This window comes from Medicago sativa, chromosome 3 (genome assembly GCF_051527215.1).
Source record: "Medicago sativa cultivar Bolivia chromosome 3, Bolivia_mono, whole genome shotgun sequence".
Lineage (NCBI taxonomy): Eukaryota > Viridiplantae > Streptophyta > Magnoliopsida > Fabales > Fabaceae > Medicago > Medicago sativa.
In genome coordinates this window covers 84,941,051-85,085,229 of record NC_140751.1, presented here as the reverse complement: position 1 = coordinate 85,085,229, position 144,179 = coordinate 84,941,051, and the positions used below count along the sequence as shown (strand labels likewise).

At 33.4% G+C, this 144,179-nt stretch overlaps 7 protein-coding genes, 7 long non-coding RNA genes and 2 pseudogenes across 26 annotated transcripts; 5 read left to right on the top strand and 11 right to left on the bottom strand.

Annotated features, from left to right (window-relative positions):
• Positions 1–1,104: 1,104 nt before the first annotated feature.
• LOC146941218 (mitochondrial Rho GTPase 1-like) lies at positions 1,105–14,302 on the bottom strand. Of its 3 annotated transcripts, XM_085754984.1 has the most exons (15): positions 13,903–14,302; positions 13,235–13,358; positions 12,444–12,599; positions 12,175–12,354; positions 11,775–12,020; positions 11,583–11,648; positions 11,435–11,490; positions 11,064–11,145; positions 6,927–7,138; positions 6,768–6,837; positions 6,487–6,599; positions 5,499–5,649; positions 4,236–4,422; positions 3,446–3,528; positions 1,105–1,243 (listed from the first exon to the last, which is right to left on the bottom strand). In XM_085754984.1, exons 1-14 carry the CDS (start codon positions 14,094–14,096, stop codon positions 3,455–3,457), a joined length of 1,911 nt encoding a protein of 636 aa, XP_085611110.1. In that variant the 5' UTR covers positions 14,097–14,302; the 3' UTR covers positions 1,105–1,243; positions 3,446–3,454. The 3 variants fall into 3 exon arrangements, 2 of the variants coding, with proteins under 2 accessions (XP_085611110.1, XP_085611109.1); XM_085754983.1 differs by lacking the exon at positions 1,105–1,243 and having other exon boundaries at positions 3,277–3,528; XR_015032277.1 differs by lacking the exons at positions 1,105–1,243; positions 5,499–5,649 and having other exon boundaries at positions 3,277–3,528.
• Positions 14,303–29,119: 14,817 nt separating this feature from the next.
• On the bottom strand, positions 29,120–30,481 carry LOC146941217 (uncharacterized). Of its 2 annotated transcripts, none has more exons than XR_015032275.1 (4): positions 30,414–30,481; positions 30,220–30,305; positions 29,698–29,771; positions 29,120–29,610 (listed from the first exon to the last, which is right to left on the bottom strand). It is a non-coding gene; the product is annotated as an uncharacterized LOC146941217 (long non-coding RNA). The 2 variants fall into 2 exon arrangements; XR_015032276.1 differs by having other exon boundaries at positions 30,384–30,441.
• Positions 30,482–38,203: 7,722 nt separating this feature from the next.
• On the bottom strand, positions 38,204–40,259 carry LOC146941216 (uncharacterized). The gene is made up of 2 exons (XR_015032285.1): positions 40,120–40,259; positions 38,204–38,387 (listed from the first exon to the last, which is right to left on the bottom strand). It is a non-coding gene; the product is annotated as an uncharacterized LOC146941216 (long non-coding RNA).
• Positions 40,260–44,283: 4,024 nt separating this feature from the next.
• On the bottom strand, positions 44,284–46,314 carry LOC146941215 (uncharacterized). The gene is made up of 2 exons (XR_015032286.1): positions 46,195–46,314; positions 44,284–44,461 (listed from the first exon to the last, which is right to left on the bottom strand). It is a non-coding gene; the product is annotated as an uncharacterized LOC146941215 (long non-coding RNA).
• A 3,973-nt stretch (positions 46,315–50,287) lies between these two features.
• On the bottom strand, positions 50,288–61,185 carry LOC146941214 (mitochondrial Rho GTPase 1-like; annotated as a pseudogene). The gene is made up of 10 exons (XR_015032278.1): positions 60,858–61,185; positions 60,666–60,731; positions 60,518–60,573; positions 60,147–60,228; positions 53,934–54,145; positions 53,771–53,840; positions 53,490–53,602; positions 52,510–52,660; positions 51,247–51,433; positions 50,288–50,539 (listed from the first exon to the last, which is right to left on the bottom strand). The product of XR_015032278.1 is annotated as a mitochondrial Rho GTPase 1-like (transcript).
• Positions 54,566–76,196, top strand: LOC146941212 (metacaspase-9-like). 6 transcript variants are annotated; one of them, XM_085754987.1, is made up of 6 exons: positions 54,566–55,567; positions 55,778–55,986; positions 56,242–56,335; positions 57,073–57,159; positions 74,876–75,175; positions 75,467–76,196. In XM_085754987.1, exons 5-6 carry the CDS (start codon positions 74,923–74,925, stop codon positions 75,997–75,999), a joined length of 786 nt encoding a protein of 261 aa, XP_085611113.1. In that variant the 5' UTR covers positions 54,566–55,567; positions 55,778–55,986; positions 56,242–56,335; positions 57,073–57,159; positions 74,876–74,922; the 3' UTR covers positions 76,000–76,196. The 6 variants fall into 6 exon arrangements, 2 of the variants coding, with proteins under 2 accessions (XP_085611113.1, XP_085611112.1); XR_015032279.1 differs by lacking the exons at positions 74,876–75,175; positions 75,467–76,196 and adding an exon at positions 62,877–63,322 and having other exon boundaries at positions 54,604–55,567; XR_015032280.1 differs by lacking the exons at positions 74,876–75,175; positions 75,467–76,196 and adding an exon at positions 59,641–59,755 and having other exon boundaries at positions 54,615–55,567.
• On the bottom strand, positions 60,968–62,557 carry LOC146941213 (mitochondrial Rho GTPase 2-like). Its single transcript, XM_085754989.1, has 4 exons — positions 62,223–62,557; positions 61,555–61,678; positions 61,258–61,372; positions 60,968–61,103 (listed from the first exon to the last, which is right to left on the bottom strand). The coding sequence occupies exons 1-3, from the start codon at positions 62,414–62,416 to the stop codon at positions 61,280–61,282; spliced, it is 411 nt and encodes a 136-aa protein (XP_085611115.1). The 5' UTR covers positions 62,417–62,557; the 3' UTR covers positions 60,968–61,103; positions 61,258–61,279.
• On the bottom strand, positions 69,301–77,246 carry LOC146941211 (uncharacterized). Of its 2 annotated transcripts, none has more exons than XR_015032284.1 (3): positions 71,373–71,597; positions 70,200–70,652; positions 69,301–69,938 (listed from the first exon to the last, which is right to left on the bottom strand). It is a non-coding gene; the product is annotated as an uncharacterized LOC146941211 (long non-coding RNA). The 2 variants fall into 2 exon arrangements; XR_015032283.1 differs by lacking the exon at positions 69,301–69,938 and adding an exon at positions 77,100–77,246 and having other exon boundaries at positions 70,410–70,652; positions 71,373–71,519.
• A 3,279-nt stretch (positions 77,247–80,525) lies between these two features.
• On the bottom strand, positions 80,526–93,800 carry LOC146941210 (mitochondrial Rho GTPase 1-like). Of its 2 annotated transcripts, XM_085754980.1 has the most exons (15): positions 93,442–93,785; positions 92,774–92,897; positions 91,983–92,138; positions 91,714–91,893; positions 91,314–91,559; positions 91,122–91,187; positions 90,974–91,029; positions 90,603–90,684; positions 86,442–86,653; positions 86,283–86,352; positions 86,002–86,114; positions 85,025–85,175; positions 83,762–83,948; positions 82,972–83,054; positions 80,526–80,765 (listed from the first exon to the last, which is right to left on the bottom strand). In XM_085754980.1, exons 1-14 carry the CDS (start codon positions 93,633–93,635, stop codon positions 82,981–82,983), a joined length of 1,911 nt encoding a protein of 636 aa, XP_085611106.1. In that variant the 5' UTR covers positions 93,636–93,785; the 3' UTR covers positions 80,526–80,765; positions 82,972–82,980. The 2 variants fall into 2 exon arrangements, with proteins under 2 accessions (XP_085611106.1, XP_085611105.1); XM_085754979.1 differs by lacking the exon at positions 80,526–80,765 and having other exon boundaries at positions 82,803–83,054; positions 93,442–93,800.
• Positions 93,801–107,982: 14,182 nt separating this feature from the next.
• On the bottom strand, positions 107,983–109,337 carry LOC146941209 (uncharacterized). Of its 2 annotated transcripts, none has more exons than XR_015032273.1 (4): positions 109,280–109,337; positions 109,086–109,171; positions 108,561–108,634; positions 107,983–108,473 (listed from the first exon to the last, which is right to left on the bottom strand). It is a non-coding gene; the product is annotated as an uncharacterized LOC146941209 (long non-coding RNA). The 2 variants fall into 2 exon arrangements; XR_015032274.1 differs by lacking the exon at positions 109,280–109,337 and adding an exon at positions 109,250–109,272.
• Positions 109,338–112,929: 3,592 nt separating this feature from the next.
• On the top strand, positions 112,930–113,595 carry LOC146941208 (uncharacterized). The gene has a single exon (XM_085749932.1). It carries the CDS (start codon positions 112,930–112,932, stop codon positions 113,593–113,595), a length of 666 nt encoding a protein of 221 aa, XP_085606058.1.
• A 7,251-nt stretch (positions 113,596–120,846) lies between these two features.
• On the top strand, positions 120,847–122,683 carry LOC146941207 (uncharacterized). The gene is made up of 2 exons (XR_015033516.1): positions 120,847–120,949; positions 122,475–122,683. It is a non-coding gene; the product is annotated as an uncharacterized LOC146941207 (long non-coding RNA).
• Positions 122,684–130,223: 7,540 nt separating this feature from the next.
• On the bottom strand, positions 130,224–134,088 carry LOC146941206 (mitochondrial Rho GTPase 1-like). Its single transcript, XM_085754981.1, has 6 exons — positions 133,871–134,088; positions 133,708–133,777; positions 133,427–133,539; positions 132,446–132,596; positions 131,183–131,369; positions 130,224–130,475 (listed from the first exon to the last, which is right to left on the bottom strand). Exons 1-6 carry the CDS (start codon positions 134,071–134,073, stop codon positions 130,402–130,404), a joined length of 798 nt encoding a protein of 265 aa, XP_085611107.1. The 5' UTR covers positions 134,074–134,088; the 3' UTR covers positions 130,224–130,401.
• A 269-nt stretch (positions 134,089–134,357) lies between these two features.
• LOC146941205 (glycerol-3-phosphate acyltransferase 1 pseudogene) lies at positions 134,358–135,403 on the bottom strand (annotated as a pseudogene).
• A 1,586-nt stretch (positions 135,404–136,989) lies between these two features.
• On the top strand, positions 136,990–138,253 carry LOC146941204 (uncharacterized). Its single transcript, XM_085754978.1, has one exon. The coding sequence runs from the start codon at positions 137,094–137,096 to the stop codon at positions 138,090–138,092; it is 999 nt and encodes a 332-aa protein (XP_085611104.1). The 5' UTR covers positions 136,990–137,093; the 3' UTR covers positions 138,093–138,253.
• Positions 138,254–141,448: 3,195 nt separating this feature from the next.
• LOC146941203 (uncharacterized) lies at positions 141,449–143,150 on the top strand. Its single transcript, XR_015033515.1, has 2 exons — positions 141,449–142,116; positions 142,930–143,150. It is a non-coding gene; the product is annotated as an uncharacterized LOC146941203 (long non-coding RNA).
• Positions 143,151–144,179: the final 1,029 nt, after the last annotated feature.

Sequence of the window (144,179 nt, the reverse complement as noted above, 5' to 3'; positions counted from 1 at the left end):
TTCGCATCACCTGATTGGGTTGACATACACTTTATGTGGATTTATTATGTTAGGTTTATGTCCCCAGTCCTTTTTTGTATTTCTTTTTCTTTTTTTTTAATAATATATATGAGCATCTGACAATGACTGAAATCTACAAGACATCCAAATCCGTTTGGAATGTCTTTTATTCCTTTTTTTTTTTTATGTCATTGTGATCTTGCCTTATAAAAAAAAATCTTAGCAATATTATCTTTTTAACGTTTATTTTTTTATTGAATGCAATCAATGTAAGTCTTAACACTTTATGTGTGTCTCATTTTAGAATGGAGAATTCACATTAATTTAACTCAATAAAAAAATAGATGTTTGAGACAATGTTAAAAACAAAGTGTTGTTGACACTATTCATTTAAAAATTATGCAAAGTCCATTTAAAGAACCCAGATGGGGTGTGAGTGATACATGTCAGTGCTCTCCGTCTCCGCAAGGACCTCATTTTTCTAGAGTAAATATTATGCACTCGAGGACCATTCTATCTCCATCCTGACGTTAAAGGAGGTCAGATGCTCATGTGGATCGGTTGTACCTTTTTTAGTTTTGGAGAACGTTTCGTTATTAAATTTATATATATTACCATTCAAAAATAAAACATTTCAACGGTTAATAAGTTATGAAAAAACATGTATGATATGTTCTGTTACTTCTGAGATTATTGTACTTGTTCAGGATATAGGCTAGGATAGGATATGATATATGAGTAATCTATGAAAGATTTAACCCAGGCCCTAAGTTAGTGATGAATTAACTAGTTACTAGATATATGGTCATCTAGTTAAGTGAGAAGTTGGCATTTAGGAAAAAGATTTAACAAGTTATTATTAGATAATTGATTAACATCTAGGTAATCTTATTAACCTTTAGTACTGGAGATGGATATGATAAGTAAACAGGATATTGATGGCTAGTATAGTGAACAAGTTCTATGCAACGTTAGAGATACATGTATGGTGAATGATCAATACTTGTATTGTTCTTGAACACTAATTGTTGTTATAAATAATATATTGTATTGATGAATACAACTTGTGATTGTTTAAGTATGTGAATAATTAAAGATGAGAAGAAACTAATTAATAAAAGTGAGAAATCACTCACAGGGATCCCAAGTTTGCTCACATTCAATAAGTAGCAACTAGTAATTGATTAAAGCGAGAGAGCACTCTTAAAAATCCTGGGTTTGCTCACACTTGCTAAGGAGTGTCCTGTGATGAACCAATAAAGATAAGCTATTATGTGTGCACATGTACATATAAGAAATGTCAAACACGGCATAGTAAATCGCATGTACTTAGCATGAGTTAAGGTTAATCGCATGCACATACAGTCGACCCTTCACATAAATGAATGCATATTTTTTATCTTTAATATCTTCAATTTTGATATTTTAAAAATTATAAAAATTTGATATTTTAAAAAATATTAATCGAGATAAATTCAACATCTTATATGATATATTTTATCTTTGTATATCAGTGTAAAAATATAGTTAAAGATTATTAAGTCTATAGTCCACGTTATGAGATATGTCATCCAATATGAGATATGCACAATGTCTCTTGAAGTTGCAAAGTGAAGCTCTAACTATTGAGTTGATACCTCTTAGACTTATTCCTTTTATTTTGATAAGACAAAAATATCATATCACACACTTTAATTTCGACACCAAATTACTAATCAAACAAAAATTATTTCCTTCAAAAAAAATTAAACAAAAATCATTAATTAGCAAATTCATTTATATTTTATTTTATGATGAGAAGATTTTTATGTAAGTAATACGACAATTGTATAATTTTACTAATTTAACAACGGGTACGGATTTCTGCGAGTCTGGATATTTAAAATATTTTTTTTTATTCTATGTGTTAAGAATTTTACTAAATTCAGTTAATTTCATCCGCCAGTGCATCTATTAATTTACGAGTACTTAAAATATGATTTATTTTATTCTATTCATATGAATCCATTAAACTATTTGTCTCATATTGATCTGTGCTGAATTTTATCTGTGAATACCATACATGCAGAATTTTGTTCATCATTAATTATATGTCTAACCAAGACAAAGCCGGATAAATACACTTGTTAATGTTTAAATAATAATATTTTATTGTGTAAGCATTCCTTTAGATCACACAATCCATTAGTTTTCATTTAAATCCAATCGTTCCTATTCATTTTGTAAAATAAAAGTGGTCTCTCACGGTGCTTGACCTATACAGGTCTCGCACCGGAGACATCAGCTAGTTTGATCCCATAACTCAACGGTGATACCTTTAGGGTGTGTTTGGATTGAGGGTTTGGGAGGGGAAGGGAGGGTAGGGCTCACTTTTATTTTTTAAATTACCAACAATGTAAAATGTTTTTTCAATTCAAGTGTTTTTGAAGTATTATATGATCATTTACCATGTTGTTAATTCAATTTTCTAAAAATCATTTTATAATATCAGTAATTTAAAAAAGAAAACAAGTCCTCCCCTCCCTTCCCCTCCTAAACCCTTCATCCAAACACACCCTTAGAGTCCACTTCTTCCTCATACAAAAAGGGAAAGGAAAATATGAAAATTACCACTAAACCAACCTAAGCAAGACTTTTATACATCCGTGTAAATTGTCTCCGATTTCTTTTTTCTTTTTTTGTACAAATTGTCTCCTATTTCTATCAATATGAAGAAATTTATTTATTATTATCTACTAATTTATCTGGTATTATTTTGTTTTTACTTTTCATTAAAAAAATTATAATACCTTGGAATAGAGAAATGATATTTGTAAAACCATTTTTCTGACAAATTTATCTCTTATACTCAAATTATGTTTACTTTCTCTCCCTATTGTTTTGGTTTCCGTGTTGGCACATAATTTTCTTTATAATTTGATGGTTGTCTAAAAAATTATCACTCAAATAGTTGATTCATGAATGGAAAACAATTTCGTCATATATTACTTACCTCATGACCGAACTCCGAATTAGGAGGGTGTGGCTTCCCATGAAAACCAGACGGGTAACACACAAAAAAAAAAATGAAATTATATTCACCGTCCCGACCTATCCTTATCCAATTTAATTAAAGACATGTAGATGGACACTACACTGGTAGTGGAGTCAAAGGACTACCTAATGTAAAGATAAACACAGAGACAATGCTTTCATTATTAAAGAGTTTCCGGTTAAGACCTGAGTATAACGCATTATTACCTATATGACTTCACGAAGTCCGTGACTAATAGAAGATGAAACATCCAAAATGATTTGTATATAGAATTTGTGCAAATCTAGTTCAACCTTGACAAAAATTAATTGAAGGTCGTGATACATGCTCACAAAATATATTCAAACTCCACAGCAGATGGCATCAAAAAAGCCTTTAATGTTAAAGGCGTTTAATTGAAGGTCTCAATACCTTCGCTATTTAATCAGACACACTTCTCCTTGCAGCATAGAGCCTGTAAGCAGTCACACCAACAACAATCACGGCTCCTCCAACTGCAATAAGATGGGTTAATAAAACCATTAAACAAAGAAACAAAAGCCACGGTTATATTTTCTTGTGATTTAAATTACAAGTCTTTAGAACTCAATGGCAAAACTGGTCAAAAGTTGACCGTGAATGTCCAAAAAAATTGAAAGCCCAAAAATGGGTTGTTCTCGTTCATGCAGTAACTCCATCATTTTGGCCTACTTTCTACAGGAATCTTTAAGATGATTCCCAAGTTCCTATAATGTAGGGACTTGGCAATAATCATTTATTCATTTGCTACCATTTGATTTTGTTGATATTCATTTGTTACCTAATCCTTAAATTCCAACTTCAAGAACCATTTGTAGAACAAGAAATCAAAAGAACGTGAAACAAAGCAATTCCAGTGAATAACAGATTCAGAAAAGTCAACCAACAACAACATAGAAGATATTAAACAGGCTAATTCTTCACACCAATAGGGACCACTTCAGTTGCATAACACTAACACCTCAAGGTTATAAGTGACAAATCATTGCAAAATCAAAATGAATCATGAAACCAAGAGAGAGAACACATGAAAAAAGATAAATCAAATCATCCAAATTTAAACAGGTTAATAGGTTCATTTTATACTAGTAAGCAATTAGCATACAAGATTGAACAGCTTTAACATTAAAAATCAAAAGGAACTTAATGAACAATTAACAAGTCGATCTGAAAACTCATATACCTGAAACACATACAAGTGTTTGGCTTATGACCTTTTTGTACTGCTTACGAATCTTTCTGTTTTCAGTTTCTGGGATGCTTAAATGAGGGAGCTCAGCAGCCCTTACAATTTGGCAGAATACATCTTTCAAATCCCCGGATTTCACACTGATTGCTATAGGATCCTTTACTCCCATGTTCTGACTAACCTACAAAACACATTGGCATGTCAGAAGTTGCTCGACAATTTCCGAGCATCAAGAAATCACATATGCCATGATTATATATGCCAAGGAAGACATCATAATACGATTTTTATTTTTTTTCCTTACAATTTGTTCTAACACTCAGCTATGCTTATCTGCACTCCTTGTAGATGTTACCCATAAATGCAAAAGCTAACAGTATGCTCTTCACTCAGTAGTTTAAAATTTTTTAAGTCCCTTTTTCATAGCACAAAAAAGAAGAATAGGAACGAAAAAAGAAGAAGAATAATACGATAACCCCAACGATCCAATTGTTGAATAAATTGAGACCTACAATAATTTCGACAAATCTAACTTTTCAAATATAATCACAACAAATGCAACTGAAGTCATAACACGAACCTATACTAAAATGCATATGACAGTGTTGTAATAAGAGAGAAAATTGTCTAATTATACAGCTTAACTTAACAATCACAGTTAAAAAATTAAAGATAATTTGTAGAGCCAAATCAAACTTCTGCTTGAAACAGGTATAGCAATATTAATGTAAATGAGATATAGCAATATTTCCAAAGTCTTGGTTAATAGCTTCAAACTGCCATTCAAAGATCGGATAAAATAAAAATCCAGTAAATGCAAAAAAAAATGTCACAAATCCAAAACATCACAATATAAAAAAAGTGAAACTGAAACAAGAAAATAAATTAGCCTTAAATCTGCTCAATCAAATTTCAATCTGAAGACCAAAGCATATATATACACAGACTATTATGAAGCACGGACACTCCTCGGATTAGGCGTGTCCCGGTGTCGGACACGTGCCGTGTCTGACACCGACCCATATAATTACACTGAATTATGTGATTTTCTCAACTGATTAGTGGTGTCGTCGTGTCCAGTGTCCGTATCTGTGCTTCATTATATATAATTAATGCCAATCAGAAGGTTCAGATGAAAACATAATTCCAAGTGCGTCATTTCACCGCATTAAATATCTCTGTATCTAACCATTCAATGTTTAGAAGAATATTTATGTATATGATCATGCAAATTAACAAACAAGTTAACGAAAATACCCTATTTGAATCTTGTATGGACAATTCAACTGACTTTAGATCATCTTTTGTTCCAATTATAAGAGACGGCACCTCAAAACCAGTTTTTTCTCCGTGTGTGGCAACTTGTAGCATGAGTTCTGATGATGCCTTCCATGAAGCCTCATCAGACCTAAATGAATATTTAATCAGCCGAGCTTTATACATCCAACATTCTTCCAAGTAATTACTATGAATTACGCACAATCCAAACCACACGAACATGAAATTACAGTTAACTTCTAAGCCCGTAGATGAGTTGTAAATCTAAACATAACGAATACCACGCAAATTCATATGACTTATTAATCTTATTTTTAAGTTGTTTGAAGCTTATGTTTGTACTCACGGTTTCAACTATAAGCAAAAAAACATGTTTGGTCCTCTAAACTATAAGCAAACTTAATAACTTTCACCCTTGTTGAATACTTGAATGATGTTGTTCCTAAAACATCCCGTAATTAATAGTTTTATTTTCCAACAAGCCTTTTACTTTTGTGGAACACATTCCTGTGAATATAAAATTTCCAAACTTCTTAGGTTTACTGCTATTGAAAGCAGTTTGTATTTTTTCAGTCAGATAGCACCGCCTCATTAGCTTAGCTCTTTTCTGAGGTATGACATGCCAGCTTAAACAATTATAATTTATAAATGTCTAGTTTCCTGTGCCAGTTTAAGTTTGTTACAGCTGGGCGTAGGCTAATCCCAGCAGGGTAGGTTAAGTTCTCTATAAATTTTGTACTTTTAGCCATTTTTATACAGTTAACAGACTATTTAAAGGAATAGAAAAATCCAAGTTCAGCTTTCTCTCTATTTTCTTTTAGTTTAACACCAATGAAGGACAAAGTAGTTCAGTAGTGAAACTTCGTCTTATACTGATTCATATATTATAGATGAATTGCAAAATAAACTGAAATCCATAATTTCAATAGTATATGATGGTATAGTGAACATTAATATCAAAGGTCACCTGTCATGGACAAAAACTGCAACATCACATGAGGCCAACGACTCCTTGTTGGCCAAGAGCTTTGTTACTCCAACCTCAGAAATCTCTTTCAGCACAAGATATTTCGGGGTTTTCTGTAAACAAAACGATAAAAATATGAATCTGAAGATATAAATGCCAAGATCTCCAAAATGAATTCATCAAATGAAGGTTTTGGTGTTGGAAAAGGTAAAAGAAAACAATTGTCTTTCTCTCTGTCACAGGAAAAAGATATTGTCAAATGTCAATCAAGTATCACTTACACCAGGAATGTGGACAACGTTTACAGCATAACGATCCTCGTCAGTTGGATTGTAATTTTCAGAAAATTGCCTGCATTAAGAATTCAATAAGATATGATGTTCAAAATTTAAAGTTATGCTACCAGGAACCTTCAAGGTAACACAACAAAAAAAAAATACCTTTGAAGGAAAGAATTCAATAATGCGGATTTCCCCGCCTTCCTGGATCCAAAAATAAAGCATTGCAATACATTTCTGTATGAATGTTGTCTTTTGCGATCTATGCTTCGCTTCCTAGTCACACGGGTAGCAGATAATGGAATACCATGAAATCCAATGTATATCATGTTCTTCACACTAGCTGAAGGGTTTAGAAGTGTCATGAGTGCCCACTGTCAAGAAAACAATATATATATTAAAAAAAAAATCAATGGTGATGCAAATTAAATGTTGGAATTAAATACTCGGCTGCCACTTTGTCTACTGCACTATGTGCTGCGAAAATATCAGCCATTGGATGATAATTAGTTCAGAAATATATTATTTTAAATAAAAAATCCAACCCAACAACAGCAACAACAACCAAGCCTTATCCCACTAGATGGGGTCGACAAATAAAAAATCCAACCCCATCGCAATTATTTTATTGTGCGTGAATGCAACGCGATCATGATTTTTATATAGGCTTAAATGCACTTTTGACCTCATATCTTTGCAAATTTTGCAATTTTGACCCCTATAAAAAATAATAACAATTTTGCCCCCTATGCTTAACCCCTTTCAAAAAGAAAAAGCTAACTCATCATTTAGTAAAATAAAATGAAAATAAAAAGTAAATATCTCTCCCTTGAAACAAAACGCAGAAAATCTATATTCTCTCCACTCTCTCTCTGCTCATTTCCCCTTTGTAATGCTTACTTCATCACTTCACTCTCCTGCAACTTTTCCTCGCCGCGCCGATAAACATTAACACTCAAACAATGCAAGAAACTCTCCCTCATCAACATACTAACACCCACAACAAACCACCTTCCAACACCCTCCTCTTCCGCTCACGCCGCATCACTCCCGCCACCACGCCTAAGTCACCGACATCTACACCGGAGCCTTCTCAAATAAATCGGTTACTGTTGTGATAAAGTTGAAATTGGTTACTGTTGTTGTACCCAAAGAAATTGATATTGTTTTTGCTTTTTGTGGATCTGAATCGAAGAAGGAGAAGATTTGGTTGTTAAATTGTTTAATGGGTTGATGTTGTTGCAAGTTGTTATTGTTGTTGATGATGGTGTTCTTAGAAGCAGAAGAATTGGATGTTGATAGTTGAATTTTTTGGGTTTAATTTTCCAGTTGATTTATGAATTTCTATGAGTATGTGTTGTTGATTATTTGTTAGTGATGAAGATGATTTGATTTTGATGAAGAAAATTTTATTTTTTATTTTTGCCTTTTTTCTGAGTTTGTTGAAGATTGATGAAAGTTGTTGATGATGATGGGCAGGGGCAAAATGCGAATCCTTTTGTAACTGAGGGGTAGGTTTATATTGAATTTTTTTTTTTTGACAAGAGATTTATATTGAATAACATTAATGTAGTTGGCAACCCGGATAATATTTTTAGCTACCTCAAACAAATTCATTTGTAAAAACTTACCATAAATTAAAATGTTAGAAAATAATTACTTGATTAATAAACTTATTTGTCTTATTTTAACATTTCGATCTCTACAACAATTATAGTGGAAACATTTTTAGCAACAAAAATTATCAATAGTCAAACAAAATGAACGATAGTTTAATACAAATAGCTTATTTGTTGATGTTGCAAAATAAATTGTTAGTCTATTTAGCAAATATTCAATTATGAATGTATTTGTCTCCTTGAAGCCTAATTTTATAGAGATTAAACATATTTAACCCTTAAATTTAATATATAAAATTTTAAAAAAGATAATTTTTCTTTGGCTAAAAAATTCTTTGTATTTGGCCCCCTCGTAAAAATTACTCTAGCTTCACCACTGATGATGAGGTTGTTAGAAGGAGAAGTTTTGGGTGTTGATGGTTATTTCTGGGTTTTTTTACTAAGTTGTATGATGATGTTGAAGATTGTGAAGAAGAGGAAGGAAGAAGATTGTTTTTGGGTTTTTTCCATAGAAGCTCACATGTTCTTCATTTTTCATTTTTTTTAAGGGTCATGCTAACCAGTGCCCTCCCCTCAGGGAGGACACTGGTTAGGGAAGCCAAAAGAGGAAATTTTAAATCAAAAAAGATACTTCTTAAACTTGTAATGCATCATTCGATGCAAAATATTAATATATTTGATACATTAACTAGTGTCTGGTTAGCATTTCCCATTAAAGAAATGCACGCGTGGTTTTTTACTTAATTTTAAATCAAAAATAGCACACGTGACATCCTACTCACCTAAGTGAGGTGTCACGTGGGCGTTGACTTGGTCAAAATCATAAAAGGACCATTTTTGCAAAGCATAATTATGTATATAGTGAATAAAAATTTCGTGAAAAACAGCGAATGTGCATTTGCAGGGCCGTTCCTATGAAATGGGAGGAGGCTCGACTCTCTTTTTAAAATAGGTCCCAGTAAAATAAAAATGCAATTTCTTTTGGTGTAACTAAGCTTCGTTAAAAATTCAAAATTAGAAGAACTTCTAAACATGAAACGAAATAAAAAATAATAATTAAGTGAAAGAGAGGTGAAATTTACCTAACGGTGTCGTTTGGATTTGTCACTCCTCCGTTGTGGGAAAGGGGAAAACGAATGGTTTATGCGAAAAAGAAACGATTGTTGTGATTCTTTTAATGAAATAGCTTTCCAAATTGACTGATTAAGTGATTATAACAATTGGGGGTGGTTTGAAAGCATCAGATATATGTCAAGAAAGGAGAATTAGAGTCTAGAAAAAACTCAAACGTGTATCAAAAAAAGAAAAAGAAGTAATATATATTTTTTTTTATTTAGGTAGGGTGTGGGTGTTAGACTAAATTTTTTCTTTTGAGACCCATAGCTTTTGGAGGCCCGACTTGGTTGAACTGCTTGCGCACCCCAAGGCCGAGCCTGTGCATTTGGTGCTTAACTTTCCCATTTTCCTCCCATGTTTTCCATTAAAGAAAGAAGTTGAAAGTTTGACTACTAATTAAAAGACAGCACATATGTTACTTCGGGACATTCGCTATGCTTATCCTTCACTGGATATAGCACTCCTCTTTTGCAAAAGGGGCTAAACATATGGGCAAAAATTGGTATTATTTTTTATAGGGCCAAAATCGCAAGTTTTGCAAAGAAAGGGGGCCAAAAATGCATTTAAACCTTTTTTATATTAGCCATTGGAATATTGCTATATAGCTTGAGACTTTAATAATATTGAACAAATAAGAAAAAGCTTCAGATTTTAATGTGTTTGGGTCTGTTGGAAATTCTGGTGCAATTCACTACCAGAATACCACATGGTTTCATGTCCCTTAGAAGCAACTGGTAGCTTCAAAAAGTTGATACATATGAATATGAGAACTTTCAATTGCAGTATCGTTTTCCAAAGACCAAAACACAAAGTGTTGTGATTCAGTTTCCAGATTGAACCTATTCACTTACAAAGTTGAAAGCTGAAAACTATTATATCGTTTTCCAAAGACCAAAACACAAAGTGTTGTGATTCAGTTTCCAGATTGAACCTATTCACTTACAAAGTTGAAAGCTGAAAACTATTATTACAGTTCATTGGAGAAAATGTTATGTGGTGATCATGTGTGAAAGGATCTTCATCTGACTTTTATTTTATTCTTTTGCAAATTAATTTGAAGCACAATTGTTATGAGTGGGGAAATCATTAGAAAGGAAAAGAATGAGGTAGCAGATTTTGTTAGAAAAAAAAAAAAAAAGAGCAGCTGGCACACAGTGAAAGACACGTGGAAGCTGATCCAATTCCAAATGATGAGGAGTTAGGTAGAGGCAAGAGAAAGGCAATTCCTAACAGAAAATACATGTTACTGGAGTGAAAATAAAGGGGGGAAGACTGAAGAGAAAGCTGAAAGTTTTTTTATTTTTAAGTTTTAATTCTGATAATCTGATCTAATATACGAGTCATTGGATTGACCCAGAGACTGCAGTAGATATTAGCAGCAGAGGATCCGAAACCATAAATCCTATATGCACATGCATCAAGTAAAACTGTGACAACCTTGATTGTCAGAACAGTTTTTAAATTGAGTAATAAAACTATCCATAGAAGCGCCCACAACTCGTCTACAAACATTGTTCAACAAAATTTAGAAGAGACTATAGACAAATATAAAAGACTTGTGCACCTCTGACAAAAATGAATCAAGTGAAAGTCCTCGAACAGCATCCTGTTCTACAGCATCCTCGTATAGATTTCCAACCCAGGGACTGCAATTAAAAATTATAAAAATATCAAATATCACAGCCAAGAGCCTTCATTGGCATTTAGACTCCGGAGAGGTAAACATTTAAAAATGCCATAGCTAGATTATATAAAAACAATGAAGAACTCAGAAGTATATACTACATCATTAAAGCAAATGTAATGTGTGTACATTTGAAAAATTGCCAACATAAGAAAGATGCTACATCACACTGTCCAGTTGTGATCGTAAGAAACCAGTTCAAATGAATAATAATGTGAACTTAGGTACACAATCTGCAGAAAGTAATCTACCTTTCCGGGGCAGTAGAAAACAAGTCATCAAGTCCATGGGGACTTAGCATCTTATCCTGGCGGAAGGAAAATATATGGTTAATTTATAAATTGCACATTGCAAGTATGAAAAGGTAAAATTATTCAAGGTCATGCAAAAATGACATACCGAACCAGCAAATTTATCAAAAGTTGATGTCAAGAAATCAATAGCTTCTTTAGTTAATTCAACACTCTGCAGACATTAAATCCAATATGAATAGAAAAGAAATTAGTTTAAAACTGTCTACAAATTGAACACATACATGTATAACATAAAAAGAGCATAATTAAGAGACCACGATTCATCTCAAAAGAAAACCTGATCAGGACTTTGTCGTGGAGGATTGAAATTTTCAGCAAACTCGATGTTATTGTTGTAGCAATGTCTCCAGAGCACATTCCACACTGCATCTTTACGCCCTTCTTTTATGAAACGTGCATGAATAAATAGAAATCCGGACAAAGTAATTCCTTTCGAATTCCAAAATTCGGGTGATATCTTTTTCAGGCCTTCCAATACAGTGATATATTCCGAGTGTGGCATAGGCGAATCGAAACATACAAGCTGTAAATAGTTTTGTTAGATTTTTCATAAATATTATAAGCAAGTTAACCTAGCATAAAATGATATTAACAAGCTTATAATCAAGCTACAAAGTGCTGTACTATAAACAAGCCACAATTTTGACAGTTAATACGGCAGAGAGAAAAACTAAAACCTGGTAATGATTACTAAATTCATCATGGTTTAGCGCTTTGCCGTCGTCTTGGTCGCAGTGGATAAAAATCCTCTTCAGAGCCCGTTGACATCGAGGTTTTAAAGTTTGTGTCTCCTTATCAAACAAAGGAGTTGTTGGATAAAGAAAAGCCCTTTGAGCATAGAAGAATACTTCGCGGACCTTCAACAAGGAATATTAATTACAATTGCAAGAAAGAAAATCCACCTTTGAAATAAGATTTTGAAAGAAATAGTATGAATAAAAGATACCTTGTTATCCCTAATTGCTGAACACGACAAGCAAGTTTCAATTTCGTGGAACTGGTCCATAATTGCTGACGTCGCCTCATCAATGCTCCCATGCGTATTTTCATCTCGCCGGTCAAGCTTACAACCGACCACAATAACTGGGAGTCTCACTCCTGCCTGTTCATGGAATTCAGATATGTATGTCAAGCTTTCTGTTGGGACTTAGAATACAGGGGAGTTTGTTAGATTGGAGTTAAGAAGTTAATTAGGGGTAAGTTAGCTGTTAGACTTTATGTTTCACTTGCTATTAACCCTATGGTTTATAAATAGGACTAACCTCCCTTTAGGAGGATTAGTTAATCATTTTATGAAAGTTGTAAACTAGAGAACACTCTAGTGAGGGGAGAGTGCTTCGATGGGGTAGCCTTGAGTGCAAGATACCTTTTGTGTCTTCTCTTTCAATCCTATTCAGTTGATAGTAAAAGAAATATATTCAAGGAATTCTTCTTTTCTCAATTTGGTTGATTAATCTTTAATCTTGTTAGAATCATTCTTTTGTTAATTCATTTCTGTCCAGTTTCGGGAATTCTGTACAATTACCAAAAGAAAGGTTCCTAACACATTCATTCTCTAAAAACAAAAATACAAATATATTTTTCAAATTTAATTAAGATGTACAATTAACAGATGTTTAGAAGCTTGTGCGTATTAATAGAAAGGTTCCTTACATTCTTGCAGAATAGTACTAGTTTTATCTCTCTTTAATACTATCACTTCGCTTAAAAATTCAAAAGAAAATGAGAGGTCATAACCTGTCGATTGCGAAGTTCAGGGAGCCAAAAACTACTTATTCTTTCAAGTGTTTCAGGCTGATCAAATGCATATGTGAGGACAATTACGTCAGCGCGCCATAGGTCTTTAGAAATTTTGTCAATGCTGCAACATGAATAAATTAATCACCAGCACGAATTGTAACAGTGCCCAAACAACTATTGAGTAAATGCACAAGGATGGAAAAAAGCCTTATGCTCTAAAGAGGAATAGGCGCAAAGAAGAGCCACAAATCAAGGTACAATGTACCATTAGTCTACTGGTTTTTTACTTGAGACTCATAAAACACAACGTTGGTAACAATAGGGCCTGTTTGGATAAACAGCTTATTTGCAGCTTATAGAACAAGCACTTATCATGATAAGTGGTTATTTAAAAGCTTACATAAGCTATTTTTATAGCAAAAGATAAAATAAAGTAAAATTGTTCGTGAGTTGTTTCTATAAGCTGTCTTAGAAAACTTGTGAAAATAAGCTGAAAAAAGTTTTTGAAAATAAGCTCAAATAAGTGAATCAAAAGATGAGAACATATAAAATACATAAATATCTTATGAAAATTGCACAAACAAACATAGTAAAATATGAGTAAGCAATAAAGCGAAATGGTGAAAAACGAAGTAAGTATTCTAGCTAACAATTTAAAAAATTACTTTGAAGAGGCCTCAATGATTAAATTCGGCACAAAATCAGGATACGTATCCCTGTGTAGCATGGTGACACGCCGCCGTACGCGAGCGTCAATCCGTGAGTATTTGCCGGTGAAGGCAGCACTGATGAGAGACGACTTGCCAGTACCTTCATCGCCGGCAACAACGATACAGGTTTGTCTCTTGAATCTCTCCATGCAGCAGAAAGAAGAAACGAAAATGAGTGAGTGATATGGGAGATTGTGACCTACTTGTCTTGCAGCCTACTTCACTGCACAGTTGAGCCTCTTTCTTTTGTTGCTAAACGGTGCCTTGTTGAGTCGTTTCGATTTTATGTTTGTGTTGACACCTCTTTGACCCATGCATGTCTAAAACTTAATACCCAAACACATTCGGACCTTTTCTTTGAATTTTGACGCATCATTCCTTATAATATTTCTTCTATCTTTTCAATTTGAATCTATTAAAATAATAATCCTTTCCCATTTTCTTTTTTTGGATAAATCCTTGGGAGGTTCTATGGTGCAGTCAGAAAACTGACTTTTTTGGAAAAGTTAATTTTGATCTTAATGTTTGATTCATTTTTAAATTGTTGATTACTGATTAATGATCAATAGTAATTCATCTAGTAATACTTACAACATCTTGGACTTACAAGTACTATTTTATCGTTGACATCTTTAACATGCAAACAGAGTTGATGATATTATGTGATAGTCTTAAGTGTTACACTTTATGGGGTGTTACACTTAAAACAAGGTTGGATAAAATTAGATTAAGTGTAGTCTTGTTAATCTGATGAATTGATGATACTATAAGGACTGAACTTTTGATGCCACTGTACAAACAGTGGGGTGTTACTCACTATATTTTTGATGATATAGTGTTAACTTCACGAGAAAAATCATTCTCATGACTTCACCATAGAATTTTCCTAAATCCTTTCCCATTTTCTCTCATTTATGTTCTCTTTTTTTTTTTCCACTGAGATATTTAAAACACCTTATATTAATTGTCAAAAGTGGTCAAATGCGGCATGTAATTAAGAACTCATTGTAAATATTAATTCATTGCCATTAATTCATTTCACTCTGTAATTTCATTAATATGGTTCAAAAAAAAAAATATAAACATCATATACTCTATTTTTATCTTCTAGCTTAAATAAATTCATGGGTTTGGATTCAATTTTTGACATGCAACAATGTTAAAATTCTAAAAGAGATTTTCTGTGTGCAGGATATCCAAATTACAACAAAAACACTTTTCTTTTTATTTCTCTTCTATTAAAAATGATTTTCATCAAAAGTAAGCCGAAATACATATTTCATTTTCAAAGAGAATTAATATATACTCTCTCCGTCCTATACTACTACCTCGTTCCCTAAATATAAAACCTTTTTTAACAAAATTACGGAAATTAATAAAGTTGATTATAGTACTCCCTCCGTTTCAAAATGAGTGTCGTTTTAGCCAAAAAAAATTGTTTCAAAATTTTATATATCTGGTTGAACCTCTAAACCTTAAACCCATACCTATACCGGTTTATTGTCCGATCCGGTTTTGATTACCTTGTTTATAACCTTAAAAGTTAGAACACATATGTAGAACTAACACTAAGAGCAGGCTTGACTTCAAATAGACCTAAAATTTTGTTTTATTTGTCTAGCATTTGTAACTTTGAAGCACCGATAACTCTGATCAAAGGTGTTTTTAGTGTCCAACTCAATGCATGTTGTATTCGGTGTCTATGTCTATGTAAGTGATTCATAGATTTCCGAGATTATTTATAATAACACAAAAACTTTAATATTGAATAAATATCATTCCCATTGTGTATTTTGGTTTTCTTTGTTAAAGAAAATAATAATAAGATGGGATAAGATCACAACAAAGAATTACTAATAGACCGTTAAAATGATGCTACTAGCTAGCTAACTTGTGTTGAACAAGCACAAATAGAAGGATATTCGGTTTACAAAAAAAAAAAAAAAATTATCTCTATTCTATTAAAAATGATTTTCATCAAAAGTAAGTCGAAATACATATTTCATTTTCAAAGAATTAATATTTACTCCCTCCGTCCTATACTATTAGTTACTCCTTCAGTCTCCAAATAAATGTCATTTTTACTACTTTTTTTTTGGTACAATCATTTTTACTACTTTTCTTTGTCTAAAATTATTTTTCCCTTTTATAATACAAATACAATATTTATTATTATTTTCTACTAACATACCCCTATTTATTGCATTTCAATCATCTAATTATTCAACTAACTATAATTAATTAATAATGGTGTTTTAGAAAAATGAACATATTTTACCATTAAAATCAACATTACTAATCATTTGCTTAATTACCGTGTAAAATTCAAAAGAGACACTTAGAGTAACAACATTCATGTCACCCATATGAATGGTATAAATGAACCTCACTCAATATATTATAGTATTACTTAGGGGTGTTCGCGGTGCGGTTTGGTTCGGTTTTAAGCAAAAAAGTCATCCAAACCGCGAGATAAAAAAGCATGCGGTTTGGTTTGGTTCGGTTGATTTTTAAAAAGTCATCCAAATCAAACCAAACCAAACCAATGCGGTTTGGATTGGTTAGGTTTGTGCGGTTTATCGCGAGATAAAAAAAATATTACATTAACTCTAATATTGCCAACTTGTTACAAAATAAACATAGGACATTTTATTTTGATGTTTATATAATAAAATATTAGGTAAAACTTATATCAAAATAGGTAAAATTAAGAAGAAACATAAGCATGAAACAAATGATTGAGAAGTAAAGAAAACAAATTCATCATTGGAAATGAATTGAAAGAGATGGAAAGGAATTATAATCAAACTTGATGGTGCAACGATGGAAAAATCGAATCAATAGAGATTATTCTTGAGCTATGTAATTGGGCTAGTACATATTTAAGTAATATTCATTATTCTTGCGGTTTGGTTTGGTTTGGTTCGGTTGCTGAGATGAAAACCGCAAACCGAACCGAACCGCGCGGTTCAGTGCAAAAGTCATCCGAATTCATCCGAACCAAGTGCGGTTTTTTGCGGTTTCGGTTTGGATTGGTTTGGTTTGCGGTTTTTCTATTGGGTTGGTTCGGTTTTGAACACCCCTAGTATTACTACATCCGTTCCTTTTAAATTGTCATTTTCTGATATTTTACACAAATCAAGACAATTAATAAATGTGACTACTTTTGATACAATAATTTATACTTTTACAATAATAGTCTTATTCATTTAATATCTCATTCATATATTTCTTTCTCCGCAATAAATAAATAAGGGTAATATTGGTAAAAATATATTAAATGTTGCATTGAACTTTGAAAGTGATAGTTAAATAGAAACAATTTTTTTCCCAAAAGAGACACTTAAAAGGGAGTACTTCACACCTCTCAATTATTTAAACTGCTAAATTACATTTTTCAATTATCCATACCACTCATCCAAAACTTTGAAATGGATCCCACTAAATTCACAATATACTCTAAATTTATATTTTATGTTAACATATAAAATCTATAATTCAAAAAGTGTTTGAGAAAAAAATAAAAATTACCAAAGACACTATTGCTGAACTTGGCACCATGGTAAAGAAAGGATACCAACTATTCAAAAAAAATTATACATGCCTCTCAGACGGTTGGTGTCACACGTGGATCAAAATTGACAAAAATACCAATGAATAATTAATAATTATGCTCTTAATTTGAGACAGAGGAGTAACATATTTTAACTACGTACATTATTTACATAACTTAATTTGATCATATTTTTTTATTAAATATATATTGACAAAAGTTAATATATGAATAAAAAAGATATTATAAACATCAAATATACGAACATTTGAGTGCTTGTAGAGAAATCAAGTCAAAGCTAATTTAGCATGTAAATTTAGCGTTGTACAAACATGTTATTTTTGACACAATGTACGCATATATTTATGAACATAAACTTTTGTGAGGGTTTGATCACCAAAAACTAACTGCAAGCACAATCACCCATAAATAACATAATTTGATTATTAAGTTTTGGCAGCAAAATAAAGTTAAAAAAAGCTTATTTTTACGAACAGAGTCGCCAATGATAGGATTTACAAACTCTAGCAATTTTGCTGGATGAGCTGAATGTATCAATATTACCAAAGAGTTGGTTGCATAAAGCATAAGCGCCGAAGAAATGGTAACTGTGTTAGAGCTCCTTGAAACCCATTATCGTAGGTTGTCATATGGGACTATACTCACATCTTGCTCTTTTGTAGATAAAAATTTGTTGACATAATTTATGTTGTTTTTGGATTTCCAAACTGTTGTATTTTGGTTTTCCAAATTTTATTTTCTATCGAAGTTGTTACTAGGTTGAGTCACGACCAGGTCGCTCTCTTTAAGACGTTTCGTGGCACTGCCCAAAATTGTGCAAGACAAACTATCAACCACGCCGCCTCCAGGATAAAACAAGCCCAGCTACAACTGTGCGGTTAACTACTGCACTGTAGAAAACCGTTCGAGAATTACACCTTCAATATGGTACTAAGACCACTCTTTTAATACTGAAACCAATATGGTACTATTATCACTCTACTATGGTGCTGAGACCACTCAAATATGGTGTTACCACCATTCTAACCTTGATTTCTCCAAAACATCAATATGACACTACGACCACTCCAATATGGTGATACTACCATTTCTCCTCAAATAGAAAAATATTGAAATATTTTATATACTGTTAAGATCATTCATTCTTAATTCCGACGGGACATTATTATTCCAAAAAGGGACTATGATCTTAATAGTGCTTTTTTATTTCCAAGGGACTTATACTATCGAAGGGACTATGTTTTTAAGACCATTCTTAATTACGAAGGGACATTAAACCGAAAAGGGACTATGGGGTCTTAAAAACACTCTTAATTCCGAAGGGACATAAAGAGGAGATGAAGAGAAGAAAGACTCGTCAACACAAGTCAAGAAAGGGAGAAGAGAGAAAGAGTTTCCGACAACTCAATGAAACTCTTTGGTGTGATTTTTGAACTAGGTGAACTCTCCTTTTATGAGGAGAGTTTGTAACTAATTTGGAGAAACTTAAGAATTAAGTAAACTTAAAAATTAAGCAACCCGCAGATCAGCTCAAGTAACAAACTAATCGAATAAGTTCAAAAAGAAACAAATCCACTAACGAAGGAAAGATAGGAAATTCAGTTGGATTCTCAATCTTAACACAACCAACATAAACTAAAATTATGGGGAGTGATATCCTTGAATTAAAAATAATAATTACTATTATTTTCATCATTATCGGGTATTTAAAATTAAATACCGCAATTTAAACACTACTAATGTGTGTGTTCTATTTTAAGTGCCCCACATTTTATTTTTTTTAATTCACACAACACTAGATCAAATTTTAATTACTTAGTGTTTAATCCTCCAACCTTCCAATTTCTTTCCAACTTCACACCAATGTTCCAACAATCCCCCACTTGAATTTAAAAAATGGTTTCAATAATAACGTCAAAACGTTTCTATAAGGTTGCTAATAAACAAAGGTGTCGCCTACAACTTGAATCTTTGCATAGTGGTTAATATTCCGATTTACAAGAGTTGCTTACAGCATTGAACTCTATCTCAGACATAGAACCCACACACAAACCTTTTCATAAGGTGTATTCTAAAAGCCCGTGCGTTTATGGCCATGCACGTGTATCCCGGTTTTAACGAACGCTCTAGGTATTCTGCCCCGAATTCCATAGGAACCGGCCTTAGTTCCACATTCCTATAGGTGAGTCTATCAAGAGTACTCATGTAGCTATGTACTCCACTCCACATAGAGTATAGATCTCATTAAGAGTTTCTATTATCTCATCCTTCTGTCGCTGCAGGAATCATGCTTTCTTACTTTTATCATAGCATGTTTTATCACTTGTGACTTGTTATTACCCATTGAACCTATTTCTTGGGATCTCCAGTCATGTAGGTCGGGTTGCCATCACTTGTGACCTTTGGGCATTAGTCCCATCCTATTGGATGTGTTTAGGACTTTCTTTTTAGTAATTCCTTTCGTCAAATGATTGACTAATTCTTTATCAGTACGTACATGATCTACTTTAACCGTTCCTTTTGAGAGTAGCTAGCTATCTAACCTTTTATGTGTTCGTTCCTTAATTATCGTCTCTTTCCATTGTACTAACGATTCTCAATTTTTGTAATAGATGCAGACTATCACAATGAATTAACACTTTTGGCAACGGTTTTACCCACTAAGGGTTCTCAACTAACAAGCATCTTATCAACTTGCTTCTTCACTAGTTTTCTCTAGTGTTCTCATCCCAGATACATTCCATAGTGGACTGAGTCAATATCATTTGTTTCAACAAACAACTCCTACAGTGATGCTCAATGTACAGTCACTGGTCGCTTTAATACTCATTTGAAGGATGTTCTATTTTGTATCTTGTATCATTCAAGTACGATATAATACTTCTCATTTGTATCTTGTACCATTTAAGTACAATATGTTACTCCTCGTAAAGTAATCCTAGAGTCATAGTCTTCTTAAGGTACCTCGTGACTCTTTCAATAGCATAGCAATGCTTCTCATCCGTCTACTAGTAAACTTGCACAACAATTTCACGACATCGGCAATGTCGGGTCTAATACATTCAGTGGCATACCTAAGGACTGCCAATGATGCTCACATATTCTGTTTGTCTAACTCCATCTCAAGTGTTCTTACACTTGGATCATAATATATGCTTGCAAGTTTATAGTCAAACAATTACTTCAACTTTGTCTAGGTCTTTCTTATCAATGTTGTTGATAAATAATGATTTCACATAATTCATAACATGAATCTTTTAATCAAATATGAGCAAGTCGTCTTCATAGAGACATATGATCGTGCAAATATCATTTGTCACTTTCATTCACTTTATACTCATTCGATAGCATTAGAATGTCAAATTTTTCACGTCATTCCTTAGGAGTTTATTTTAGACCTCACCAAGAATTATCTAACTTACAGACTTTGTTTTCTTGTCCATGAATAGCAAAAAATTTCAGGTTGTTTCAAATAGATTTCTTCTTCTAGTTCACCCTAAAAAAAGAAACTTTCACATCCATTTGGAGTACTATCGAATTATGAACAACGGCTAAAGGGACTGGTACTCTTATGGATATGATTCTAGTGACTGGTGAATGAGTGTCGAAGAAATATATATATTTTTTCTCTTTGTCTAAAACCTTTGACTACAAGGAGAGCCTTGTATTCATCAACCGTACCATCAGGTTTTAGTTCTTTTTTCCAAAATCCAAATACAACCGATTAGTTTGCAACTATGAGACAAGTCAACCAAGTGTCATGTTTCGTTGGACTCCAGAGAATCCATTTCATCATTTATTGTTTCTTGCCATAATTCAGCATCCAATGAGGATATAGCTTCTTTAAGGCTTAATGGATCTTCTTTCAATGTATAAACCAAAAAGTTCATACTCTTTAGCAATTCTTGTTTTCTTACCTCTTCAAGGTTCTATAACATCTCGAACGATGTTTTCATAACTATTTCTGATTACTGGAATGTGATCAGATATAGTGCCCCCACTAGTTCTTAATATACAAGGGAAATTTAGTTTACCCCCACTAGTGCCCCCACTGTTCTTTAATTTATAGGGGTACTCACTTTATAGAAATCAACATCTGTTGACTCTATGATCACTTTAGCATTTAGGTCATAAAACATATAAGCTTCCCTAATTATAGCATACCCAATGAATACACATTCATAGGCTCTACTAGTGAGTTAAGCTCTCTTGGGTTCGAAATCCGAACTTATGTCAGACAATCCCAAGTTCAAAAATAAGACAAGTTGGACTGTCTTTTCTTCAAAAATTTCTTAATTAGAATTTTTGTTTATAGAATTGAGTACTCTAGCCAACATAAGTTTCAATTTTTGTTAAAGAAATTGAACATATCAAGCATATCAATTTTATTTTTCAAAATTTGCAATCATCAATAAATATGATAAAATATCATTTCTAGGTTATGTGCCATCAAGTTTGCACATATCATAATTTATTAAGTTTAGAGATTCAAATTCTCTAAACACTGATTTATATGAACTTTTGGTTCATTTATCTTGACTGCAAAAAATAAAATTGTCTAATCATATAACTTTGGAATTAAGTCCAAGTTACTCAAGTTTAGAATTAAACGCTTGTTCACATAATAAGTTTTGATATGTCAAATATTAAAATCACACAACTTATAAAATATAAGGAGAATTTAATTTTGAACATACCATCAAAGGCGCAATCTTTTCCCACAAGAATGCATGGTACACAAGTCTCTCTTTTAAATCTGAAATTCAGATTCTTTCTTACTTCATATCTCCAATGCCAACAACTTTAATGATGTTATAATATTATAACAAACACTTTCTTATTTTCAGCAGTAGCATATGTTTTGAATATAGCATAATCATGGCAAATATGCCGCGATGCGCTAATGTTTATTCACCATTCACTTAATTCACCAACTAGAATGACTTAACTAGTCATATCAGTGAATTTCTCTTTAGTCATGTTAGGCAACAAAGCAGCACTTGACATGTTCATATAATTGTGGAACATATGACATGATTTCTCACAATTATATTAAAAATAAATTGTGAACCAATGTCAATTCTTGATGGTGGCTGCTAATTTTCACCTAGGACCTGTTTGGGGTTCCTATTCTCTTGGCAATTAGAGTTATTTATTCACAGTGCGGTTTTGATTTTTGAAAATAAATTTCAAATAGATTCAAAATAGCATATGTGAATTTCGTTAGTGTTGTTGTTATAACAAGCACTTCACTGTTTCAGTCAAAAAGATGTATTTGTATATAGTTTGATTTATCCTTGTTGTCTTTAGGGACAATGAAACATCAATAAGTAATTTCTTTGGTACACATAGCAGTCGAATCGTCTTAAAATTGTTGTTTTTGGATTTCTAAATTGTTGTATTTTGGTTTTCCAAATTCTATTTTCTATCGAAGTTGTTAATAGGTTGAGTCACGACGAGGTCGCTCTCTTTAAGACGTTTCGTGGCACTGCCCAAAATTGTGCAAGGCAGACTATCAACCACGCCGCCTCCAGAAAACCGTTCGAGAATTACACCTTCAATATGGTACTAAGACCACTCTTTTAATACTGAAACCAATATGGTACTATTACCACTCTACTATGGTGCTGAGACCACTCAAATATGGTATTACCACCATTCTAACCTTATTTTCTCCAAAACATCAATATGACACTACAACCACTCCAATATGGTGATACTACCATTTCTCCTCAAATAGAAAAATATTGAAATATTTTATATACCGTTAAGATCATTCATTCTTAATTTCGACGGGACATTATTATTCCAAAAAGGGACTATGATCTTAATAGTGCTCTTTTATTTCCAAAGGACTTATATTATCGAAGGGACTATGTTTTTAAGACCATTCTTAATTCCGAAGGGACATTAAACCGAAAAGGGACTATGGTCTTAAGAACACTCTTAATTCCGAAGGGACGGAAAGAGGAGATGAAGAGAAGAAAGACTCGTCAACACAAGTCAAGAAAGGGAGAAGAGAGAAAGAGTTCCCGACAACTCAGTGAAACTCTTTGGTGTGATTTTTGAACTAGGTGAACTCTTCTTTTATGGGGAGAGTTTGTAACTAATTTGAAGAAACTTAAGAATTAAGTAAACTTAAAAATTAAGCAACCCACAAATCAGCTCAAGTAACAAACTAATCAGATAAGTTCAAAAAGAAACAAATCCACTAACGAAGGAAAGATAGGAAATTCAGTTGGATTCTCAATCTTATCACAACCAACATAAACTAAAATTATGGGGAGTGATATCCATGAATTAAAAATAATAATTACTATTATTTTCATCATTATCGGGTATTTAAAATTAAATACCGCAATTTAAACACTACTAATGTGTGTGTTCTATTTTAAGTGGGACCCCCACATTCTATTTTTGTTTAATTCACACAACACTATCAAAGTTTAATTACTTAGTGTTTAATCTTCCAACCTTCCAATTTCTTTCCAACTTCACACCAATGTTCCAACAATTTAAAAATTAAAAAAGCTGAAGCACATGAATGTTCATGATGCCGTTAATTATGATCAAATAAACTTCCAAATTGGCTCGTTTCACCGACGTTGGAATGAAACACAATTGTCAACACAACACAATGTCAAGTGATTCAACTATGAAAATCTTCCTCAAAATAAGAATAAGGGTTATGCTAACAAGTGTCTCTCTAAGGGCACTTGTTAAGGATTTAAAATAGGAAATTATTTGTAAATCTTATGTAAAAAATGTTCCTTTTTAAAGTTTCAATATGCTGAATACACAATTTCCAAAAAAAGGTTTCTTCTTTGGACTTCTACACAAGTGTTCCAATGTGCTGAATACCAGAATTCTCGGTATGTATTCAACAATGTCAATTCGTATCGATGTTAATTGCGTAGTTTCCTGTCATTTCGTTGTTTCTCATGACATATGTTGTGTTTTTGTTTGAGTATAGGTATGTCGGAAATAGGGATGGCAATTGGACCCAGACCTGATGGGCACCCGCAAAAAATACCCGCTATGGGTAGGGTAAAACCCTGCTTTCTTGGGTACGGGCATGGGATGGGTAATTACCGGCAAATTTGAATGGGTATGGGCACGGGGATGGGCACTGTACTACCCAGCCCCGCAACCCGCGTATATGTATTTATATAATATGATAAATAATTGATTTATTTTTGGAGTACAATTAATTAATTTATTTAACTACTTAAGTCTAACCCTAAACCTTAAACAACTTAATACAGCTTAATAAAAACTTTAGTAACAATTTATTGTGACTTTAACATGCAAGTGCAACTTTTTAACGATAACTGATGTAAGGTATCTATTTTTTCTTTCTTTTTAGTGATATTTTAGATGTTTTTTTATTTGACTGAATACTACGATTCCTACTATTTTATGAGTTGATTTGAAATTTTTTGGATCATGGTTTTATTTCAATTGTGGTTTTTTTTGTTTTTTCATGATTAAAGTGTGGGTAATGGGTGCGGGTATGAACACTTAAGTGCCCACAGGGTATGGGGAAGGACACTAAAGTTGTTGCCCACGAGGGTACAGACACGGTTACGGGCATTTTTTTACAAACGCGGGTATGGGGATGGGTACTATAGTACCCTGCCCATTGGGTACCCATTGCCATGATCTCGCTTATGCTGGTTTCTTTAAAGTAGGCAATCCTAAAAAAGGAAAGACTGTTTTTGTTTTATCAGCCACTGGTTTTGTTGGTCAATTTGCTAAATTGCATGGGTTGTTATGTTGTTGGAAGTACTACGACTAAAGAAATGGCATTTATAATTTTGCATAATCCTATATTGGTGATATATGTGATTTCATAAATGATGAATAAACATCAATATATATTTTTTTTTTGAAGGAATAAACATCAATATTTTGTTATTAATTATACTGTTATTTTGAGTTATCCTAACTACATTAACCAAAATCCAAATCTTTACTCACTTCCCAAGGTTGAATTAGTTTGATTTTAGTTTATTTTAATGGTGGTCACCCGGCCACCCCAATTATTTTTGTCTGACTCCACCAGTGGTAGACACGCACCGTTTTAGCATAATAGGTTGCGCTCATTTCCCTTCACAATGCCCTTTACATTCTTTCATCTTTGTTGCACTCAAATATATACTTAATTTGTTACTAGATGATGCAGTCTAACAGAATCATGCTTTGATGTTTTCTTTCCCAAACGTTGCATCTGACGCGTAAGTTTTGAAATTTCCAAACCAAACATTGTGAATTGCTTGAACCATCTTTGTTGGGTCTTTAAAAATTTTGAAACGCACAAAACCAAACACTTTCCCATAGAGATTGAGTTTATCTGCAATAAACACATCTCCTAACATCTCTATTGAATCAAACCCAGCTTATAACTCCTTTGAAATGTCATTAAGAATATTAGTGAAATCAAAAGTTTTCACAATTTTTTTTTTTTATCATCATCATTAACCACAACTGGCTTCATACTGTTTTCAACAACCTTAACTTCAGCCACTTTGATACGAATATCTAAAACAACCTTTTTAACTCCAAAACGTGTCTTCTGATGCGATGATCCAATTTTATTGTGGCCTCGTTGAAAATTACGGATTGCTTGTCTCTGATTGACTATAACAACGTCTGAGACTTGTTTCACCATGTTCGCTTTTCCTCAAAATTTCATACCATTCTTATATGGTGAAACTTGACCACGTGCGTGACATTGGCCATGATAGTTAATGGAATGTCGCTGATTGTAATTCAATTGTTGCTTTGATTGCTTATCATGATAATTGAATTGCCTCTCAAAACTATTGTTGTAGTCTCAAAAGTAAGTATTTTTGTTATCGTCTCCACAGTGCGATGTTCTAAGCCGTTCAACAATCGATATCGTTCTAAGCTATAGTTTGATTGATTGTTTGTTTAAAACTATGGAAACTAAATTACGAAGAAAAACACGGAGAGTAATAAGGCGTAAAAGCGTTGGAATGTAGAGTTCGTTGATTAAGCGTCAAACATAACCTAATAATCACATATATGGATTCTAGCGTTTTACCGATATTATCACGTATCGCTCGACAACATCATTCGTGTCCAAATGATCTTGTGAGTTTAATTGTGTTGTTTAATCGTTGAATTCCCAAAGTATTAAACAATCCAATATTCGATCGTATCGTTTAATCGACGATTTCTCAATCTTTAAACAGTCCGAAAGCTTTAAGTTTCGATACTTTGTGTGATTATCAAAACATCAATCTTATGTCTAGAATCATTGTTTTGATAGATAAATATTCTAATCCTAGATTCAAAAGTATTTCTCAATAGCATTTAAATCAAAGATAAGGAATGAAATACAAGAATATCATCAGTATCATGTAAATTGCTAGAATCATATATTTGAGAGATCAAAAGATTACATTATCAACTTAATCAAGGGGATTTAGTTCATCATTGTCATGAGAACATTACAAAAGTGGAATATGAAAGTTGGAAATCCATGCTAAGAACTTGATTTCTCAAACAATCTTGATGAATCCAACTCAATCACTCTTGCTCTATGAAAACAGGAAATTTTCACCCTATTCTCTCTCTAAAATTGTCATAGCATACTGTCTGAAATGAATGAAATGGGCTTTTATACTTTCTGCACAATTTGACATTCTTGCCCGGCAGAATTTTTGTTGCCATGGCGACATTAACTTTCTTTGCAAGTGGGTTTCTGCCATGTCATCACCCACTTGCCTCAAACCGCCTTACCTCGCGAGGCAGGACATTTGTCGCCATGGCGACATCTGGTCTCTGAAAAATATAGCCCCTGGAAATCCATTCCCGCTGTGGCGACATTCTGTGGCCATGGCGGCATTTGATCTTGAAAAACATAGGTTCTGGAATTTCATTCCCGCCGTGGCGACATTCTGTGGCCATGTCGACATTTGTTGTTTTTGCTCCTTTTTATGTTTCTTTCATTGGTTCAAGTCTTGATCACTTCTTTTCCTGCACAAATGGGTTAAGTAAGATATAAAAAGCATAATAAGGTATTTTCTTACTTTTTCATAGCTTTTCCGCAATTAACTTGTGAAACAAGTAATCAAAAGTGCTTAATATGAATCATGAAATTAACACTTTCTAGCACTTTTCAAAAATTAACACTTTCTAGCACTTATCAACTATGTCTATTGATTACATGTCATCGTTATTTCAAACATATTTTTCAGTAATTTTTATTTAATTTTGATCCAAGTTAGAGGAGTTTTTGAACAATTGACTATGATTCTCGGGACATTATGTGTTTTCATTTCGAGTCATGTAATTCTCGTTTTCCCGGAACAGAGCAGTTATATGGTGTTTTTGATGTAATTCAAGGCAAAGCAAAACATTTCGTGAAGATTTAGGAAGACAATGAATGAAGATTGAAGAAGTCTCTGAAGACATTACAAGAGGGAGAAATTCGGTTCCATGTCCCAAGACAAGCTATATAGAAGAAAACACCAAAAGACGAAGAAAGATATGATTACACACGAAAAATAACATTCATGCACCCCCGGGTGTGAACCATGCGCCAAAGGCACGCAGAATAACACTCATGCACCCCCCTGAGTGTTTTCCATGCGCCCCAGGCACGCAAAGCTAATCTGTATACCAGCATCCTGATGAACTGTTCTAGCAATCTGTATTATTTATTTCTATCCACCACTCATATTAATCCCTCTTTCACCAATCTCAATCAACTCGCCACATGAGAATAGCTCAGAGTCCTTTTTCAATGCACATGCTTCAACGTTATTTTCATACTTATCCTCATCAAACTTTTTTCCAAAGGTTGTATTGTTCCTTATTGTTCCACTAATCTTAATCGTCCCTAATAATTTTATACATCTCTCTCAAAATTGCTGAGAGCATACACGATTTTCCTGAACCTACAGAACCGCATATTGCAACCTTTATTTAATCAAGTGTTGGAATATTTGACTCAGGGTCCCAACTGAATCTTCCTTTCTCAATAACTAAATCAAATTCTGCATTCTCCTTTGTAACATATTCAATAACATCATTATGGATTTCTTACTTAAGAAAAGAAGCGAACCTATGGACCGAAATCTTTCCTTGGCCAATGACATTAAGAAAATCAGGTAGACTAAAGATAGGATCTTTTATCATTTAGAATGTTGCGAATGCAAACAAGACCCTTCCAGTTGCGAGTTCAATCACCAAGAACATACATGTCCAAAAGGTTATCACTGAAATGAGTAATGAATGTTTTTATTCTGTTGTCTTGTGTGTCCATGATCTTGGTTTGGTATTTTGTGTGTTTTTGGTTTTTTGTTAAAGGTATGTTCAAATTCGTAACTGCGAGTCTAGAAGCTAATGCAGCCAATGAACCTAATCCAAGATCTGTATGCAAAATGATAACAGATAAGGAAATTGTTAATCAGCACATCCACACATGTGGTTCATTATCTCACGACCAGATACCGCCCTTAAGTGGAGGCCTAATTGCGGAGCACTGAAGATCCATTTCCTCAAAGTTATGGTATAAACCATTTTAGCACATAAGAAACCATTCAATATTTTTTTTAAGAAGGGTAGTTTTGTACTAAAAAGGTTGTACCTGGTAGTATTAAAAAGAAACTAAAAAATGTCAGTTACAAGCGATTTTTGTTCTTGACAACACAGGTAGCTACTTGGAACATTTATGTTTTGAAAAAGGAAATACACAATACTAAAGCATTTGATGAACAAGTTTTAGGTGAATACAAGAAGTGACATATGGAGACTAGGATGTGGCCATTTGAGGTAAGCAGCCTCATTTGCTTGTGAGGTCGGTCTTAATGATCAGAATTCTTCTATTACTTTTACTCCCAGACGATCTGCTTCTGCTTGTTCATGTGGAAGAAGCTTAACGAACCTGACTTCATAAATATCTTTAATTACCAAAGACCCGCACAAATCAAAAGTACTAACAGGCTCGGGGCGGAGCTTTCTAGAGAGATAGAGACCCATAAAGAGTTCGAGTATGAATCCAACCATATAAGGATCTTCCTCCATGCTGCTCTCTACTATGTTCCTCTTAACAACTTCTGAAAAGACAAGGCATGCATGCATATTGTAAGAAAAATACACACAGTTGGTTGATAAAATAAAAAAGAGGGGATGATTTAGGTTACCCATTTTGGCTAGGGGGTGAGACTCAGCTGCTGGAACCGTTCTTTGTTCTTAAAATTCCGATAGAGCACAACAACTAACTAACATGAAAGAAGGAAGAAAAAATCTTAAAAAGCAGCAAACGAATTTGAATAATTCCAGCAATCAATCACAGAAAAATTTAATTGTAAGTGCTTCAATAACAATAGGTCCCAATCTTAATAGCCCCAATTGAAAAGGTTGTGAACCCTAACCCGAAAAAAGACAAAAGGATTTGAATAATTCCATCAATCAATCAAAGACAAATTTAATTTGAATTTAGAATAATTCAAGCAATCAATCAAAGAGAAATTTAATTTGAATTGATTTCATAACAATCAGTCGCAATCTGAAAATCCCAGATTGAAAAGTTTTAAACCCTAAGTCCAAAAGATTTGAATAATTCCAGCAATCAATCACAGAAACGGAATCAAAGACAAGAGACATAGATTATCAACAAGAATTAATTGAAAAAAAAAAAAGGAAAGAAGAATGAAAATTCATACCTTGAGAGCAAAACAAGAGAAAGAGAGAGAGATGTCGAGCGCGCCGTAGATGAGATACAGAAAAGACGAGCAAGAGAGAATGGAACCTGGAAAAAGGAAAATAAAGAAAGAATCAACACCATCGCATGGTGAAGAAAGTGGGGCGACGAAAACGAATAACAAACCTATCTGCGTGGAGAAAGAGAAAGATTTACCTCGAATGCAATGCAAATTCCAAACCTTACAAAAGTCGATCAAGTCTATATATATATATATACCAGCAAAACCTTTCCTTTGTTTATTGGTCTGGGCTACAAAAAAAAAAAAACTCATGGGCTTTGATTAATGATTTCTGCTCTTCTCCCAGCACTTTTTGCTCGCGCCCAGCTGATTTGCCGAAAATATCCTTGCGTGAGTTAAGTCATTCGGCGTGACTTAACACGCGCACATTACAACTCTGCGTGACTTACGTCACGCACCACTGACATGTGCGCGAGTTAACTCACGCAGGTTGGCCGTTGGTTAGAACTTAAGAACACACGTTTTTTGGACGGTGGCCAATGCATTTTAATGGTTTTTACACGTTTTTTATAAGTTTTTTCACGTTTTTTGACCTCATTAAGTGTTATGTTACCCTAAACCACCTATAAATACCCATCCATATTTCCGTATTTCCTCACACCATATCACTTTCTCTCCATCCTCACTCTCTCCCTCTATTTCTCTTTTTTTTTTAATAGTCTCTTTGGGGGCAAAAGTGAGCAGACTTCTTGGGGCGAAATAGTGACTAGCCCACTTGGGGAAAAAGAGATCAACATTTGGGGTAAAATTAAATTTGTTTCTTTTTACCCAGAAACTTTTTACTGTGGGTAAAAAGAATCTTCTTGAGTATAAAAAGAACCAGATTTAAATTTACCCTAAGTTGATGATGTCTTTTCCCCCAGGATAATCTTTTTCCCCAAAAAGGCTGCTCACTTTTTACCCCAAGTGGGTAAAAAGAAAATAAGTAGATTATTTAATGAATTCAAATAAATGTATCAATTATTGTAAGAATTCTATTAATAAAATGAGATGTTGTTATATGTATTAATTTTGTTAATTTCTTTTTATTTATATTTGCTTTTATTTTCTGATTTTGTATTTAATGAATAAATACGAATAAATATTAATTTAGTTCATTTATTTTTATTTATATTTGTATTTATTTAATGAATAAATTCGAATAAATATTTATTTTAAGTGTATAAATAAATTAGAATAAAGCAAATAAATAATTTAGAATAACGTAGATAACTTAATTTGAATAAAGTAAATAAATAAATTAGAAAATAATTAAATTAGAATAAAGTGAACAAATAATTTAGAAAATAAATAAATTAGAATAAAGTGAACAAATAAATTAGAATAAAGTAAATAAAATAATTTGAATATAGTTAATAAATTAAAAAAAGTGAGTTAAGTCACTTTGCGTGACTTAACTCACGTTGCATGACTTAACTTGCGAAAATTTTTACACTTGCGTTAGTTAACTAACGCAGGGTAGTTTAGGTATTTCAGTTGGGCGCGAGCAAAATGAGCTGGGAGAAGAGCAGAAATCTTGATTAATTATCTATACTATATATAAAAAAAACTACCCCTTTAAGCACTTTTGGGTTGAATTTTTCTTTTCAAAAATAACCTTAATTTTCAATACAAATAAAACATGTATATAATAGATAAGAATAAGTTTAAATATTAAAATAAAAGTGTAACAAACACAAATGTCCAATTTTTTCCTTTATCATTTAAAAAGTGTAACAAATTAGATGAGTGTATCTATACTTACTTTTTTATTATCCAAATTATACCCTTAAACAACAACTTTTGCTATAATAAAGATTGTTGTTGGTGTAATTAAAAAAAAAGAATTTAGATTATATTTTTTGTTATATTGTTGGTTTCATTGAAATAGATAATCATGATTAGTTTGATTTGTTATAATTTGAATGCAAAAAACATTTATATTTTTACTTTTAATCAAAATTAAAATTTCATAAAAAAAAACACCGTTAATCATTTTCAAACATTAGCGCAATAAAAGTGAATGTCCGTCTTTCAGCTAGTTGCAATAGAATAAAAATGTTTCTTTTCTCACTCTCCTCCTCCTCACTTTTCGCAGCCCTTCAAAATTCTAAAAATATATTTATTTATTTATATTATATAATCCGAAATTTGCACCAATTGTTCTACTATTGGGCATTATGTTGCACTTTGTAACAAGTTGCACCCTAAAATATAAGATTGAACGTAAAGAGAAGGGATGTTCTTCCAAGCGCCCTGTCACTATCAACGATGATTAGCCTCCAGAGAATCCCCCTTCGAACAAGCCCACACCCGATGAGGAACAGACGAATGATGATTTTATGGAGGAAGAGACCACAAAAGATCAACTTGTGATGAACTATAATCACACACATGAGGAGGAACAGCCGGAAGTTAATTATGTGAGGAAGTTAAAAAGAAGCACCATGTAGAGGTAAATGTTTCGCAAACAACCCTACTATGTTTGGAAATCATGCTAACGCACATGATAGGGACGAGGATCAAGATTATGATCATGATGATGTCGATGTTGCACACTAAAAGGAAAAGGAGGTTCCTCAAAAGGATTATACCTTTTCATATGAAACTGGTTCAGAGGCAATATCCTCTACGCAAGCCCCATAATCACATTATCCTATTTTGAAGAAAGTTGTGATGGACGACATTGAAAAAATTGAGATAGCATGGGCAGCATGTAATGGATCCAATGAAGATGGGTTTGCTCCTGTTGTATTAAAAAAACAAAGAAATCACAAGTTAAATTAGCTAGAGCAGCTGGGACACATAATCATAACACCCGTTCTAGGGGTTCTATTCCATCAAGTTCTCAATGAAGCTCCTTTATTGGAACATTTAGGGCATAGGAACCCGAACTCAAGCTGTCATACAAATTCTTTGCACTATTCACTATTCATAATGCAATTGATATTAGTGCTAATTTGTGTTCCACAAAAGTTTGGCATGGCAGGCCTGATGCTGCAATATCTTCATAGAAAATTCTGCTCTTTACCCAACAATTTTTGCTCATTCCCAACTGAAAAGACCAAAATGCCCCTACGTGAGTTAACTCACGCTGGTGTAAATTTAAAAATATTCAACGGGAGTTAACTCACATTTATTAATATGCAATTTTTTCTTTTTTTTTATTTATTTAATACACAATTTTAATATGCAAATTCACGTCGGATTGGAGGTTGTGGAAGTTCCAAACCTAGTTGGGATGTCTTAGAGCTCTTTTGATGTCATTACACGCTTGATTCAGAAAAGAAAAGAAAAATTGTTAGAATCTTAATTTTTTCTCAGAATACATTGGATAGGTATGACTTGGTTTATATAAAAAGAAAATGATTTTTTGTTTGTAATCGAATTAAAATCAAGGATTATATAATTCAAACGGTAGTACAGTTGAAAAGCCGATGAGTGCAATGAGTGAGTTTGTTTTCTCTGCTCAAAGTGATCAAAACCTTCAAGCTACCAAAAAGCCGCCAGACCTACACCAACATCCACCACCAAAGATTTCTTTTCGTGATAAACTACTAGGACCAAAACAAGAAACCCTAATCCGTGAAAAAGAGGACATGATCGAGAAAAAGCTTGTTCACATAGAACATGAGAACGGTAACCGTTTGCTACCCAAGGTTCATCTGGAACCATCAGTCTTCCAAAAACTATGTACTCCATGGAAGGATGTCATTGTTGTCAAGCTACTAGGAAAGAATCTCGGATATCACACCATGAGAGAGCGCCTCCAAAAAACTTGGAGAACCTAAGGAGGATTCGAAATTATGGACAATGATAATGGGTTTTTTATGGTGAAATTCGATGAAAAGGCAGATAAAGAAAAAGTCATAACTGGAGGGCCATGGTTAATCTTTGATCACTGTCTCGCAGTAGCACACTGGACGCCAGAATTTGCTTCACCAAATGCCAAAGTGGACAAAACAATCGTCTGGGTAAGATTTCCAGGTTTGAATCTTGTGTACTATGATGAAAGCTTCCTCCTAGCCATGGCATCTGCTCTTGGTCGCCCCATCAAAGTCGACACCAACACTCTGAAAATTGAACGCGGTAAATTTGCAAGAGTTTGCGTTGAAATTGATCTTACAATGCCAGTCGTTGGGAAAATATGGGTAAACGGACATTGGTATAAAGTACAATATGAAGTTCTCCATCTTATTTGTACCAGCTGTGGATGCTACGGACACCTGGGCAGAAACTGCTCCTCCAAGCCGGCAACAACCAACACCACCGCGCCTCCACCACCTCAAGCCGCAACCAATCACCAAGGAAGCAGTCAGCAGTTGCAACAACCGGGTCCTACCAACATTGAATCTCAATTAATTCTGGAATCTCAAAACGGTAAGACAGTTACTATTCCTTCTCAAGAATCATTAGCTAATAATGACAAGTTAATTAGCTTTGATGGAGAAAATAATGAGCTTCATGGAGAGTGGCTTCTTGTTACTAGAAAAAAGAGAATAAAAAAAAACCCACAAATTTTTCCCCCAAAACCGCTACACATAAAGTTAACCGTTTTAGTGCCCTAAATAACATGACCGATAAACACAAAATTGGCCCAACCATTCAGACTACCCCATCTCGTTCCTTTGTTAATGACCAGCCACGTGCCCACAAAGAAATTAAACGGCGCAGACAAGACCATTATGATACCCTGAAAGAACCTGCCCCACAAAATACAAAGCCTTCTGTAACCATTCACACAGCCCCTATCACGTCCGCCTACATGGCAAAGAACATTCCTCACACGCCAAATAGCCAAACAGCCAATTATGGTCCGCATAAACATGTCCCCCCTGAACAAACCATTCCTACCATTGATAATCACTTAAATTACAGTACCCTGAAAACTAACCCACCAAATCACACTGAATTGGACCTTAACAACATCAGTGAAGCTCAAAACCGTGACAATAAGGAAGATGACCAGGATGACAACATCATCACTTCTGAGAATCATGACTTACAGGATGCCAATGAAGAAGACATGGTTACGTAATTGTTTCCTCTTTTTATTCTCATCAGTCTCCTTTGTTATGGAAGCTCTCCTAAATATCTCCAACCATTCAATGCATATTAAGTTATTAACATTTAAAAAAGGTCAGGAAAAGAATTATAGATATTATTTTAACATGACCACCAAATTTGTTAGTAGACAGTTGTTACATGTGACCATAGAAAGTTCTTTTAGCTTGAATCGATCAGGACGAAATTAATTCACTCCTACCATTCAATGCATATTTAAGTTATTAACATTGAAACAGTCAGGATGGAAGCTAAATGGATAACTTACTTGCATTGCATTGATGAACTTCAACCTTTGCCAACATAGCATAATATTCAATTTCAGACTTTCTCAAAGTACGACAGTAGTTAGCATAAAAATCGCCTGTCTCCATACCCAGAATTTCGGGTCTTGGTTAATATTGTCACCCCTTCTTTTCTCACTAACTGATGCATTGACTGAAACCGGAGGTTTCACTATCTTCTCATTGAGAGATTTCCTCTAATCCATCGTTCCCAAAGACCCTTCCCTTCAATCAAGGCTTTAACTGCAAGCATTATGTTTATGACCATATCTCCCACACCTAAAACAGATAGCATGTAACCCCTCATACTCAGGGTTAACTCTAGTCCCTTTCAACCTAATGTATAAAGCAATCTGTCTCTTGAATGCATTGGCATCAGCTCATCCACTTTCAGCATTATACCTAAGATAGACCCAGTCCTCGGCTATTTTGTGCAGCCCTTGAACTTGGGGGAAAATGAGTCTGGGAGAGATTCCGAAATTCCTAGTTCCGGACATAGAGATACGCCTAATCTCGGAGGTGTCAGTGCTTCAGAGAGGAACTGCATATACTTTACAATTAAACTTATCTCAATTTAAGTCTTACAAAGCAGTAAGAGGCTAACTATTTTAATCTCTTACAATTAAAGTAAACACAGAAAAGTATATATAATAACAAACAAAAACAGAATAATAATTTACAAATGGCTCTAAAAATAGGGGTGAAGTAGAACACAATTGAAGGTTTCGGCTTAGAATTAAAAAAAATTAAAATGGAGTACCTCTAAGTGGCATAACGTTTCAATGAGGATAGAGAGTTTCTGCTTAAGCAACACTAACTGATTCTGTATAGCTGCAAACTCAGTTCTCATAATTTGTTTGGTCTCCGGAATAGTTGCTTCACCCGCTCCTTCTTCCAGAAGCCGATTTATCAATTTCTCGGTTGAAATTGTTATGTTATCCACTGGAGCCATCAATTCACTGTTGGGAATTCGAGGTAACGTATACTTCACTGCTTACAAAGCTTCCACCAATGCCACACGATCTCCCCGTGACTCTGCTCTCAAGTGCAGTCTCTTCATTCCATGAACACCGAAAATGGCGTATCATCTGATTTACTCTCGCAAATCATTGAAACCTAACATTACATAACTCATCAGAAATCACACATTATCAAAACTTTAAAATCAAAATTAAATATACAAATACTGATTCAAACAAAATTGATGAATTAATCAACAAACCTTGAGATGGATTTCACCGAAAGGTTTTCGACGGTGTTGATAAGGATAAGAAATGTGATTGATCTTCCGAATAGATTCATTGACAGACACCGGAGGTTTCACTAACTTTCTCATTGAGAGATTTCCTCTTGTCCACCGTTCCCAAAGACCCTTCCATTCAATCAAGGCTTTGACTGAAAGCATCACGTTTATGACCATATCTCCCACACCCAAAACAGATAGCATGTAACCCCTCGTACTCAGGGTTACCTCTGGACCCTTTCAACATAATGTATGAAGCAATCTGTCTCTTGAATGCATTGGCATCAGCTCATCCACTTTCAACATTGATAGACGTTTGGCAAGTGTACCAATAACTATCGAAGTAGTAAAAATATCGATCCCACGAGGACTGTGTTAATCTCAATTCAGCAATAAGGTTAATATTTAGGATGTGTAAAATATTTTGTTTGCCACTAGGCAGTAGATTTGATTTGCATAAAAAGTAAATAAACAGAAAATAGATTTAGTTTTGGAAAAGATAAAGAGAGATGAGATTAGGTCTTTTGAATCATCGATGTTCCTCTAATTGGTATGCTGCACCTATTCTTATGAATGATTTTCTAGTCCCACGATAGTTAACAAAATAGTCCTAATCAATCCCTTGAGTTAGGACCCTCCTCTTAAACTACAACCCCTAATTCCTTAGGTGGTCTAATAATCTTTGAAGGTTTAAAGCACGTTAACTTAATATCACTAATAAACGATTATCCATTCCTAGACTAACCATGTTTATTAGAACAATTCAATTAGGTCTAAGTTGAAAGCTATGGTCAGTGGTCATTCAATCTCACTAAATCATGTTTATATTTGATCAGGATACAAAGAGCATTAAGAACAATTGAATTGAATAAAAACTAAATTGTCATTCATAATAAATAGAGTTTCACAGCAACATGATTCAATTAGGGTTACACAGAATCATCTCAGACCTAATCAAAGGAAATTAGCTAGACATGATTAAATACATAAACAACATAGTAAAGAAAATAAACTGATATAATTCTGTCGATGTTGAAGTTGCTCCTCAATCTTCTTTCAATTCGTGTTGTTCTGCTCTCTTTCCGGTTTCCATGTGCAAGCCGTTTTGTTTCTCTCCCTTCGTATTCCAAAACCGCAAAACGTGAATTCCCCCTTTTCTTGCGTGATGGCTTTCTTTTTATAGGTTTATGTAACCTAGTTTCCTTTCTTCCTCCACATCCTGTTTCTTTTCCAATACGGTTCAGCCCACAACTTTTGGCAAACAATCCAATTGGTTTATTGTAACACCCATACCAGACGTATCTAGAAAGTCTGGCACGTGCGTTAATACTAGTATTGGACACATTAAAATATACAACAATTAAAAACTTCGAATGAATAATATTTACATCAAGTTACGTTCGTATAAATAATAATACAACACAACTCATCCATACATAAAAATGCATCCTTGAAGTCCATAACATCCTGCGGCTTTACGAACGAACCCTTGAAGTAATATCCATCCGGCTCCGAACATGCATAAACATCCTGCTTATCTGAAACAAATAAGGATTGGGATGAGACATAATGTCTCAGTGAGTTCCCCTAAATCCTAGGCTATAGGCAACCTCAAGGGGAAACCTACGGTCACCACGTGTCTACATTACAACCTGACGGTTGATTATACGTGTGTGGGGACTTGCATTCTTAGACGGTAGTGCATACTATAGCCGTCATAATCATATCTCACTTGTTATAGGCTTCTCATCTATACATGTCATGGCGGTTGAGGGAACCTACACCGCATTGCCAAGTGTACGCTTTACGTAACAAGGCCTAAACATAAATAACATAGCATATTCATGACATGATTCTAATCCGGACGATTAGGGAAACCTAAGGTCTTCACGGGCATAGCTTTCTTTACTTATCCTATACATATCTTGCTCTCGTCTAATAGCATTTCATGCTCTTGTTCTTGTTCTTAAACATAATCATACATGGGCTCGATCATGAGCATAAACATAACATAATTATAATCATAATAAACATAATAGTGTCTAAGTTCATTCATTAGGTTAGCGTTGAACAAACAATGTTATCTTGATTCATTTTACGGATAGTCCCAGGTGGAGTAACCCCGAGATCAATCCCATACATGACCGATGTACGTACATCGGACTCCCTCGGTGTCGTGCGGGTCCCTTGCGGCTTAAATCGTTCCCCTTAGGTCGAGAACCTCCCGTATCCCCCTGGCGTGGATAACAAGAGACACGAGCACCTACGTCTTGTTACTCAGTGACATGCGGGTCCCTTACGGCTTAAATCGTTCTCATCATGAGAACCCCTTGTATCCCCCTGATGTGGATATCAAGAGACATGTCACCTACACTTATTAATCATGGTCTTGTCGTTCATAAGAGTTACACTTATTCATACTTGTACATACTTATCCATGGTGGAGAGATAAAATATCCTATCCACATCTTAACATACCTGTTCTATCATTCCTAGTCATATGCGAAGATAACATTCTTCGCGTCTTAACATCCTAGAAATTCTTGTTAAACATGCTAGTTCTCGACTACTATATCGAGGCTCTAATTCATTCCCATTCTTAGTTCATTGCTACCCCATCATACGTAAACTCTCTTGTGCCATTCTTGTTGTACGTGCTAAGATTGCCATGATTTCCAATTCAAGGATCAATGGATGATTGGTACATTTTTCTATTAGTTCCCGAGGATTGAAAATGTCATGAACCCAAGTCTCATACCATTTAGAAATCCTAAGTTTTGTCCATATCAATTTTGTTCCAGTTGAAAAACAAGAAAAACAGTAAAAATATACGTCAAAACGATCGCATCGGACCCCCACACGACTGGCCCCAAGCACCCGAGCACAAAATAACACAAAAGTTGCCCTGTCAGGGGCGCCTGGCGCCAGAGAGTGGGCGCCTAGCGCTAGCTTCTCTGACTTTGGGCGCCTAGCGCCCTTGTTCAGGCGCAGCGCTGCGAACCTGCGTTTTTCGACTGCGGGTTCGTGGCATTTTCGACCCAAAACTCCCATTTTTGATCTCCTAAATGTACCAACTCATTCCAAACATTGTTAACAAGTTTATGTACTCAAAATAGCTTACAAAAACATATATAAGATCATGTTCCATGGCAATTTATCATGTAATCAACAAGGCATGGCTTTAGGTTCAATAAAATATCATAGAAGCTAAACTAGCACAAAACATGAATATCCAACCCAAAGGTAGGTTACTCTATCTATAGAACTCACCTAATCAAGCTTCTCAAAGCAGCTACAAGTTCCTTGCTCAAGCAACCCAAAACTCTAGTTTTGATCCATATGTTTCCTTTGTTCAAACCACCTCAATCTTGATGTTTTCTTGCACTCTAGGACATCATGATCCTTGCTTGATCATCTTTATTCCATCCCAAAGCTTTTCCAACAAAACCCTAATCTCTCTACTCTTCCTTTGAAGTGATAAAGTTAGAAAACCAACTCATTAAAAGCTTCCACTTGTTCACATACCTTGGTAGGACTATAACATAAATTTAATCATGGAGAGAAAGGAGTTTTGAAAGGTTGATGATGATGAAGAGAAGAAGGTTTGCGATGGGGAAGAGAAGAAGGAAGGAGAAAGATATTTCTCCCACTCAAGAGAGAGAAAGAATAAGGAAAATAAGATATTTTGGAGACCAAACCAATTAAATACTCCCTTCGTGTGCTATTACCAAAATACCCTTGGTCTAAAGCGTATTAAATACGACTCTAATACTTTTCCCATTAAAAGCTGACATCTTATAAAATATTCTCCATTAACTAGCATTTCCATGAATTTGAGTCCTCTGATATATTTAACAGGTAAAATTTCCATTAGCAGACGAGCGGGATGTTACACTCTACCCCCCTTAAAGAAATTTCGTCCTCGAAATTTAGAGATCGACTACTAATCATCTTGACAAAAACTTACCTTGCTACACGTAACTTATTGTCTCGGTCTCGTATCTTATCCGCTTAACATAAATCGTTCATAAAGGTATCTGATCATAAACATGAACACTCAGGATTTGCCTTTTAACTGGAATCTTACCGGAAACCAGGTTTGCCCTGCAGTGCTTACTTGTATCATTAAAACATATTTTCTTACCGCACTTAACGACTTACACCTCTTTCATACATAACACGTATAGACGATTCCACATAACACTTATCTCTTTCCAGAACCTTAGGAAATCTTTCGACTTCATTGCAATCTCATTGCATTCTTATCGCATCCGAACTAATGGGTAACTCATATAGCTTGACGTGAAAAAGTGAAATCAACTCACCACTACATCTGACAATCTATTAATCAACATTATGGTTCACATACTCTTGAAACTTACTAGCACATCCACTTGCACATACATCGTAGACTCTTAATACAATTCTGTGTATCCTACATGGTATTGGCTTCATACGAACATTGCCGTTTCCATAACGTGTGCATACTTTGAATTGCCACTACTTGTTAAATGATAACGATACGTGTTCTAGCATCTTGCTTAAAGAAATTTTCTTAAACTTTGGTATTCGGGTTCTTGGAACGAATTTATACGTGACTAAAATTTTTTTATCATTTCCAAAACTGATGGTATAAAGATGCCACAGAACCACCAGACGAGTTTCGATATTTTTGGAAAAGATTTTACAACTCGCCCCAAACTTGTTCACGACAAGTTGGTCCTGAAGTTTGTACGTCTTAAGTGAGTTTACTTACGACGTATTTCATCAGTTTTGAAAATGTATAATTCCATGAGTTTAAATAAAATATTGTTCCCAAGTTCCATAATACCAATCTTAACTTCTAAAAGTTTTAAAATCATGACTTAACATATCTTAACAAGTATCGTTTTCACTCAACAAGTATCACATACGAAAGTATGATTCTCATTGCACAAGACTCAAGAGTCGCATCTTCCTACATGATAACATGCTTAAACTTCGAAGGTGAATTCTTACCTTCCTAACTGATATACATACCTCATACACATATTAATACATGATATAAACCAAGAAGATCCTTGTCCTACTTGACATTAACTTATTCCCCTTATCTAGGGACATTAAACTTGAATCTTCAAATAATCTCTTCAAATAGTACTTGAACATTACTACCTTCTCTAAATACCGGTCGTCATTCTTGATGTTTCGATCCTTTACTTGTGTCACGAAAAGTGACCTTCTGAATCTTACATATTTCCCATAATCATCATTCATGCATCCTGACCAATTCATATTTGGCAATTCTTGTCTTTCTCATCTTTCTTAGCTGAAGACACATACTTAAAACTTTTACCTTAGCTAACAATGATTGAATAAGAATTCATCCTTACTTATCACATCGAGAACTCCTTGCATGCCTTATGTTGCATTCTTGTTAAACTTGTTTTACCAACCGAACATCCTTCACGAAGATTCATACCTGCTAAATTTTCCATGTTTCATGATTAACAATTAACTTCCATAGAGCTACTCTGATTTCCACCGGTTGGCTTAAACCACTACTCTAATCCGATAGAGCAATTGAAACTTCATATTGCTGTTCACCACTTGATTATTAACTTCTTGAACTGTTCTCAAGATCTTCCATGTTGCAACCACAGTCATATCCTTACACTTGTCTTATAAATTCAAAACTCAGGATAATTTATCTTATGCTCATAATACTTGACTTGGGGATAAACCTTATGTTCTTGCTGGTTACATTTACCATACATATCATTTTTTTTAAAACTTGTTTTCGAGTAAACTCGAAATCCGTTAACAACCCATCTAGCACTTGAACATAACTTTCATGAACATCTAATCCTTGTACCTTCGCATTCTCGCATACTATATTTTGCTTAATTTTACCAATGCTTGCTCGTTAATTTTTCTTTTAAAGAAAACTTCGTAAACTAACGCACAGGTCATTGACGTTGATGATTTTCCTACTTTATAAATATATTGAGTTTAGGCCACAGCCGTTGCTATAAAATCATAGAACGAGTTGATAACACATACGTGTCATCAATTCTAGATTCTAATAAGTCTAGCTCGCTCTATGAGTATCGTAGCAAACCGATTTCTAGAAAAAAAATCTCGTGAATTTTCCAAAATGTCAACTTCAATCACCCATACGCGTAAATCTTTCTAAAATTATTTAAGCTTTATGATCCAACATCATATCGAGCCCTAGCATGTCCGTTAAGCAAAACATAGGTCGAGAGATACGCCATAATTCCATATAATCTGTGAACCTTGTGATTTCTCATAACTTTGCATCGCTTTAATTCTTACATCATACCTCATGCATAAACATTGGTGACTTTCCTTCTAAATGCAGGAACTTCTATACTCTTGATCTTGGCTTGTTCTTGACACATCAACACATTAACTTCCAAAAATACCTTAAACCGTATCGTTTTCGTTGATGGTTGTCCACGTCCTTTTCCTTAGAAATCGTAGGAGGTGATATGCATTCATTACTTGATGTCATAAAATATTTCCGTCACATAAAAGATTATTGTGAAGACATCTCCCCAATAGTCATTGCAAACCATAGGATCGAACTAGTAGGTTTCATAAAAATGGAAAAATTTCGTCTCAGGCTTGCTATTGGTGAGCTTCTCCAACTCTATTTTTCAGAAAACATTTGTCGCATAAAATTCTTATTCTCAAGTATAAAATGCACATCATTCATTCCTATCGTCGTAAAATATTCTATAACATATGCATGGCAACATCAACCTTTTTCGATACAATTCTTGGCACGTCGGAAATCAATGCCATACTCCTGATAACATAAAACTTTCTCTTGAATCCTTAACTTCATTCTCATATTGCTATCCTGAGAGCCCGCTGACTCCGTCAACATACGCCGACCTCTTATTACCTTGTAGCCTTGTTCGGACATTCTAGAATATCATAAATCCGTTCCAACAACAATTCTCACCAAAACTTTTGGTCATGGTTAGATACATATATCCAACTTCTTCACTTACGGGTACATAAAGTATCACTAACATCTTACCTGACATTGTTGGAACGTTCCTTCTTAACATACCTTACATTCCCGGAGGATTCACACTTCCACTTGATTAGTTCACCGGCCACCTTTTGGCACGGTCAAACTTCTTCATCATATACTTCATTCCTCCTGGGTCCTATTCAGCTCTCAGGCATCCGTTCTAATCGTTGAATGCTAAATTGAGTTGATCAGGCTCAACTAACAACAACAAATAGAACATTTACCCGGAACCCAATGGTCCCACTACCTTAGTTGTAATTTAATGACCCAAGGCACGGTCTGAATCGACCTGCTCTGATACCAATTGTAACACCCATACCAGACGTATCTAGAAAGTCTGGCACATGCGTTAATACTAGTACTGGACACATTAAAATATACAACAATTAAAAACTTCGAATGAATAATATTTACATCAAGTTACGTTCGTATAAATAATAATACAACACAACTCATCCATACATAAAAATGCATCCTTGAAGTCCATAACATCCTGCGGCTTTACGAACGAACCCTTGAAGTAATATCCATCCGGCTCCGAACATGCATAAACATCCTGCTTATCTGAAACAAATAAGGATTGGGATGAGACATAATGTCTCAGTGAGTTCCCCTAAATCCTAGGCTATAGGCAACCTCAAGGGGAAACCTACGGTCACCACGTGTCTACATTACAACCTGACGGTTGATTATACGTGTGTGGGGACTTGCATTCTTAGACGGTAGTGCATACTATAGCCGTCATAATCATATCTCACTTGTTATAGGCTTCTCATCTATACATGTCATGGCGGTTGAGGGAACCTACACCGCATTGCCAAGTGTACGCTTTATGTAATAAGGCCTAAACATAAATAACATAGCATATTCATGACATGATTCTAATCCGGACGATTAGGGAAACCTAAGGTCGTCACGGGCATAGCTTTCTTTACTTATCCTATATATATCTTGCTCTCGTCTAATAGCATTTCATGCTCTTGTTCTTGTTCTTAAACATAATCATACATGGGCTCGATCATGAGCATAAACATAACATAATTATAATCATAATAAACATAATCGTGTCTAAGTTCATTCATTAGGTTAGCGTTGAACAAACAATGTTATCTTGATTCATTTTACGGATAGTCCCGGGTGGAGTAACCCCGAGATCAATCCCATACATGACCGATATACGTACATTGGACTCCCTCGGTGTCGTGCGGGTCCCTTGCGGCTTAAACCGTTCCCCTTAGGTCGAGAACCTCCCGTATCCCCCTGGCGTGGATAACAAGAGACACGAGCACCTACGTCTTGTTACTCAGTGACATGCGGGTCCCTTACGGCTTAAATCGTTCTCATCATGAGAACCCCTTGTATCCCCCTAATGTGGATATCAAGAGACATGTCACCTACACTTATTAATCATGGTCTTGTCGTTCATAAGAGTTACACTTATTCATACTTGTACATACTTATCCATGGTGGAGAGATAAAATATCTTATCCACATCTTAACATACTTGTTCTATCATTCCTAGTCATATGCGAAGATAACATTCTTCGCGTCTTAACATCCTAGAAATTCTTGTTAAACATGCTAGTTCTCGACTACTATATCGAGGCTCTAATTCATTCCCATTCTTAGTTCATTGCTACCCCATCATACGTAAACTCTCTTGTGCCATTCTTGTTGTACGTGCTAAGATTGCCATGATTTCCAATTCAAGGATCAATGGATGATTGGTACATTTTTCTATTAGTTCCCGAGGATTGAAAATGTCATGAACCCAAGTCTCATACCATTTAGAAATCCAAAGTTTTGTCCATATCAATTTTGTTCCAGTTGAAAAACAAGTAAAAAAAGTAAAAATATACGTCAAAACGATCACATCGGACCCCCACACGACTGGCCCCAAGCACCCGAGCACAAAACAACACAAAAGTTGCCCTGTCAGGGGCGCCTTGCGCCAGAGAGTGGGCGCCTAGCGCTAGCTTCTCTGACTTTGGGCGCCTAGAGCCCTTGTTCAGGCGCAGCGCTGCGAACCTGCGTTTTTCGGCTGCGGGTTCGTGGCATTTTCGACCCAAAACTCCCATTTTTGATCTCCTAAATGTACCAACTCATTCCAAACATTGTTAACAAGTTTATGTACTCAAAATAGCTTACAAAAACATATATAAGATCATGTTCCATGGCAATTTATCATGTAATCAACAAGGCATGGCTTTAGGTTCAATAAAATATCATAGAAGCTAAACTAGCACAAAACATGAATATCCAACCCAAAGGTAGGTTACTCTACCTATAGAACTCACCTAATCAAGCTTCTCAAAGCAGCTACAAGTTCCTTGCTCAAGCAACCCAAAACTCTAGTTTTGATCCATATGTTTCCTTTGTTCAAACCACCTCAATCTTGATGTTTTCTTGCACTCTAGGACATCACGATCCTTGCTTGATCATCTTTATTCCATCCCAAAGCTTTTCCAACAAAACCCTAATCTCTCTACTCTTCCTTTGAAGTGATAAAGTTAGAAAACCAACTCATTAAAAGCTTCCACTTGTTCACATACCTTGGTAGGACTATAACATAAATTTAATCATGGAGAGAAAGGAGTTTTGAAAGGTTGATGATGATGAAGAGAAGAAAGTTTGCGATGGGGAAGAGAAGAAGGAAGGAGAAAGATATTTCTCCCACTCAAGAGAGAGAAAGAATAAGGAAAATAAGATATTTTGGAGACCAAACCAATTAAATACTCCATTCGTGTGCTATTACCAAAATACCCTTGGTCTAAAGCGTATTAAATACGACTCTAATACTTTTCCCATTAAAAGCTGACATCTCATAAAATATTCTCCATTAACTAGCATTTCCATGAATTTGAGTCCTCTGATATATTTAACAGGTAAAATTTCCATTAGCAGACGAGCGGGATGTTACACTCTACCCCCCTTAAAGAAATTTCGTCCTCGAAATTTAGAGATCGACTACTAATCATCTTGACAAAAACTTACCTTGCTACACGTAACTTATTGTCTCGGTCTCGTATCTTATCCGCTTAACATAAATCGTTCATAAAGGTATCTGATCATAAACATGAACACTCAGGATTTGCCTTTTAACTGGAATCTTACCGGAAACCAGGTTTGCCCTGCAGTGCTTACTTGTATCATTAAAACATCTTTTCTTACCGCACTTAACGACTTACACCTCTTTCATACATTACACGTATAGACGATTCCACGTAACACTTATCTCTTTCCAGAACCTTAGGAAATCTTTCGACTTCATTGCAATCTCATTGCATTCTTATCGCATCCGAACTAATGGGTAACTCATATAGCTTGACGTGAAAAAGTGAAATCAACTCACCACTACATCTGACAATCTATTAATCAACATTATGGTTCAGATACTCTTGAAACTTACTAGCACATCCACTTGCACATACATCGTAGACTCTTAATACAATTCTGTGTATCCTACATGGTATTGGCTTCATACGAACATTGTCGTTTCCATAACGTGTGCATACTTTGAATTGCCACTACTTGTTAAATGATAACGATACGTGTTCTAGCATCTTGCTTAAAGAAATTTTCTTAAACTTTGGTATTCGGGTTCTTGGAACGAATTTATACATGACTAAAAAGTTTTTATCATTTCCAAAACTGATGGTATAAAGATGCCACAGAACCACCAGACGAGTTTCGATATTTTTGGAAAAGATTTTACAACTCGCCCCAAACTTGTTCACGACAAGTTGGTCCTGAAGTTTGTACGTCTTAAGTGAGTTTACTTACGACGTATTTCATCAGTTTCGAAAATGTATAATTCCATGAGTTTAAATAAAATATTGTTCCCAAGTTCCATAATACCAATCTTAACTTCTAAAAGTTTTAAAATCATGACTTAACATATCTTAACAAGTATCGTTTTCACTCAACAAGTATCACATACGAAAGTATGATTCTCATTGCACAAGACTCAAGAGTCGCATCTTCCTACATGATAACATGCTTAAACTTCGAAGGTGAATTCTTACCTTCCTAACTGATATACATACCTCATACACATATTAATACATGATATAAACCAAGAAGATCCTTGTCCTACTTGGTATTAACTTATTCCCCTTATCTAGGGACATTAAACTTGAATCTTCAAATAATCTCTTCAAATAGTACTTGAACATTACTACCTTCTCTAAATACCGGTCGTCATTCTTGATGTTTCGATCCTTTACTTGTGTCACGAAAAGTGACCTTCTGAATCTTACATATTTCCCATAATCATCATTCATGCATCCTGACCAATTCATATTTGGCAATTCTTGTCTTTCTCATCTTTCTTAGCTGAAGACACATACTTAAAACTTTTACCTTAGCTAACAATGATTGAATAAGAATTCATCCTTACTTATCACATCGAGAACTCCTTGCATGCCTTATGTTGCATTCATGTTAAACTTGTTTTACCAACCGAACATCCTTCACGAAGATTCATACCGGCTAAATTTTCCATGTTTCATGATTAACAATTAACTTCCATAGAGCTACTCTGATTCCCACCGGTTGGCTTAAACCACTACTCTAATCCGATAGAGCAATTGAAACTTCATATTGCTGTTCACCACTTGATTATTAACTTCTTGAACTGTTCTCAAGATCTTCCATGTTGCAACCACAGTCATATCCTTACACTTGCCTTATAAATTCAAAACTCAGGATAATTTATCTTATGCTCATAATACTTGACTTGGGGGTAAACCTTATGTTCTTGCTGGTTACATTTACCATACATATCATTTACCATACATATCATTTCGACACCAAATTACTAATCAAACAAAAATTATTTCCTTCAAAAAAAAATTAAACAAAAATCATTAATTAGCAAATTCATTTATATTTTATTTTATGATGAGAAGATTTTTATGTAAGTAATACGACAATTGTATAATTTTACTAATTTAACAACGGGTACGGATTTCTACGAGTCTGGATATTTAAAATATATTTTATTTTATTCTATGTGTTAATAATTTTACTAAATTCAGTTAATTTCATCCGCCAGTGCATCTATTAATTTACGGGTACTTAAAATATGATTTATTTTATTCTATTCATATGAATCCATTAAACTATTTGTCTCATATTGATCTGTGGTGAATTTTATCTGTGAATACCATACATGCAGAATTTTGTTCATCATTAATTATATGTCTAACCAAGACAAAGCCGGATAAATACACTTGTTAATGTTTAAATAATAATATTTTAGTGTGTAAGCATTCCTTTAGATCACACAATCCATTAGTTTTCATTTAAATCCAATCGTTCCTATTCATTTTGTAAAATAAAAGTGGTCTCTCACGGTGCTTGACCTATACAGGTCTCGCACCGGAGACATCAGCTAGTTTGATCCCATAACTCAACGGTGATACCTTTAAGGTGTGTTTGGATTGAGGGTTTGGGAGGGGAAGGGAGGGTAGGGCTCACTTTTATTTTTTAAATTACCAACAATGTAAAATGTTTTTTCAATTCAAGTGTTTTTGAAGTATTATATGATCATTTACCATGTTGTTAATTCAATTTTCTAAAAATCATTTTATAATATCAGTAATTTAAAAAAGAAAACAAGTCCTCCCCTTCCTTCCCCTCCTAAACCCTTCATCCAAACACACCCTTAGAGTCCACTTCTTCCAAATACAAAAAGGGAAAGGAAAATATGAAAATTACCACTAAACCAACCTAAGCAAGACTTTTATACATCCGTGTAAATTGTCTTCGATTTCTTTTTTCTTTTTTTGTACAAATTGTCTCCTATTTCTATCAATATGAAGAAATTTATTTATTATTATCTACTAATTTATCTGGTATTATTTTGTTTTTACTTTTCATTAAAAAAATTATAATACCTTGGAATAGAGAAATGATATTTGTAAAACCATTTTTCTGACAAATTTATCTCTTATACTCGAATTATGTTTTTACTTTCTCTCCCTATTGTTTTGGTTTCCGTGTTGGCACATAATTTTCTTTATAATTTGATGGTTGTCTAAAAAATTATCACTCAAATAGTTGATTCATGAATGGAAAACAATTTCGTCATATATTACTTACCTCATGACCGAACTCCGAATTAGGAGGGTGTGGCTTCCCATGAAAACCAGACGGGTAACACACACAAAAAAAAAAAGAAATTATATTCACCGTCCCGACCTATCCTTATCCAATTTAATTAAAGACATGTAGATGGACACTACACTGGTAGTGGAGTCAAAGGACTACCTAATGTAAAGATAAACACAGAGACAATGCTTTCATTATTAAAGAGTTTCCGGTTAAGACCCGAGTATAACGCATTATTACCTATATGACTTCACGAAGTCCGTGACTAATAGAAGATGAAACATCCAAAATGATTTGTATATAGAATTTGTGCAAATCTAGTTCAACCTTGACAAAAATTAATTGAAGGTCGTGATACATGCTCACAAAATATATTCAAACTCCACAGCAGATGGCATCAAAAAAGCCTTTAATGTTAAAGGCGTTTAATTGAAGGTCTCAATACCTTCGCTATTTAATCAGACACACCTCTCCTTGCAGCATAGAGCCTGTAAGCAGTCACACCAACAACAATCACGGCTCCTCCAACTGCAATAAGATGGGTTAATAAAACCATTAAACAAAGAAACAAAAGCCACGGTTATATTTTCTTGTGATTTAAATTACAAGTCTTTAGAACTCAATGGCAAAACTGGTCAAAAGTTGACCGTGAATGTCCAAAAAAATTGAAAGCCCAAAAATGGGTTGTTCTCGTTCATGCAGTAACTCCATCATTTTGGCCTGCTTTCTACAGGAATCTTTAAGATGATTCCCAAGTTCCTATAATGTAGGGACTTGGCAATAATCATTTATTCATTTGCTACCATTTGATTTTGTTGATATTCATTTGTTACCTAATCCTTAAATTCCAACTTCAAGAACCATTTGTAGAACAAGAAATCAAAAGAACGTGAAACAAAGCAATTCCAGTGAATAACAGATTCAGAAAAGTCAACCAACAACAACATAGAAGATATTAAACAGGCTAATTCTTCACACCAATAGGGACCACTTCAGTTGCATAACACTAACACCTCAAGGTTATAAGTGACAAATCATTGCAAAATCAAAATGAATCATGAAACCAAGAGAGAGAACACATGAAAAAAGATAAATCAAATCATCCAAATTTAAACAGGTTAATAGGTTCATTTTATACTAGTTAGCAATTAGCATACAAGATTGAACAGCTTTAACATAAAAAATCAAAAGGAACTTAATGAACAATTAACAAGTCAATCTGAAAACTCATATACCTGAAACACATACAAGTGTTTGGCTTATGACCTTTTTGTACTGCTTACGAATCTTTCTGTTTTCAGTTTCTGGGATGCTTAAATGAGGGAGCTCAGCAGCCCTTACAATTTGGCAGAATACATCTTTCAAATCCCCGGATTTCACACTGATTGCTATAGGATCCTTTGCTCCCATGTTCTGACTAACCTACAAAACACATTGGCATGTCAGAAGTTGCTCGACAATTTCCGAGCATCAAGAAATCACATATGCCATGATTATATATGCCAAGGAAGACATCATAATACGATTTTTATTTTTTTTCCTTACAATTTGTTCTAACACTCAGCTATGCTTATCTGCACTCCTTGTAGATGTTGCCCATAAATGCAAAAGCTAACAGTATGCTCTTCACTCAGTAGTTTAAAATTTTTTAAGTCCCTTTTTCATAGCACAAAAAAGAAGAATAGGAACGAAAAAAGAAGAAGAATAATACGATAACCCCAACGATCCAATTGTTGAATAAATTGAGACCTACAATAATTTCGACAAATCTAACTTTTCAAATATAATCACAACAAATGCAACTGAAGTCATAACACGAACCTATACTAAAATGCATATGACAGTGTTGTAATAAGAGAGAAAATTGTCTAATTATACAGCTTAACTTAACAATCACAGTTAAAAAATTAAAGATAATTTGTAGAGCCAAATCAAACTTCTGCTTGAAACAGGTATAGCAATATTAATGTAAATGAGATATAGCAATATTTCCAAAGTCTTGGTTAATAGCTTCAAACTGCCATTCAAAGATCGGATAAAATAAAAATCCAGTAAATGCAAAAAAAAATGTCACAAATCCAAAACATCACAATATAAAAAAAGTGAAACTGAAACAAGAAAATAAATTAGCCTTAAATCTGCTCAATCAAATTTCAATCTGAAGACCAAAGCATATATATACACAGACTATTATGAAGCATGGACACTCCTCGAATTAGGCGTGTCCCAGTGTCGGACACGTGCCGTGTCTGACACCGACCCATATAATTACACTGAATTATGTGATTTTCTCAACTGATTAGTGGTGTCGTCGTGTCCAGTGTCCGTATCTGTGCTTCATTATATATAATTAATGCCAATCAGAAGGTTCAGATGAAAACATAATTCCATGTGCGTCATTTCACCGCATTAAATATCTCTGTATCTAACCATTCAATGTTTAGAAGAATATTTATGTATATGATCATGCAAATTAACAAACAAGTTAACGAAAATACCCTATTTGAATCTTGTATGGACAATTCAACTGACTTTAGATCATCTTTTGTTCCAATTATAAGAGACGGCACCTCAAAACCAGTTTTTTCTCCGTGTGTGGCAACTTGTAGCATGAGTTCTGATGATGCCTTCCATGAAGCCTCATCAGACCTAAATGAATATTTAATCAGCCGAGCTTTATACATCCAACATTCTTCCAAGTAATTACTATGAATTACGCACAATCCAAACCACACGAACATGAAATTACAGTTAACTTCTAAGCCCGTAGATGAGTTGTAAATCTAAACATAACGAATACCACGCAAATTCATATGACTTATTAATCTTATTTTTAAGTTGTTTGAAGCTTATGTTTGTACTCACGGTTTCAACTATAAGCAAAAAAACACGTTTGGTCCTCTAAACTATAAGCAAACTTAATAACTTTCACCCTTGTTGAATGATGTTGTTCCTAAAACATCCCGTAATTAATAGTTTTATTTTCCAACAAGCCTTTTACTTTTGTGGAACACATTCCTGTGAATATAAAATTTCCAAACTTCTTAGGTTTACTGCTATTGAAAGCAGTTTGTATTTTTTCAGTCAGATAGCACCGCCTCATTAGCTTAGCTCTTTTATGAGGTATGACATGCCAGCTTAAACAATTATAATTTATAAATGTCTAGTTTCCTGTGCCAGTTTAAGTTTGTTACAGCTGGGCGTAGGCTAATCCCAGCAGGGTAGGTTAAGCTCTCTATAAATTTTGTACTTTTAGCCATTTTTATACAGTTAACAGACTATTTAAAGGAATAGAAAAATCCAAGTTCAGCTTTCTCTCTATTTTCTTTTAGTTTAACACCAATGAAGGACAAAGTAGTTCAATAGTGAAACTTCGTCTTATACTGATTCATATATTATAGATGAATTGCAAAATAAACTGAAATCCATAATTTCAATAGTATATGATGGTATAGTGAACATTAATATCAAAGGTCACCTGTCATGGACAAAAACTGCAACATCACATGAGGCCAACGACTCCTTGTTGGCCAAGAGCTTTGTTACTCCAACCTCAGAAATCTCTTTCAGCACAAGATATTTCGGGGTTTTCTGTAAACAAAATGATAAAAATATGAATCTGAAGATATAAATGCCAAGATCTCCAAAATGAATACATCAAATGAAGGTTTTGGTGTTGGAAAAGGTAAAAGAAAACAATTGTCTTTCTCTCTGTCACAGGAAAAAGATATTGTCAAATGTCAATCAAGTATCACTTACACCAGGAATGTGGACAACGTTTACAGCATAACGATCCTCGTCAGTTGGATTGTAATTTTCAGAAAATTGCCTGCATTAAGAATTCAATAAGATATGATGTTCAAAATTTAAAGTTATGCTACCAGGAACCTTCAAGGTAACACAAAAAAAAAAAAAAAAATACCTTTGAAGGAAAGAATTCAATAATGCGGATTTCCCCGCCTTCCTGGATCCAAAAATAAAGCATTGCAATACATTTCTGTATGAATGTTGTCTTTTGCGATCTATGCTTCGCTTCCTAGTCACACGGGTAGCAGATAATGGAATACCATGAAATCCAATGTATATCATATTCTTCACACTAGCTGAAGGGTTTAGAAGTGTCATGAGTGCCCACTGTCAAGAAAACAATATATATATTAAAAAAAAAAATCAATGGTGATGCAAATTAAATGTTGGAATTAAATCCTCGGCTGCCACTTTGTCTACTGCACTATGTGCTGCGAAAATATCAGCCATTGGATGATAATTAGTTCAGAAATATATTATTTTAAATAAAAAATCCAACCCAACAACAACAACAACAACCAAGCCTTATCCCACTAGATGGGGTCGGCAAATAAAAAATCCAACCCCATCGCAATTATTTTATTGTGCGTGAATGCAACGTGATCATGATTTTTATATAGGCTTAAATGCACTTTTGACCTCATATCTTTGCAAATTTTGCAATTTTGACCCCTATAAAAAATAATAACAATTTTGCCCCCTATGCTTAACCCCTTTCAAAAAGAAAAGGCTAACTCATCATTTAGTAAAATAAAATGAAAATAAAAAGTAAATATCTCTCCCTTGAAACAAAACGCAGAAAATCTATATTCTCTCCACTCTCTCTCTGCTCATTTCCCCTTTGTAATGCTTACTTCATCACTTCACTCTCCTGCAACTTTTCCTCGCCGCGCCGATAAACATTAACACTCAAACAATGCAAGAAACTTTCCCTCATCAACATACTAACACCCACAACAAACCACCTTCCAACACCCTCCTCTTCCGCTCACGCCGCATCACTCCCGCCACCACGCCTAAGTCACCGACATCTATACCGGAGCCTTCTCAAATAAATCGGTTACTGTTGTGATAAAGTTGAAATTGGTTTCTGTTGTTGTACACAAAGAAATTGATATTGTTTTTGCTTTTTGTGGATCTGAATCGAAAAAGGAGAAGAATTTGGTTGTTAAATTGTTTAATGGGTTGATGTTGTTGCAAGTTGTTATTGTTGTTGATGATGGTGTTCTTAGAAGCAGAAGAATTGGATGTTGATAGTTGAATTTTTTGGGTTTAATTTTCCAGTTGATTTATGAATTTCTATGAGTATGTGTTGTTGATTATTTGTTAGTGATGAAGATGATTTGATTTTGATGAAGAAAATTTTATTTTTTATTTTTGCCTTTTTCTTTTTTCTGAGTTTGTTGAAGATTGATGAAAGTTGTTGATGATGATGGGAAAACTTAATTTTGGTGTAGCCTATTTTCTTACCCTTTTTGCCCCTCACCTTTTGCAAATATTCAAAAAAACTAAACAGGTGGAAGGTGGTTACCATATTTTAAAAAGAAACGCAACTGCTCTTCATGTTAACGCAACTGCTCTTCATGTTAAAAGAGAAGGTGGAGGATTGATATGTTCATCCTTTTTATTTGCACAACACTAACCGCATAAAAATAGAGAATAAAGTGAAATCAAAGAATGGCAATCATGAGGATGAGCGAACCAGTGGAGTCTACTGTACGATTACCATTGCGGCACTGAGTGATTAAGGTATTGTCACATTTCTTCTCTAATCTTTTTTAATTCCCTTTTACAGAAATCACGCATAATTCCCTTTTTTAATTCAGTAATATTTAGTTTTGACCTTTTAACAACGGAATTGCCACTGTTATTTTTAATTTTGTTTTTTAGTGTGCAAATTTCGGTTTTGAGTGTTTGATTATTGATGAATTTGTGTCCAATTTACTTTTACTCTTAAAGTTCAAAACTACATTTAGTATAATGAACCTGGAAGAGAGAAAGAAGCACTACGGGGTAATGATGAACATAAATATATGCGAAAAGGAGAAGATGGTCAAATTATGTTATTCTTGGCCACCGTAAGAGTATGTGCTGCAAAGTATTTCTAAAACAGCAAGTAAAAAAAGCACAAGAAACATGACCAAATCAAAACGGAATCAGTTTAAAAGGTAAGCTCATTGTTATTCTCCGCTGCAATTTACATATCATTTCATCTAGAAATTTGCTTCTTATCATCTTTTATTGTGAATTTTAATTTTACGTTTTACAAACATTTGTCGGTTTTACAATTTTTATTTTGACGGTGGATTGTAGAAAGATTCAAAGTAATTGATATGTGTTTTTGCATTCTTCATTTTGGTTCCCTTTATTTTATGTGTTTTCAACCATTCCATAGTAACTTATATGCCATTCTTTTATTTAAGGATGAATACAACAAGGCATTTGGATTGCATGAATCAATAAATGAATTTTTGGGGGACCTTAGTGAAGCCCATTTTGATTAGATGAATTTGCAAGGTAATATATACTTTTCATACATGTAACAGCTTAGTTTCAAAAGAAATTTACTCAATAAGAAAAGGAAGTAGTAACATAACTTAGTGTTTGCAAATATTCATTTAAAAATTCATTATATTGAGGGAATGTTCAATCAGGCGTGTTTAATCAAGGGAATGGGAAGAGGCATAATTTTGATTGAGGCAATGACATCCCCTTAAATATAAATAGAATACATGGAAGAATATACTTTTCATACATGTAACAGCTTAGTTTCAAAAGAAATTTACTCAATAAGAAAAGGAAGTAGTAACATAACTTAGTGTTTGCAAATATTCATTTAAAAATTCATTATATTGAGGGAATGTTCAATTAGGCGTGTTTAATCAAGGGAATGGGAAGAGGCATAATTTTGATTGAGGCAATGACATCCCCTTAAATATAAATAGAATACATGGAAGAAAGAAGAAAAAAAAAGGTAAATATAAGCATATAATCCATGATGATGTACATAGCAGTATTAGTTTAGTTTGATATGTCTTTTGGTATCCTTTCAAATGACACTCAAATAATTCTTTTTTTTTTTGGGACAACACTCAATAATTCATTCTGATATAATCAATTTATAAACTTCCTTTAACATATTCATTCAATTTTGTTTGATGTAATATGATACAATAATCGAGAGTTGATTTATGTACTCCGAGTAGTATAATAAGCAATTTTTTATGTTGTTTTGGTGAGTTCTCTTTATGCAGAGAGTAGTCATAATTAAGATTTGGAGGGTTGCTTTATCCTGGGATTGCATAAGGCTGAAAAACAATATTTCATAAGGGTTCAAAAAGGTACATATTTCTCCTTCATTCTGAATCAAATACAATAATGTTGTCTCATTTCTTCTATTCCTATTATTTGTTTCTTAAATCTCATATTTTTTAGTAAATTCATCGCTTACATTCACTCTTCCCATATATGATAAACTAAAAACAATTTATACAAAAAAAAAATATCAAGTATATACATACGTTAGCGTAGTAGAAAAAGCGGACAGACGGGCACGGGAGTGCCCGTCTGGACGCTAGTATTGAATAACATTAATATAGTTGGCAACCCGGATAATATTTTTAGCTACCTCAAACAAATTCATTTGTAAAAACTTACCATAAATTAAAATGTTAGAAAATAATTACTTGATTAATAAACTTATTTGTCTTATTTTAACATTTCGATCTCTACAACAATTATAGTGGAAACATTTTTAGCAACAAAAATTATCAATAGTCAAACAAAATGAACGATAGTTTAATACAAATAGCTTATTTGTTGATGTTGCAAAATAAATTGTTAGTCTATTTAGCAAATATTCAATTATGAATGTATTTGTCTCCTTGAAGCCTAATTTTATACAGATTAAACATATTTAACCCTTAAATTTAATATATAAAATTTTAAAAAAGATAATTTTTCTTTGGCTAAAAAATTCTTTGTATTTGGCCCCCTCGTAAAAATTACTCTAGCTTCGCCACTGATGATGAGGTTGTTAGAAGGAGAAGTTTTGGGTGTTGATGGTTATTTCTGGGTTTTTTTACTAAGTTGTATGATGATGTTGAAGATTGTGAAGAAGAGGAAGGAAGAAGATTGTTTTTGGGTTTTTTCCATAGAAGCTCACATGTTCTTCATTTTTCATTTTTTTTAAGGGTCATGCTAACCAGTGCCCTCCCCTCAGGGAGGACACTGGTTAGGAAAGCCAAAAGAGGAAATTTTAAATCAAAAAAGATACTTCTTAAACTTGTAATGCATCATTCGATGCAAAATATTAATATATTTGATACATTAACCAGTGCTTGGTTAGCATTTCCCATTAAAGAAATGCACGCGTGGTTTTTTACTTAATTTTAAATCAAAAATAGCACACGTGACATCCTACTCACTTAAGTGAGGTGTCACGTGGGCGTTGACTTGGTCAAAATCATAAAAAGGACCATTTTTGCAAAGCATAATTATGTATATAGTGAATAAAAATTTCGTGAAAAACAGCGAATGTGCATTTGCAGGGCCGTTCCTATGAAATGGGAGGAGGCTCGACTCTCTTTTTAAAATAGGCCCCAGTAAAATAAAAATGCAATTTCTTTTGGTGTAACTAAGCTTCGTTAAAAATTCAAAATTAGAAGAACTTCTAAACATGAAACGAAATAAAAAATAATAATTAAGTGAAAGAGAGGTGAAATTTACCTAACGCTGTCGTTTGGATTTGTCACTCCTCCGTTGTGGGAAAGGGGAAAACGAATGGTTTATGCGAAAAAGAAACGATTGTTGTGATTCTTTTAATGAAATAGCTTTCCAAATTGACTGATTAAGTGATTATAACAATTGGGGGTGGTTTGATAGCATCAGATATATGTCAAGAAAGGAGAATTAGAGTCTAGAAAAAACTCAAACGTGTATCGAAAAAAGAAAAAGAAGTAATATATTTTTTTTTTTATTTAGGTAGGGTGTGGGTATTAGACTAAATTTTTTCTTTTGAGACCCATAGCTTTTGGAGGCCCGACTTGGTTGAACTGCTTGCGCACCCCAAGGCCGGGCCTGTGCATTTGGTGCTTAACTTTCCCATTTTCCTCCCATGTTTTCCATTAAAGAAAGAAGTTGAAAGTTTGACTACTAATTAAAAGACAGCACATATGTTACTTCGGGACATTCACTATGCTTATCCTTCACTGGATATAGCACTCCTCTTTTGCAAAAGGGGCTAAACATATGGGCAAAAATTGGTATTATTTTTTATAGGACCAAAATCGCAAGTTTTGCAAAGAAAGGGGGCCAAAAATGCATTTAAACCTTTTTTATATTAGCCGTTGGAATATTGCTATATAGCTCGAGACTTTAATAATATTGAACAAATAAGAAAAAGCTTCAGATTTTAATGTGTTTGGGTCTGTTGGAAATTCTGGTGCAATTCACTACCAGAATACCACATGGTTTCATGTCCCTTAGAAGCAACCGGTAGCTTCAAAAAGTTGATACATATGAATATGAGAACTTTCAATTGCAGTATCGTTTTCCAAAGACCAAAACACAAAGTGTTGTGATTCAGTTTCCAGATTGAACCTATTCACTTACAAAGTTGAAAGCTGAAAACTATTATATCGTTTTCCAAAGACCAAAACACAAAGTGTTGTGATTCAGTTTCCAGATTGAACCTATTCACTTACAAAGTTGAAAGCTGAAAACTATTATTACAGTTCATTGGAGAAAATGTTGTGTGGTGATCATGTGTGAAAGGATCTTCATCTGACTTTTATTTTATTCTTTTGCAAATTAATTTGAAGCACAATTGTTATGAGTGGGGAAATCATTAGAAAGGAAAAGAATGAGGTAGCAGATTTTGTTAGGAAAAAAAAAAAAAAAAGAGCAGCTGGCACACAGTGAAAGACACGTGGAAGCTGATCCAATTCCAAATGATGAGGAGTTAGGTAGAGGCAAGAGAAAGGCAATTCCTAACACAAAATACATGTTACTGGAGTGAAAATAAAGGGGGTAAGACTGAAGAGAAAGCTGAAAGTTTTTTTATTTTTAAGTTTTAATTCTGATAATCTGATCTAATATACGAGTCATTGGATTGACCCAGAGACTGCAGTAGATATTAGCAGCAGAGGATCCGAAACCATAAATCCTATATGCACATGCATCAAGTAAAACCGTGACAACCTTGATTGTCAGAACAGTTTTCAAATTGAGTAATAAAACTATCCATGGAAGCGCCCACAACTCGTCTACAAACATTGTTCAACAAAATTTAGAAGAGACTATAGACAAATATAAAAGACTTGTGCACCTCTGACAAAAATGAATCAAGTGAAAGTCCTCGAACAGCATCCTATTCTACAGCGTCCTCGTATAGATTTCCAACCCAGGGACTGCAATTAAAAATTATAAAAATATCAAATATCACAGCCAAGAGCCTTCATTGGCATTTAGACTCCGGAGAGGTAAACATTTAAAAATGCCATAGCTAGATTATATAAAAACAATGAAGAACTCAGAAGTATATACTACATCATTAAAGCAAATGTAATGTGTGTACATTTGAAAAATTGCCAACATAAGAAAGATGCTACATCACACTGTCCAGTTGTGATCGTAAGAAACCAGTTCAAATGAATAATAATGTGAACTTAGGTACACAATCTGCAGAAAGTAATCTACCTTTCCGGGGCAGTAGAAAACAAGTCATCAAGTCCATGGGGACTTAGCATCTTATCCTGGCGGAAGGAAAATATATGGTTAATTTATAAATTGCACATTGCAAGTATGAAAAGGTAAAATTATTCAAGGTCATGCAAAAATGACATACCAAACCAGCAAATTTATCAAAAGTTGATGTCAAGAAATCAATAGCTTCTTTAGTTAATTCAACACTCTGCAGACATTAAATCGAATATGAATAGAAAAGAAATTAGTTTAAAACTGTCTACAAATTGAACACATACATGTATAACATAAAAAGAGCATAATTAAGAGACCACAATTCATCTCAAAAGAAAACCTGATCAGGAGTTTGTCTTGGAGGATTGAAATTTTCAGCAAACTCGATGTTATTGTTGTAGCAATGTCTCCAGAGCACATTCCACACTGCATCTTTACGCCCTTCTTTTATGAAACGTGCATGAATAAATAGAAATCCGGACAAAGTAATTCCTTTCGAATTCCAAAATTCGAGTGATATCTTTTTCAGGCCTTCCAATACAGTGATATATTCCGAGTGTGGCATAGGCGAATCGAAACATACAAGCTGTAAATAGTTTTGTTAGATTTTTCATAAATATTATAAGCAAGTTAACCTAGCATAAAATGATATTAACAAGCTTATAATCAAGCTACAAAGTGCTGTACTATAAACAAGCCACAATTTTGACAGTTAATACGGCAGAGAGAAAAACTAAAACCTGGTAATGATTACTAAATTCATCATGGTTTAGCGCTTTGCCGTCGTCTTGGTCGCAGTGGATAAAAATCCTCTTCAGAGCCCGTTGACATCGAGGTTCCTAACACATTCATTCTCTAAAAACAAAAATACAAATATATTTTTCAAATTTAATTAAGATGTACAATTAACAGATGTTTAGAAGCTTGTGCGTATTAATAGAAAGGTTCCTTACATTCTTGCAGAATAGTACTAGTTTTATCTCTCTTTAATACTATCACTTCGCTTAAAAATTCAAAAGAAAATGAGAGGTCATAACCTGTCGATTGCGAATTTCAGGGAGCCAAAAACTACTTATTCTTTCAAGTGTTTCAGGCTGATCAAATGCATATGTGAGGACAATTACGTCAGCGCGCCATAGGTCTTTAGAAATTTTGTCAATGCTGCAACATGAATAAATTAATCACCAGCACGAATTGTAACAGTGCCCAAACAACTATTGAGTAAATGCACAAGGATGGAAAAAAGCCTTATGCTCTAAAGAGGAATAGGCGCAAAGAAGAGCCACAAATCAAGGTACAATGTACCATTAGTCTACTGGTTTTTTACTTGAGACTCATAAAACACAATGTTGGTAACAATAGGGCCTGTTTGGATAAACAGCTTATTTGCAGCTTATAGAACAAGCACTTATCATGATAAGTGGTTATTTAAAAGCTTACATAAGCTATTTTTATAGCAAAAGATAAAATAAAGTAAAATTGTTCGTGAGTTGTTTCTATAAGCTGTCTTAGAAAACTTGTGAAAATAAGCTGAAAAAAGTTTTTGAAAATAAGCTCAAATAAGTGAATCAAAAGATGAGAACATATAAAATACATAAATATCTTATGAAAATTGCACAAACAAACATAGTAAAATATGAGTAAGCAATAAAGCGAAATGGTGAAAAACGAAGTAAGTATTCTAGCTAACAATTTAAAAAATTACTTTGAAGAGGCCTCAATGATTAAATTCGGCACAAAATCAGGATACGTATCCCTGTGTAGCATGGTGACACGCCGCCGTACGCGAGCGTCAATCCGTGAGTATTTGCCGGTGAAGGCAGCACTGATGAGAGACGACTTGCCAGTACCTTCATCGCCGGCAACAACGATACAGGTTTGTCTCTTGAATCTCTCCATGCAGCAGAAAGAAGAAACGAAAATGAGTGAGTGATATGGGAGATTGTGACCTACTTGTCTTGCAGCCTACTTCACTGCACAGTTGAGCCTCTTTCTTTTGTTGCTAAACGGTGCCTTGTTGAGTCGTTTCGATTTTATGTTTGTGTTGACACCTCTTTGACCCATGCATGTCTAAAACTTAATACCCAAACACATTCGGACCTTTTCTTTGAATTTTGACGCATCATTCCTTATAATATTTCTTCTATCTTTTCAATTTGAATCTATTAAAATAATAATCCTTTCCCATTTTCTTTTTTTGGATAAATCCTTGGGAGGTTCTATGGTGCAGTCAGAAAACTGACTTTTTTGGAAAAGTTAATTTTGATCTTAATGTTTGATTCATTTTTAAATTGTTGATTACTGATTAATGATCAATAGTAATTCATCTAGTAATACTTACAACATCTTGGACTTACAGGTACTATTTTATCGTTGACATCTTTAACATGCAAACAGAGTTGATGATATTATGTGATAGTCTTAAGTGTTACACTTTATGGGGTGTTACACTTAAAACAAGGTTGGATAAAATTAGATTAAGTGTAGTCTTGTTAATCTGATGAATTGATGATACTATAGGGACTGAACTTTTGATGCCACTGTACAAACAGTGGGGTGTTACTCACTATATTTTTGATGATATAGTGTTAACTTCACCAGAAAAGTCATTCTCATGACTTCACCATAGAATTTTCCTAAATCCTTTCCCATTTTCTCTCATTTATGTTCTCTTTTTTTTTTTTCCACTGAGATATTTAAAACACCTTATATTAATTGTCAAAAGTGGTCAAATGCGGCATGTAATTAAGAACTCATTGTAAATATTAATTCATTGCCATTAATTCATTTCACTCTGTAATTTCATTAATATGGTTCAAAAAAAAAAATATAAACATCATATACTCTATTTTTATCTTCTAGCTTAAATAAAGTCATGGGTTTGGATTCAATTTTTGACATGCAACAATGTTAAAATTCTAAAAAAGATTTTCTGTGTGTAGGATATCCAAATTACAACAAAAACAATTTTTTTTTTATTTCTCTTCTATTAAAAATGATTTTCATCAAAAGTAAGCCGAAATACATATTTCATTTTCAAAGAGAATTAATATATACTTTCTCCGTCCTATACTACTACCTCGTTCACTAAATATAAGACCCTTTTTTAACAAAATTAGGGAAATTAATAAAGTTGATTATAGTACTCCATCCGTTTCAAAATGAGTGTCGTTTTAGCCAAAAAAATTGTTTCAAAATTTTATATATCCGGTTGAACCTCTAAACCTTAAACCCATACCTATACCGGTTTATTGTCCGGTCCGGTTTTGATTACCTTGTTTATAACCTTAAAAGTTAGAACACATATGTAGAACTAACACTAAGAGCATGCTTGACTTCAAATATACCTAAAATTTTGTTTTATTTGTCTAGCATTTGTAACTTTGAAGCACCGATAACTCTGATCAAAGGTGTTTTTAGTGTCCAACTCAATGCATGTTGTATTCGGTGTCTATGTCTATGTAAGTGATTCATAGATTTCCGAGATTATTTATAATAACACAAAAACTTTAATATTGAATAAATATCATTCCCATTGTGTATTTTGGTTTTCTTTGTTAAAGAAAATAATAATAAGATGGGATAAGATCACAACAAAGAATTACTAATAGACCGTTAAAATGATGCTACTAGCTAGCTAACTTGTGTTGAACAAGCACAAATAGAAGGATATTCGGTTTACAAAAAAAAAAAAAATTATCTCTATTCTATTAAAAATGATTTTCATCAAAAGTAAGTCGAAATACATATTTCATTTTCAAAGAATTAATATTTACTCCCTCCGTCCTATACTATTAATTACTCCTTCAGTCTCCAAATAAATGTCATTTTTACTACTTTTTTTTTTTGGTACAATCATTTTTACTACTTTTCTTTGTCTAAAATTATTTTTCCCTTTTATAATACAAATACAATATTTATTATTATTTTCTACTAACATACCCCTATTTATTGCATTTCAATCATCTAATTATTCAACTAACTATAATTAATTAATAATGGTGTTTTAGAAAAATGAACATATTTTACCATTAAAATCAACATTACTAATCATTTGCTTAATTACCGTGTAAAATTCAAAAGAGACACTTAGAGTAACAACATTCATGTCACCCATATGAGTGGTATAAATGAACCTCACTCAATATATTATAGTATTACTACATCCGTTCCTTTTAAATTGTCATTTTCTGATATTTTACACAAATCAAGACAATTAATAAATGTGACTACTTTTGATACAATAATTTATACTTTTACAATAATAGTCTTATTCATTTAATATCTCATTCATATATTTCTTTCTCCGCAATAAATAAATAAGGGTAATATTGGTAAAAATATATTAAATGTTGCATTGAACTTTGAAAGTGATAGTTAAATAGAACCAACATAGGAAATAAGGGTAATAAGTTCAAAAAGAAACAAATCCACTAACGAAGGAAAGATAGGAAATTCAGTTGGATTCTCAATCTTAACACAACCAACATAAACTAAAATTATGGGGAGTGATATCCTTGAATTAAAAATAATAATTACTATTATTTTCATCATTATCGGGTATTTAAAATTAAATATCGCAATTTAAACACTACTAATGTGTGTGTTCTATTTTAAGTGCCCCACATTTTATTTTTTTTAATTCACACAACACTAGATCAAATTTTAATTACTTAGTGTTTAATCCTCCAACCTTCCAATTTCTTTCCAACTTCACACCAATGTTCCAACAATCCCCCACTTGAATTTAAAAAATGGTTTCAATAATAACGTCAAAACGTTTCTATAAGGTTGCTAATAAACAAAGGTGTCGCCTACAACTTGAATCTTTGCATAGCGGTTAATATTCCGATTTACAAGAGTTGCTTACAGCATTGAACTCTATCTCAGAGATAGAACCCACACACAAATCTTTTCATAAGGTGTATTCTAAAAGCCCGTGCGTTTATGGCCATGCACGTGTATCCCGGTTTTAACGAACGCTCTAGGTATTCTGCCCCAAATTCCATAGGAACCGGCCTTAGTTCCACATTCCTATAGGTGAGTCTATCAAGAGTACTCATGTAGCTATGTACTCCACTCCACATAGAGTATAGATCTCATTAAGAGTTTCTATTATCTCATCCTTCTGTCGCTGCAGGAATCATGCTTTCTTACTTTTATCATAGCATGTTTTATCACTTGTGACTTGTTATTACCCATTGAACCTATTTCTTGGGAGCTCCAGTCATGTAGGTCGGGTTACCATCACTTGTGACCTTTGGTCATTAGTCCCATCCTATTGGATGTGTTTAGGACTTTCTTTTTAGTAATTCCTTTCGTCAAATGATTGACTAATTCTTTATCAGTACGTACATGATCTACTTTAACCGTTCCTTTTGAGAGTAGCTAGCTATCTAACCCTTTATGTGTTCGTTCCTTAATTATCGTCTCTTTCCATTGTACTAACGATTCTCAATTTTTGTAATAGATGTAGACTATCACAATGAATTAACACTTCTGGCAACGATTTTACCCACTAAGGGTTCTCAACTAACAAGCATCTTATCAACTTGCTTCTTCACTAGTTTTCTCTAGTGTTCTCATCCCAGATACATTCCATAGTGGACTGAGTCAATATCATTTGTTTCAACAAACAACTCCTACAGTGATGTTCAATGTACAGTCACTGGTCGCTTTAATACTCATTTGAAGGATGTTCTATTTTGTATCTTGTACCATTCAAGTACGATATAATACTTCTCATTTGTATCTTGTACCATTTAAGTACAATAGGTTACTCCTCGTAAAGTAATCCTAGAGTCATAGTCTTCTTAAGGTACCTCGTGACTCTTTCAATAGCATAGCAATGCTTCTCATCCGTCTACTAGTAAACTTGCACAACAATTTCACGACATCGGCAATGTCGGGTCTAATACATTCAGTGGCATACCTAAGGACTGCCAATGATGCTCACATATTCTGTTTGTCTAACTCCATCTCAAGTGTTCTTACACTTGGATCATAATATATGCTTGCAAGTTTATAGTCAAATAATTACTTCAACTTTGTCTAGGTCTTTCTTATCAATGTTGTTGATAAATAATGATTTCACATAATTCATAACATGAATCTTTTAATCAAATATGAGCAAGTCGTCTTCATAGAGACATATGATCGTGCAAATATCATTTGTCACTTTCATTCACTTTATACTCATTCGATAGCATTAGAATGTCAAATTTTTCACGTCATTCCTTAGGAGTTTATTTTAGACCTCACCAAGAATTATCTAACTTACAGACTTTGTTTTCTTGTCCATGAATAGCAAAAAATTTCAGGTTGCTTCAAATAGATTTCTTCTTCTAGTTCACCCTAAAAAAAGAAACTTTCACATCCATTTGGAGTACTATCGAATTATGAACAGCGGCTAAAGGGACTAGTACTCTTATGGATATGATTCTAGTGACTGGTGAATGAGTGTCGAAGAAATATATATATTTTTTCTCTTTGTCTAAAACCTTTGACTACAAGGAGAGCCTTGTATTCATCAACCGTACCATCAGGTTTTAGTTCTTTTTCCCAAAATCCAAATACAACCGATTAGTTTGCAACTATGAGGCAAGTCAACCAAGTGTCATGTTTCGTTGGACTCCAGAGAATCCATTTCATCATTTATTGTTTCTTGCCATAATTCAGCATCCAATGAGGATATAGCTTCCTTAAGGCTTAATGGATCTTCTTTCAATGTATAAACCATAAAGTCCATACTCTTTAGCAATTCTTGTTTTCTTACCTCTTCAAGGTTCTATAACATCTCGAACGATGTTTTCATAACTATTTCTGATGACTGGAATGTGATCAGATATAGTGCCCCCACTAGTTCTTAATATACAAGGGGAATTTAGTTTACCCCCACTAGTGCTCCCACTGTTCTTTAATTTATAGGGGTACTCACTTTATAGAAATCAACATCGGTTGACTCTATGATCACTTTAGCATTTAGGTCATAAAACATATAAGCTTCCCTAATTATAGCATACCCAATGAATACACATTCATAGGCTCTACTAGTGAGTTTAGCTCTCTTGGGTTCGAAATCCGAACTTATGTCAGACAATCCCAAGTTCAAAAATAAGACAAGTTGGACTGTCTTTTCTTCAAAAATTTCTTAATTAGAATTTTTGTTTATAGAATTGAGTACTCTAGCCAACATAAGTTTCAATTTTTGTTAAAGAAATTGAACATATCAAGCATATCAATTTTATTTTTCAAAATTTGCAATCATCAATAAATATGATAAAATATCATTTCTAGGTTATGTGCCATCAAGTTTGCACATATCATAATTTATTAAGTTTAGAGATTCAAATTCTCTAAACACTGATTTATATGAACTTTTGGTTCATTTATCTTGACTGCAAAAAATAAAATTGTCTAATCATATAACTTTGGAATTAAGTCCAAGTTACTCAAGTTTAGAATTAAATGCTTGTTCACATAATAAGTTTTGATATGTCAAATATTAAAATCACACAACTTATAAAATATAAGGAGAATTTAATTTTGAACATACCATCAAAGGCGCAATCTTTTCCCACAAGAATGCATGGTACACAAGTCTCTCTTTTAAATCTGAAATTCAGATTCTTTCTTACTTCATATCTCCAATGCCAACAACTTTAATGATGTTATAATATTATAACAAACACTTTCTTATTTTCAGCAGTAGCATATGTTTTGAATATAGCATAATCATGGCAAATATGCCGCGATGCGCTAATGTTTATTCACCATTCACTTAATTCACCAACTAGAATGACTTAACTAGTCATATCAGTGAATTTCTCTTTAGTCATGTTAGGCTACAAAGCATCACTTGACATGTTCATATAATTGTGGAACATATGACATGATTTCTCACAATTGTATTAAAAATAAATTGTGAACCAATGTCAATTCTTGATGGTGGCTGCTAATTTTCACCTAGGACCTGCTTGGGGTTCCTATTCTCTTGGCAATTAGAGTTATTTATTCACAGTGCGGTTTTGATTTTTGAAAATAAATTTCAAATAGATTCAAAATAGCATATGTGAATTTCGTTAGTGTTGTTGTTATAACAACAAGCACTTCATTGTTTCAATCGAAAAGATGTATTTCTATATAGCTTGATTTATCCTTGTTGTCTTTAGGGACAATGAAACATCAATAAGTAATTTCTTCGATACACATAGCAGTCGAATCGTCTTAAAATTGTTGTTTTTGGATTTCTAAATTGTTGTATTTTGGTTTTCCAAATTCTATTTTCTACCGAAGTTGTTAATAGGTTGAGTCACGACGAGGTCGCTCTCTTTAAGACGTTTCGTGGCACTGCCCAAAATTGTGCAAGACAGACTATCAACCACACCGCCTCCCAGATAAAACAAGTCCACCTACAACTGTGCGGTTAACTACTGCACTGTAGAAAACCGTTCGAGAATTACACCTTTAATATGGTACTAAGACCACTCTTTTAATACTGAAACCAATATGGTACTATTACCACTCTACTATGGTGTTGAGACCACTCAAATATGGTACCACCATTCTAACCTTATTTTATCCAAAACATCAATATGACACTACAACCACTCCAATATGGTGATACTAGCATTTCTCCTCAAATAGAAAAATATTGAAATATTTTATATACCGTTAAGATCATTCATTCTTAATTCCGACGGGACATTATTATTCCAAAAAGGGACTATGATCTTAATAGTGCTCTTTTATTTCCAAGGGACTTATATTATCGAAGGACTATGTTTTCAAGTCTTACAAAGCAGAAAGAGGCTAACTATTTTAATCTCTTACAGTTAAAAGTAAACACAGAAAAGTATATATAATAATAACAAACAAAAACAGAATAATAATTTACAAACGGCTCTAAAAATAGGGGTGAATTGAACACAATTGAAGGTTTCAGCTTAGAATTAAAAAAAAATTAAAATGGAGTACCGCTAAGTGGCATAACGTTTCAATGAGGATAGAGAGTTTCTGTTTAAGCAACACTTATTGATTCTGTATAGCTGCAAACTCAGTTCTCATAATTTGTTTGGTCTCCGGAATAGTTGCTTCACCCGCTCCTTCTTCCAGAAGCCAATTTATCAATTTCTCGGTTGAAATTGTTATGTTATCAATTTCGTGGTTAACAAAGATTTTATCAGGTTTGTGAATCTTGCAGTAAGAGAGAATGCCATCATGAAGAACAAACCATCAAAGCCTCCATCCTTTAGCGTAATTCACCCACTTATACAGTATTCCGAATTAGTCTTTGCCTTTTTTTGTAGCGTATAGGCCAGGATGATCATGCTCGTGGGGGGTTGAGGCGCTGCAATTATGGGGATTATGGGTTTATTTTTTGCCGCTTCCGCTGTTTGATCTCACTGACACGCCATTAACCCTAGCAAAATTGAATATTTAAGCAGAGGTTTGTAGGCCATATATAAGGTGATATATAAACTTAAACATTAAAGCATGAAATGAAATTTCGGCTGGGCAGCAACAAAAAAGAGAAAGGAAGTGGTAGGCAGCTACAATGATCAAATTAAAAACTCAGTTTGGGTGCCGAGTATTTGAATGAAATGGTTTGAAACATACAAGATGATATACAATAAATACTGGCCACTAATACTCTTCTGTGAAATAAAAGCTTAGTTACTACCTACTATAGGGTTCACATTGGGTTCCATAGTATTATAGGATGCTTTTCAACTCAGGTGTGAACCAGAACTCTGGAAATTTGACTTTTTATTCCGTTGAAGACAAAAAATAATAAAGCTTTAGAATTTGTGATAAAAAGAAGCTTCACAGGATATGAACCTGCACGTATATCCTCAAAACATTTCAAGGAAAAGACCAGCAAAGCTATTCAGTATAGAAAGAAAAAAAAAAATCAACATTTAACAACAAAAGAATATTCATGAAAGATGTGAAAATGGTGAACAGAAAGAAAAAAAACATGTAAAAGCATAATGGTCTTGAAGAAGTAGAGAACAGATCTGAGGATCATCATGCTCGTGGGGGTTGAGGCGCTGCAATTGTGGGGATTCTTTTTGCTGCTTCAGATATTGGTAAAAGCTTGGAGAGGGTTGATCTCAATCCCGCGTCATTAAACCTAGCAAAATTGAATAGTTATTCAGGTTCATAGGTCATATATATGTGATGATGATGTATAACTTAAACAGTAAAGCATGAAATGAAATTCAAGGCTTCGGCTGTGCAGCAACAAAAAAGACAAAGGAAGTGGGAGGTAGCTATGCTGATCAAATTAAAAACTTAATTTGGGTGCTGAGTATTTAAATGAAATGATTTGAAACATATGAAATATACAATAAATACACATATACTACACGAACAAGGATTGCAGGGTGAACCAGACTACTACTACTACTACTAAAAGGGCAACCCGGTGCACTAAAGCTCCCGCACACGCAGGGTCCGGGAAGGGGTCCCACCATTATTGGTGTATTGTACGCAGCCTTACCCTGTGTTTTACACAAGAGGCAGTTTACAGGACTTGAACCGTGACCTTTCAGTCACATGACAACTACTACTACTACTACTACTACTACTACTAATAATAATAATAATAATAATAATAATAATAATAATAATAATAATAATAAGAAGAAGAAGAAGAAAGCTTTAAAATTTGAGCTCAAACATTTCCAGGAAAAACACAGCAAAACTATTCAGTATAAAAAGAAATTGATCGACATGTAATAGCAAAAGAGCATTCATGACAGATGTGAAAATGATGAACAGAACGAAGGAAAAAAAAACATGTAAAAGCATAATGGTCTTGAAGAAGTAAAGAACAGATCTGAGGCTTTACCTTGTAGTAGCACTTGAAAGGAAAAGCAAAGCTGTCACCGCCACCAAATAGATCCGGTGTCTTAGAGGAAGCTCGTGTCCATATTGCAGCTCTTAGAAGATGTGCACCAGTGAGGCAGACATGAGACATGGGGAAGATGATCTAAGTCTAAGAGATGAAAGAAGGAAGAAGTTGAGAGAGAGATAATACACAATTACACATTGGCTCATCTGTTTTGTAAAACGTGTTTAGGAAGTGTATGTAGTTCCAATATAAAGTACAACGGTCTCTTTGAGGTGAGGTGGCATATATGTTATGGAATCCACCGTGACCCATTTTGATTGGTTGCATGATACTTACTTTAGTTAAATAAATGATTTAATTTAATTTGAATTCACCATAATCAGTTGTAGCAGAGTTGGTTGGACAATGCATAAAATATAGGTTCGGGGTTCAAACATCGGCCATTACCAAAAAAAAATACATTTATTGATATGACAAAAATACATATATCTACCGTATAATACATATATCCACCGTATATATGATACAGACAGCGGCGAAGCTAGAGTCATTTTTATGAGGGGGCCAAATACAAAGATTTTTTTTTAGGTAAAGAAAATTAATTTTTGTTTTAACGTTATATATTAAATTTAAGGGTTAAATATGCTTAATCTCTATAAAATTAGGCTTCATGGAGTCAAATATATATTCATAATTGGATATTTGAAAATAGACTAACAATTTCTTTTTCGATGTAAATAATAAACTATTTGTATTAACCTATCGTCCATTTTGTTTGACTATTGATAATTTTGATTGCTAAAAATATTCTCTCTATAGTTGTTGTAGAGACCGAAATGTCAAAATAAGACAAATATGTTTATTAATCAAATATTAGTTTGTTAATCTTTTTATTTGTGCTAATATTTAGCGAATAAACTTGTTTGAGGTGGCCAAAAATATATTATTGGGGTAGCTAACTAGGATAATACACTTAATCATTCAATGAAAATACAAATTTTGGGGTAGCCAAAGCTACCCCACCCTTCCACAAGCATTCGCCCCTGGATACAGAGGTACATGACAATATGCTATATATGTGTAGTATACAAAAAGGAGTTATTAATTACTCCCTCCGGTCCTATTAAAATACATTTATTGATATGACAAAAATACATATATCTACCGTATAATACATATAGCTACCGTATATATGATACAGAGGTACATGACAATATGCTATATATGTGTAGTATACAAAAAGGAGTTATTAATTACTCCCTCCGGTCCTATTTATAAGAGAAATTTGGGTCAACAAAAGTTAATGTATTTGGTCCATTTTTTTAACCAAATACATTAACTTTTGTTGACTCAAATTTCTCTTATAAATAGGACCGGAGGGAGTAGATGGGAAGAGTCAAATAGTTAGTTGAGAATTTTGAGGGCAAGTTGATCATATCAAATTATGGTTTAGGTTATGATGGTGAAAATGGTGGGTTGCTTAGGTTACGTGGAAAGGTGATAGAAAAAAAGGTATATTATGGTTTTCATACAAAGACAGTTAAGAAAAAAATAGACGTAAGTTGCCTATGCAAGTTTGAATTCTCATTGTTTGAAAGCCATTTCAAATCCTTCTATTTGTGCTTGTTCAACACAAGTTAGCTAGCTAGTAGCATCATTTTAACTGTCTATTAGTAATTCTTTGTTGTGATCTTATCCCATCATATTATTATTTTCTTTAACAAACAAAACCAAAATACACAATGGGAATGATATTTATTCAATATTAAAGTTTTTATGTTATTATAAATAATCGCGGAAATCTATGAATCACTTACATAGACATAGACACCGAATACAACATGCATTGAGTTGGACACTAAAAACACCTTTGATCAGAGTTATCGGTGCTTAAAAGTTACAAATGCTAGACAAATAAAATAAAATTTTAGATCTATTTGAAGTCAAGCCTGCTCTTAGCGTTAGTTCTACATATGTGTTCTAACTTTTAAGGTTATAACCAAGGTAATCAAAACCGGACCGGACAATAAACCGGTATAGGTATGGATTTAAGGTTTAGAGGTTGTATCGGAGGTTGAACCGGATATATAAAATATTAATTTTTTGAATAATTTATTACTATATTATATTAAATAAGTTATAATTTTTTTAAAATAATAACATGTCTATTTGTCTACTTGGTTCGTTAGAGATTTTTTTTAAAAAAAATAATGACCATTTTTCAATTTAAATCCAACGAAAACCATTTCTTTTTAGTTTTTTTTTTTTTTTGTTACAATTTCTTCTTATGTTTTATTTTTTTTTATAGAAACAATGAGTAAGTAATGGCTCCATAAACAATTCAGTATGGACTTCTCTTTAAAAGCCCAAGTTATCATGTAACCCTAATATTATTTCACAATACTAGTAGCATTTGCCAGCGGCCACCGTATCTTATTGTCATCTCTTTTAGAAGATGTTTCTTTCCCTCCCATCTTCTTCTTCTTAATTTTTCTTCTCTTTCTCTATAATGGCTGTTGATATCTCTTCTTTTTATCTTGATCTATTTCATTCTTCTTCATCTATGTTTTTATCTATTTCTTCTTTTATTGAGATTCAGATCCGCAGGTTTCAAAGGAGCAAAAAACACATCCTCCCCATCTTTCCGGTTTTTTTTCAGACCGGGAATTTTCCGGTTTTCCCAGTTGTAAACCGGTTTAACGGTTTTTTCACCGGTTTTCTAACAGACCGGTTTTTATGCCCTTCAGACCGGATTGGTGACCGGTTCCCGGTTGTACCAGTCGAACCGGCCAGTCCGGTCCTGTTTTAATAACCTTGGTTATAACCGCTAATATGCCAACTAACCGAAGTATATAGTATATCATGAACGTATCTTATGCTGTATAAATCATAACTGCTTGGAATAAATACAGTATACTATATATGAGTGAAGTTTTTGACCATATATAATTAAGAATATTACATTTGAGGGCAACTAAATATCCCTGCAAAAAAAAAAAAAAAAAACCTTTGGAATCCCAATTAACATATCTTTTCAGTATATATTTTTTTTTTTTTTACAAATCTTGCATCCCAAGTAACATATCTTTTCACTATATATTTTTTTTTTTTACAAATCTTTTCACTATATATCTCAACAACACCAATGGTATTTTCATACTCTCTACACTTTTTCATACTCTATAATTTTTCTTTCTACCTTCAATTATCGTTCTCTTCCTTTATACACTAACACCACACCACGGTTATTTCATACTCTCATCATCTTTATAATTTTTCTTTCTACCTTCAATTTTTATACTTTCTTCATCTTGATAATTTTTCTTTCTACTTTTAATTATCTCTCAAGTTCTCTTCCTTTATACACTAACACCACACCATACTCTCATCATCTTGATAATTTTTCTTTCTACCTTCAATTATCTTCTCATCATCTCAAGTTCTCTTCCTTTTTCCCATTATGACTAAATTTGGTTTTGTATTATCGCTCACACACCAAGGTCATGGATATTCACAACTTAGAGGAACCAGACATGATGCATTAGTCATGAAAAATTTACTTGTTACAAAATTTGGCTTTCTTGAAGAGAATGTCAAGTTGTACATAGACTATTCACCATTATCATCATGGGCCACCGCTGAAAACATCAAAGATGAACTCAAAAGGATGGCTAGCAAAGCTAAGGATGGGGATGTCATATATTTTTTCTTCTCGGGCCACGGAAGCCGAAAAATCACAATGGAGCCGGAATTCAATGTCGTTAATTACATTTTGGCTGCTGATGGGAATATAATCACGGGTTAGTTTTTATTCACTCTTGTTGATTTAAAGTTTTGCATGTATGTTCTTAAAAGTAATAATTACACTCTTGTTAATCATAGATTTAAATAATAATTACACACTTGTTAATCATAGATTTGTTTGAGTAAATAAAATGCTTAGTTGAAATTTATTACCTTTTTGTTCAATGATTAAAGATTTGTTTGAAAAAATAAAATGCCCTCCTCTTCTTAAATCTCAACATATTAAGAAATAACAATATATTAATTTTTTTTTAGGGAACAATATATTAATTCATTGTTATCTGCAGATAAGGATCTTCGCCAAATTAACGACATGGTACCCTTTGGTTGTAACTTTACGATGATGATCGACAGTTGCAACAGTGGAGGAATGCTTAATGGCGCAATCGAACAACATTGCGATTTTTCAGTAACAAATAAACTTGTGAAAGATTTAAAAGGTGCTACGGAAAATGGAAAGGCACTCGGAACTCTTATATCTGCATGCCAAGGGTTTGAGTATGCCGTAGATGCAGGAGCTGTTTGCAGAGAGTCAAGGAGGTGTCATTCCCCTCTCATAATTACCCTTCTAAGAATATTTCGTAAAAAGGGATATAGCTTTACAAATGGAGAGTTGGTTGCAGAGCTTAGAAAGCTAATGCACACAAGCCCATTTAGTCAAAGGCCAGGTCTCTTTTGTACTGATTTTCAAGCCCAAAGTACTTTTTTGGGGCCTGTTCTAGATGCAAGATCAAGAAGGACACCTAAATGGCTATTGGTGGGAGGTGTGGTGGGAGGTGTGGTGGGAGGTTTAGCTTGGCTGACACTAGCAAATAAATAAACAACAGTTTTCTTTATGGATAATTTTTATAAGCATTATACGTTGTTCCTGGTTGTATTTTTTATTTGAATTCTAAAGCTTGCTTGACTCTTCCTGCCTCATGTTATGGCATTTTATAGGTGTTTTTGTTAAGAATTTTGTACCTTGTTTCTGGTATTATTTTGATTTGAATTCTAAAGCTTGGCTGACTGGTCATACTTGCATCCCAGTAATACTCCTACTCCCCATACTTACCTAAAGAAAACAAAATGTGTAGATGGCATGTTCTTAGATCTTGGGCTGTTTTATGTACAAACCTAACAGACAATATGACCAGGCTAAATAAGAATTGCACATTATATAAACTCATTTACCACATACATAAAAACTAAAACTATGCTGATTGAAAATATTATACTACAGGGTGTGCTGGAGGGTTTTCATTCAGTCATAAGACATAAAATATTATTTTAACATGACCATTAGTAGACAATTGTTGCATGTGACACTATAGAAAGTTATTTTAGCTTGAATCGAGCAGGATGAATTTATTCCACTCCAACCATTCAATGCATATTAAGTTATTAACATTTAAAAAAAGTCAGGAAAAAAATTATAGATATTATTTTAACATGACCACCAAATTTGTTAGTAGACAGTTGTTACATGTGACCATAGAAAGTTCTTTTAGCTTGAATCGATCAGAATGAAATTAATTCACTCCTACCATTCAATGCATATTAAGTTATTAACATTGAAACAGTCGGGAGAAGAATGGAAGCTAAATGGATAACTTACTTGCATTGCATTGATGAACTTCACTAACAAGGATTGCAGGGTGAACCAGACTACTACTACTAATAATAATAATAATAATAATAATAATAATAATAATAATAATAATAATAATAATAATAATAATAAGAAAGCTTTAAAATTTGAGCTCAAACATTTCCAGGAAAAACACAGCAAAACTATTCAGTATAAAAAGAAATTGATCGACATGTAATAGCAAAAGAGCATTCATGACAGATGTGAAAATGATGAACAGAACGAAGGAAAAAAAAACATGTAAAAGCATAATGGTCTTGAAGAAGTAAAGAACAGATCTGAGGCTTTACCTTGTAGTAGCACTTGAAAGGAAAAGCAAAGCTGTCACCGCCACCAAATAGATCCGGTGTCTTAGAGGAAGCTCGTGTCCATATTGCAGCTCTTAGAAGATGTGCACCAGTGAGGCAGACATGAGACATGGGGAAGATGATCTAAGTCTAAGGGTGTGTTTGGTTGGGAAGAGAAATTGTGAAGAGAGAAATAGGTGAGAGAGAGTGAGAAGAGAGAAATATGTGAAAAATGGAGTAGATTTGATGTGTTGTTTGGTATAAAAGAGAGAAGAGAGAGAAGTGTTGATTATTTATAAAAGTACTAAGATACCCCTACAATAAAAAAATCTAATAAATTATTTCATCTTTGTCAAAAATTAAATTATTTAACCTTTTATTCAAATTTATTTTAATTAATTAAATTATTTATTTTAACTTTATATCAATTAATTAATTATTTTTTTTGCCACAATCTCCTCCCTCTTAAGGAAAATCTTTTTAAGAAAAGACTTCGCATTAGTAACACTTGTTCTATCTGTAATGTGGAAAGTGAGACTATTGAACATGCCCTTCTGTTATGTCCTTGGACTCGCCCGGTGTGGTTTGGTATGCAAACTCAAATTGTACCCATCAAAGAGAATGTGAATGTCTCTAGTTTTCACCAGTGGTTTGCTCAATTAGTTAGGTTCTCTTGTGCTAATGCTCATTTTAAAAAATTTGGTGTAGTGTCAGTTTGTCTTACTTTGTGGTCTATTTGGAAAGGTAGAAATGAATTTGTATTTGATAATGTTCATCCTAATCCTGTGTCTACTATCTATAGCACTAAAGGTCTAATTGCGGACGCTCACACTGTCTACTCTCTGAAGACTAGCTCTTCAGATGCTTACTCCTCAAATGCACAACCAAACACTTCACACACTCACAATAAAAAAAAATGTTTTTTGGAGATTACCACTAGTGGGTAATCTCAAAATTAACGCTGAGGCCTGATGCTAGTTTTTTTGCAGGTACTGATTCAGCAAGCTCAGGAGTTGTTGTTAGAAATTACCTTGGTATAGTGGTGGCAGGCTCAGGTCGTGTTTTTGTGGCCCCCTTTGCCCTTGTAGCTGAAGCTTTGACTATTAGAGATGCACTTGTTCTTGATTTATCTTGTATTGTGGTGGAGAGTGACTCATTGAGTGTGGTGCAATGTTGTAAAGGAAAGTTAGAGAGAGGTCAGATCACTGCTATAATTAATGACATTCTCATTCTAAAAGAAAGTTTTACAAGCTGTGAGTTTACCTGGATAGCTCGTGATGGTAACAAAGTGGCTCACATGGTTGCTTCACTGGCAGCTGATGGTTCTCTTCCGCTCCTCTGGACAGTTAAACCTCCAGATTCTCTCCGTTTGCAGCTGCTAAAGGATAATAGTAGAGCTATTAACAGAGTTCCCTTTCCAAGTGTTAACATCAATATTAGTTGAATCTCATCTGTGTTTTTTTGGTGTTGTTTGTGTTAGAGACTACCCTTTATCTCCTTGTGGGTTGACATTTTGGTGTGATCTTATCACTGTTTTTGTGGAGCTGCTATGCTGGGTGTTTTAGTTCTCAGATTTGGTTCCTTTATTGACAAAGTTTTGCAGCTGTGTGTAGTTATTGCTGGTGTAGGGATTGCTAGTATTTGTTTTAATTGGGTTGGTGATGGTAGCTCTTGGAGTTTTAAAGAAGGCATCTTTTTGGTTTCTTTTGCCTTGTGGGCCTCTGTGTAAACCTTTGGAGAATGGTGTTTTGTTTTTTGCTTGCCACGCTTTTATTGATTGCTCCAATGTGCTACTATACCATCTTTTGGAGTCTTGCTCTATATCACATGAAGCTGCTCCTGCTTCTTGGGTTTTTTTTTTTGCCTTGGCCGCCTACATACCTTTTTTAATTTATCTTCTAGGCTATTAGTCTTTGGTCAAAGCTCTTTTGCTTTAGGCTTTGTTGTTTTTTAGCTTTCATTTAGTGGCTTCGCTATAGTTGGGGGATTGGTATATCTTTGATAGGTCCCATTGTCTCTCTTGAGTGTTAGTGTTTATTTGTATTGACAGTGTAATATTTGGGCTAATTCTCCAAAGCTTCATTTGTACTTGATTTGTGGTTTTAACCGATTTATTGGTTATACCGCTTATTAATGGAATCTCATCTCTTTCGACCAAAAAAAAAAGAGTGGGTTGTAGGCGTAGGGTTGTGTATTTGTGTTGGCGGTCAAATCTCTCACTTTCACGAAGTTTGGCACTATATAACTTGGGGGAGGTTTCAAAATCCTCATCAGTCTACCTGTTTGATGTCCATGTTGGACTGTTTGGCTCGAAAGAGACGTTATGCTTGTTGCAGTTGCAAAGAGTTGTTGGTTCTTGAATTCGTTCCGTGTTGACGGTTGGTTCATACACTACACGTTAGACATCCACCTGTGTTGTTTCTATTTTTTCGCATCACCTGATTGGGTTGACATACACTTTATGTGGATTTATTATGTTAGGTTTATGTCCCCAGTCCTTTTTTGTATTTCTTTTTCCTTTTTTTTAATAATATATATGAGCATCTGACAATGACTGAAATCTACAAGACATCCAAATCCGTTTGGAATGTCTTTTATTCCTTTTTTTTTTATGTCATTGTGATCTTGCCTTATAAAAAAAATCTTAGCAATATTATCTTTTTAACGTTTATTTTTTTATTGAATGCAATCAATGTAAGTCTTAACACTTTATGTGTGTCTCATTTTAGAATGGAGAATTCACATTAATTTAACTCAATAAAAAAAATAGATGTTTGAGACAATGTTAAAAACAAAGTGTTGTTGACACTATTCATTTAAAAATTATGCAAAGTCCATTTAAAGAACCCAGATGGGGTGTGAGTGATACATGTCAGTGCTCTCCGTCTCCGCAAGGACCTCATTTTTCTAGAGTAAATATTATGCACTCGAGGACCATTCTATCTCCATCCTGACGTTAAAGGAGGTCAGATGCTCATGTGGATCGGTTGTACCTTTTTTAGTTTTGGAGAACGTTTCGTTATTAAATTTATATATATTACCATTCAAAAATAAAACATTTCAACGGTTAATAAGTTATGAAAAAACATGTATGATATGTTCTGTTACTTCTGAGATTATTGTACTTGTTCAGGATATAGGCTAGGATAGGATATGATATATGAGTAATCTATGAAAGATTTAACCCAGGCCCTAAGTTAGTGATGAATTAACTAGTTACTAGATATATGGTCATCTAGTTAAGTGAGAAGTTGGCATTTAGGAAAAAGATTTAACAAGTTATTATTAGATAATTGATTAACATCTAGGTAATCTTATTAACCTTTAGTACTGGAGATGGATATGATAAGTAAACAGGATATTGATGGCTAGTATAGTGAACGAGTTCTATGCAACGTTAGAGATACATGTATGGTGAATGATCAATACTTGTATTGTTCTTGAACACTAATTGTTGTTATAAATAATATATTGTATTGATGAATACAACTTGTGATTGTTTAAGTATGTGAATAATTAAAGATGAGAAGAAACTAATTAATAAAAGTGAGAAATCACTCACAGGGATCCCAAGTTTGCTCACATTCAATAAGTAGCAACTAGTAATTGATTAAAGCGAGAGAGCACTCTTAAAAATCCTGGGTTTGCTCACACTTGCTAAGGAGTGTCCTGTGATGAACCAATAAAGATAAGCTATTATGTGTGCACATGTACATATAAGAAATGTCAAACACGGCATAGTAAATCGCATGTACTTAGCATGAGTTAAGGTTAATCGCATGCACATACAGTCGACCCTTCACATAAATGAATGCATATTTTTTATCTTTAATATCTTCAATTTTGATATTTTAAAAATTATAAAAATTTGATATTTTAAAAATATTAATCGAGATAAATTCAACATCTTATATGATATATTTTATCTTTGTATATCAGTGTAAAAATATAGTTAAAGATTATTAAGTCTATAGTCCACGTTATGAGATATGTCATCTAATATGAGATATGCACAATGTCTCTTGAAGTTGCAAAGTGAAGCTCTTACTATTGAGTTGATACCTCTTAGACTTATTCCTTTTATTTTGATAAGACAAAAATATCATATCACACACTTTAATTTCGACACCAAATTACTAATCAAACAAAAATTATTTCCTTCAAAAAAAAATTAAACAAAAATCATTAATTAGCAAATTCATTTATATTTTATTTTATGATGAGAAGATTTTTATGTAAGTAATACGACAATTGTATAATTTTACTAATTTAACAACGGGTACGGATTTCTGCGAGTCTGGATATTTAAAATATATTTTATTTTATTCTATGTGTTAAGAATTTTACTAAATTCAGTTAATTTCATCCGCCGGTGCATCTATTAATTTACGAGTACTTAAAATATGATTTATTTTATTCTATTCATATGAATCCATTAAACTATTTGTCTCATATTGATCTGTGCTGAATTTTATCTGTGAATACCATACATGCAGAATTTTGTTCATCATTAATTATATGTCTAACCAAGACAAAGCCGGATAAATACACTTGTTAATGTTTAAATAATAATATTTTATTGTGTAAGCATTCCTTTAGATCACACAATCCATTAGTTTTCATTTAAATCCAATCGTTCCTATTCATTTTGTAAAATAAAAGTGGTCTCTCACGGTGCTTGACCTATACAGGTCTCGCACCGGAGACATCAGCTAGTTTGATCCCATAACTCAACGGTGATACCTTTAGGGTGTGTTTGGATTGAGGGTTTGGGAGGGGAAGGGAGGGTAGGGCTCACTTTTATTTTTTAAATTACCAACAATGTAAAATGTTTTTTCAATTCAAGTGTTTTTGAAGTATTATATGATCATTTACCATGTTGTTAATTCAATTTTCTAAAAATCATTTTATAATATCAGTAATTTAAAAAAGAAAACAAGTCCTCCCCTCCCTTCCCCTCCTAAACCCTTCATCCAAACACACCCTAGAGTCCACTTCTTCCTCATACAAAAAGGGAAAGGAAAATATGAAAATTACCACTAAACCAACCTAAGCAAGACTTTTATACATCCGTGTAAATTGTCTCCGATTTCTTTTTTCTTTTTTTGTACAAATTGTCTCCTATTTCTATCAATATGAAGAAATTTATTTATTATTATCTACTAATTTATCTGGTATTATTTTGTTTTTACTTTTCATTAAAAAAATTATAATACCTTGGAATAGAGAAATGATATTTGTAAAACCATTTTTCTGACATATTTATCTCTTATACTCAAATTATGTTTTTACTTTCTCTCCCTATTGTTTTGGTTTCCGTGTTGGCACATAATTTTCTTTATAATTTGATGGTTGTCTAAAAAATTATCACTCAAATAGTTGATTCATGAATGGAAAACAATTTCGTCATATATTACTTACCTCATGACCGAACTCCGAATTAGGAGGGTGTGGCTTCCCATGAAAACCAGACGGGTAACACACAAAAAAAAAAAATGAAATTATATTCACCGTCCCGACCTATCCTTATCCAATTTAATTAAAGACATGTAGATGGACACTACACTGGTAGTGGAGTCAAAGGACTACCTAATGTAAAGATAAACAGAGAGACAATGCTTTCATTATTAAAGAGTTTACGGTTAAGACCTGAGTATAACGCATTATTACCTATATGACTTCACGAAGTCCGTGACTAATAGAAAATGAAACATCCAAAATGATTTGTATATAGAATTTGTGCAAATCTAGTTCAACCTTGACAAAAATTAATTGAAGGTCGTGATACATGCTCACAAAATATATTCAAACTCCACAGCAGATGGCATCAAAAAAGCCTTTAATTTTAAAGGCGTTTAATTGAAGGTCTCAATACCTTCGCTATTTAATCAGACACACTTCTCCTTGCAGCATAGAGCCTGTAAGCAGTCACACCAACAACAATCACGGCTCCTCCAACTGCAATAAGATGGGTTAATAAAACCATTAAACAAAGAAACAAAAGCCACGGTTATATTTTCTTGTGATTTAAATTACAAGTCTTTAGAACTCAATGGCAAAACTGGTCAAAAGTTGACCGTGAATGTCCAAAAAAATTGAAAGCCCAAAAATGGGTTGTTCTCGTTCATGCAGTAACTCCATCATTTTGGCCTGCTTTCTACAGGAATCTTTAAGATGATTCCCAAGTTCCTATATTGTAGGGACTTGGCAATAATCATTTATTCATTTGCTACCATTTGATTTTGTTGATATTCATTTGTTACCTAATCCTTAAATTCCAACTTCAAGAACCATTTGTAGAACAAGAAATCAAAAGAACTTGAAACAAAGCAATTCCAGTGAATAACAGATTCAGAAAAGTCAACCAACAACAACATAGAAGATATTAAACAGGCTAATTCTTCACACCAATAGGGACCACTTCAGTTGCATAACACTAACACCTCAAGGTTATAAGTGACAAATCATTGCAAAATCAAAATGAATCATGAAACCAAGAGAGAGAACACATGAAAAAAGATAAATCAAATCATCCAAATTTAAACAGGTTAATAGGTTCATTTTATACTAGTAAGCAATTAGCATACAAGATTGAACAGCTTTAACATTAAAAATCAAAAGGAACTTAATGAACAATTAACAAGTCGATCTGAAAACTCATATACCTGAAACACATACAAGTGTTTGGCTTATGACCTTTTTGTACTGCTTACGAATCTTTCTGTTTTCAGTTTCTGGGATGCTTAAATGAGGGAGCTCAGCAGCCCTTACAATTTGGCAGAATACATCTTTCAAATCCCCGGATTTCACACTGATTGCTATAGGATCCTTTACTCCCATGTTCTGACTAACCTACAAAACACATTGGCATGTCAGAAGTTGCTCGACAATTTCCGAGCATCAAGAAATCACATATGCCATGATTATATATGCCAAGGAAGACATCATAATACGATTTTTATTTTTTTTCCTTACAATTTGTTCTAACACTCAGCTATGCTTATCTGCACTCCTTGTAGATGTTACCCATAAATGCAAAAGCTAACAGTATGCTCTTCACTCAGTAGTTTAAAATTTTTTAAGTCCCTTTTTCATAGCACAAAAAAGAAGAATAGGAACGAAAAAAGAAGAAGAATAATACGATAACCCCAACGATCCAATTGTTGAATAAATTGAGACCTACAATAATTTCGACAAATCTAACTTTTCAAATATAATCACAACAAATGCAACTGAAGTCATAACACGAACCTATACTAAAATGCATATGACAGTGTTGTAATAAGAGAGAAAATTGTCTAATTATACAGCTTAACTTAACAATCACAGTTAAAAAATTAAAGATAATTTGTAGAGCCAAATCAAACTTCTGCTTGAAACAGGTATAGCAATATTAATGTAAATGAGATATAGCAATATTTCCAAAGTCTTGGTTAATAGCTTCAAACTGCTATTCAAAGATCGGATAAAATAAAAATCCAGTAAATGCAAAAAAAAATGTCACAAATCCAAAACATCACAATATAAAAAAAGTGAAACTGAAACAAGAAAATAAATTAGCCTTAAATCTGCTCAATCAAATTTCAATCTGAAGACCAAAGCATATATATACACAGACTATTATGAAGCACGGACACTCCTCGGATTAGGCGTGTCCCGGTGTCGGACACGTGCCGTGTCTGACACCGACCCATATAATTACACTGAATTATGTGATTTTCTCAACTGATTAGTGGTGTCGTCGTGTCCAGTGTCCGTATCTGTGCTTCATTATATATAATTAATGCCAATCAGAAGGTTCAGATGAAAACATAATTCCAAGTGCGTCATTTCACCGCATTAAATATCTCTGTATCTAACCATTCAATGTTTAGAAGAATATTTATGTATATGATCATGCAAATTAACAAACAAGTTAACGAAAATACCCTATTTGAATCTTGTATGGACAATTCAACTGACTTTAGATCATCTTTTGTTCCAATTATAAGAGACGGCACCTCAAAACCAGTTTTTTCTCCGTGTGTGGCAACTTGTAGCATGAGTTCTGATGATGCCTTCCATGAAGCCTCATCAGACCTAAATGAATATTTAATCAGCCGAGCTTTATACATCCAACATTCTTCCAAGTAATTACTATGAATTACGCACAATCCAAACCACACGAACATGAAATTACAGTTAACTTCTAAGCCCGTAGATGAGTTGTAAATCTAAACATAACGAATACCACACAAATTCATATGACTTATTAATCTTATTTTTAAGTTGTTTGAAGCTTATGTTTGTACTCACGGTTTCAACTATAAGCAAAAAAACATGTTTGGTCCTCTAAACTATAAGCAAACTTAATAACTTTCACCCTTGTTGAATGATGTTGTTCCTAAAACATCCCGTAATTAATAGTTTTATTTTCCAACAAGCCTTTTACTTTTGTGGAACACATTCCTGTGAATATAAAATTTCCAAACTTCTTAGGTTTACTGCTATTGAAAGCAGTTTGTATTTTTTCAGTCAGATAGCACCGCCTCATTAGCTTAGCTCTTTTCTGAGGTATGACATGCCAGCTTAAACAATTATAATTTATAAATGTCTAGTTTCCTGTGCCAGTTTAAGTTTGTTACAGGGCGTAGGCTAATCCCAGCAGGGTAGGTTAAGCTCTCTATAAATTTTGTACTTTTAGCCATTTTTATACAGTTAACAGACTATTTAAAGGAATAGAAAAATCCAAGTTCAGCTTTCTCTCTATTTTCTTTTAGTTTAACACCAATGAAGGACAAAGTAGTTCAATAGTGAAACTTCGTCTTATACTGATTCATATATTATAGATGAATTGCAAAATAAACTGAAATCCATAATTTCAATAGTATATGATGGTATAGTGAACATTAATATCAAAGGTCACCTGTCATGGACAAAAACTGCAACATCACATGAGGCCAACGACTCCTTGTTGGCCAAGAGCTTTGTTACTCCAACCTCAGAAATCTCTTTCAGCACAAGATATTTCGGGGTTTTCTGTAAACAAAACGATAAAAATATGAATCTGAAGATATAAATGCCAAGATCTCCAAAATGAATACATCAAATGAAGGTTTTGGTGTTGGAAAAGGTAAAAGAAAACAATTGTCTTTCTCTCTGTCACAGGAAAAAGATATTGTCAAATGTCAATCAAGTATCACTTACACCAGGAATGTGGACAACGTTTACAGCATAACGATCCTCGTCAGTTGGATTGTAATTTTCAGAAAATTGCCTGCATTAAGAATTCAATAAGATATGATGTTCAAAATTTAAAGTTATGCTACCAGGAACCTTCAAGGTAACACAACAACAAAAAAATACCTTTGAAGGAAAGAATTCAATAATGCGGATTTCCCCGCCTTCCTGGATCCAAAAATAAAGCATTGCAATACATTTCTGTATGAATGTTGTCTTTTGCGATCTATGCTTCGCTTCCTAGTCACACGGGTAGCAGATAATGGAATACCATGAAATCCAATGTATATCATATTCTTCACACTAGCTGAAGGGTTTAGAAGTGTCATGAGTGCCCACTGTCAAGAAAACAATATATATATATATTAAAAAAAAAATCAATGGTGATGCAAATTAAATGTTGGAATTAAATCCTCGGCTGCCACTTTGTCTACTGCACAATGTGCTGCGAAAATATCAGCCATTGGATGATAATTAGTTCAGAAATATATTATTTTAAATAAAAAATCCAACCCAACAACAGCAACAACAACCAAGCCTTATCCCACTAGATGGGGTCGGCAAATAAAAAATCCAACCCCATCGCAATTATTTTATTGTGCGTGAATGCAACGTGATCATGATTTTTATATAGGCTTAAATGCACTTTTGACCTCATATCTTTGCAAATTTTGCAATTTTGACCCCTATAAAAAATAATAACAATTTTGCCCCCTATGCTTAACCCCTTTCAAAAAGAAAAAGCTAACTCATCATTTAGTAAAATAAAATGAAAATAAAAAGTAAATATCTCTCCCTTGAAACAAAACGCAGAAAATCTATATTCTCTCCACTCTCTCTCTGCTCATTTCCCCTTTGTAATGCTTACTTCATCACTTCACTCTCCTGCAACTTTTCCTCGCCGCGCCGATAAACATTAACACTCAAACAATGCAAGAAACTCTCCCTCATCAACATACTAACACCCACAACAAACCACCTTCCAACACCCTCCTCTTCCGCTCACGCCGCATCACTCCCGCCACCACGCCTAAGTCACCGACATCTACACCGGAGCCTTCTCAAATAAATCGGTTACTGTTGTGATAAAGTTGAAATTGGTTACTGTTGTTGTACCCAAAGAAATTGATATTGTTTTTGCTTTTTGTGGATCTGAATCGAAGAAGGAGAAGATTTGGTTGTTAAATTGTTTAATGGGTTGATGTTGTTGCAAGTTGTTATTGTTGTTGATGATGGTGTTCTTAGAAGCAGAAGAATTGGATGTTGATAGTTGAATTTTTTGGGTTTAATTTTCCAGTTGATTTATGAATTTCTATGAGTATGTGTTGTTGATTATTTGTTAGTGATGAAGATGATTTGATTTTGATGAAGAAAATTTTATTTTTTATTTTTGCCTTTTTTCTGAGTTTGTTGAAGATTGATGAAAGTTGTTGATGATGATGGGCAGGGGCAAAATGCGAATCCTTTTGTAACTGAGGGGTAGGTTTATATTGAATTTTTTTTTTTTTTTGACAAGAGATTTATATTGAATAACATTAATGTAGTTGGCAACCTGGATAATATTTTTAGCTACCTCAAACAAATTCATTTGTAAAAATTTACCATAAATTAAAATGTTAGAAAATAATTACTTGATTAATAAACTTATTTGTCTTATTTTAACATTTCGATCTCTACAACAATTATAGTGGAAACATTTTTAGCAACAAAAATTATCAATAGTCAAACAAAATGAACGATAGTTTAATACAAATAGCTTATTTGTTGATGTTGCAAAATAAATTGTTAGTCTATTTAGCAAATATTCAATTATGAATGTATTTGTCTCCTTGAAGCCTAATTTTATAGAGATTAAACATATTTAACCCTTAAATTTAATATATAAAATTTTAAAAAAGATAATTTTTCTTTGGCTAAAAAATTCTTTGTATTTGGCCCCCTCGTAAAAATTACTCTAGCTTCGCCACTGATGATGAGGTTGTTAGAAGGAGAAGTTTTGGGTGTTGATGGTTATTTCTGGGTTTTTTTACTAAGTTGTATGATGATGTTGAAGATTGTGAAGAAGAGGAAGGAAGAAGATTGTTTTTGGGTTTTTTTCCATAGAAGCTCACATGTTCTTCATTTTTCATTTTTTTTAAGGGTCATGCTAACCAGTGCCCTCCCCTCAGGGAGGACACTGGTTAGGGAAGCCAAAAGAGGAAATTTTAAATCAAAAAAGATACTTCTTAAACTTGTAATGCATCATTCGATGCAAAATATTAATATATTTGATACATTAACCAGTGCCTGGTTAGCATTTCCCATTAAAGAAATGCACGCGTAGTTTTTTACTTAATTTTAAATCAAAAATAGCACACGTGACATCCTACTCACCTAAGTGAGGTGTCACGTGGGCGTTGACTTGGTCAAAATCATAAAAAGGACCATTTTTGCAAAGCATAATTATGTATATAGTGAATAAAAATTTCGTGAAAAACAGCGAATGTGCATTTGCAGGGCCGTTCCTATGAAATGGGAGGAGGCTCGACTCTCTTTTTAAAATAGGTCCCAGTAAAATAAAAATGCAATTTCTTTTGGTGTAACTAAGCTTCGTTAAAAATTCAAAATTAGAAGAACTTCTAAACATGAAACGAAATAAAAAATAATAATTAAGTGAAAGAGAGGTGAAATTTACCTAACGGTGTCGTTTGGATTTGTCACTCCTCCGTTGTGGGAAAGGGGAAAACGAATGGTTTATGCGAAAAAGAAACGATTGTTGTGATTCTTTTAATGAAATAGCTTTCCAAATTGACTGATTAAGTGATTATAACAATTGGGGGTGGTTTGACAGCATCAGATATATGTCAAGAAAGGAGAATTAGAGTCTAGAAAAAACTCAAACGTGTATCAAAAAAAGAAAAAGAAGTAATATATATATATTTTTTTTATTTAGGTAGGGTGTGGGTGTTAGACTAAATTTTTTCTTTTGAGACCCATAGCTTTTGGAGGCCCGACTTGGTTGAACTGCTTGCGCACCCCAAGGCCGGGCCTGTGCATTTGGTGCTTAACTTTCCCATTTTCCTCCCATGTTTTCCATTAAAGAAAGAAGTTGAAAGTTTGACTACTAATTAAAAGACAGCACATATGTTACTTCGGGACATTCGCTATGCTTATCCTTCACTGGATATAGCACTCCTCTTTTGCAAAAGGGGCTAAACATATGGGCAAAAATTGGTATTATTTTTTATAGGGCCAAAATCGCAAGTTTTGCAAAGAAAGGGGGCCAAAAATGCATTTAAACATTTTTTATATTAGTCATTGGAATATTGCTATATAGCTTGAGACTTTAATAATATTGAACAAATAAGAAAAAGCTTCAGATTTTAATGTGTTTGGGTCTGTTGGAAATTCTGGTGCAATTCACTACCAGAATACCACATGGTTTCATGTCCCTTAGAAGCAACTGGTAGCTTCAAAAAGTTGATACATATGAATATGAGAACTTTCAATTGCAGTATCGTTTTCCAAAGACCAAAACACAAAGTGTTGTGATTCAGTTTCCAGATTGAACCTATTCACTTACAAAGTTGAAAGCTGAAAACTATTATATCGTTTTCCAAAGACCAAAACACAAAGTGTTGTGATTCAGTTTCCAGATTGAACCTATTCACTTACAAAGTTGAAAGCTGAAAACTATTATTACAGTTCATTGGAGAAAATGTTATGTGGTGATCATGTGTGAAAGGATCTTCATCTGACTTTTATTTTATTCTTTTGCAAATTAATTTGAAGCACAATTGTTATGAGTGGGGAAATCATTAGAAAGGAAAAGAATGAGGTAGCAGATTTTGTTAGAAAAAAAAAAAAAAAAAAAAAAAAAAAAGAGCAGCTGGCACACAGTGAAAGACACGTGGAAGCTGATCCAATTCCAAATGATGAGGAGTTAGGTAGAGGCAAGAGAAAGGCAATTCCTAACAGAAAATACATGTTACTGGAGTGAAAATAAAGGGGGGAAGACTGAAGAGAAAGCTGAAATTTTTTTATTTTTAAGTTTTAATTCTGATAATCTGATCTAATATACGAGTCATTGGATTGACCCAGAGACTGCAGTAGATATTAGCAGCAGAGGATCCGAAACCATAAATCCTATATGCACATGCATCAAGTAAAACTGTGACAACCTTGATTGTCAGAACAGTTTTTAAATTGAGTAATAAAACTATCCATAGAAGCGCCCACAACTCGTCTACAAACATTGTTCAACAAAATTTAGAAGAGACTATAGACAAATATAAAAGACTTGTGCACCTCTGACAAAAATGAATCAAGTGAAAGTCCTCGAACAGCATCCTGTTCTACAGCATCCTCGTATAGATTTCCAACCCAGGGACTGCAATTAAAAATTATAAAAATATCAAATATCACAGCCAAGAGCCTTCGTTGGCATTTAGACTCCGGAGAGGTAAACATTTAAAAATGCCATAGCTAGATTATATAAAAACAATGAAGAACTCAGAAGTATATACTACATCATTAAAGCAAATGTAATGTGTGTACATTTGAAAAATTGCCAACATAAGAAAGATGCTACATCACACTGTCCAGTTGTGATCGTAAGAAACCAGTTCAAATGAATAATAATGTGAACTTAGGTACACAATCTGCAGAAAGTAATCTACCTTTCCGGGGCAGTAGAAAACAAGTCATCAAGTCCATGGGGACTTAGCATCTTATCCTGGCGGAAGGAAAATATATGGTTAATTTATAAATTGCACATTGCAAGTATGAAAAGGTAAAATTATTCAAGGTCATGCAAAAATGACATACCGAACCAGCAAATTTATCAAAAGTTGATGTCAAGAAATCAATAGCTTCTTTAGTTAATTCAACACTCTGCAGACATTAAATCCAATATGAATAGAAAAGAAATTAGTTTAAAACTGTCTACAAATTGAACACATACATGTATAACATAAAAAGAGCATAATTAAGAGACCACGATTCATCTCAAAAGAAAACCTGATCAGGACTTTGTCGTGGAGGATTGAAATTTTCAGCAAACTCGATGTTATTGTTGTAGCAATGTCTCCAGAGCACATTCCACACTGCATCTTTACGCCCTTCTTTTATGAAACGTGCATGAATAAATAGAAATCCGGACAAAGTAATTCCTTTCGAATTCCAAAATTCGGGTGATATCTTTTTCAGGCCTTCCAATACAGTGATATATTCCGAGTGTGGCATAGGCGAATCGAAACATACAAGCTGTAAATAGTTTTGTTAGATTTTTCATAAATATTATAAGCAAGTTAACCTAGCATAAAATGATATTAACAAGCTTATAATCAAGCTACAAAGTGCTGTACTATAAACAAGCCACAATTTTGACAGTTAATACGGCAGAGAGAAAAACTAAAACCTGGTAATGATTACTAAATTCATCATGGTTTAGCGCTTTGCCGTCGTCTTGGTCGCAGTGGATAAAAATCCTCTTCAGAGCCCGTTGACATCGAGGTTTTAAAGTTTGTGTCTCCTTATCAAACAAAGGAGTTGTTGGATAAAGAAAAGCCCTTTGAGCATAGAAGAATACTTCGCGGACCTTCAACAAGGAATATTAATTACAATTGCAAGAAAGAAAATCCACCTTTGAAATAAGATTTTGAAAGAAATAGTATGAATAAAAGATACTTTGTTATCCCTAATTGCTGAACACGACAAGCAAGTTTCAATTTCGTGGAACTGGTCCATAATTGCTGACGTCGCCTCATCAATGCTCCCATGCGTATTTTCATCTCGCCGGTCAAGCTTACAACCGACCACAATAACTGGGAGTCTCACTCCTGCCTGTTCATGGAATTCAGATATGTATGTCAAGCTTTCTGTTGGGACTTAGAATACAGGGGAGTTTGTTAGATTGGAGTTAAGAAATTAATTAGGGGTAAGTTAGCTGTTAGACTTTATGTTTCACTTGCTATTAACCCTATGGTTTATAAATAGGACTAACCTCCCTTTAGGAGGATTAGTTAATCATTTTATGAAAGTTGTAAACTAGAGAACACTCTAGTGAGGGGAGAGTGCTTCGATGGGGTAGCCTTGAGTGCAAGATACCTTTTGTGTCTTCTCTTTCAATCCTATTCAGTTGATAGTAAAAGAAATATATTCAAGGAATTCTTCTTTTCTCAATTTGGTTGATTAATCTTTAATCTTGTTAGAATCATTCTTTTGTTAATTCATTTCTGTCCAGTTTCGGGAATTCTGTACAATTACCAAAAGAAAGGTTCCTAACACATTCATTCTCTAAAAACAAAAATACAAATATATTTTTCAAATTTAATTAAGATGTACAATTAACAGATGTTTAGAAGCTTGTGCGTATTAATAGAAAGGTTCCTTACATTCTTGCAGAATAGTACTAGTTTTATCTCTCTTTAATACTATCACTTCGCTTAAAAATTCAAAAGAAAATGAGAGGTCATAACCTGTCGATTGCGAAGTTCAGGGAGCCAAAAACTACTTATTCTTTCAAGTGTTTCAGGCTGATCAAATGCATATGTGAGGACAATTACGTCAGCGCGCCATAGGTCTTTAGAAATTTTGTCAATGCTGCAACATGAATAAATTAATCACCAGCACGAATTGTAACAGTGCCCAAACAACTATTGAGTAAATGCACAAGGATGGAAAAAAGCCTTATGCTCTAAAGAGGAATAGGCGCAAAGAAGAGCCACAAATCAAGGTACAATGTACCATTAGTCTACTGGTTTTTTACTTGAGACTCATAAAACACAATGTTGGTAACAATAGGGCCTGTTTGGATAAACAGCTTATTTGCAGCTTATAGAACAAGCACTTATCATGATAAGTGGTTATTTAAAAGCTTACATAAGCTATTTTTATAGCAAAAGATAAAATAAAGTAAAATTGTTCGTGAGTTGTTTCTATAAGCTGTCTTAGAAAACTTGTGAAAATAAGCTGAAAAAAGTTTTTGAAAATAAGCTCAAATAAGTGAATCAAAAGATGAGAACATATAAAATACATAAATATCTTATGAAAATTGCACAAACAAACATAGTAAAATATGAGTAAGCAATAAAGCGAAATGGTGAAAAACGAAGTAAGTATTCTAGCTAACAATTTAAAAAATTACTTTGAAGAGGCCTCAATGATTAAATTCGGCACAAAATCAGGATACGTATCCCTGTGTAGCATGGTGACACGCCGCCGTACGCGAGCGTCAATCCGTGAGTATTTGCCGGTGAAGGCAGCACTGATGAGAGACGACTTGCCAGTACCTTCATCGCCGGCAACAACGATACAGGTTTGTCTCTTGAATCTCTCCATGCAGCAGAAAGAAGAAACGAAAATGAGTGAGTGATATGGGAGATTGTGACCTACTTGTCTTGCAGCCTACTTCACTGCACAGTTGAGCCTCTTTCTTTTGTTGCTAAACGGTGCCTTGTTGAGTCGTTTCGATTTTATGTTTGTGTTGACACCTCTTTGACCCATGCATGTCTAAAACTTAATACCCAAACACATTCGGACCTTTTCTTTGAATTTTGACGCATCATTCCTTATAATATTTCTTCTATCTTTTCAATTTGAATCTATTAAAATAATAATCCTTTCCCATTTTCTTTTTTTGGATAAATCCTTGGGAGGTTCTATGGTGCAGTCAGAAAACTGACTTTTTTGGAAAAGTTAATTTTGATCTTAATGTTTGATTCATTTTTAAATTGTTGATTACTGATTAATGATCAATAGTAATTCATCTAGTAATACTTACAACATCTTGGACTTACAGGTACTATTTTATCGTTGACATCTTTAACATGCAAACAGAGTTGATGATATTATGTGATAGTCTTAAGTGTTACACTTTATGGGGTGTTACACTTAAAACAAGGTTGGATAAAATTAGATTAAGTGTAGTCTTGTTAATCTGATGAATTGATGATACTATAGGGACTGAACTTTTGATGCCACTGTACAAACAGTGGGGTGTTACTCACTATATTTTTGATGATATAGTGTTAACTTCACCAGAAAAGTCATTCTCATGACTTCACCATAGAATTTTCCTAAATGGTTTCCCATATTCTCTCATTTATGTTCTCTTTTTTTTTTTCCACTGAGATATTTAAAACACCTTATATTAATTGTCAAAAGTGGTCAAATGCGGCATGTAATTAAGAACTCATTGTAAATATTAATTCATTGCCATTAATTCATTTCACTCTGTAATTTCATTAATATGGTTCAAAAAAAAATATATAAACATCATATACTCTATTTTTATCTTCTAGCTTAAATAAAGTCATGGGTTTGGATTCAATTTTTGACATGCAACAATGTTAAAATTCTAAAAAAGATTTTCTGTGTGTAGGATATCCAAATTACAACAAAAACACTTTTTTTTTATTTCTCTTCTATTAAAAATGATTTTCATCAAAAGTAAGCCGAAATACATATTTCATTTTCAAAGAGAATTAATATATACTTTCTCCGTCCTATACTACTACCTCGTTCACTAAATATAAGACCCTTTTTAACAAAATTACGGAAATTAATAAAGTTGATTATAGTACTCCATCCGTTTCAAAATGAGTGTCGTTTTAGCCAAAAAAATTGTTTCAAAATTTTATATATCCGGTTGAACCTCTAAACCTTAAACCCATACCTATACCGGTTTATTGTCCGGTCCGGTTTTGATTACCTTGTTTATAACCTTAAAAGTTAGAACACATATGTAGAACTAACACTAAGAGCATGCTTGACTTCAAATATACCTAAAATTTTGTTTTATTTGTCTAGCATTTGTAACTTTGAAGCACCGATAACTCTAATCAAAGGTGTTTTTAGTGTCCAACTCAATGCATGTTGTATTCGGTGTCTATGTCTATGTAAGTGATTCATAGATTTCCGAGATTATTTATAATAACACAAAAACTTTAATATTGAATAAATATCATTCCCATTGTGTATTTTGGTTTTCTTTGTTAAAGAAAATAATAATAAGATGGGATAAGATCACAACAAAGAATTACTAATAGACCGTTAAAATGATGCTACTAGCTAGCTAACTTGTGTTGAACAAGCACAAATAGAAGGATATTCGGTTTACAAAAAAAAAAAAAAAATTATCTCTATTCTATTAAAAATGATTTTCATCAAAAGTAAGTCGAAATACATATTTCATTTTCAAAGAATTAATATTTACTCCCTCCGTCCTATACTATTAATTACTCCTTCAGTCTCCAAATAAATGTCATTTTTACTACTTTTTTTTTTGGTACAATCATTTTTACTACTTTTCTTTGTCTAAAATTATTTTTCCCTTTTATAATACAAATACAATATTTATTATTATTTTCTACTAACATACCCCTATTTATTGCATTTCAATCATCTAATTATTCAACTAACTATAATTAATTAATAATGGTGTTTTAGAAAAATGAACATATTTTACCATTAAAATCAACATTACTAATCATTTGCTTAATTACCGTGTAAAATTCAAAAGAGACACTTAGAGTAACAACATTCATGTCACCCATATGAGTGGTATAAATGAACCTCACTCAATATATTATAGTATTACTACATCCGTTCCTTTTAAATTGTCATTTTCTGATATTTTACACAAATCAAGACAATTAATAAATGTGACTACTTTTGATACAATAATTTATACTTTTACAATAATAGTCTTATTCATTTAATATCTCATTCATATATTTCTTTCTCCGCAATAAATAAATAAGGGTAATATTGGTAAAAATATATTAAATGTTGCATTGAACTTTGAAAGTGATAGTTAAATAGAAACAATTTTTTTCCCAAAAGAGACACTTAAAAGGGAGTACTTCACACCTCTCAATTATTTAAACTGCTAAATTACATTTTTCAATTATCCATACCACTCATCCAAAACTTTGAAATGGATCCCACTAAATTCACAATATACTCTAAATTTATATTTTATGTTAACATATAAAATCTATAATTCAAAAAGTGTTTGAGAAAAAAATAAAAATTACCAAAGACACTATTGCTGAACTTGGCACCATGGTAAAGAAAGGATACCAACTATTCAAAAAAAATTATACATGCCTCTCAGACGGTTGGTGTCACACGTGGATCAAAATTGACAAAAATACCAATGAATAATTAATAATTATGCTCTTAATTTGAGACAGAGGAGTAACATATTTTGACTACGTGCATTATTTACATAACTTAATTTGATCATATTTTTTTTATTAAATATATATTGACAAAAGTTAATATATGAATAAAAAAGATATTATAAACATCAAATATACGAACATTTGAGTGCTTGTAGAGAAATCAAGTCAAAGCTAATTTAGCATGTAAATTTAGCGTTGTACAAACATGTTATTTTTGACACAATGTACGCATATATTTATGAACATAAACTTTTGTGAGGGTTTGATCACCAAAAACTAACTGCAAGCACAATCACCCATAAATAACATAATTTGATTATTAAGTTTTGGCAGCAAAATAAAGTTAAAAAAAGCTTATTTTTACGAACAGAGTCGCCAATGATAGGATTTACAAACTCTAGCAATTTTGCTGGATGAGCTGAATGTATCAATATTACCAAAGAGTTGGTTGCATAAAGCATAAGCGCCGAAGAAATGGTAACTGTGTTAGAGCTCCTTGAAACCCATTATCGTAGGTTGTCATATAGGACTATACTCACATCTTGCTCTTTTGTAGATAAAAATTTGTTGACATAATTTATGTTGTTTTTGGATTTCCAAACTGTTGTATTTTGGTTTTCCAAATTTTATTTTCTATCGAAGTTGTTACTAGGTTGAGTCACGACCAGGTCGCTCTCTTTAAGACGTTTCGTGGCACTGCCCAAAATTGTGCAAGACAAACTATCAACCACGCCGCCTCCAGGATAAAACAAGCCCAGCTACAACTGTGCGGTTAACTACTGCACTGTAGAAAACCGTTCGAGAATTACACCTTCAATATGGTACTAAGACCACTCTTTTAATACTGAAACCAATATGGTACTATTATCACTCTACTATGGTGCTGAGACCACTCAAATATGGTGTTACCACCATTCTAACCTTGATTTCTCCAAAACATCAATATGACACTACGACCACTCCAATATGGTGATACTACCATTTCTCCTCAAATAGAAAAATATTGAAATATTTTATATACTGTTAAGATCATTCATTCTTAATTCCGACGGGACATTATTATTCCAAAAAGGGACTATGATCTTAATAGTGCCTTTTTATTTCCAAGGGACTTATACTATCGAAGGGACTATGTTTTTAAGACCATTCTTAATTACGAAGGGACATTAAACCGAAAAGGGACTATGGGGTCTTAAAAACACTCTTAATTCCGAAGGGACATAAAGAGGAGATGAAGAGAAGAAAGACTCGTCAACACAAGTCAAGAAAGGGAGAAGAGAGAAAGAGTTTCCGACAACTCAATGAAACTCTTTGGTGTGATTTTTGAACTAGGTGAACTCTCCTTTTATGAGGAGAGTTTGTAACTAATTTGGAGAAACTTAAGAATTAAGTAAACTTAAAAATTAAGCAACCCACAGATCAGCTCAAGTAACAAAATAATCGAATAAGTTCAAAAAGAAACAAATCCACTAACGAAGGAAAGATAGGAAATTCAGTTGGATTCTCAATCTTAACACAACCAACATAAACTAAAATTATGGGGAGTGATATCCTTGAATTAAAAATAATAATTACTATTATTTTCATCATTATCGGGTATTTAAAATTAAATACCGGAATTTAAACACTACTAATGTGTGTGTTCTATTTTAAGTGCCCCACATTTTATTTTTTTTAATTCACACAACACTAGATCAAATTTTAATTACTTAGTGTTTAATCCTCCAACCTTCCAATTTCTTTCCAACTTCACACCAATGTTCCAACAATCCCCCACTTGAATTTAAAAAATGGTTTCAATAATAACGTCAAAACGTTTCTATAAGGTTGCTAATAAACAAAGGTGTCGCCTACAACTTGAATCTTTGCATAGCGATTAATATTCCGATTTACAAGAGTTGCTTACAGCATTGAACTCTATCTCAGACATAGAACCCACACACAAACCTTTTCATAAGGTGTATTCTAAAAGCGCGTGCGTTTATGGCCATGCACGTGTATCCCGGTTTTAACGAACGCTCTAGGTATTCTGCCCCGAATTCCATAGGAACCGGCCTTAGTTCCACATTCCTATAGGTGAGTCTATCAAGAGTACTCATGTAGCTATGTACTCCACTCCACATAGAGTATAGATCTCATTAAGAGTTTCTATTATCTCATCCTTCTGTCGCTGCAGGAATCATGCTTTCTTACTTTTATCATAGCATGTTTTATCACTTGTGACTTGTTATTACCCATTGAACCTATTTCTTGGGATCTCCAGTCATGTAGGTCGGGTTGCCATCACTTGTGACCTTTGGGCATTAGTCCCATCCTATTGGATGTGTTTAGGACTTTCTTTTTAGTAATTCCTTTCGTCAAATGATTGACTAATTCTTTATCAGTACGTACATGATCTACTTTAACCGTTCCTTTTGAGAGTAGCTAGCTATCTAACCCTTTATGTGTTCGTTCCTTAATTATCGTCTCTTTCCATTGTACTAACGATTCTCAATTTTTGTAATAGATGCAGACTATCACAATGAATTAACACTTTTGGCAACGGTTTTACCCACTAAGGGTTCTCAACTAACAAGCATCTTATCAACTTGCTTCTTCACTAGTTTTCTCTAGTGTTCTCATCCCAGATACATTCCATAGTGGACTGAGTCAATATCATTTGTTTCAACAAACAACTCCTACAGTGATGCTCAATGTACAGTCACTGGTCGCTTTAATACTCATTTGAAGGATGTTCTATTTTGTATCTTGTATCATTCAAGTACGATATAATACTTCTCATTTGTATCTTGTACCATTTAAGTACAATAGGTTACTCCTCGTAAAGTAATCCTAGAGTCATAGTCTTCTTAAGGTACCTCGTGACTCTTTCAATAGCATAGCAATGCTTCTCATCCGTCTACTAGTAAACTTGCACAACAATTTCACGACATCGGCAATGTCGGGTCTAATACATTCAGTGGCATACCTAAGGACTGCCAATGATGCTCACATATTCTGTTTGTCTAACTCCATCTCAAGTGTTCTTACACTTGGATCATAATATATGCTTGCAAGTTTATAGTCAAATAATTACTTCAACTTTGTCTAGGTTTTTCTTATCAATGTTGATGATAAATAATGATTTCACATAATCCATAACATGAATCTTTTAATCAAATATGAGCAAGTCGTCTTCATAGAGACATATGATCGTGCAAATATCATTTGTCACTTTCATTCACTTTATACTCATTCACTTTATACTTTCATTCACTTTAGACCTCACCAAGAATTATCTAACTTACAGACTTTGTTTTCTTGTCCATGATAATAGCAAAAAATTTCAGGTTGTTTCAAATAGATTTCTTCTTCTAGTTCACCCTAAAAAAAGAAACTTTCACATCCATTTGGAGTACTATCGAATTATGAACAGCGGCTAAAGGGACTGGTACTCTTATGGATATGATTCTAGTGACTGGTGAATGAGTGTCGAAGAAATATATATATTTTTTCTCTTTGTCTAAAACCTTTGACTACAAGGAGAGCCTTGTATTCATCAACCGTACCATCAGGTTTTAGTTCTTTTTTCCAAAATCCAAATACAACCGATTAGTTTGCAACTATGAGACAAGTCAACCAAGTGTCATGTTTCGTTGGACTCCAGAGAATCCATTTCATCATTTATTGTTTCTTGCCATAATTCAGCATCCAATGAGGATATAGCTTCTTTAAGGCTTAATGGATCTTCTTTCAATGTATAAACCATAAAGTCCATACTCTTTAGCAATTCTTGTTTTCTTACCTCTTCAAGGTTCTATAACATCTCGAATGATGTTTTCATAACTATTTCTGATTACTGGAATGTGATCAGATATAGTGCCCCCACTAGTTCTTAATATACAAGGGGAATTTAATTTACCCCCACTAGTGCCCCCACTGTTCTTTAATTTATAGGGGTACTCACTTTATAGAAATCAACATCTGTTGACTCTATGATCACTTTAGCATTTAGGTCATAAAACATATAAGCTTCCCTAATTATAGCATACCCAATGAATACACATTCATAGGCTCTACTAGTGAGTTAAGCTCTCTTGGGTTCGAAATCCGAACTTATGTCAGACAATCCCAAGTTCAAAAATAAGACAAGTTGGACTGTCTTTTCTTCAAAAATTTCTTAATTAGAATTTTTGTTTATAGAATTGAGTACTCTAGCCAACATAAGTTTCAATTTTTGTTAAAGAAATTGAACATATCAAGCATATCAATTTTATTTTTCAAAATTTGCAATCATCAATAAATATGATAAAATATCATTTCTAGGTTATGTGCCATCAAGTTTGCACATATCATAATTTATTAAGTTTAGAGATTCAAATTCTCTAAACACTGATTTATATGAACTTTTGGTTCATTTATCTTGACTGCAAAAAATAAAATTGTCTAATCATATAACTTTGGAATTAAGTCCAAGTTACTCAAGTTTAGAATTAAACGCTTGTTCACATAATAAGTTTTGATATGTCAAATATTAAAATCACACAACTTATAAAATATAAGGAGAATTTAATTTTGAACATACCATCAAAGGCGCAATCTTTTCCCACAAGAATGCATGGTACACAAGTCTCTCTTTTAAATCTGAAATTCAGATTCTTTCTTACTTCATATCTCCAATGCCAACAACTTTAATGATGTTATAATATTATAACAAACACTTTCTTATTTTCAGCAGTAGCATATGTTTTGAATATAGCATAATCATGGCAAATATGCCGCGATGCGCTAATGTTTATTCACCATTCACTTAATTCACCAACTAGAATGACTTAACTAGTCATATCAGTGAATTTCTCTTTAGTCATGTTAGGCAACAAAGCAGCACTTGACATGTTCATATAATTGTGGAACATATGACATGATTTCTCACAATTATATTAAAAATAAATTGTGAACCAATGTCAATTCTTGATGGTGGCTGCTAATTTTCACCTAGGACCTGTTTGGGGTTCCTATTCTCTTGGCAATTAAAGTTATTTATTCACAGTGCGATTTTGATTTTTGAAAATAAATTTCAAATAGATTCAAAATAGCATATGTGAATTTCGTTAGTGTTGTTGTTATAACAACAAGCACTTCACTGTTTCAGTCGAAAAGATGTATTTGTATATAGCTTGATTTATCCTTGTTGTCTTTAGGGACAATGAAACATCAATAAGTAATTTCTTTGGTACACATAGCAGTCGAATCGTCTTAAAATTGTTGTTTTTGGATTTCTAAATTGTTGTATTTTGGTTTTCCAAATTCTATTTTCTACCGAAGTTGTTAATAGGTTGAGTCACGACGAGGTCGCTCTCTTTAAGACGTTTCGTGGGACTGCCCAAAATTGTGCAAGGCAGACTATCAACCACGCCGTCTCCAGGATAAAACAAGCCCACCTACAACTGTGCGGTTAACTACTGCACTGTAGAAAACCGTTCAAGAATTACACCTTCAATATGGTACCAAGACCACTCTTTTAATACTGAAACCAATATGGTACTATTACCACTCTACTATGGTGCTGAGACCACTCAAATATGGTATTACCACCATTCTAACCTTATTTTCTCCAAAACATCAATATGACATTACAACCACTCCAATATGGTGATACTACCATTTCTCCTCAAATAGAAAAATATTGAAATATTTTATATACCGTTAAGATCATTCATTCTTAATTCCGACGGGACATTATTATTCCAAAAAGGGACTATGATCTTAATAGTGCTCTTTTATTTCCAAAGGACTTATATTATCGAAGGGACTATGTTTTTAAGACCATTCTTAATTCTGAAGGGACATTAAACCGAAAAGGGACTATGGTCTTAAGAACACTCTTAATTCCGAAGGGACGAAAAGAGGAGATGAAAAGAAGAAAGACTCGTCAACACAAGTCAAGAAAGGGAGAAGAGAGAAAGAGTTCCCGACAACTCAGTGAAACTCTTTGGTGTGATTTTTGAACTAGGTGAACTCTTCTTTTATGGGGAGAGTTTGTAACTAATTTGAAGAAACTTAAGAATTAAGTAAACTTAAAAATTAAGCAACCCACAAATCAGCTCAAGTAACAAACTAATCAGATAAGTTCAAAAAGAAACAAATCCACTAACGAAGGAAAGATAGGAAATTCAGTTGGATTCTCAATCTTATCACAACCAACATAAACTAAAATTATGGGGAGTGATATCCATGAATTAAAAATAATAATTACTCTTATTTTCATCATTATCGAGTATTTAAAATTAAATACCGCAATTTAAACACTACTAATGTGTGTGTTCTATTTTAAGTGGGACCCCCACATTCTATTTTTGTTTAATTCACACAACACTATCAAAGTTTAATTACTTAGTGTTTAATCTTCCAACCTTCCAATTTCTTTCCAACTTCACACCAATGTTCCAACAATTTAAAAATTAAAAAAGCTGAAGCACATGAATGTTCATGATGCTGTTAATTATGATCAAATAAACTTCCAAATTGGCTCGTTTCACCGACGTTGGAATGAAACACAATTGTCAACACAACACAATGTCAAGTGATTCAACTATGAAAATCTTCCTCAAAATAAGAATAAGGGTTATTCTAACAAGTGTCTCTCTAAGGGCACTTGTTAAGGATTTAAAATAGGAAATTATTTGTAAATCTTATGTAAAAAATGTTCCTTTTTAAAGTTTCAATATGCTGAATACACAATTTCCAAAAAAAGGTTTCTTCTTTGGACTTCTACACAAGTGTTCCAATGTGCTGAATACCAGAATTCTCGGTATGTATTCAACAATGTCAATTCGTATCGATGTTAATTGCGTAGTTTCCTGTCATTTCGTTGTTTCTCATGACATATGTTGTGTTTTTGTTTGAGTACAGGTATGTCGGAAATAGGGATGGCAATTGGACCCAGACCTGATGGGCACCCGCAAAAAATACCCGCTATGGGTAGGGTAAAACCCTGCTTTCTTGGGTACGGGCATGGGATGGGTAATTACCGGCAAATTTGAATGGGTATGGGCACGGGGATGGGCACTGTACTACCCAGCCCCGCAACCCGCGTATATGTATTTATATAATATGATAAATAATTGATTTATTTTTGGAGTACAATTAATTAATTTATTTAACTACTTAAGTCTAACCCTAAACCTTAAACAACTTAATACAGCTTAATAAAAACTTTAGTAACAATTTATTGTGACTTTAACATGCAAGTGCAACTTTTTAACGATAACTGATGTAAGGTATCTATTTTTTCTTTCTTTTTAGTGATATTTTAGATGTTTTTTTATTTGACTGAATACTACGATTCCTACTATTTTATGAGTTTATTTGAAATTTTTTGGATCATGATTTTATTTCAATTGTGGTTTTTTTTGTTTTTTCATGATTAAAGTGTGGGTAATGGGTGCGGGTATGAACACTTAAGTGCCCACAGGGTATGGGGAAGGACACTAAAGTTGTTGCCCACGAGGGTACAGACACGGGTACGGGTTTTTTTTTACAAACGCGGGTATGGGGATGGGTACTATAGTACCCTGCCCATTGGGTACCCATTGCCATCCCTAGTCGGAAATGATCTCGCTTATGCTGGTTTCTTTAAAGTAGGCAATCCTAAAAAAGGAAAGACTGTTTTTGTTTTATCAGCCACTGGTTTTGTTGGTCAATTTGCTAAATTGCATGGGTTGTTATGTTGTTGGAAGTACTACGACTAAAGAAATGGCATTTATAATTTTGCATAATCCTATATTGGTGCTATATGTGATTTCATAAATGATGAATAAACATCAATATTTTTTTTTTTTTGAAGGAATAAACATCAATATTTTGTTATTAATTATACTGTTATTTTGAGTTATCCTAACTACATTAACCAAAATCCAAATCTTTACTCACTTCCCAAGCTTGAATTAGTTTGATTTTAGTTTATTTTAATGGTGGTCACCCGGCCACCCCAATTATTTTTGTCTGACTCCACCAGTGGTAGACACGCACCGTTTTAGCATAATAGGTTGCGCTCATTTCCCTTCACAATGCCCTTTACATTCTTTCATCTTTGTTGCACTCAAATATATACTTAATTTGTTACTAGATGATGCAGTCTAACAGAATCATGCTTTGATGTTTTCTTTCCCAAAAGTTGCATCTGACGCGTAAGTTTTGAAATTTCCAAACCAAACATTGTGAATTGCTTGAACCATCTTTGTTGGGTCTTTAAAAATTTTGAAACGCACAAAACCAAACACTTTCCCATAGAGATTGAGTTTATCTGCAATAAACACATCTCCTAACATCTCTATTGAATCAAACCCAGCTTATAACTCCTTTGAAATGTCATTAAGAATATTAGTGAAATCAAAAGTTTTCACAATTTTTTTTTTTTTATCATCATCATTAACCACAACTGGCTTCATACTGTTTTCAACAACCTTAACTTCAGCCACTTTGATACGAATATCTAAAACAACCTTTTTAACTCCAAAAAGTGTCTTCTGATGCGATGATCCAATCTTATTGTGGCCTCGTTGAAAATTATGGATTGCTTGTCTCTGATTGACTATAACAACGTCTGAGACTTGTTTCACCATGTTCGCTTTTCCTCAAAATTTCATACCATTCTTATATGGTGAAACTTGACCACGTGCGTGACATTGGCCATGATAGTTAATGGAATGTCGCTGATTGTAATTCAATTGTTGCTTTGATTGCTTATCATGATAATTGAATTGCCTCTCAAAACTATTGTTGTAGTCTCAAAAGTAAGTATTTTTGTTATCGTCTCCACAGTGCGATGTTCTAAGCCGTTCAACAATCGATATCGTTCTAAGCTATAGTTTGATTGATTGTTTGTTTAAAACTATGGAAACTCAATTACGAAGAAAAACACAGAGAGTAATAAGGCGTAAAAGCGTTGGAATGTAGAGTTCGTTGATTAAGCGTCAAACATAACCTAATAATCACATATATGGATTCTAGCGTTTTACCGATATTATCACGTATCGCTCGACAACATCATTCGAGTCCAAATGATCTTGTGAGTTTAATTGTGTTGTTTAATCGTTGAATTCCCAAAGTATTAAACAATCCAATATTCGATCGTATCGTTTAATCGACGATTTCTCAATCTTTTAAACAGTCCGAAAGCTTTAAGTTTCGATACTTTGTGTGATTATCAAAACATCAATCTTATGTCTAGAATCATTGTTTTGATAGATAAATATTCTAATCCTAGATTCAAAAGTATTTCTCAATAGCATTTAAATCAAAGATAAGGAATGAAATACAAGAATATCATCAGTATCATGTAAATTGCTAGAATCATATATTTGAGAGATCAAAAGATTACATTATCAACTTAATCAAGGGGATTTAGTTCATCATTGTCATGAGAACATTACAAAAGTGGAATAAGAAAGTTGGAAATCCATGCTAAGAACTTGATTTCTCAAACAATCTTGATGAATCCAACTCAATCACTCTTGCTCTATGAAAACAGGAAATTTTCACCCTATTCTCTCTCTAAAATTGTCATAGCATACTGTCTGAAATGAATGAAATGGGCTTTTATACTTTCTGCACAATTTGACATTCTTGCCCGGCAGAATTTTTGTTGCCATGGCGACATTAACTTTCTTTGCAAGTGGGTTTCTGCCATGTCATCACCCACTTGCCTCAAACCGCCTTACCTCGCGAGGCAGGACATTTGTCGCCATGGCGACATCTGGTCTCTGAAAAATATAGCCCCTGGAAATCCATTCCCGCTGTGGCGACATTCTGTGGCCATGGCGGCATTTGATCTTGAAAAACATAGGTTCTGGAATTTCATTCCCGCCGTGGCGACATTCTGTGGCCATGTCGACATTTGTTGTTTTTGCTCCTTTTTATGTTTCTTTCATTGGTTCAAGTCTTGATCACTTCTTTTCCTGCACAAATGGGTTAAGTAAGATATAAAAAGCATAATAAGGTATTTTCTTACTTTTTCATAGCTTTTCCGCAATTAACTTGTGAAACAAGTAATCAAAAGTGCTTAATATGAATCATGAAATTAACACTTTCTAGCACTTATCAACTATGTCTATTGATTACATGTCATCGTTATTTCAAACATATTTTTCAGTAATTTTTATTTAATTTTGATCCAAGTTAGAGGAGTTTTTGAACAATTGACTATGATTCTCGGGACATTATGTGTTTTCATTTCGAGTCATGTAATTCTCGTTTTCCCGGAACAGAGCAGTTATATGGTGTTTTTGATGTAATTCAAGGCAAAGCAAAACATTTCGTGAAGATTTAGGAAGACAATGAATGAAGATTGAAGAAGTCTCTGAAGACATTACAAGAGGGAGAAATTCGGTTCCAGGTCCCAAGACAATAGAAGAAAACACCAAAAGACGAAGAAAGATATGATTACACACGAAAAATAACATTCATGCACCCCCGGGTGTGAACCATGCGCCAAAGGCACGCAGAATAACACTCATGCACCCCCCTGAGTGTTTTCCATGCGCCCCAGGCACGCAAAGCTAATCTGTATACCAGCATCCTGATGAACTGTTCTAGCAATCTGTATTATTTATTTCTATCCACCACTCATATTAATCCCTCTTTCACCAATCTCAATCAACTCGCCACATGAGAATAGCTCAGAGTCCTTTTTCAATGCACATGCTTCAACGTTATTTTCATACTTATCCTCATCAAACTTTTTTCCAAAGGTTGTATTGTTCCTTATTGTTCCACTAATCTTAATCGTCCCTAATAATTTTATACATCTCTCTCAAAATTGCTGAGAGCATACACGATTTTCCTGAACCTACAGAACCGCATATTGCAACCTTTATTTAATCAAGTGTTGGAATATTTGACTCAGGGTCCCAACTGAATCTTCCTTTCTCAATAACTAAATCAAATTCTGCATTCTCCTTTGTAACATATTCAATAACATCATTATGGATTTCTTACTTAAGAAAAGAAGCGAACCTATGGACCGAAATCTTTCCTTGGCCAATGACATTAAGAAAATCAGGTAGACTAAAGATAGGATCTTTTATCATTTAGAATGTTGCGAATGCAAACAAGACCCTTCCAGTTGCGAGTTCAATCACCAAGAACATACATGTCCAAAAGGTTATCACTGAAATGAGTAATAAATGTTTTTATTCTGTTGTCTTGTGTGTCCATGATCTTGGTTTGGTATTTTGTGTGTTTTTGGTTTTTTGTTAAAGGTATGTTCAAATTCGTAACTGCGAGTCTAGAAGCTAATGCAGCCAATGAACCTAATCCAAGATCTGTATGCAAAATGATAACAGATAAGGAAATTGTTAATCAGCACATCCACACATGTGGTTCATTATCTCACGACCAGATACCGCCCTTAAGTGGAGGCCTAATTGCGGAGCACTGAAGATCCATTTCCTCAAAGTTATGGTATAAACCATTTTAGCACATAAGAAACCATTCAATATTTTTTTTAAGAAGGGTAGTTTTGTACTAAAAAGGTTGTACCTGGTAGTATTAAAAAGAAACTAAAAAATGTCAGTTACAAGCGATTTTTGTTCTTGACAACACAGGTAGCTACTTGGAACATTTATGTTTTGAAAAAGGAAATACGCAATACTAAAGCATTTGATGAACAAGTTTTAGGTGAATACAAGAAGTGACATATGGAGACTAGGATGTGGCCATTTGAGGTAAGCAGCCTCATTTGCTTGTGAGGTCGGTCTTAATGATCAGAATTCTTCTATTACTTTTACTCCCAGACGATCTGCTTCTGCTTGTTCATGTGGAAGAAGCTTAACGAACCTGACTTCATAAATATCTTTAATTACCAAAGACCCGCACAAATCAAAAGTACTAACAGGCTCGGGGCGGAGCTTTCTAGAGAGATAGAGACCCATAAAGAGTTCGAGTATGAATCCAACCATATAAGGATCTTCCTCCATGCTGCTCTCTACTATGTTCCTCTTAACAACTTCTGAAAAGACAAGGCATGCATGCATATTGTAAGAAAAATACACACAGTTGGTTGATAAAATAAAAAAGAGGGGATGATTTAGGTTACCCATTTTGGCTAGGGGGTGAGACTCAGCTGCTGGAACCGTTCTTTGTTCTTAAAATTCCGATAGAGCACAACAACTAACATGAAAGAAGGAAGAAAAAATCTTAAAAAGCAGCAAACGAATTTGAATAATTCCAGCAATCAATCACAGAAAAATTTAATTGTAAGTGCTTCAATAACAATAGGTCCCAATCTTAATAGCCCCAATTGAAAAGGTTGTGAACCCTAACCCGAAAAAAGACAAAAGGATTTGAATAATTCCATCAATCAATCAAAGACAAATTTAATTTGAATTTAGAATAATTCAAGCAATCAATCAATCAAAGAGAAATTTAATTTGAATTGATTTCATAACAATCAGTCGCAATCTGAAAATCCCAAATTGAAAAGTTTTAAACCCTAAGTCCAAAAGATTTGAATAATTCCAGCAATCAATCACAGAAACGGAATCAAAGACAAGAGACATAGATTATCAACAAGAATTAATTGAAAAAAAAAAAAAAAGGAAAGAAGAATGAAAATTCATACCTTGAGAGCAAAACAAGAGAAAGAGAGAGAGATGTCGAGCGCGCCGTAGATGAGATACAGAAAAGACGAGCAAGAGAGAATGGAACCTGGAAAAAGGAAAATAAAGAAAGAATCAACACCATCGCATGGTGAAGAAAGTGGGGCGACGAAAACGAATAACAAACCTATCTGCGTGGAGAAAGAGAAAGATTTACCTCGAATGCAATGCAAATTCCAAACCTTACAAAAGTCGATCAAGTCTATATATATATATATATACCAGCAAAACCTTTCCTTTGTTTATTGGTCTGGGCTACAAAAAAAAAAAAAACTCATGGGCTTTGATTAATGATATCTGCTCTTCTCCCAGCACTTTTTGCTAACGCCCAGCTGATTTGCCGAAAATATCCTTGCGTGAGTTAAGTCATTCGGCGTGACTTAACACGCGCACATTACAACTCTGCGTGACTTACGTCACGCACCACTGACATGTGCGCGAGTTAACTCACGCAGGTTGGCCGTTGGTTAGAACTTAAGAACACACGTTTTTTGGACGGTGGTCAATGCATTTTAATGGTTTTTACACGTTTTTTTATAAGTTTTTTCACGTTTTTTGACCTCATTAAGTGTTATGTTACCCTAAACCACCTATAAATACCCATCCATATTTCCGTATTTCCTCACACCATATCACTTTCTCTCCATCCTCACTCTCTCCCTCTATTTCTCTCTTTTTTTTTTAATAGTCTCTTTGGGGGCAAAAGTGAGCAGACTTCTTGGGGCAAAATAGTGACTAGCCCACTTGGGGAAAAAGAGATCAACATTTGGGGTAAAATTAAATTTGTTTCTTTTTACCCAGAAACTTTTTACTGTGGGTAAAAAGAATCTTCTTGAGTATAAAAAGAACCAGATTTAAATTTACCCTAAGTTGATGATGTCTTTTCCCCCAGGATAATATTTTCCCCCAAAAAGGCTGCTCACTTTTTACCCCAAGTGGGTAAAAAGAAAATAAGTAGATTATTTAATGAATTCAAATAAATGTATCAATTATTGTAAGAATTCTATTAATAAAATGAGATGTTGTTATATGTATTAATTTTGTTAATTTCTTTTTATTTATATTTGCTTTTATTTTCTGATTTTGTATTTAATGAATAAATACGAATAAATATTAATTTAGTTCATTTATTTTTATTTATATTTGTATTTATTTAATGAATAAATTCGAATAAATATTTATTTTAAGTGTATAAATAAATTAGAATAAAGCAAATAAATAATTTAGAATAACGTAAATAACTTAATTTGAATAAAGTAAATAAATAAATTAGAAAATAACTAAATTAGAATAAAGTGAACAAATAATTTAGAAAATAAATAAATTAGAATAAAGTGAACAAATAAATTAGAATAAAGTAAATAAAATAATTTGAATATAGTTAATAAATTAAAAAAAGTGAGTTAAGTCACTTTGCGTGACTTAACTCACGTTGCATGACTTAACTTGCGAAAATTTTTACACTTGCGTTAGTGGGTAGTTTAGGTATTTCAGTCGGGCGCAAGCAAAATGAGCTGGGAGAAGAGCAGAAATCTTGATTAATTATCTATACTATATATAAAAAAAAAACTACCCCTTTAAGCACTTTTGGGTTGAATTTTTCTTTTCAAAAATAACCTTAATTTTCAATACAAATAAAACATGTATATAATAGATAAGAATAAGTTTAAATATTAAAATAAAAGTGTAACAAACACAAATGTCCAATTTTTTCCTTTATCATTTAAAAAGTGTAACAAATTAGATGAGTGTATCTATACTTACTTTTTTATTATCCAAATTATACCCTTAAACAACAACTTTTGCTATAATAAAGATTGTTGTTGGTGTAATTAAAAAAAAAGAATTTAGATTATATTTTTTGTTATATTGTTGGTTTCATTGAAATAGATAATCATGATTAGTTTGATTTGTTATAATTTGAATGCAAAAAACATTTATATTTTTACTTTTAATCAAAATTAAAATTTCATAAAAAAAACACCGTTAATCATTTTCAAACATTAGCGCAATAAAAGTGAATGTCCGTCTTTCAGCTAGTTGCAATAGAATAAAAATGTTTCTTTTCTCACTCTCCTCCTCCTCACTTTTCGCAGCCCTTCAAAATTCTAAAAATATATTTATTTATTTATATTATATAATCCGAAATTTGCACCAATTGTTCTACTATTGGGCATTATGTTGCACTTTGTAACAAGTTGCACCCTAAAATATAAGATTGAACGTAAAGAGAAGGGATGTTCTTCCAAGCGCCCTGTCACTATCAACGATGATTAGCCTCCAGAGAATCCCCCTTCGAACAAGCCCACACCCGATGAGGAACAGACGAATGATGATTTTATGGAGGAAGAGACCACAAAAGATCAACTTGTGATGAACTATAATCACACACATGAGGAGGAACAGCCGGAAGTTAATTATGCATGAGGAAGTTAAAAAGAAGCACCATGTAGAGGTAAATGTTTCGCAAACAACCCTACTATGTTTGGAAATCATGCTAATGCACATGATAGGGACGAGGATCAAGATTATGATCATGATGATGTCGATGTTGCACACTAAAAGGAAAAGGAGGTTCCTCAAAAGGATTATACCTTTTCATATGAAACTGGTTCAGAGGCAATATCCTCTACGCACGCCCCATAATCACATTCTCCTATTTTGAAGAAAGTTGTGATGGACGACATTGAAAAAATTGAGATAGCATGGGCAGCATGTAATGGATCCAATGAAGATGGGTTTGCTCCTGTTGTATTAAAAAAACAAAGAAATCACAAGTTAAATTAGCTAGAGCAGCTGGGACACATAATCATAACACCCGTTCTAGGGGTTCTATTCCATCAAGTTCTCAATGAAGCTCCTTTATTGGAACATTTAGGGCATAGGAACCCGAACTCAAGCTGTCATACAAATTCTTTGCACTATTCACTATTCATAATGCAATTGATATTAGTGCTAATTTGTGTTCCACAAAAGTTTGGCATGGCAGGCCTGATGCTGCAATATCTTCATAGAAAATTCTGCTCTTTACCCAACAATTTTTGCTCATTCCCAACTGAAAAGACCAAAATGCCCCTACGTGAGTTAACTCACGCTGGTGTAAATTTAAAAATATTCAACGGGAGTTAACTCACATTTATTAATATGCAATTTTTTCTTTTTTTTTTATTTATTTAATACACAATTTTAATATGCAAATTCACGTCGGATTGGAGGTTGTGGAAGTTCCAAACCTAGTTGGGATGTCTTAGAGCTCTTTTGATGTCATTACACACTTGATTCAGAAAAGAAAAGAAAAATTGTTAGAATCTTAATTTTTTCTCAGAATACATTGGATAGGTATGACTTGGTTTATATAAAAAGAAAATGATTTTTTGTTTGTAATCGAATTAAAATCAAGGATTATATAATTCAAACGGTAGTACAGTTGAAAAGCCGATGAGTGCAATGAGTGAGTTTGTTTTCTCTGCTCAAAGTGATCAAAACCTTCAAGCTACCAAAAAGCCGCCAGACCTACACCAACATCCACCACCAAAGATTTCTTTTCGTGATAAACTACTAGGACCAAAACAAGAAACCCTAATCCGTGAAAAAGAGGACATGATCGAGAAAAAGCTTGTTCACATAGAACATGAGAACGGTAACCGTTTGCTACCCAAGGTTCATCTGGAACCATCAGTCTTCCAAAAACTATGTACTCCATGGAAGGATGTCATTGTTGTCAAGCTACTAGGAAAGAATCTCGGATATCACACCATGAGAGAGCGCCTCCAAAAAACTTGGAGAACCTAAGGAGGATTCGAAATTATGGACAATGATAATGGGTTTTTTATGGTGAAATTCGATGAAAAGGCAGATAAAGAAAAAGTCATAACTGGAGGGCCATGGTTAATCTTTGATCACTGTCTCGCAGTAGCACACTGGACGCCAGAATTTGCTTCACCAAATGCCAAAGTGGACAAAACAATCGTCTGGGTAAGATTTCCAGGTTTGAATCTTGTGTACTATGATGAAAGCTTCCTCCTAGCCATGGCATCTGCTCTTGGTCGCCCCATCAAAGTCGACACCAACACTCTGAAAATTGAACGCGGTAAATTCACAAGAGTTTGCGTTGAAATTGATCTTACAATGCCAGTCGTTGGGAAAATATGGGTAAACGGACATTGGTATAAAGTACAATATGAAGTTCTCCATCTTATTTGTACCAGCTGTGGATGCTACGGACACCTGGGCAGAAACTGCTCCTCCAAGCCGGCAACAACCAACACCACCGCGCCTCCACCACCTCAAGCCGCAACCAATCACCAAGGAAGCAGTCAGCAGTTACAACAACCGGGTCCTACCAACATTGAATCTCAATTAATTCTGGAATCTCAAAACGGTAAGACAGTTACTATTCCTTCTCAAGAATCATTAGCTAATAATGACAAGTTAATTAGCTTTGATGGAGAAAATAATGAGCTTCATGGATAGTGGCTTCTTGTTACTAGAAAAAAGAGAATCCAAAAAAAACCCACAAATTTTTCCTCCAAAACCGCTACACATAAAGTTAACCGTTTTAATGCACTAAATAACATGACCGATAAACACAAAATTGGCCCAACCATTCAGACTACCCCATCTCGTTCCTTTGTTAATGACCAGCCACGTGCCCACAAAGAAATTAAACGGCGCATACAAGACCATTATGATACCCTGAAAGAACCTGCCCCACAAAATACAAAGCCTTCTGTAACCATTCACACAGCCCCTATCACGTCCGCCTACGTGGCAAAGAACATTCCTCACACGCCAAATAGCCAAACAGCCAATTATGGTCCGCATAAACATGTCCCCCCTCAACAAACCATTCCTACCATTGATAATCACTTAAATTACAGTACCCTGAAAACTAACCCACCAAATCACACTGAATTGGACCTTAACAACATCAGTGAAGCTCAAAATCGTGACAATAAGGAAGATGACCAGGATGACAACATCATCACTTCTGAGAATCATGACTTACAGGATGCCAATGAAGAAGACATGGTTACGTAATTGTTTCCTCTTTTTATTCTCATCAGTCTCCTTTGTTATGGAAGCTCTCCTAAATATCTCCAACCATTCAATGCATATTAAGTTATTAACATTTAAAAAAAGGTCAGGAAAAGAATTATAGATATTATTTTAACATGACCACCAAATTTGTTAGTAGACAGTTGTTACATGTGACCATAGAAAGTTCTTTTAGCTTGAATCGATCAGGACAAAATTAATTCACTCATACCATTCAATGCATATTAAGTTATTAACATTGAAACAGTCAGGATGGAAGCTAAATGGATAACTTACTTGCATTGCATTGATGAACTTCAACCTTTGCCAACATAGCATAATATTCAATTTCAGACTTTCTCAAAGTACGACAGTAGTTAGCATAAAAATCGCCTGTCTCCATACCCAGAATTTCGGGTCTTGGTTAATACTGTCACCCCTTCTTTTCTCACTAACTGATGCATTGACTGAAACCGGAGGTTTCACTATCTTCTCATTGAGAGATTTCCTCTAATCCATCGTTCCCAAAGACCCTTCCCTTCAATCAAGGCTTTAACTGCAAGCATCATGTTTATGACCATATCTCTCACACCTAAAACAGATAGCATGTAACCCCTCATACTCAGGGTTAACTCTAGTCCATTTCAACCTAATGTATAAAGCAATCTGTCTCTTGAATGCATTGGCATCAGCTCATCCACTTTCAGCATTATACCTAAGATAGACCCAGTCCTCGGCTATTTTGTGCAGCCCTTGAACTTGGGGGAAAATGAGTCTGGGAGAGATTCTGAAATTCCTAGTTCCGGACATAGAGATACGCCTAATCTCGGAGGTGTCAGTGCTTCAGAGAGGAACTGCATATACTTTACAATTAAACTTATCTCAATTTAAGTCTTACAAAGATGTAAGAGGCTAACTATTTTAATCTTACAATTAAAGTAAACACAGAAAAGTATATATAATAACAAACAAAAACAGAATAATAATTTACAAACGGCTCTAAAAATAGGGGTGAAGTAGAACACAATTGAAGGTTTCAGCTTAGAATTAAAAAAAATTAAAATGGAGTACCTCTAAGTGGCATAACGTTTCAATGAGGATATAGAGTTTCTGCTTAAGCAACACTAACTGATTCTGTATAGCTGCAAACTCAGTTCTCATAATTTGTTTGGTCTCCGGAATAGTTGCTTCACCCGCTCCTTCTTCCAGAAGCCGATTTATCAATTTCTCGGTTGAAATTGTTATGTTATCCACTGGAGCCATCAATTCACTGTTGGGAATTCGAGGTAACGTATACTTCACTGCTTACAAAGCTTCCACCAATGCCACACGATCTCCCCGTGACTCTGCTCTCAAGTGCAGTCTCTTCATTCCATGAACACCGAAAATGGAGTATCATCTGATTTACTCTCGCAAATCATTGAAACCTAACATTACATAACTCATCAGAAATCACACATTATCAAAACTTTAAAATCAAAATTAATCATACAAATACTGATTCAAACAAAATTGATGAATTAATCAACAAACCTTGAGATGGATTTCACCGAAAGGTTTTCGACGGTGTTGATAAGGATAAGAAATGTGATTGATCTTCCGAATAGATTCATTGACAGACATCGGAGGTTTCACTAACTTTCTCATTGAGAGATTTCCTCTTGTCCACCGTTCCCAAAGACCCTTCCCTTCAATCAAGGCTTTGACTGAAAGCATCACGTTTATGACCATATCTCCCACACCCAAAACAGATAGCATGTAACCCCTCGTACTCAAGGTTACCTCTGGACCCTTTCAACATAATGTATGAAGCAATCTGTCTTTTGAATGCATTGGCATCAGCTCATCCACTTTCAGCATTGATAGACGTTTGGCAAGTGTACCAATAACTATCGAAGTAGTAAAAATATCGATCCCACGAGGACTGTGTTAATCTCAATTCAGCAATAAGGTTAATATTTAGGATGTGTAAAATATTTTGTTTGCCACTAGGCAGTAAATTTGATTTGCATAAAAAGTAAATAAACAGAAAATAGATTTAGTTTTGGAAAAGATAAAGAGAGATGAGATTAGGTCTTTTGAATCATCGATGTTCCTCTAATTGGTATGCTGCACCTATTCTTATGAATGATTTTCTAGTCCCACGATAGTTAACAAAATAGTCCTAATCAATCCCTTGAGTTAGGACCCTCCTCTTAAACTACAACCCCTAATTCCTTAGGTGGTCTAATAATCTTTGAAGGTTTAAAGCACGTTAACTTAATATCACTAATAAACGATTATCCATTCCTAGACTAACCATGTTTATTAGAACAATTCAATTAGGTCTAAGTTGAAAGCTATGGTCAGTGGTCATTCAATCTCACTAAATCATGTTTATATTTGATCAGGATACAAAGAGCATTAAGAACAATTGAATTGAATAAAAACTAAATTGTCATTCATAATAAATAGAGTTTCACAGCAACATGATTCAATTAGGGTTACACAGAATCATCTCAGACCTAATCAAAGGAAATTATCTAGACATGATTAAATACATAAACAACATAGTAAAGAAAATAAACCGATATAAATCTGTCGATGTCGAAGTTGCTCCTCAATCTTCTTTCAATTCGTGTTGTTCTGCTCTCTTTCCGGTTTCCATGTGCAAGCCGTTTTGTTTCTCTCCCTTCGTATTCCAAAACCGCAAAACGTGAATTCCCCCTTTTCTTGCGTGATGGCTTTCTTTTTATAGGTTTATGTAACCTAGTTTCCTTTCTTCCTCCACATCCCGTTTCTTTTCCAATACGGTTCAGCCCACAACTTTTGGCAAACAATCCAATTGGTTTATTGTAACACCCATACCAGACGTATCTAGAAAGTCTGGCACGTGCGTTAATACTAGTACTGGACACATTAAAATATACAACAATTAAAAACTAACTTCGAATGAATAATATTTACATCAAGTTACGTTCGTATAAATAATAATACAACACAACTCATCCATACATAAAAATGCATCCTTGAAGTCCATAACATCCTGCGGCTTTACGAACGAACCCTTGAAGTAATATCCATCCGGCTCCGAACATGCATAAACATCCTGCTTATCTGAAACAAATAAGGATTGGGATGAGACATAATGTCTCAGTGAGTTCCCCTAAATCCTAGGCTATAGGCAACCTCAAGGGGAAACCTACGGTCACCACGTGTCTACATTACAACCTGACGGTTGATTATACGTGTGTGGGGACTTGCATTCTTAGACGGTAGTGCATACTATAGCCGTCATAATCATATCTCACTTGTTATAGGCTTCTCATCTATACATGTCATGGCGGTTGAGGGAACCTACACCGCATTGCCAAGTGTACGCTTTACGTAACAAGGCCTAAACATAAATAACATAGCATATTCATGACATGATTCTAACCCGGACGATTAGGGAAACCTAAGGTCTTCACGGGCATAGCTTTCTTTACTTATCCTATACATATCTTGCTCTCGTCTAATAGCATTTCATGCTCTTGTTCTTGTTCTTAAACATAATCATACATGGGCTCGATCATGAGCATAAACATAACATAATTATAATCATAATAAACATAATCGTGTCTAAGTTCATTCATTAGGTTAGCGTTGAACAAACAATGTTATCTTGATTCATTTTACGGATAGTCCCGGGTGGAGTAACCCCGAGATCAATCCCATACATGACCGATGTACGTACATCGGACTCCCTCGGTGTCGTGCGGGTCCCTTGCGGCTTAAACCGTTCCCCTTAGGTCGAGAACCTCCCGTATCCCCCTGGAGTGGATAACAAGAGACACGAGCACCTACGTCTTGTTACTCAGTGACATGCGGGTCCCTTACGGCTTAAATCGTTCTCATCATTAGAACCCCTTGTATCCCCCTGATGTGGATATCAAGAGACATGTCACCTACACTTATTAATCATGGTCTTGTCGTTCATAAGAGTTACACTTATTCCTACTTGTACATACTTATCCATGGTGGAGAGATAAAATATCCTATCCACATCTTAACATACTTGTTCTATCAATCCTAGTCATATGCGAAGATAACATTCTTCGCGTCTTAACATCCTAGAAATTCTTGTTAAACATGCTAGTTCTCGACTACTATATCGAGGCTCTAATTCATTCCCATTCTTAGTTCATTGCTACCCCATCATACGTAAACTCTCTTGTGCCATTCTTGTTGTACGTGCTTAGATTGCCATGATTTCCAATTCAAGGATCAATGGATGATTGGTACATTTTTCTATTAGTTCCCGAGGATTGAAAATGTCATGAACCCAAGTCTCATACCATTTAGAAATCCTAAGTTTTGTCCATATCAATTTTGTTCCAGTTGAAAAACAAGAAAAACAGTAAAAATATACGTCAAAACGATCGCATCGGACCCCCACACGACTGGCCCCAAGCACCCGAGCACAAAACAACACAAAAGTTGCCCTGTCAGGGGCGCCTGGCGCCAGAGAGTGGGCGCCTAGCGCTAGCTTCTCTGACTTTGGGCGCCTAGAGCCCTTGTTCAGGCGCAGCGCTGCGAACCTGCGTTTTTCGGCTGCGGGTTCGTGGCATTTTCGACCCAAAACTCCCATTTTTGATCTCCTAAATGTACCAACTCATTCCAAACATTGTTAACAAGTTTATGTACTCAAAATAGCTTACAAAAACATATATAAGATCATGTTCCATGGCAATTTATCATGTAATCAACAAGGCATGGCTTTAGGTTCAATAAAATATCATAGAAGCTAAACTAGCACAAAACATGAATATCCAACCCAAAGGTAGGTTACTCTACCTATAGAACTCACCTAATCAAGCTTCTCAAAGCTGCTACAAGTTCCTTGCTCAAGCAACCCAAAACTCTAGTTTTGATCCATATGTTTCCTTTGTTCAAACCACCTCAATCTTGATGTTTTCTTGCACTCTAGGACATCATGATCCTTGCTTGATCATCTTTATTCCATCCCAAAGCTTTTCCAACAAAACCCTAATCTCTCTACTCTTCCTTTGAAGTGATAAAGTTAGAAAACCAACTCATTAAAAGCTTCCACTTGTTCACATACCTTGGTAGGACTATAACATAAATTTAATCATGGAGAGAAAGGAGTTTTGAAAGGTTGATGATGATGAAGAGAAGAAGGTTTGCGATGGGGAAGAGAAGAAGGAAGGAGAAAGATATTTCTCCCACTCAAGAGAGAGAAAGAATAAGGAAAATAAGATATTTTGGAGACCAAACCAATTAAATACTCCCTTCGTGTGCTATTACCAAAATACCCTTGGTCTAAAGCGTATTAAATACGACTCTAATACTTTTCCCATTAAAAGCTGACATCTCATAAAATATTCTCCATTAACTAGCATTTCCATGAATTTGAGTCCTCTGATATATTTAACAGGTAAAATTTCCATTAGCAGACGAGCGGGATGTTACACTCTACCCCCCTTAAAGAAATTTCGTCCTCGAAATTTAGAGATCGACTACTAATCATCTTGACAAAAACTTACCTTGCTACACGTAACTTATTGTCTCGGTCTCGTATCTTATCCGCTTAACATAAATCGTTCATAAAGGTATCTGATCATAAACATGAACACTCAGGATTTGCCTTTTAACTGGAATCTTACCGAAAACCAGGTTTGCCCTGCAGTGCTTACTTGTATCATTAAAACATCTTTTCTTACCGCACTTAACGACTTACACCTCTTTCATACATTACACGAATAGACGATTCCACGTAACACTTATCTCTTTCCAGAACCTTAGGAAATCTTTCGACTTCATTGCAATCTCATTGCATTCTTATCGCATCCGAACTAATGGGTAACTCATATAGCTTGACGTGAAAAAGTGAAATCAACTCACCACTACATATGACAATCTATTAAACAACATTATGGTTCACATACTCTTGAAACTTACTAGCACATCCACTTGCACATACATCGTAGATGTAACATCCCAATATTTTCTACATGCTATTTTATAATTTTCTCGATTTTCTCCATTTAATTAATCAATTTGGTGTGACAATGATAAAATAATTATAATTGTTCTAAATATTTATTTATTATTTTGATGAGTTATTTTTATCAATAAGTCTATTTTATATTTAATTATTTGATGGTTTATTATCATTTCAATTATTTAATTTAAGAAGAAGTTTTAGTGACTAGTCGATGGGAGTTGCAAGTGTGCTAAAATGTAGCTATACTAAGATGGAAACAAAGTCATGCCAAGTCAAACATTTGTATATAAATAATTAAAAATAATAATAATAGGGAACTAAAGAAGTGGTAGGGCTGGACGTGACTACGGTTAAATCATGTAACTTCTCTTCATATGTATTTGGTAATTCCACTCCCTATTTCTCTCAACTTTTATGTCATACGTTCCCATCTTTTTCTCAACTTCCACATCTTTATATTTCCCATACCAGTACACAATTTCATCTCACGTACAACATTGAACCAAGCTTTCTAAACTCAAAAATAAAGTCATTCTCCTGCCAACAATTGAAACTACAAGCTATCGGTTCTATTAAAGTCCTTCCATTTATTTATATAAACACTTCATCTTAATAGAAGTCTAGAGGTAAGAGCTATTCAATTGTCTGTTTCTTCCATTCTTTCTTCAATTCCTTTAATTTCATTCTAAATAAAGTCACCCTTTGTTCTTCCATTTGTACTCTTCTCAGTGAAGAATAATTCTGGGAGTCTTGTTCCGGCAATTGGGTAGAATTCTCTAAATATTAGGAAGGAGAGCACTTAAGGTAAGGGCACTTCCCCATACAACTCAAAATTAGATATTGGATTAGAAGTTGGTAAAGTATTTATATGCTGTTTGTATGCTTAAAGGAAAAAGATATTAATTTTGAGATAATGAAACTTAGTAATGAAATTAATTCATGGAAATTTAATTTTTGTATATAGCAATTTTGGTATGCTGTTAGTATCCTTGATCAAAGTAATAGAAGATTAATTTAATATACAGTATATGGCAATTGTAATAAATGAGGGATACTGAAGACTTATACTAGCTAATTTTCATCCGTGACACTTGACTTTTTGTGAAACCATAACAGCAATAGGAAATGAGAAAAAGAACACCTGCTAGTCGGTTGGCACATCATATTAATTGCTTGAAACCTACTGTTCTGAATTAATTATTGTGTAGTGAATTTAGTATGTTTCCTGATTTTTAATTAGAGCAGGGAAAAACCATTTAGCCTTTTATTATATTCCTGTACGGTTAAGAAAAAGGAAAAAAAAAAGAGTAAGTTGCATGAACTATAAATGTGGTGGTCAATTATTCATGACTATATAAGTGTGCTAGGATCCTACTGGATAAACCAGATGGAAGCTAAATTAATTCTTTGATGTGTGGGTATATGTTCCTGATTGTTGAACAAAAATTTGAGACTGTTATAGGACGAAAATAAGAAGAAGAGAAATAAGACTTTTATGGAAGACCTCATTGGTCATGTGCTTATTTTCTGTGTGGTGCCTTAGTGGCGGGTTACAATTATTTCTTAGTGGATGCCTGTGTGGCGGGTTATAATAATATATTTCTTTGTGGTGCCTTAGTGGCGGGATAATATCATATTGCATTGTTGTGCCTGTGTGGCGGGTTTTAGTCTGCATTTTCATGATCATGCATGGCATATGCATCTGTGTGGTGCCTTAGTGGCGGGAATTGCAATTATATTCTGTGTGGATGCCTGTGTGGCGGGAATTGCAATTATATTCTGTGTGGATGCCTGTGTGGCAGGAATTATATCCGGATCATATAGTTTTAGGAGCATGCATATACATGTGTATCATTAAGGTCTATTAAGAGTTGTATAGGAAGATTGTGTCCCTTTTCTGTTCACGTACACATGCAAAACAGAAGAAAGATGATAATAACAAAGAAATGAAGACTTAATCATTATATACACATATATATACATACCACTATGCATAGAGATATAGAAGCAAGGTAAGAGTTTAGTATGGTGAGTAATGTCTTATTATGACAAATTCTGATACATGACTTTAGAGATTTAAATTAAGTGGGTTTACTACCTTTTGATTTATGTTCTTGCTTAAGGCCATATAAATAATGTAAGGTGAAATTCTCTTGTAACTGATATGTTATTTCTTTTGTCCTCTAAAGTTTTATGAAAGTTTGGAAACTGATTCTATCCAATCTAATTTTTGGCAGAAGAATAGTATATGCTTATTTTCTGATTTTTAATTCTTGTTTAGTTTTGTTTTGTTGTGGTTGGAAGCTGACCCCTTACACCAACATTTTAGGTACACAAGAAGAGGTGTAATATTTATGGTTGATGCTTGTTCGCGAACGGGGGAAATCACTTTGGGTTTTTCGTTATCTATTTTGAAATAAGGATTGTATGGTTCTTTAATTGTTGCTTTGAACTATGAAATATGTTTAGAAATGCGGAGACATGTTTTCTTCCGCTAGGAACCTTAAACAAGTCTCATTTTTGTTCTTTTGAAGCTGATACATTTTTCTCCATTTTCAACTATTAATAAATTAGTTATTTGAAAATTGGAAATACATTGACATAGGAAATTTGGAATTGTTGGTAAATCTTTTAAAAAAAAAAAAAAAATATTCCGGGATGTTACATTATGGTATCAGAGCAATAATCCTCGGACAAATTATTTTTGGGTGGGACGTTTTTGTTTGACGCATGTTTTTACATATGTGTGCTTATTTGATTTCTTTATTGTTGCTTTTGAGGTTATGTTTTCTTGATGTGTCTATGTGAGTGTTAGTTTATTGTTCCATTTAACAATGTTTATTAAATAAGTGACGTAATTGTTCTTCTTTAAGAGGTTGGTAGCCAGTGTTTTAAAAATACAAATTATGCATTTTATTATATTGATTGATCTGTACATATACGATTCAAATGAAGCACCAAGGTACTATATGTCTAATATATCTTTGAACTAATATACCTTATTTTCTAAACTGTATGGAATACCTTCTTTCATGACAATAAATTTAGGTAGGAATATTTTTATGATCAATATTACTAGTTCATGTTGTAGATGGTAGAAATTGGTTTTAAAAAGAGTTGAAGTTTAATTGAGAGAAATTTTTAATAACAGATGATTTCTATTGCGTGAAATGAATATTATTGGTGAATTTGAAAGAAATGCATATGTGTTCTAAATTTTGGTGCCCTTTTGAATCATTGATAAAAAAAAAAATTGTTTCCTGTATGATTTAAGTAAATTTTTTTATTTATTTATTTTTGCTTAGCGTTGTGTTTTTAGAAAGTGAAAGAGCCTTTAGTTAAAGTGTGATTTGTTTGGCAGTAGTAGGATCAGTTTGTTGTTTGATCAATATGTTCAATTTGCTTAAGAGAATACAATTATCTTAGTCTTTGATCTTTGATTACCATATTTATTTTGTGTGTTTGTTAGCAAGACTTTAAAGATTAGGGGTGCTAGAATTGCCTTGAGTAATCTACTATATGCATAGAGTTGTGTTGATATTTTACAATCTAGATATATCTTGTGATTGGTTTTGTTTTGATATTATTTCACTTTGCTTCTAAAAACATGCTTATCTTTGATGATATTAATAAAATTTGTAATTTTGGTTTATCGGTTATTTTCTTGTGGTGATTGCTTGATTTATCTGTTGTTAAAAAAATATATATATTATGTATCTTGTGTGTTGCATGCATACAACATGTTGTTAAGTTGTTTTATTCTTTCCTTATTAGTGGCTTTGTGATTTAAATTTTTGGTAAAATATTTTTGGTTGCAAGTTAGATGTTACTTTTGGAAGCTATTAGACCTAAGACTAAATTGGAAATATCTTGTTTGACTCAAATAAAATGTAAGACTTAGATTACTCTTCCCCATCTTTAAGAGATGGTGTGTGCTTGTTCCACCACCACTCAGACTTTGTCTTAAAGTCATCCCTTGTCGAGAAGTGTCTGTTTAGGTGTCAATTCGTAAACAAAAATCTTGACCTTAGTGGTTATAAGTCGTGTTATTTTTGTGGAGGAGAGTAAACCAAGAGTTATATGAACTCGGAGAACGCCAAGTGTAAGATGTAGAGGATAGTATGATTGTTGGGGGTAGGATTGTACGTACCACCAGTATGATAGATGACCAATTTGTTGATATCAGAGTGCGCAGCTGAAACATGACATTTTTCTTTTATCGACGCTGGATGTTTTATTTCGGTCTTAAATTTTCTTACTTGTACAGGAATGTCTATTTTTGATTATTTTGTCTTGTGAAAATAATTTGAAAGTACTTTGGCTGAAAATTTAATTTAATTTTAATAAAAATGTTGAATGATTTTACCGAAAATGTTTTGTTATATCTATCGTATTTTTTTCCTTCTACTTTCTAGTTTCGAGGACGAAACTATTTTAAGGGGGTAATAATGTAACATCCCAATATTTTCTACATGCTATTTTATAATTTTCTCGATTTTCTCCATTTAATTAATCAATTTGGTGTGACAATGATAAAATAATTATAATTGTTCTAAATATTTATTTATTATTTTGATGAGTTATTTTTATCAATAAGTCTATTTTATATTTAATTATTTGATGGTTTATTATCATTTCAATTATTTAATTTAAGAAGAAGTTTTAGTGACTAGTCGATGGGAGTTGCAAGTGTGCTAAAATGTAGCTATACTAAGATGGAAACAAAGTCATGCCAAGTCAAACATTTGTATATAAATAATTAAAAATAATAATAATAGGGAACTAAAGAAGTGGTAGGGCTGGACGTGACTACGGTTAAATCATGTAACTTCTCTTCATATGTATTTGGTAATTCCACTCCCTATTTCTCTCAACTTTTATGTCATACGTTCCCATCTTTTTCTCAACTTCCACATCTTTATATTTCCCATACCAGTACACAATTTCATCTCACGTACAACATTGAACCAAGCTTTCTAAACTCAAAAATAAAGTCATTCTCCTGCCAACAATTGAAACTACAAGCTATCGGTTCTATTAAAGTCCTTCCATTTATTTATATAAACACTTCATCTTAATAGAAGTCTAGAGGTAAGAGCTATTCAATTGTCTGTTTCTTCCATTCTTTCTTCAATTCCTTTAATTTCATTCTAAATAAAGTCACCCTTTGTTCTTCCATTTGTACTCTTCTCAGTGAAGAATAATTCTTGGAGTCTTGTTCCGGCAATTGGGTAGAATTCTCTAAATATTAGGAAGGAGAGCACTTAAGGTAAGGGCACTTCCCCATACAACTCAAAATTAGATATTGGATTAGAAGTTGGTAAAGTATTTATATGCTGTTTGTATGCTTAAAGGAAAAAGATATTAATTTTGAGATAATGAAACTTAGTAATGAAATTAATTCATGGAAATTTAATTTTTGTATATAGCAATTTTGGTATGCTGTTAGTATCCTTGATCAAAGTAATAGAAGATTAATTTAATATACAGTATATGGTAATTGTAATAAATGAGGGATACTGAAGACTTATACTAGCTAATTTTCATCCGTGACACTTGACTTTTTGTGAAACCATAACAGCAATAGGAAATGAGAAAAAGAACACCTGCTAGTCGGTTGGCACATCATATTAATTGCTTGAAACCTACTGTTCTGAATTAATTATTGTGTAGTGAATTTAGTATGTTTCTTGATTTTTAATTAGAGCAGGGAAAAACCATTTAGCCTTTTATTCCTGTACGGTTAAGAAAAAGGAAAAAAAAAGAGTAAGTTGCATGAACTATAAATGTGGTGGTCAATTATTCATGACTATATAAGTGTGCTAGGATCCTACTGGATAAACCAGATGGAAGCTAAATTAATTCTTTGATGTGTGGGTATATGTTCCTGATTGTTGAACAAAAATTTGAGACTGTTATAGGACGAAAATAAGAAGAAGAGAAATAAGACTTTTATGGAAGACCTCATTGGTCATGTGCTTATTTTCTGTGTGGTGCCTTAGTGGCGGGTTACAATTATTTCTTAGTGGATGCCTGTGTGGCGGGTTATAATAATATATTTCTTTGTGGTGCCTTAGTGGCGGGATAATATCATATTGCATTGTTGTGCCTGTGTGGCGGGTTTTAGTCTGCATTTTCATGATCATGCATGGCATATGCATCTGTGTGGTGCCTTAGTGGCGGGAATTGCAATTATATTCTGTGTGGATGCCTGTGTGGCGGGAATTGCAATTATATTCTGTGTGGTTGCCTGTGTGGCGGGAATTATATCCGGATCATATAGTTTTAGGAGCATGCATATACATGTGTATCATTAAGGTCTATTAAGAGTTGTATAGGAAGATTGTGTCCCTTTTCTGTTCACGTACACATGCAAAACAGAAGAAAGATGATAATAACAAAGAAATGAAGACTTAATCATTATATACACATATATATACATACCACTATGCATAGAGATATAGAAGCAAGGTAAGAGTTTAGTATGGTGAGTAATGTCTTATTATGACAAATTCTGATACATGACTTTAGAGATTTAAATTAAGTGGGTTTACTACCTTTTGATTTATGTTCTTGCTTAAGGCCATATAAATAATGTAAGGTGAAATTCTCTTGTAACTGATATGTTATTTCTTTTGTCCTCTAAAGTTTTATGAAAGTTTGGAAACTGATTCTATCCAATCTAATTTTTGGCAGAAGAATAGTATATGCTTATTTTCTAATTTTTAATTCTTGTTTAGTTTTGTTTTGTTGTGGTTGGAAGCTGACCCCTTACACCAACATTTTAGGTACACAAGAAGAGGTGTAATATTTATGGTTGATGCTTGTTCGCGAACGGGGGAAATCACTTTGGGTATTTCGTTATCTATTTTGAAATAAGGATTGTATGGTTCTTTAATTGTTGCTTTGAACTATGAAATATGTTTAGAAATGCGGAGACATGTTTTCTTCCGCTAGGAACCTTAAACAAGTCTCATTTTTGTTCTTTTGAAGCTGATACATTTTTCTCCATTTTCAACTATTAATAAATTAGTTATTTGAAAATTGGAAATACATTGACATAGGAAATTTGGAATTGTTGGTAAATCGTTTAAAAAAAAAAAAAATATATTCCGGGATGTTACAGTAGACTCTTAATACAATTCTGTGTATCCTACATGGTATTGGCTTCATACGAACATTGCCGTTTCCATAACGTGTGCATACTTTGAATTGCCACTACTTGTTAAATGATAACGATACGTGTTCTAGCATCTTGCTTAAAGAAATTTTCTTAAACTTTGGTATTCGGGTTCTTGGAACGAATTTATACGTGACTAAAAAGTTTTTATCATTTCCAAAACTGATGGTATAAAGATGCCACAGAACCACCAGACGAGTTTCGATATTTTTGGAAAAGATTTTACAACTCGCCCCAAACTTGTTCACGACAAGTTGGTCCTGAAGTTTGTACGTCTTAAGTGAGTTTACTTACGACGTATTTCATCAGTTTCAAAAATGTATAATTCCATGAGTTTAAATAAAATATTGTTCCCAAGTTCCATAATACCAATCTTAACTTCTAAAAGTTTTAAAATCATGACTTAACATATCTTAACAAGTATCGTTTTCACTCAACAAGTATCACATACGAAAGTATGATTCTCATTGCACAAGACTCAAGAGTCGCATCTTCCTACATGATAACATGCTTAAACTTCGAAGGTGAATTCTTACCTTCCTAACTGATATACATACCTCATACACATATTAATACATGATATAAACCAAGAAGATCCTTGTCCTACTTGGTATTAACTTATTCCCCTTATCTAGGGACATTAAACTTGAATCTTCAAATAATCTCTTCAAATAGTACTTGAACATTACTACCTTCTCTAAATACCGGTCGTCATTCTTGATGTTTCGATCCTTTACTTGTGTCACGAAAAGTGACCTTCTGAATCTTACATATTTCCCATAATCATCATTCATGCATCCTGACCAATTCATATTTGGCAATTCTTGTCTTTCTCATCTTTCTTAGCTGAAGACACATACTTAAAACTTTTACCTTAGCTAACAATGATTGAATAAGAATTCATCCTTACTTATCACATCGAGAACTCCTTGCATGCCTTATGTTGCATTCATGTTAAACTTGTTTTACCAACCGAACATCCTTCACGAAGATTCATACCGGCTAAATTTTCCATGTTTCATGATTAACAATTAACTTCCATAGAGCTACTCTGATTCCCACCGGTTGGCTTAAACCACTACTCTAATCCGATAGAGCAATTGAAACTTCATATTGCTGTTCACCACTTGATTATTAACTTCTTGAACTGTTCTCAAGATCTTCCATGTTGCAACCACATTCATATCCTTACACTTGTCTTATAAATTCAAAACTCAGGATAATTTATCTTATGCTCATAATACTTGACTTGGGGGTAAACCTTATGTTCTTGCTGGTTACATTTACCATACATATCATTTACCATACATATCATTTCGACACCAAATTACTAATCAAACAAAAATTATTTCCTTCAAAAAAAAAAAAACAAAAATCATTAATTAGCAAATTCATTTATATTTTATTTTATGATGAGAAGATTTTTATGTAAGTAATACGACAATTGTATAATTTTACTAATTTAACAACGGGTACGGATTTCTACGAGTCTGGATATTTAAAATATATTTTATTTTATTCTATGTGTTAATAATTTTACTAAATTCAGTTAATTTCATCCGCCAGTGCATCTATTAATTTACGAGTACTTAAAATATGATTTATTTTATTCTATTCATATGAATCCATTAAACTATTTGTCTCATATTGATCTGTGGTGAATTTTATCTGTGAATACCATACATGCAGAATTTTGTTCATCATTAATTATATGTCTAACCAAGACAAAGCCGGATAAATACACTTGTTAATGTTTAAATAATAATATTTTAGTGTGTAAGCATTCCTTTAGATCACACAATCCATTAGTTTTCATTTAAATCCAATCGTTCCTATTCATTTTGTAAAATAAAAGTGGTCTCTCACGGTGCTTGACCTATACAGGTCTCGCACCGGAGACATCAGCTAGTTTTGATCCCATAACTCAACGGTGATATCTTTAGGGTGTGTTTGGATTGAGGGTTTGGGAGGGGAAGGGAGGGTAGGGCTCACTTTTATTTTTTAAATTACCAACAATGTAAAATGTTTTTTCAATTCAAGTGTTTTTGAAGTATTATATGATCATTTACCATGTTGTTAATTCAATTTTCTAAAAATCATTTTATAATATCAGTAATTTAAAAAAGAAAACAAGTCCTCCCCTCCCTTCCCCTCCTAAACCCTTCATCCAAACACACCCTTAGAGTCCACTTCTTCCTCATACAAAAAGGGAAAGGAAAATATGAAAATTACCACTAAACCAACCTAAGCAAGACTTTTATACATCCGTGTAAATTGTCTCCGATTTCTTTTTTCTTTTTTTGTACAAATTGTCTCCTATTTCTATCAATATGAAGAAATTTATTTATTATTATCTACTAATTTATCTGGTATTATTTTGTTTTTACTTTTCATTAAAAAAATTATAATACCTTGGAATAGAGAAATGATATTTGTAAAACCATTTTTCTGACAAATTTATCTCTTATACTCAAATTATGTTTACTTTCTCTCCCTATTGTTTTGGTTTCCGTGTTGGCACATAATTTTCTTTATAATTTGATGGTTGTCTAAAAAATTATCACTCAAATAGTTGATTCATGAATGGAAAACAATTTCGTCATATATTACTTACCTCATGACCGAACTCCGAATTAGGAGGGTGTGGCTTCCCATGAAAACCAGACGGGTAACACACAAAAAAAAAAATGAAATTATATTCACCGTCCCGACCTATCCTTATCCAATTTAATTAAAGACATGTAGATGGACACTACACTGGTAGTGGAGTCAAAGGACTACCTAATGTAAAGATAAACACAGAGACAATGCTTTCATTATTAAAGAGTTTCCGGTTAAGACCTGAGTATAACGCATTATTACCTATATGACTTCACGAAGTCCGTGACTAATAGAAGATGAAACATCCAAAATGATTTGTATATAGAATTTGTGCAAATCTAGTTCAACCTTGACAAAAATTAATTGAAGGTCGTGATACATGCTCACAAAATATATTCAAACTCCACAGCAGATGGCATCAAAAAAGCCTTTAATGTTAAAGGCGTTTAATTGAAGGTCTCAATACCTTCGCTATTTAATCAGACACACTTCTCCTTGCAGCATAGAGCCTGTAAGCAGTCACACCAACAACAATCACGGCTCCTCCAACTGCAATAAGATGGGTTAATAAAACCATTAAACAAAGAAACAAAAGCCACGGTTATATTTTCTTGTGATTTAAATTACAAGTCTTTAGAACTCAATGGCAAAACTGGTCAAAAGTTGACCGTGAATGTCCAAAAAAATTGAAAGCCCAAAAATGGGTTGTTCTCGTTCATGCAGTAACTCCATCATTTTGGCCTACTTTCTACAGGAATCTTTAAGATGATTCCCAAGTTCCTATAATGTAGGGACTTGGCAATAATCATTTATTCATTTGCTACCATTTGATTTTGTTGATATTCATTTGTTACCTAATCCTTAAATTCCAACTTCAAGAACCATTTGTAGAACAAGAAATCAAAAGAACGTGAAACAAAGCAATTCCAGTGAATAACAGATTCAGAAAAGTCAACCAACAACAACATAGAAGATATTAAACAGGCTAATTCTTCACACCAATAGGGACCACTTCAGTTGCATAACACTAACACCTCAAGGTTATAAGTGACAAATCATTGCAAAATCAAAATGAATCATGAAACCAAGAGAGAGAACACATGAAAAAAGATAAATCAAATCATCCAAATTTAAACAGGTTAATAGGTTCATTTTATACTAGTAAGCAATTAGCATACAAGATTGAACAGCTTTAACATTAAAAATCAAAAGGAACTTAATGAACAATTAACAAGTCGATCTGAAAACTCATATACCTGAAACACATACAAGTGTTTGGCTTATGACCTTTTTGTACTGCTTACGAATCTTTCTGTTTTCAGTTTCTGGGATGCTTAAATGAGGGAGCTCAGCAGCCCTTACAATTTGGCAGAATACATCTTTCAAATCCCCGGATTTCACACTGATTGCTATAGGATCCTTTACTCCCATGTTCTGACTAACCTACAAAACACATTGGCATGTCAGAAGTTGCTCGACAATTTCCGAGCATCAAGAAATCACATATGCCATGATTATATATGCCAAGGAAGACATCATAATACGATTTTTATTTTTTTTCCTTACAATTTGTTCTAACACTCAGCTATGCTTATCTGCACTCCTTGTAGATGTTGCCCATAAATGCAAAAGCTAACAGTATGCTCTTCACTCAGTAGTTTAAAATTTTTTAAGTCCCTTTTTCATAGCACAAAAAAGAAGAATAGGAACGAAAAAAGAAGAAGAATAATACGATAACCCCAACGATCCAATTGTTGAATAAATTGAGACCTACAATAATTTCGACAAATCTAACTTTTCAAATATAATCACAACAAATGCAACTGAAGTCATAACACGAACCTATACTAAAATGCATATGACAGTGTTGTAATAAGAGAGAAAATTGTCTAATTATACAGCTTAACTTAACAATCACAGTTAAAAAATTAAAGATAATTTGTAGAGCCAAATCAAACTTCTGCTTGAAACAGGTATAGCAATATTAATGTAAATGAGATATAGCAATATTTCCAAAGTCTTGGTTAATAGCTTCAAACTGCCATTCAAAGATCGGATAAAATAAAAATCCAGTAAATGCAAAAAAAAATGTCACAAATCCAAAACATCACAATATAAAAAAAGTTAAACTGAAACAAGAAAATAAATTAGCCTTAAATCTGCTCAATCAAATTTCAATCTGAAGACCAAAGCATATATATACACAGACTATTATGAAGCATGGACACTCCTCGGATTAGGCGTGTCCCGGTGTCGGACACGTGCCGTGTCTGACACCGACCCATATAATTACACTGAATTATGTGATTTTCTCAACTGATTAGTGGTGTCGTCGTGTCCAGTGTCCGTATCTGTGCTTCATTATATATAATTAATGCCAATCAGAAGGTTCAGATGAAAACATAATTCCAAGTGCGTCATTTCACCGCATTAAATATCTCTGTATCTAACCATTCAATGTTTAGAAGAATATTTATGTATATGATCATGCAAATTAACAAACAAGTTAACGAAAATACCCTATTTGAATCTTGTATGGACAATTCAACTGACTTTAGATCATCTTTTGTTCCAATTATAAGAGACGGCACCTCAAAACCAGTTTTTTCTCCGTGTGTGGCAACTTGTAGCATGAGTTCTGATGATGCCTTCCATGAAGCCTCATCAGACCTAAATGAATATTTAATCAGCCGAGCTTTATACATCCAACATTCTTCCAAGTAATTACTATGAATTACGCACAATCCAAACCACACGAACATGAAATTACAGTTAACTTCTAAGCCCGTAGATGAGTTGTAAATCTAAACATTAACGAATACCACGCAAATTCATATGACTTATTAATCTTATTTTTAAGTTGTTTGAAGCTTATGTTTGTACTCACGGTTTCAACTATAAGCAAAAAAACACGTTTGGTCCTCTAAACTATAAGCAAACTTGATAACTTTCACCCTTGTTGAATGATGTTGTTCCTAAAACATCCCGTAATTAATAGTTTTATTTTCCAACAAGCCTTTTACTTTTGTGGAACACATTCCTGTCAATATAAAATTTCCAAACTTCTTAGGTTTACTGCTATTGAAAGCAGTTTGTATTTTTTCAGTCAGATAGCACCGCCTCATTAGCTTAGCTCTTTTCTGAGGTATGACATGCCAGCTTAAACAATTATAATTTATAAATGTCTAGTTTCCTGTGCCAGTTTAAGTTTGTTACAGCTGGGCGTAGGCTAATCCCAGCAGGGTAGGTTAAGTTCTCTATAAATTTTGTACTTTTAGCCATTTTTATACAGTTAACAGACTATTTAAAGGAATAGAAAAATCCAAGTTCAGCTTTCTCTCTATTTTCTTTTAGTTTAACACCAATGAAGGACAAAGTAGTTCAATAGTGAAACTTCGTCTTATACTGATTCATATATTATAGATGAATTGCAAAATAAACTGAAATCCATAATTTCAATAGTATATGATGGTATAGTGAACATTAATATCAAAGGTCACCTGTCATGGACAAAAACTGCAACATCACATGAGGCCAACGACTCCTTGTTGGCCAAGAGCTTTGTTACTCCAACCTCAGAAATCTCTTTCAGCACAAGATATTTCGGGGTTTTCTGTAAACAAAATGATAAAAATATGAATCTGAAGATATAAATGCCAAGATCTCCAAAATGAATACATCAAATGAAGGTTTTGGTGTTGGAAAAGGTAAAAGAAAACAATTGTCTTTCTCTCTGTCACAGGAAAAAGATATTGTCAAATGTCAATCAAGTATCACTTACACCAGGAATGTGGACAACGTTTACAGCATAACGATCCTCGTCAGTTGGATTGTAATTTTCAGAAAATTGCCTGCATTAAGAATTCAATAAGATATGATGTTCAAAATTTAAAGTTATGCTACCAGGAACCTTCAAGGTAACACAAAAAAAAAAAAAAAAATACCTTTGAAGGAAAGAATTCAATAATGCGGATTTCCCCGCCTTCCTGGATCCAAAAATAAAGCATTGCAATACATTTCTGTATGAATGTTGTCTTTTGCGATCTATGCTTCGCTTCCTAGTCACACGGGTAGCAGATAATGGAATACCATGAAATCCAATGTATATCATGTTCTTCACACTAGCTGAAGTGTTTAGAAGTGTCATGAGTGCCCACTGTCAAGAAAACAATATATATATATTAAAAAAAAATCAATGGTGATGCAAATTAAATGTTGGAATTAAATCCTCGAAATTTTTTTTCTTCTGCCCCTATCACAAAAAAAATGATATATCTGCCCCTAGTTGAAAATTATTGTTGTAAATGCCCTTGTTCTTCATTTCAAATGGCGAGCATCACATTTTTTCAACCCTCCTCTTCAAGCTTGCAGGCTTTCTCAGAGTTTCTCTGACTTTATCTGTGTGTTTGTAATTTCATTTGGCGAGCATGTATATTTAAGGTATTTAATTTTTTTTTCCATGTTCCACTTTTGAAATGGCGAGCATGCCATTCTTGGTTTTTTTATTTAATTTTTTTTTTCCATGCTCCACTTTTGAAATGGCGAGCATTCATAGAGTCCTATTAAGGTCTCAGAAACTTTGCTTAAACTATATGTTACTGCAGTTAAAGGCTTTGCTAATGATGTGCTTAAGAAAACAGGATCCAACAATGTCCTATGTGTGCATACAAACAAAACACCTTTGTTTGGTTTTGTTTTTTTAGGGATAGTGCCTTTGATTTTTAGATCTATGCCACTCCAAACTCCTAATTCAAGTGCTAATTTGTAAGGAAGGAAAATACCAAGAAGGATTCTATAAATTGCTAAAATAATTCCAATTGGTAACCACATGAACATGTAGAGTGTTGCTAAGGGTGTTGGCAAGAATGCTAATCTTCCATCATGAAATATTAATGGCTTTGGATATTTGTCCCTTGGCATGATTGAGTTTGGACTATTCTTGTTTTCTTCATTGTTCACAACATAAGTGGAAATGAAAAGATGATGATGTAAACTTGAAGTTCCAATTCCAATATCAGGTTTTCTATCACCAAAATACTCCTTAAGTGCTCTATGCTTAACAAGTAAGCCAGAACTAGTGAGAAAACCAGTGAAGTAGCAACCAAATTAAAAGTGTGTAACTCTGTGCCTAAAACATCACCGACACTCAAATACTCTTTCAAAAATCCTTCTACCATAACTCTAGGCACACTTGTGATAACAACTTTAGACCCAGCTGAAGCAAGAACCTCATAAACTTGAAGATTAAGATTCTCTAAATAAAACTTTGGTAAAACAGCCCTTGAAACATTTTCCATGTCCTTTATTCTTAAACCACAAAAGGTTATAAAAGTCATAATCTTTAGTTTTAACTCATGATCACAAATCAAGAGTAAAGGACAAGACATAAGCAAGAAAAATGCTCTAAAAATGCTGCCACCTTCAAAAGCAACAAGCATGAAATAAGGGAAAAATGAATGAGTATGAATGCTCGCCATTTCAAAAGTGTAGCATGCAAAAAAAAAATTAAATAAAAAAAACCAAGAATGGCATGCTCGCCATTTCAAAAGTGGAACATGGAAAAAAAAAATTAAATACCTTAAATATACATGCTCGCCAAATGAAATTACAAACACACAGATAAAGTCAGAGAAAGTCTGAGAAAGCCTGCAAGCTTGCAGAGGAGGGTTGAAAAAATGTGATGCTCGCCATTTGAAATGAAGAACAAGGGCATTTACAACAATAATTTTCAACTAGGGGCAGATATATCATTTTTTTTTGTGATAGGGGCAGAAAAAAAAATTTCGAAATTAGTCATTAAATTATTAAAACTCTTAATTTTTACAAATATAACTTTATAGAAAATTATGAAACATTAAATATACGCCAACTACTAGTATTTAAAAGATAAATATTAGATGAGAGGTATAAATCTCTTTTAAGTAATACACTTTAAAAGTTGTGAAATTTTCTTATAAATAAGATCAAATAATTTTTTAAAAAAACTTTCTTATAATAAGGACCGGAGGGAATAAACTATCTAAGAGAAATACATAACTTTTTCATTTTACTTGATTTCCTAATGAGACAATACACTCAATATGTGATATTCAAAATACCCTTAAAAAAATATAGTATTCAAAATGGATCACAACCAATCATGTGACATAATCTTATTGTAAAATAAAAATAAAAATTCATGTGACATAATCATGAATACAATGAGAAAGTACTAGAAGCATGACAATTACAAATAACAACTAATAAAAAAAACTAAATAATATATTTTAAATAATAGTTTATTGGCTCAATTAAGCATCGAAGATCTAATGGTTTCTATTTTCAAAAATAAATCAAATAGTTAAGATTAAAAAAGTTTAATGAAGTCTTTGATGGATCGTCAATATATTGTTGATTCACCTTATACATATATATGATTAAGGGACTTAGACATAACAAAAATTAGTTAAAGGATCAAAGTAAAACCTAAAAAAACAGATAAGGATCAAAAAACAATTTAGCCTAAAAAATATGGAAAAAAAAAATCTTCTTTTTTCTTAACCCTCTAATTTCAACCCTCCAAAGACTTTCCCACTCTATTTTCCCGGTCCCAAATAGACGTGAGAAAAATAAGATTGAGAAAATAAACTAGGGACTTTTGATTGAAACTTGAAAGGTTGCAGAATGTAGGTTTTGATTCAACGTGGCAACTGGTCTATCCAAGAAAAGGAATGAAATATTCTCCCAGCACGGCATACAGCATGTTCGTTCGTTATCATCAATGTTTGGAATATTTCCCATTCCCTTGATTTAGTCATTCTAGTTGTTTGACTTGGCTTGGCTTCGACAAAATGGACCGATATAGACATTATAGATCGTATGCATATTTATTTTCATTGCAAATGCAAATATATGATCGATATTTAATCCTTCAACCAATCAAAATTGACCTTATAATAGACATTATCATAAGAAGATAGCCGTTGACCATAAATTTTCTTGTTGGTACAAAATTAAACTATAATTTTTAATAAATATCATATTGATTTTATAAGTAGGGGTAGTTTGGGGCATAATATAAAAATAAAACCGAGTCAAATTTGCTTACATTATAATCCTATCATCACAAACATTTGATACATTATTGCTAAGCCAAAACATAGATAGCCATTGAAGAAAAACAAAACCATGGATAGAGAACAAGAAGAGATGCAATTTCTAGGACTCTTTGGAATCTACAAAGAATCCTACAAGATCATAATTTCATGGAGAAAAATCTTCAGCCAAATTACCTTAACTCTCATCCTCCCTCTTTCCTTCATCTTCCTTATTCACATAGAAATATCCAACATCCTCTTCAGAAAGATTATGAACAACACAAATGAAATTTTGGAAACACAACAAGGCACACCTCAATACCAAAAACTTTCCGACATAATCACTTCTGAATGGACCACTTTCTTGCTCTTTAAACTTGTTTACTTCACTTCTCTTCTAATCTTCTCTTTGCTATCAACCTCTGCAGTGGTTTATACAATAGCATCTATTTACACCGCAAGAGAGGTAACATTTAAAAGGGTCTTCGGCGTTGTTCCAAAGGTTTGGAAGAGACTCATGGTCACTTTCTTATGCACATTTTTTGCATTTTTTGTGTATAATACTTTGGCAATACTAGTTTTCATTATTTGGGCACTTTCAATTAATTATAAGAGTGGGGGAATTGCAATTTTAGTTATTATTGGAATCTTATACTTAGTTGGGACTTTGTATCTTACAATACTTTGGCAATTAGCTAGTGTTGTGACCGTTTTAGAAGACTCTTATGGATTTAAGGCCATGATGAAGAGTAATAATTTGATAAAGGGGAAAATTGGTTTGTCAACACTTATATTTTTGAAGCTTAATGTTTCATTTTTTGGGATACAATTTTTGTTTGCAAAGTTGGTTGTGAAAGCTTGGGGGTTGACTTTGGTGGATAGAACAGCATATGGAATACTATGTTTTGTGTTGTTGTCACATTTGTTTTTGTTTGGGCTTGTTATCCAAACGGTTCTTTATTTTGTTTGTAAGTCTTATCATCATCAAAGTATTGACAAGTCTGCTTTGTCTGATCATCTTGAAGTTTATCATGGAGAGTATGAGCCTTTGAAGGATAAAGATGTTCAACTGGAGAATTACCATGTGTGATGTAGGTTGATAAAAAAGTGAATTATTGTTTTGTGAAATTTATTGAATAATTCAAGCAGATATATATGTATGAGTAGTGGTGAATTATTTACGAGGATTATCTGTAACCATATTATGTGGCTTTCTTTGTATTGATTAATGAATCCTTCGAGTTTAGTTCATGTTGACTTTTATATATACAATATACCTGTGAATTTTGGTAATTGGTTGTTTCCTTCGAGTTTAGTTCATGTTGGTTGTTATTAATTGGTTGAATTTTTCTATTCCTTTTTAAATTGATGAGCGAACTTTACTTGTATTTATATGCTTGTTTAATGCTTATTTAAATTGTTGATGTTGGGCGTAAATCTGCAACAATTGATTAGTTGGTATCATATAATATTTTAATTTCTAGTTTGATGATTGTGGGTAGTAAATGTAGTAGTATTTAGTGCAAAATCCTTTTTGCAAGTAGGCTAATTTTGGTGAGGAGACTCTTAAAGGTGTTTGTACAATTTCGTGGCCAATTTGAGTAGATGTAGAAGTGTGGCCATAATGTCTTTTATATGTGTGTTTGTATTATTAAGGGGATTGGTGGTGTGATTTAGTTTGGTGTAGGAAGACTAATTTTTCTTTCTTTCTGATCTTGTTTATATAAGTGTGTAGAAGTCTGATGTAAAAGCTAGGTGTTAGTATGACTTGAGTGTTGAGAACTTGTATTAGTATTCTCGTATGGATAAAGTAATTTATTAATTTTAGTTTGGTGTTGAGTTTCTAAAGAAAATGAATGAGCTTTTGGTTATATGGTGGATAGTTTACTTGTAGTTGATAAGCTTGTTATGTGATCAAGGTATTCAATTTATTTAAAAATGTGCTATTTTTTTAGTCTTTGGTCACTGATTGTTAAATTTGGTTTTTGTTTTTGGTGCTTGTTAGCAAGACTTTAGAGATTATGGATGATGCAATTGATTAAGGTTATATGTTATATGTGTAGGGTTGTATTGATACTTTGCAATTTAGTCATATCTTGTGATTGTTTTTTTTTTTTTGTTTTAATAGTATTTCACCTTGCTTCAAAAAAAAAATGTTTACTTTGGATAATGCTTATAGAATTTAAAATCTTGGTTTATTAGTTATTTTCTTACGGTGATTGTTTGATTTCTCCATTGCTGGAAAAAAAAAATATTATCTACCATCCTTTTGAATTTTGAAGTTACGTTGTTTCCACAGTGGTATTTGGTGTCTATGTATGTTATTACTAGTATGGAAACAAGTTTTATGAAACTAACTAGGTAAGTGATAAATTTAGTTTAATTAAAGAAATTTCTTTTATAAACTATGGCAATCATAATTTGCGAATTAGAGATGACTTAGATGGTGCTATATGTGATTTTTGTAGGATTAATGCATTAATATTGTTTTTATGTTGATGTTCTTATTATTATAATTTGTTTTCTTCTATCTGTCACTAAAAGTTACTCTATATGTATTCTGTTTTTGTTGTTTGTCACTAAGACTCTTTTAGTGTGTATTTTGTTTTTGGTGTCTGTCACTAAAATGTATTTTCTGTTTAAGTTGTTTATGTTTTCTGCAAAAATGTCGCCCTTTGCTAGAAAAAAAAACTGTTGCTATTGTTGTTTCTATTTACCGTTATAAAATGTGTCGTATTTTCTATTTTGTTATCTATGTATCTATCATTTTAATGTTGGTGTTTCTAGATTGAAGTTTGGAAGTAGAATAAGATGATAAAATAATCTTTAAGAAGTTAAGATACTTCAAAAAAAAAAAAAAAAAAACTTTTCTTTACTAAATTAAATTTTGTATGAATTGATGCGTAGGAAATGAATGAATTTATAACATGGTGGAAACGAGTATTTTGGACTTTGTTTAAAATAATTACTCAAATAAAGCTTGCTATTTTCTATATTTTCTTCAACTTAAGGGTCTGCATTTTTTTTTTCCTTCTTCTTCTTGCTATTTAATTTGTTATCTATTTTGCTGTTTTTTTAAATTGTTGCTCTTGGCTGTAGAAGTGTGTTGTTGCTGGAAAAAAATATGTAAGGTGATATGATTGTGTAACTTGTGGGTTGTATAAAAAAAAATAAAAATGTGTATCTTGTGTGTTGCATGCATACAACGTGTTGCAAAGATTTTGATTCTTTTATTGTTAGTGGCTTTGTGGTTTAAATTTTTGGTAAGACATTGTTGGTTGCAAGTTAGATGTTACTTTTGGAAGCACCTAGAGCTAAGAGTAAATCGTAAATATCTTTTCTGTCTCAAATAAATTGTAGGACTTAGATGACTCATCTCCCATCTTCAAGAGATGGTGTGTGCTTGTTCCACCACCACTCGAACTTTGTCTTAATGTCATCCTTTGTCGAAAAGTGTCTGTTGTAGGTATCGATTCTTTAATATCTTGACCTTAGTGGTGTGGAGGAGGGTAAACCAAAAATGATGAAAACTAATATCAATTCGGAGAACACCAAGTGCAAGTTGTAGAGAATAGTTTGATTGTTGGGGTAGGATAGTATGTAACATCATTATGATAGATGACTAACAAGTTGATATAAGAGTGCGCAGCGGAAACATGATGTTTTCTTTCATGTGTCTTATATCATTCTCAAAGTTTTAATAATTGTCGTTATTTATCTAAACAACTATTTTACATTAACTTTTCATCTTTGAAAATTATTTAAAAACAATTTGGCAGGAATATTTTTATAAAAAAAAAAATGTTGAATGGTTTTGCGGAAGATGTTTTGCTAACTCTATCATAACTTTCTTATTATCTAGTTTCGAGGACGAAACTATTTTAAGGGGGTAAGAATGTAACATCCCGATTTTTTATATTTATTCAACAACTTATTTTAGGTGTAAATAATTTAAGAAGATTATGGCATCCTTCTTTTAATTAAATTATATAATTAAGTTTATCTATTTTATTTATTAAATGTAATTTATGTGCTTAAATTTAGCTCATTTAATTTAGTTTAGAAGTGATGATTTTTAGGGGTTTTCCTTGTTACTATTATTTTATAAGTTACTATTATTATTTTAAATTTTGATTGACTTGGAAGTCTTAGAAGAAAATTGTGGGAAAGTTATTTAATCAATAATATTTGTTGCTTTTCTCTATTTTGTGTTTGACTTTGTCTAATTCCACTAAACCAATTTTATAGTGGATAGCTTGCTTGAATAGGATGCTTCGGGGTTTAAGATCAGTTCCTATTACTTCTCCATATACTTTTATTTATTTATTTATTTTTTATTTGGCCATCACTTAGTAACTTCCTTCAACCATTTCACTAATACCTATTTAGTAGGAACCACGTACGATTATATTTCGATGAAAACGTGTATTTGGTTTTCAGCATTTTTATAGAGAAATAATAAGGTACACTTGAACATGGAGAGATAAGAAAACGGGAGTATCATATTTAAGTTTCATTTCATTCCATTCCCACTTTTATCATATAATTTCTTGGGTAACCTCTTCTCTGAAAACCTCAACAATTTTGTGATCAAATATAACCCGTTGTATTCTTATTAGTTGAGTAACTACCTGCCCCACATTTACCCTTTTGATTTCCATTAGAGGCCAGACTAACTTTATTATCAATAAATTACAAGAAGCCATTACCGGTTATGCATACCTCACTCTTATTTCCTTTCACTCCAATACCTCATCTTTTAATATGACTTTAGGTCCCTTAAATTCAATTGACTGCTTTGATTCCATACTATGACTTGAATAGAGAAATCAACCTTTTCATTTTGGGTACAAGCACGTCCTCTCTTTCCTTCAACCATTATGATCATCATACTCATACCACCATCTTTGTCATAACCTTTTGTTCATCATTCATACCATCCTTATGTGAAAGAGAGTTACTTCATTCTTCACGAGACTCAAAACCAACCTCTTCATTTAGTTTCATTTTCGTGGAACACCTAGAGCTCCGAGTCCAAATCCCTTTGCGAATTTTCTTGTGGATCTTTAGAGTCTATGCTATATTTTATACAATTAGGAAGGGAAGCTTACAAGGTAAGGGCTTTTTCCCCATACGTTCTTACTAAGTGCTAGGGCTGTGTTATTAAATAGTGGTAGCAATCCTTGTCTTTTAAAAAGAAAAATAATTAAAACGTATTTTCATGGTAAAATTAATCTTTTCTAAAAGTGATTATTCGTAATTATGTTTTATATGAAAGCTGTGTATGATAATGTGGTGTGAATTGATATATTTTATATTATTATGCTTTATATGTTTTGTGATGTTGGAAAAGAAATGTTACATTTTTTTTATGAATTAAAGAAGAAAAAGATGAAAATGTGAGTTTGTGAAATGATTGACTTTTGGTTGTGTGTTTGATGATGCGTTAATATTTGGTTGTAATTGCCTTAGTGGCGGGTTATAATTATATTTTTGTGGTGCCTTAGTGGCGGGTTTTATTCTGCATTTTCATGATCATGCATGGCATATGCATCTGTGTGGTGCCTTAGTGGCGGGAATTGCAATTATATTCTGTGTGGATGCCTTAGTGGCGGGAATTGCAATTATATTCTGTGTGGATGCCTTAGTGGCGGGAATTATATCCGGATCATGTAGTATATAAGAGCATGCATTTTACACATCATTGCATTGCATTCGGTCTATTATACATTTGTGTGTTGATAAGTGATTAAACTCTTATATATAAAAGAAATGTGTATGAACTTTACCTTAAAGACTTAAATGTATTTTTCTTATTTCTTTTTGATTGATAAGTTTTGATATTATCTATTTCATGACATTGTTTCTGGTGTTTTGAGTATGAACCAATTTGGATAAGGAAATTGACCCTTACACCAACATTTTAGGTACCCATGAACATGAAGAGATGTGTTTGCTTTGGTGTTTTGCTTGAAGCACGTACGTGGGCGAAATTGGGTTTTTGATTAAATTGTAATTTTAGAAGTAATTTTGAAGGACATTTAGTTTAAGAATTTTTATTAAATTATGTAAAGAATTTTGTATAGGTTTTGCTAGAATATATTTATTGATGAAATAAATAAATAGTAGTGTTTTTCAGAAAAAGAAAATGATTTAGGCGTAATGTCTTGGACCAAAATCCGGGGCGTTACACTTTTGTCCATAGTCTTGTGACTATAGAAGACTCGTTCCATGTTAAAATCGATAATAATATAATAGAATGTAATCACACATGTAAAGGTCATTTGGAAATTGAAAACGGATACATATCAAACACCGTACGAGCTTTAATTTGACCTTTTTGGTACTACAAAGTACCGAAGTTGTGTTTTAAATATTTTATATTCTTTGATTTGTGAAAAAACAATGATACTTGTACACCACCTATTTCTCAACATCTCGTTTTATCCTTTTTCACTTCTTATTTTCTCTTTATTTCAATACAATATATCCACATAGGTGTACATCAAACACTTTCCTTTGTTAACTATGGTGATCATGGGAAGGGAACAAAAGAGGATTTATTAAGAAGAAAAATGGTTAAGAAGCCGAACGGATTTAAAGAGGACGTTATTTAATATTTTAGTTGAGATGTTGATTCATTCTTGGCCTTATGTTGTAACCAAAAAATTGTTGGCCTTATGTGAAACTTGTCTTGAATTTTTGGTCTTTCTCTTCCAATTCCATGCCAAAACTGAAGTCTTCGCTTTTTCGGAGACATCGTCGGGTTCATGGAAACTTCGAATATGCCATTATCCTATCAATGCTTATAAAATTTGTCCTTGGTCTTAACTTTTGATTAGGACCGGTTCAACTCTATCGATCAAAAGTAAATCTTGAGATAAGATATTTTAATGATGATACTATATCCATCTAAATTATAATTAGTTTTAATCGTTCTTTATACAAATTAAAAAATAAAATTTAATGTCTATAGAAAAAAAATATATAAATTACTTTACAAAGCCATCTTTGATTAGTGATATGAGAAAAACAAATAAAAATAATTGGAAAAAGAGCATAATAAATATTAAATGATATGATACAAAAATATTAATATTTTATTAGTATTATAAAGTGTCTTATAATTAAGTTGAGATAAAAGGGAAGGTGCTTACTTCAGGCCAAAAATTTATCA

Excerpts from the sequence above, each read along its gene's own strand:
- LOC146941218 (XM_085754984.1), bottom strand. The coding sequence starts at position 14,096 with ATGGAGAGATTCAAGAGACAAACCTGTATCGTTGTTGCCGGCGATGAA. Across the intron at positions 13,359-13,902 it reads ATCATTGAGGCCTCTTCAAA|CATTGACAAAATTTCTAAAG; the intron begins GTAATTTTTTAA and ends TTCATGTTGCAG. Across the intron at positions 5,650-6,486 it reads GCAGTTTTTGTCCATGACAG|GTCTGATGAGGCTTCATGGA; the intron begins GTGACCTTTGAT and ends ATATTCATTTAG.
- LOC146941213 (XM_085754989.1), bottom strand. The coding sequence starts at position 62,416 with ATGGAGAGATTCAAGAGACAAACCTGTATCGTTGTTGCCGGCGATGAA. Across the intron at positions 61,679-62,222 it reads ATCATTGAGGCCTCTTCAAA|CATTGACAAAATTTCTAAAG; the intron begins GTAATTTTTTAA and ends TTCATGTTGCAG. Across the intron at positions 61,373-61,554 it reads CTGAAATTCGCAATCGACAG|AGAATGAATGTGTTAGGAAC; the intron begins GTTATGACCTCT and ends TTTTGTTTTTAG.
- LOC146941212 (XM_085754986.1), top strand. The coding sequence starts at position 74,836 with ATGACTAAATTTGGTTTTGTATTATCGCTCACACACCAAGGTCATGGA. Across the intron at positions 75,176-75,466 it reads TGATGGGAATATAATCACGG|ATAAGGATCTTCGCCAAATT; the intron begins GTTAGTTTTTAT and ends TGTTATCTGCAG.
- LOC146941210 (XM_085754979.1), bottom strand. The coding sequence starts at position 93,635 with ATGGAGAGATTCAAGAGACAAACCTGTATCGTTGTTGCCGGCGATGAA. Across the intron at positions 86,654-90,602 it reads TTGATTCATTTTTGTCAGAG|TGGGCACTCATGACACTTCT; the intron begins GTGCACAAGTCT and ends TTTTCTTGACAG. Across the intron at positions 86,115-86,282 it reads ACGTTGTCCACATTCCTGGT|AAAACCCCGAAATATCTTGT; the intron begins GTAAGTGATACT and ends TTTTGTTTACAG.
- LOC146941208 (XM_085749932.1), top strand. The coding sequence starts at position 112,930 with ATGGACAATGATAATGGGTTTTTTATGGTGAAATTCGATGAAAAGGCA.
- LOC146941206 (XM_085754981.1), bottom strand. The coding sequence starts at position 134,073 with ATGACACTTCTAAACACTTCAGCTAGTGTGAAGAACATGATATACATT. Across the intron at positions 131,370-132,445 it reads CCATACAAGATTCAAATAGG|GTTAGTCAGAACATGGGAGT; the intron begins GTATTTTCGTTA and ends TGTGTTTTGTAG. Across the intron at positions 130,476-131,182 it reads AACACTTGTATGTGTTTCAG|TTGGAGGAGCCGTGATTGTT; the intron begins GTATATGAGTTT and ends ATCTTATTGCAG.
- LOC146941204 (XM_085754978.1), top strand. The coding sequence starts at position 137,094 with ATGGATAGAGAACAAGAAGAGATGCAATTTCTAGGACTCTTTGGAATC.